Source organism: Bufo gargarizans, chromosome 1 (assembly GCF_014858855.1).
Source record: "Bufo gargarizans isolate SCDJY-AF-19 chromosome 1, ASM1485885v1, whole genome shotgun sequence".
Classification (NCBI taxonomy): domain Eukaryota; kingdom Metazoa; phylum Chordata; class Amphibia; order Anura; family Bufonidae; genus Bufo; species Bufo gargarizans.
Genome location: NC_058080.1, coordinates 598,593,748 through 598,737,926, shown reverse-complemented (window position 1 = coordinate 598,737,926; position 144,179 = coordinate 598,593,748). Strand labels below are relative to the sequence as shown.

Sequence of the window (144,179 nt, the reverse complement as noted above, 5' to 3'; positions counted from 1 at the left end):
AATGCAAAGCCCTTTGCCTCTGTTCTGGGACGTGCCGATATTCGCATGTGCGCTAATAAAATCGCCTTACGAAGATTCGCGCCTCAATCACTTTCTAGGCAATGTGAGTAAGATCTGAGCTTTTGGACTTTTGTGAATCAATCTAGATACAGTGGGGGGTGATGACAGTAGTTGACAGAGTGCAGATCAATGTAATCTGTAAGGTGGAAACTAAAATAAAAAATACGAATATTCGTAAATCGAATTTTACGAAGTTCGAAGTATTCGCGAATATGGTGCTATACTATATGAATGCACAGGCCTTTGCCTCTCTGTTCTGGGGACAAGTGTAGATATTCGCATGTGCGCTAATAAAATCGCCTTACGAAGATTCGCAACTCAATTCAATCACTAATGTAAGAATGCAAAGCCCTTTGCCTCTGTTCTGGGACAAGTGCCGATATTCGCCTGTGCGCTAATAAAATCGCCTTACAAAGATTCGCGCCTCAATCACTTTCTAGGCAATGTGAGTAAGATCTGAGCTTTTGGACTTTTGGGAATCAATCGAGATACAGTGGGGGGTGATGACAGTAGTTGACAGAGTACAGATCAATGTAATCTGTAAGGTGGAAAGTAAAATAAAAAATACGAATATTCGTAAATCGAATTTTACGAAGTTCTACGTATTCGCGAATATGGTGCTATACTATATGAATGCACAGGCCTTTGCCTCTCTGTTCTGGGGACAAGTGTAGATATTCGCATGTGCGCTAATAAAATCGCCTCACGAAGATTCGCAACTCAATTCAATCACTAATGTAAGAATGCAAAGCCCTTTGCCTCTGTTCTGGGACAAGTGCCGATATTCGCCTGTGCGCTAATCGCATGTGCGCTAATAAAATCGCCTTACGAAGATTCGCGCCTCAATCACTTTCTAGGCAATGTGAGTAAGATCTGAGCTTTTGGACTTTTGGGAATCAATCTAGATACAGTGGGGGGTGATGACAGTAGTTGACAGAGTGCAGATCAATGTAATCTGTAAGGTGGAAACTAAAATAAAAAATACGAATATTCGTAAATCGAATTTTACGAAGTTCGAAGTATTCGCGAATATGGTGCTATACTATATGAATGCACAGGCCTTTGCCTCTCTGTTCTGGGGACAAGTGTAGATATTCGCATGTGCGCTAATAAAATCGCCTTACGAAGATTCGCAACTCAATTCAATCACTAATGTAAGAATGCAAAGCCCTTTGCCTCTGTTCTGGGACAAGTGCCGATATTCGCCTGTGCGCTAATAAAATCGCCTTACAAAGATTCGCGCCTCAATCACTTTCTAGGCAATGTGAGTAAGATCTGAGCTTTTGGACTTTTGTGAATCAATCGAGATACAGTGGGGGGTGATGACAGTAGTTGACAGAGTACAGATCAATGTAATCTGTAAGGTGGAAATTAAAATAAAAAATACGAATATTCGTAAATCGAATTTTACGAAGTTCTACGTATTCGCGAATATGGTGCTATACTATATGAATGCACAGGCCTTTGCCTCTCTGTTCTGGGGACAAGTGTAGATATTCGCATTGGCGTTAATAAAATCGCCTCACGAAGATTCGCAAGCTCAATTCAATCACTAATGTAAGAATGCAAAGCCCTTTGCCTCTGTTCTGGGACAAGTGTAGATATTCGCATGTGCGCTAATAAAATCGCCTTACGAATATTCGCGCCTCAATCACTTTCTAGGCAATGTGAGTAAGATCTGAGCTTTTGGACTTTTGGGAATCAATCGAGATACAGTGGGGGGTGATGACAGTAGTTGACAGAGTACAGATCAATGTCATCTGTAAGGTGGAAAGTAAAATAAAAAATACGAATATTCGTAAATCGAATTTTACGAAGTTCTACGTATTCGCGAATATGGTGCTATACTATATGAATGCACAGGCCTTTGCCTCTCTGTTCTGGGGACAAGTGTAGATATTCGCATTTGCGTTAATAAAATCGCCTCACGAAGATTCGCAGCTCAATTCAATCACTAATGTAATGCAAAGCCCTGTGCCTCTGTTCTGGGACAAGTGTAGATATTCGCATGTGCGCTAATAAAATCGCCTTACGAAGATTCGCAACTCAATTCACTAATGTATGAATGCAAAGCACTTTGCCTCTGTTCTGGGACGTGCCGATATTCGCATGTGCGCTAATAAAATCGCCTTACGAAGATTCGCGCCTCAATCACTTTCTAGGCAATGTGAGTAAGATCTGAGCTGTTGGACCTTTGGGAAACAATCAATTATATGTGTACTGTAATTTTGTGGAAAAAAAAACAAACAAAAAAAAAAGAATATTCGTTTTTACGAATATATAGCACTATATTCGAAATATTCGCGAAATCGCGAAGTTGCGATATTCGCGAAAAAAATTCGCTTTTCGAATATTCGCGCTCAACACTAATGGACAGTAGTCCATTTATCCATGTATGCATGATGTGGGGTCTCTCCCTCTGCGGATGCGGCCAAAAGGTGATAAATGAGAGAAATCAGCCCCCTCGTCCCCGTGCCTTGTCGACACAGATGTTCAAATGGGGTGGGAAGTGACAATGTAAGCGACCTAAACGTGGAGCTCACAAAGTGACGGATCCAGAGATAGTGCAGTGGCATTTACCTTGCCATATAAAGTTAAAGATCGCCTGTGTAAGAGAACGTAGTTCTGACATGGGAACTCGAACTGGGAGGGTCTCAAAGTAAAATAATAGTTTTGGGAGAAGTGACATTTTAACCGCTGCTATGCGGCCTAGTAGTGATATATATAATGGCTTCCATTTTACAAGAAGGGACTTCAGTTCTCGGAAGAGGGGAGGGAAGTTGTTTGAGTACAGTGAAGTGTATGTGGGGGTGATGTGGACCCCTAAATACTTCAGTTTGGTGTCAGACCATCGATAGGAGAAATTGCTTGGAGTAGAGTTAGGATCTGGGCGGGTATAAGGACTGGTAAGGCCTCTGTCTTGGAAGCATGAATATTCTAAGCCGAGAGGTTGCCATAGTGGGCTAGTGCCTTATGCAGGTTGGGTAACTAAACGTGAGGGTTGGTTAAGGTGAAATGGGAAATCTTATATTCCTTATCTCGCACTTTAAGTCCCTGGATGTCGGGATTCAATCAATTGTGAGCCGCGAAGGGTTCGATGCATAGAGCAGAAATAAGGGGCAAGAGCGGGCAGCCCTGACGCGTGACGTTGGAGATGTCGAAACAGGGTAGCGGAGCTGAAGGGTAATTTAACTAGCGCCATGGAGCAAAATAAAGGTTGAGAATGGCATGTAGGAAGGGTCCCATGATACCGAAAGTTTGGAGGGTTTCAAACAAAAAAGACCAAACTAGCCGATCGAAGGCCTTTTCTGCATCAAGGCTCAAAATAACCATGGGGGTCAAGGTGCGCGTTGCTACGTCAATCAAATTAACAACCCGGCGAGTGTTATCTCCACCTTGACGATAGAGAATGAACCCCACTTGGTCCTTATAAAACAGGCTGGGGAGCCATAAATTCAAGCGGGCGGCCAGGATATGGGTGAAGATCTTAAGGTCTGCATTGAGAAGGGCTATCGGTCTATAATTAGCGCAGTCCTGAGGATCTTTACCCGTCTTGGGGATGACCACAATATGAGATGTCAGCATGGACGGCGGGATTGGAGAGTCTTGCAAAAAAGATTTGAGCAAGGCCAGGAGATGAGGGGAAAGTTCTGAGTGAAGCGTTTTGTAAGATAGGTCTGTGAACCCATTAGGTCCTGGGGATTTGCCTGTTGGGAGGGCTTTGATTACATCCCCAAGTTCTTCAGTCGATATGGGGGTGTTCAGGGAGGCGGCCGCCTCAAGGGTAAGCATGGGTAGTTTATAAGAGGATAGATAATTTCGAATACGAAGTGGGGAAAAAAGCATATTAAAATCCCTGCCCAAAATCCACACAGCCGGTTATAGTCCCTGAAGTTTTCTGAGGACCCGACGCACAAACTGGGAAGGTGTTAGGGGAGTACACAGCACAAAGTATGATAGGGCGGCTCTGATAAGATCCTTCTAAGATGACATAGCGGCCTGCTGGGTCTATGTGGGAGGAGGTTATTGAAATGGGACAGGAGGCCGATAGCAGTATGGCTACACCTGCTTTTCTGCGACTATAGTTAGCTATGTAGGCATGTGGATAGTGGTGTTTGGCAAAAACAAAAGATCCCGTCTGGTCGAAGTGGGTCTCCAGGAGGAAGGCCACATCTGCCCTCAGATTGCGGAGTTCCCGGAGCACCAAGCGTCTCTTGGTATTGGAGCCCAGCCCCTTAACGTTCAAGGTGACACACCTGACCATTGTGGTAGGGAAGGGTAACAATGTGTCTTACCCGCCTCGTAGGTAGGGGATGCACACCTGGAGATGTTCTTAGTGGAGAAGGAGCTTTCTCCAATCTGTTCCCTGCAGGATAAAAGAAAGTGTAGGTGAGGAAAAAAAAGGGTGGGTTCTAAGAAACAATAGGAAGTAGGGGGACGTGGACACCACAAAACTTCACAAAAGAGAAACAAAGAAAACAGTCAAGGGACTGTATCTGTATAACAAACAGACTCATGAAAAAGACTGGCCTTACTGAGTCCCACTGTCTGGGGCCCAAACAAGTCATGTCCCAGGAGCCTGGGGGGGGGGGGGGGGGGGGACCTGAACAGAACCAGTAGGTCAAGAACAATAATAAGAGAATACCAAATGTAAGCAACACATGGCGGCAACGCCACCAATACGTAATTCCGGGATCTGAGAAAACTGTGATAATGAGGACCCTAGAACAATGAATGTTCAGGTACAGTGGTAAGCCCCTGGCGATGGGGAGTGGCTATTCTGGTTTCTGGGGATACCAATCTGGATGCAAGGGATGTTCCTCTAGGATCAGCAGACCCCACAATGGGTGAAGGTAGTGGGCGTCGCTTAGGTCCACTCACGTCCTGCCAGACCAGCAGGGAAGACAGGGGTGAGGTGGTAAGCTCCCAATCAGAGAGGTTAGATACTGGTAGGTCCAGCACAGCACAAAATGGATCAAGGTCAGTGTAAGTGCGCAAGACCACGTGCGGCCATTTATCCGGGCGTTTTGGGCGAAAGTAAACCCCCAACGGTACGGGATTTGGTCATCTCTCAGGGAGTCCAGTAGGGGGCAAAGATGTCGACATTTTTGCAGCGTGACCCATGACAGATCTTGGAAAAGCTGAAACAGGGCCCCTTTAAAGTCGAGGATTCGAGAGTTTCTGACTTTTGCCATTATCACCTCTTTCCGGTTGAAATCATGGACGCAGCATATAATGTTCCTGGGATGGGGGGTAGACCATTTGGGTCGGAGGGCTCTGTGGGCTCAGTACAACTTAGTAGTGCGAGACGGGGGGTCCCCCATAATTTTGTTGAAGAGCGCTTCCAGGGTTCCCTGTATATTTTCATCCCCTGCGGATTCTGGGAGGCCACGGATCCTGATGTTATTGTCTAGATCTTCTACGTGACGCTGTAACTCGCGGAGTCCTGCGTTCTGTGAGGACACCGAGGTATGGAGTTGGGACACACAGGGCCATGTAGATTCGTGTTCTTTCTCAAGGGTTTCCACCCGGGCGGCAATAGAGTGCAGATCGCGTCTGACCGCTGAAATTTCAGAGAGGCATGTGGCAGTGACCTCAGTAACCAGGGCTTGGAAATCCCCTTTGGTGGGTAACTGGGACAGTATGGGAGCCCATTCCACATGGAGGGGGCCACTGGGGGATTCGCGGTCAGAATATGGAAAATGAGCAGAGTAGAAGCAGCGTACCACTGCATGGACTCCACCGGCTCAGCATGTGAGGGCGCCATCTTGGATGCAGAGTGTCCTTGCTGGTCGCAGGCGGCGATGAAGAGGCCTGAGGCTGAGAGGCTTGTTCGGGCACTATTTCCAGCATGCTCGCCTGGTCTGTGGAGGGATCATGGTCTCCTGCAGCACTGGGGTTGTACGTCGGCAGGAGCCATCAGGCCTGGCGGGAGAAGTGGTGGTGCGCTCTGTTCGGAGTGCAGGACGAAGTCCCGGAGGGTGCCCCACCGTGGAAGGTCTGCTGGAGGTAGGGACCCTTGTGAGGGCTTTCTGGGCAGCTTTTTGCCCATGGGGGGGTCTGTATGGCTGGTTTATGGCAGCTAAAGAAGCGGTTTGGTGGCAGAGCTCAGCCCTCACACATCTTGCTCCATGCGCTGCTAGGCCACGCCCCCCTGTTATTCTTTAAGAGCAGTGGCACCTTTCAGAAGGATAATGGAACTGCTACACTGCAAAAAGTTGCTCAGGAATGGTTTGAGGAACATGTCAAAGAGTTCAGTGTTGACTTGGCCTCTAAATTCCCAAAATCTCAATCTGATAGATCATCTGGGTGGGAAAAAACACCTAACTTAAATGATCTGCTGTGAATGCCTTTGTGCCAGATACCACCGGACACTTTCAATAGTCTAGTGCAGGCATGCTCAACCTGCGGCCCTCCTGCTGTTGCAAAACTACAACTCCCATCATTTTCTGACAGCCTACAGCTATCATCCTACAGTAGGGCATTGTGGGAGTTGTAGTTTCACAATAGCTGAAGGGCCGCAGGTCGAGCATCCGTGGTCTAGTGGATGTCATTTATACACATGTTGGACCTGTTTTGATGGTACATAGGACCTACACAGTATTAGACACATGTTTTGAATGTTATGGCTCATGGTTAACCCTTATCCTGCAGTGTTCCTTTGTGCTGTTGCAAGAAGGTCATTAACGCACAGTGCTGAACATGTATGGTTAGCACTTACAGGTGCCAGTTTGATCCCCCAAATGCCATGGTCAGTGCTGCCCTGGCATCTAAGTGGTTACAGAGAGGGAAAGGATTTCCTCTCTTACCCCATCAGCCCCAACATGCAGTCATAGGGTGCAGAAGGCTTGTTATGGCAGTCGAGGGGGCCTAGCAATGACCTCCAAAGAATAGGCATTATGGCAGTTATTACCATAACTACCATGATACACTGTAATACAGAAGTATTCAAGTGTGTTATATGAGTGATCAGAAGATCATAAGTTCAAGTTCCCTAGTGGGACATAGAAAAAAGTCAAAAAAAAAAAAAAATGCAAGTAAAAATCAAATGATCAGTTTTTCACTGGCAACACACTTATGTACATAAAAAAAAAAAATCTTCATAATTGGTATCGCTGCATAAATAATGACCCATAAAATAAAATGATCCCATTTTTTATCCTGTATGGTGAACAGCATACAAAATGTTTAAAAATGCCCAAACAGCATAATGAAAACTATTGCTTGTCTCACAAAACAACAAGCTTTCATACAAATCCAATGACAGAAAATTAAAATGTTAAGTAAAATAAGACAAACAGTTTTGATTGTTCAAAAGTAGAAAAACGTGATAAAAATTTGGTATTAGTGTAATCGTACCGACCCAAAGAATATAGTTATTATGTCACTTACTGCACAGTGAGCTCCATTAAAAGGAAAACAATGGCAGAATCTGTTTTCTCACTTTTTAAAGTTATACAATACAAAAGATGTTCCACAGAATTATGACTTTGAAAATGTTGGGAAAGGGAAAAAGGGGTGATTCAAATGTTTTATAATTTTTTTTTATAGTTCTTCTAGGGGATTTGAAAACAACATCAAGAATCTGCCTATACTATAGACTTCAATGGTTTACTTTTGCAGTCTATAGTAAAATCGCTGTCTTTCTATTAAGCCCTGCTTAAGGCAGGGCTTAATAGAAACGTAACTATGGCAGGCCTGCTGGGAGCCTAATAAAGTTCCAAGCTGCCATAGCAACTTGCAGGAAGGCATCTAGATCCCAGTAAATGACTGTGCAGTTCCTGTTGTCACAAATGACTACAGCATCTAAGGTGTTAAAAGTCCATAATAGTAATTATCACTGACTCATTAAGAGATCAAGGTGACATATCACCAGGGTATGCCATATGGGTCTACCCACTGGTACCTCCACCTGCCCCTCCAGCTTCTACAAGCTACAGCTCCATCTTTGTCTATGCACTGTATCTGGCATTGCACTTTTTTGCAGCTTAACCTCATTCACTTTAATAGGACTTAGGTTGGAGTCACATCACATTTTTGCAACAAAAAAAAAGGGATACAAAAGCGCAGCTCACCATGATTTTCTGTCTTGCTGAGTCCAGTAAAAACAACACATTCGTTAAAGCATATGTTTTTTTTTTTTTACAATAGAACCCTATGGTGAACGGATGCCATACAGTGGCCTCCGTCTGAGGCATCCATTAACGATGGGAACCCACCCTTATCTAGAATATAAGAAAGGCAACATACTGCCCCAAGTGATTTGAGGAAAAGGCTGCTGTTTCATACACCAGTCTTAATATAAAGTACTGCACATTGGATTCAATTTGTCGAATCTATTAAGAGGATGTGCAACTCCTAATAACTATGGTACATGTTGGGTTGGGCCAAAGGCAGAAAAAGAAACCTAATAGAGCTAAATGCATGTGTATATTTGTGCTACAATTTGCATCACTTTCTGTCTTTTTCTTTTCAGGCGCTGAGTTTCGTCCTAGGGGCTCTATACCGGAAAAGAACTGATCAGTTTTATCCCCATGCATTCTGATGGGAGAGCATTCCGTTCAGGATGCATCAGGATGTCTTCAGTTCAGTCTTTTTGACTGATCGGGACAGAGAAAAAAACGCAGCATGCTACGGTTTTATTTCCAGCCAAAAAAACTGAACACTTGTCTGAATGCCGGCATTTTTTTCCATAGGAATGTATTAGTGCCGGTGTTCCGTTATATTTCCCTACCTGTGAGATTTCCCTACCCTCGTCACTTCCTGCTGTGACGCGGCCGCGCAGGCGCACAACGACGGGGTAGGGAAATTTCACAGCAGAGTTAGCTGGACACTGGCTGACACTGCGCATGCGCCGGGAGGCAGTTCCAGCGACGGAGCTGCCTGTCGGATCACTCTGCCGCAAGTGTTAAAATAGCCTTACTGTTATATCATGATTCTTTGGAGAATTGAATTGATTGTCAGCATTTAACTAAAGCAGAACGTATATTTCATACCTGATAGAATCTCATTAAGGCTGCTTTTACATGGCCCTATGTGGTCTGTGAAACACTTTCCATGTAACCACCAAATTTCCCAGACCGACCTCAGCTTGTCTGAGCCGAACTCTTTGCATCATAGCGATTTGTGATGCTGCGAGTTCCAGCTGACACAACAAAAGAGCGAGGATTTATCATGGTAAAAAATCTCATTTTATTCAATACATATAACATGATCAATACAAGTAATTACTGAAGGGACAGGACATGGAGACTAAGCCACAATAGGGCTATGCAATGTGGAGAATTACATTAGGGGATGATGTGACCATAAACAGCGGATAACACAACAATTTAAGCAGAGGCCATGAACACTAGAGTAGTTGCGGGTGCAAATGCTGTTCCCTAGTGAATAACAACTACATTACTCTCAGTCATGGCATCTAACAAATGGACACTGTAGGGTATGGGAGGATGGTGAGATATTAATCAAAGGATGGTCAAATACAAATCAATAAAGCCACTCGTCCCACCCTATTCCAGGTGCCATGTTACCTACCCATGTTGCTGCTGTAAAATGGTGACACAGATCCCCAAACGCATCCACCTCGACAAGTGTTTCGCCACGTAGGCTTCGTCAGGAGGTACAAACAAACTAAGACAAGATTGGGCATATAAAAGACTAAAGAGGAGGGCTCAATTACCACTAACCATAGTCATCTGTGTCAGGGGCGTTCCGGCACGATACCGCTCATGTTGTATGACTGCCTCCTTCAGCACTTACTGGTAATCTATTTGCAACCTGATTCAAGCACTTCCGGATAGCAGTCACACAACGCATGCGCCGGCCTCGTCATCCCCCAATTACATGATCGCTTACTGGTCACCTGGTCCTGACATCATAGACACATGACAATCTCCCAGGTCCTTCAACCACGGCTGAACTGTTCACAGGTCCTAAACACTCCTACACCTTCTCATAGACCTAGTGAACATCAGCCTTTAACCATTGACCTGACGCTAAATTCCTGTGACTCTTCTACACATCCGAACTGTCTCCAGTTTCAGCTATTAACCCATTACATCACATAAAAAATACAAATTTGATCTCAATAGCACTTCTTAAAAAGATTATCATTATCATGATTGAGTTACAGGGAAAAAAAGGGGGGGTGCGGAGGGGGGGGGGGGAACAACCATCCTCTCGTCCATTCATACAGGGAAGGCACAAATCCAAATTACTAAGTGAATACATAATCTTTACATTTAACTGATCCTCCATCCCGAGGAATAAAGTGCATATGTGCTACAATGATGTCAATGATCACAGTGAATATTCATGTGAATAATTATTACCATATATAATGTGCATTACATAATGGGCGGCTCCAACCCCCCAGTGGCAAGCTGCAGGGCGGCCGATCCCAGAGAAGCTGAGGATCCGTCGCTCCCCAACCGCCAGTGGCGGGTCAGACCCGCACCAACTAAAAATAAGTGAAACTAATGTCCAGATGAGGACGGAACAGAACCACCCGATTGGGTGGCCCAGTCCTCCATCAGGTGAACAGTGTATCTAAGTGATTAACCCCACTAAAGTGCTGAATACAATATTGCAGGCGCACCCATCCTCCAGTGGGCTACGGCAGAGAAGCCAGGCCTCAAGGGGAATTTGACTTATCCGCCATGCGCAGTGGAGGGTGGGCATCATCCAAACAACATAAAAATAACAAAACTGTGGGTCGGCTGTCCACCTAAGGGTGGACTGAACCACCCATAACCATGGAACAACCTTCCTATATAAAAAAAGTGTGTTAAATGCATGATCTATATTAGTCATCAATTTAACATGATAAAGCTATGGTATCAACAAAGTATACAAGGTGCTTCTTCACTGATGATAGGTGACAGTCCCATGAATAGTGTTGAATAGGGGTCCTTCATGAGGACAGCCCCCGTGTCTCCCTCTCAGATCACATCATGCAATTGACAGACTTGCTCGTGGTTCGTGGTTGTCCACCATCCAATCTCACACCATCTTAAATCTAAACAGAAAATGGAAATTAGAAACATACATATAAAAGAGCTTATATGCCCATAATAAAATTGACGTCTTACAAAAAGAACTTGAAGCTGTTATACTCATTTAAACCTCCTGGAACCACTGTATCCAGCACAGTAATCCACTTTGTTTCCTTGTAGTAACGCTTTTTTTGAGTCACCACCCCGCACCCCCAACCTCACTCTGTCAATCGCTCTTATCCTCAGGACACTGGGATCACTATTGTGGCACTTGAGGAAGTGCCATGGAACAGATTGTAATTCATCCACGTCCTGGTCTTCATAAGATAAGATGCCTTTATTGTCACTGTACAATACAATGTAATACAATGTACAATACAATGAAATTGTGAGGCTGTGCGGATTTTGCTGGCGTGTTCCAGTATCCGAGTTTTCAAGGCTCTAGTTGTCATGCCGATATAAATCAATCGGCACGGACAAGTTAGCCAATATACGACTCTCTCAGTGGTGCAGGTTATGTAATGAACGATCTTAAACTCCGCGTTCCCGGAGGCGTCATAGAAAGTGGTGGAACGTTCCATATACATACATGCAGCGCATTTGCCACAAGCTCTCAAACCCCATGGGGGACCCCTACTCCCAAAGATCCCCTTGGGAATATCTGCTACATAATGACTCCTCGTCAGCATATCCTTTAAAGTTCTGGAACTTCTCCAAGTAATTTGAGGATAATTGGGTAGGGAAGACCACAGATCCCTGTTAGTCATCAACACTGACCAATGCCTCTTCATTATCTCCTGCATTTTGCGCCATTCATTGTTGAAGGGAGTGATGAATCTGACTGAGCCATCTTTAGATTTCTCAAATGGCTTTTTTCTACACAGTATGGCCTCTCTCGTTTTTGTTTTGGCCATCTCATAGCCCTTTTTCACCATCCCATCTGATATCCCCTGTCCAAGAAGCGTTTCGTGAGATCTGAGGATTGTTGTTCGAACCTCTCATCCTTGGAACATATAGGCCTCAACCTCATAAATTGGCCTTTCGGTATGGCCTGTATTACCTTAGGACAGTGTGATGAGGTGGCATGCAACAATGCATTCACCGATGTAGGCTTCCTATGCACATCTGTCGCTACCATCCCCCTAGTCTCCTTTTTTATCATAATATCAAGGAAGTCCACCTCCATTGGGTTGTACTTCCAGGTGAGCCTGATGTTAAACTCATTAACATTGAGGGCAGCCAAGAAGTCATCCAACTGCGACGAGCCCTGCCAGATGAAAAACACGTTGTCGATATACCTCGAATTCTGGACGATTTCTCCTTCCCACAGCCCCAGGAACAGATTTGCATACGAGGGCGCACAAGGCGCCCCCATCGCAGTCCCCCGGAGCTGTAGGAAGAAGCGATCCTTAAAAAGAAAATAATTATGAGTTAATAAAAATTCAAATAATTTCAAAATCAACTTAATCAGATCATCGTCCAGATTAGTCATTGTGAGAAAATATCTAGACGCTCTCAAGCCCTGGTCGTGGCATATTGACGTGTACAGGGACTCCACGTCGCAGGTGACCAGAAGCATACCATCCTCCAGGCACAATCCATCCAATCTCCTCAAAATGTCAGATGTATCTTGCACAAAAGATGGCAGGGTTTCCACACAGCCCTTAAGATAAAAATCAATAAATTTCCCAATATTGGCACACAATCCACCTATCCCCGAGACGATCGGTCGTCCCGGTGGATTGGTGGAATTCTTGTGTACCTTGGGCAATAAGTATAATGTGGGGCTGACCGGAGACTCCTTCCATCATTTTGGAGCTGATGACCTTATTAGTCACTGCCTCCTGCAGCAGCATGTATAGTTCTGCCTGGTACTTAACCAAAGGGTTACCATCCAGGCGCATATAGCATGATTTGTCATTGAGTTGCCTGAAAACCTTCTGCTCGTACATCTGCACCGGCCAGATCACGACATTACCCCCCTTGTCCGCCTGTTTGATAACCACCTCTTTGAGAGATTTTAATTCCTTCAATGCCCTCCTTTGTGGCGAGTTCCAGCTGAACATGGGTCTCCTGTCCTGTACTCACAGCATAATTTGAGTATGAGACAGCAGACTTGCATTTGGGCTGGAACTCAAAGCATCATAGATCAATATGATGCAGTGAGTTCAGCTCAGGAGAGTGTGGTCAGTCTGGGAAATATGGTTTTCACATGGTTTTCAACCTTAGGGTAATGCCCAGGTATATTCTGTTTACAAACAGAAGCCAATGAGAAGCTCCTGAGGAGGGACCTCACTGACATCCGAAATCCTAATGCAGGCTGTCATCAAACAGCAGCCAGCATTAGGACATCCATACCATTCCAATCCAAACTACGGTATCACTGCTTCGCCTGCCGATGTGATATTACATCCCTCTGAGCTTTTCACCAATAGCCATTTAAGATCACATAATTGTTCTTACCATTCTTCTGGGTGAACAGATTTTTTATAATAAGCTTTTATAATACAGATAGTTTGTCATTACTAAACACAACATAATATAGTTACAGTGATCTTGTGCACTGTATGTATTATGGTAAAACAAGATGTATGGATTAACCATTCATTAGGACAATGAAATCTCATCAATGTAAAGATAAACAATCTGCATCAATGTGTCACGTTACAGTAAACTGTTCCCTTGACATCTCTGGTCGAGTGAGCTGGTAATGTGAGAACTGTAGAAACTAAAGGAGCATGAATGACATGAGATGCTGATCGTTAAATTGCCATTACGTAAAAACCTTTTAGAGCAGGGGTGCACAACTTTTTTTGACCATCGACCTATTACACAAGAAGATGCAAAGTGAACGGGGAGGAATGATCACTACCACAGTCACTGCTCCCTCATCCAGTTCTATTATCAGTAGACCATCCCTGGTTACACACGGATATGTGCTGATAATTATCGTACATCTTTCATCCTGCTAAACAAACGACAAACGAGTGATTGCTCATTTATCGGCTGATCGGTGGCACGATTATACAGGCCAAATATCAGGAATGAGCGCTCCTGTAAACATTTGTTCCCAGTAATTGACCGAACATCGTACAATGTAACAGGGGCTTAAAGGGATTTCCCATTAACCACTTTACATCCGCCCGTAGGATATAAACGTCCTATGGGTGGATGTTTATCTCTGAATGGACGTTCTGGAGATGGCAGCTGCACGCTAATTGTGCAGCCGCCGAGCAGGGGGCCCGCTGTCAGTTCCTGTTCCTGTCCCGGCCCGGTGGTCATGTGACCGCCAGGGCCAGGAGAGAGCAAGAGCTGTCGGGTCTTCCACAGACCTCAATCAGCCCTGCACTGAGGCTGTACAGCCTCTCTGGGGAGGGGGGGTGGGTGTATTTCCACTGTAACTGGGGCTACTATGTCAGCCACAGATACAGGAGAAATCAATGGTGAAAAAAAAAAAGTTTAGATAAATGTCCCCTAGAGGTCTTGTATGACCTTATGGGGGACATAAAGTGTAAAATAAAAAATTACAAAAATAAAACAATAAAGTGTTTTAAAAAAAATAAAAAAAGGTTTTAGATGTAAAAAAAAAATTCCCAAGTAATAAAAAAAATTAAATAAAATAGACATATTTGGTATTGCCGTGTCCGTAGCGACCGGCTCTATAAATAAATCACATGATCCACCTTACATGACAAAAAGTGCAATTCCAAGTGATCAAAAGGCGTATGTCCCACAAAATGGTACCAATAAAATCCCAAAAAATATGTGCCCCTAATCGCTCAAAAAATAAAAAAAACTATAGCTCTCAGAACATGGAGACAATAAAACATAATTATTTTGTTTCAAAAATGCTCTTATTGTGTTAAAGTGAATAAAATTTAAAAAAGTATACATATTAGGTATCTCCACGTCCGTAACATCAAGCTCTATCAAAATATCACATGACCTAACCCCTCAGGTGAACACCATAAAAAAAAAGAAAAACGTGCCAAAAAATTGCAACACCAAGCGATCAAAAAGGCGTATGTCCCTAATATAGTACCAATCAAACAGTCACCTCATCCCGCAAAAGATTAGACCCTACCTAAGACAATCGGTCAATAAATAAATAAAAACTATGACTCTCAGACAATGGAGACACTAAAATATGTTTTTTTTTCTTCAAAACTGCTATTATTGTGTTAAAGTGACATAAAAAAAAAAGTTGACATATTTGGTATTGCCGCATCCGTAAAAACCAGCTCTATAAAAATATCACATGACCTAACCCCTCAGGTGAACACCATAAAAAAATAAAGAAAAACAGTGCCAAAAATCAAGCAATCAAACAGTGCCAAAATAGTAGCAATCAAACAGTCACCTCGTCCTGGAAAAAATGAGACCCTAACTAAGACAATCGGTCAAAAAATAAAAAGCTATGGCTCTCAGACTATGGAGACATTAAACATATTTTTTTGGTTTCAAAAATGCTATTATTGTGTAAAACTTAAATAAATAAGAAAAAGTATACATATTATTAGGTATTGCCACGTCTGTAATGATCTGCTCTATAAAAATGTCACCGGTGAACAGTGTAAAAATAAATAAATGAAAACTGTGCTAAAACAACCAATTTTTTTGTCACCTTGCCCCATAAAGTAAAATAAAGACTGATCAAAAAATCATATGTACCCAAAAATTGTACCAATTAAAAGTCAACTTTTCTTACAAAAAACAAGCCCCTGCACCAGACGATCGGCAGAAAAATAAAAAAAATATGGCATTCAGAAAATGGAGACACAAAAACATAATTTGTTTTTCAAAAATTCTTTATTATTTAAAACTGAAACAAACAAAGAAAGTAGACATATTTGATATAATTGTGTCCATCAATACTTGGTCTATAAAAATAGCACATGATCTACCCTGTCAGATGAATGTTGTAATGAAAAACAGTGCCATTTTTTGAATACCTTGCCTCACAAAAAATGTATATGTAAAAATTATATGTACCCAAAAATAGTACCAATAAAACTGGCACCTTATCCCCTAGTTTCCAAAATGGGGTCAGTTTTGGGGAGTTTCTACTGTAAGGGTGCATCGGGGGGTTTCAAATGGGACATGGCATCTAAAAACCAGTTCAGGTAAATCTGCCTTCCAAAAACCATATGGCGTTCCTTTTCTTCTGCTCCCTGCATTGCGTCCTTACATCAGGTTATGACCACATATGGGGTGTTTCTGTAAACCGCAGAATCAGGGTAAAAAATATTGAGTTTTGTTTGGCTGGTAACCCTCGATGTGTTAAAAAAAATATGAATTAAAATGTAAAATCTGCCAAAAAAGTGAAATTTAGAAATGTCATCTCCATTTTCCTTTAATTCTTGTGGCACACTTAAAGGGTTAGCAAAGTTTGTAAAATTAGTTTTGAGTAACTTTAGGGGTGTAGTTTCTATAATGGGGTAATTTATGGGGGGTTTCCACTATGTAAGCCCCACAAAGTAACTTCAGACTGAACTGGTCCTTAAAAAGTGGGTTTTGGAAATTTTCTTAAAAATTGCTTCTACAATTTAAGCCTTCTAACGTCCTAAAAAAATAAAATGACATTTCCAAAATGATGCCAACATATGGAGAATATTAAGTAATAAATATTTTATGAGGCATCACTTTTTGGGTAAAATTTGGATTATTTTATAAATAAAGGTGAAATATATTGACTCATGAAGTACAATGTGTCATGAGAAAACAATCTCAGAATGGCTTGGATAAGTAAAAGCGTTCCAGAGTTATTACCACATAACTTGAACGTCAGATTTGTAAAATTAGGCTCTGTTAGGAAGGTGGAAATGGCCCGGATGTGGAGTGGTTAAAAAAAAATTTTTTAACAATTTTCTACAGCATGGCCCCTGAAACAGAAGATTCATACTTAGGTTACTTTCACACTTGCGGCAACAAGTTCCGTCGCCGGAAAATCTGACAATCTGCATGCAAACGGACATTTGTAGAAGGTTCCGGATGTGGATCCGTCTTACAAATGCATTGCAAGAACTGGTCAGTCTCTCCAGATGTCATCCGGAGAAACAGATCAGTTATATATTTTTTTCACATGTTTACCAGTCTGCGCATGCGCAGACCGGAAGGACTGATCCGGCATTGCGGTATTTTTAATGCCCGATCCGGCACTAATACATTTCAATGTAAATTACTGATCCATAATTTTGTATGGAGATAATACCGCAGCATGTTGCGGTATTTCCTCCGTCCAAAACGGCGTTCAGTGACTGAGAAGACATCCTGATGCATCCTGAATGGATTTCTCTCCATCTAGAAGAATGCATGGGGATAAAACTGATCAGTTCTTTTCCGGTATAGAGCCCCTAGGACGGAACTCAGTCCCGGAAAATAAAAATGCTAGTGGTAAAGTACCCTTACCTGATCCCTGTTTCTCTGGCCCTCCACGCTGCCCCCGCTGTTTTGTCTTCTGGTCCCGGCATCTGGTTGGCTGTGGATATAGTCGCAAGCACTGCTGCAGCCAATGATGGCAGTGATGTGGCCACAAGCACGTCAACATTGGCTGGAGTGGCTTATGTGACCATGTCCATGCACTGCCAGATGTAAACAGAGTGGGAACTGGAAGATGGAGACAGCGTGGAGCAGGTAAGTATGAATCTTCTGTTTCAGGGGCAATACTGCAAGAACTTATTAAAAAATTATTTTTACCGGCAATCCCCTTCATGTGGCAACATTTCCTTCCATCTTTCCTCCTATTCATAAATGAGCGCTTTTCCTTCACTGCAGAGGATGGTGTTCACTAGTTATTACTGCATCCTGCCCCCCCCCCCCCCCCCAGTTATAGGGGCACTGCAATGACAACTAAACCTTTTTCCTTTCCAGTGGGGAAAGTGCTTATTGTTTAACCCTTTAATGACTAGGCCTGATAAGGCCTTAATGACTAGACACTTTTTAGTGATTTAGTGCACATGGTGGTTTAACCAGGCTCGTCTTGGCCCACAGGGATACAGGTGAATCCTCCGATGGGCCCCTAGTCTCCCACTCCTTGCACAAGTGGCTCATAGCACAAAAGATTTACTGCACTACATATAGATAGGCACAGCACCTCAACCTACCTTCGCAAAGTCACTGCAGGGATCCCCAAAATCAATCATCTTGTATCCTTTTGCTGCTGTATGAGGAGGTAATAACTGAATGTATTCATACGGTCGGCCCCAGACACCCCAGTTCGACTCTGCGTTTAACAGTTGTAACTTTTTTATTTGTTAGACCACCAAAATTAATTTTGAAGTATTTTTGTAATACATGCAAACTGACACCAAAATAATTTATTAAAATTAGTTCCCTATTTTGTGTCGGTTATTTTGTTATACAGTTTGTATAGTTTCACGTGAATTGAGTGATAATGGAGACAGTTTAGGTTGGTGTTGGCGTTTTTTTTCATTTGCATCTTCTTATTTATCATGATTTTTTTTGTAACTTAAGACCTTTGGGGACACTGACACTTTCTATTTTGCACTTTTTCCATTTTATTTTTTATTATATTTTTTATTTTATTATGTTTTAAATGTTTACTGCATAGCAGTGCTTTAATCTGACGCTCTAGGTAGAAACACAGATGATTGCACGATCAGCGGTGTTTCTGTCTGGCAAAAGAGGGCTGCAAACCATGGCTCTGCAGGCTGGGATATTTAGGCCACTTGTAGACGAGCGTGTCCGGATTAGGTCCGGATGCGTTGTGTCTACGATCAGGGAGAATCCTGTGAGTAGGTACGCAATTGCAGTCAGTTTTGACTGCGATTGTGTTCCGAGATTCAGTTTTTATCGCGCGGGTGCAATGCGTTTTGCACGTGCGTGATAAAGAACTGACTGTGGTACCCAGACCCGAACCCGGACTTCTTCACTGAAGTTTGGGTTAGGTGTTCTGTATATTTTATTATTTTCCCTTATAATATGGTTATAAGGGAAAATAATAGCATTCTTAATACAGAATGATTACTAAAATGTGGCTTTAGGGGGTTAAAAAATAATAATAATTAACTCACCTCATCCTCTTGTTCGCGCAGCCAGCATTTTCTTCTTTCTTCTTCTTTCAGGACCTGCCAAAGGACCTTTGATGACGTAATCAGCAGGACCTGTGCTGACGTCACCGCGCTCACCACGTGATCTGTAACCACCGCGATCTGTAACATATTTTCCTGTGACGGTGATTAAAATCCCCCATATCTCATGTATATTTGTTGTCTTCTTTTCTAAAAGAACAGTGTTCTGCTATTTAGGGTGCTAATCAATAAGGGTTCAAGACATGAATGAAGGTCTATCAAGGTCTGAGTTCTGCCCATGGCACACAATTGTGTGCTGTTGTAATTTTGGTGGAACAGAATAAAGACCATAACCATTATGGTGCCAGAACCACATGATTGATTGGAGTTATGACAATCTCTGTACAGCGCTGCAGAATATGTAAGCGCTATAAAATAAACTACATAAAACACATTTGGATTCTGGACATGGGAATGGTGCCACACCATTACCACAGCATGTACGTTGTACATGTATCCTGATTTTGTGCATCTATCAACCTGTGTAGAGAATGGTAAGTATCAGACAGCTGATCTCATAAGTCAAATATCATCACACATATAATTTATATTATTTCCTATGAACAATAAAAGTACATAACGTGATTTTACCATCAATGTTGTATTATGACCTTTTATTCCACATGGCCAAAAGCTTGAGCTGTAGCTCATTGTTTGTTAGGAAATAAACGTATTGCACAACTGGTGCACTTTAGGGCTCTAAGAGGAGACAGGGTTTCCTGAAAATCATGGTAAAATTGCAGAATTACTGCAAATCGCCCGCAACCTCAAGGTTTCCCTATGAGAAAATAGGGGAACATATAAGTCAACTGTGAGTTGTAGTAATGCAGTCATTTTACCACTACTTGCATTGAAGCCTTAAACAAGTTATTTGGGACTGAACAGCAGATGAGCTATCCTTGGAATAGATCATCAGTTTAAGATCGGCCAGGTCCAACTCTTGACACCTCTACTAATCAGCAGGAGCTCCGAGTGCCAGATACAAACACCAGAACTTCACAACTCCATCCACTGTTATCGCGAGTTGGACCCCTGCTGATCTGATATTGATGACCTAAGGTTGTTCAGTAGCGGAAAACCCCTTTTGCCTTTTTGATAATAAAGCTATAGTAAATGTCCAATCACTACAATGCTCTTATACATAACAGGCTGGAGTGGAATATAACAGTAACAGTAATTGGGCACTGAACAGAACTGCTTCATCTTCACGACAAGTAAGAACAAAGCACTGAAGGTCACCACTGGCAAAGCACAAGGTTCTTTTATTAAAGGCTGGCTGTCCTCCAGCGGGAAGGACGACCCTTCACTGTACCTATCACATTAGGATTTGCGCATTGCATCAAGGCAAGATTTTATTGACACTTTTGGGAAGAAATGTGATCAAAATACTAATGACTTAGCTGGAAAAAAAAACGATACCGTATTTTACATAAGTGGCATGTAATCTATACAATGTGCCCATTTCATTCACAATCTCCAGACTTCCTTAGAACAAGTTTCACTGTAAATGTCATAATTGAGCCCTCTATATAACCAGTTGAATGCACTTAATATAATAACAGTGCATAAAATATTCTCAGTATTCTCTGTCATTAAGATTGCACTTTGGCAATGGATATGTGCTCGCTGCTTTTCATTTATTAACTTAACTGAGGTCTGATGCCTAAATAAAAGCAAAAATCTTCAAATAATAAAAGCAAAAGTACAGAACTATCTGCTATTTTGTAACTCAAACCACAAGATCACAGGCATGGAAAGACTGATACTAAAAGGACATTTCATGTCTCAGGAGAGTCTGGCAGTACAGTCTCATGTCAACCTTTGACACATTCTAAACAGGAACGAATAGATTTATATCATTTTACATCACTTAATGAACGCTCTTCACAGACATTGTGGGGACATCACAACTACAGACAAGTCCGCAACTAGAGGAAAATAAAACTTTCCCACTTCACTCATGAACCTGCTTGAGGAATGTTCACATCTGCGTACGGCATGCTAGAAGCAGAATACCAGAATTGCCGTATCCGGCACAGCGGGACACCACCGGGGCCCAGAGTATACCCATTCACTATAATGGGATCCACCAGGTTTCCAGCATGAATGCCCGCTTTCTGACGGAATAGGATACCAGAATGCAGATGTAAATGTGGTTTTACTCTCCCTACGTCAGCTTGCTTGCACTTGTCAGTATCTGTCGTTTGACTCCAGATATTATGTTAAGCCATTCCTGAGGAACAAACCTATATACCACAAAATGACCTCATTGCTGGAGAAGTTGCCATGTAACTGCCTTAAGCCTCATTCAGACGTCAGTGTTTCACGGACGTGTGCTGTACGTGTTCTCCATGGACAGCACACGTCCCAATTCATTTTGTGTGTATTTAGACATCAGTGTTTTAGCACGGTCCGTGGGTCCATGTTTTTAGCACGGATGCATGCTCTATTTTGTCTTTGTTTACGGATCCATCCCCTACATTATAGTCTATGGGTCTGTGAAAACCACGGATGCCATCCGTGTTGTACGGATCATTAAGAAGAGATGCTTTTAAAAAAAAAATTAAGCTGTTCAGTGTCAGTGAAACATGGTTGCAACACAGACAGCAAAAAACGGACACATGGACCGAACACGGTTCCTTCACGGATGCATCACTGACCACCTGCTCACGGATTTGAGCACTGACACGGACATGTGAATGAGGCTTTACACCTGACCTCTGCTTAGGTGATCACCTTGCTCAGCCTGGTTAACTTAAAGGGGTTATCCAACCATTATAATGACCTCCCTAATATAGGTTATACTTACCACACTGGCCAGCATCCGCGTCGTTCATGATCCTCCACAGTTGCATCTCTCCGTTGTGTGGATAAAAAAATCCAGTGACAGGGTCAGCAGCCAATAGCAGGCAGAAACGGGGACGAACCTTCTTAGCATCACCTGTGATGCTAGGGAGGCTCATTCTCGTCACCCCCTGATATTGGCTTGCCCACTGCCGCCCCTCGCCAGATGATTTGAGCCATGCGACAGGGAGATGCAGTGGCGGCCGTGTGGGGATCAGGAGCGACACGGGTGCAGGGAAACAGAGTAAGTATAACCTACTTGAGGGCCCGGGCACAGGGGGAAGGGATAACCCCTTTAAGGGAGAGTTTTTTATTGGTTAACCTTTCTTTAAATGTTCATGTTTCTGCTCTTTTGTTGCTGGGTATAACAAAAGCTCTGTACATTTGTATCCAGAATCCTTACATTCTGTTCTAATCTACTTGTGTTGTCTCAGTCCAGTTTGGGATCTGCAGTCCGTCTGCCTTTCAGCACGGTTAGTATTGTTTGCTGAGTTTGGTTTTGACTTGTCTCTGGGTGGCTTGCTGGGTTTATATTGTTGATCAGGGTGAAGTTCTCTTATGGCCTTTATGGTCATTCATCCACTCTCAACCTGCATACCATCACCATCTTCGGTTTGCTCCATTCTGGACTGCTATCATTATTTAGTTCCTGACATCTATAGGTGAGTGTACATCTGCATATCTGTACATAAAGATCCTTTGTGCTGCAATCTGCGACTTTTCCCCATTAATGCAAGGTTTAAAAAAGTGGGCGTGGAAGGATATGGGCTGGCAGTCCCTTCTCATTCATTTTCTATGCCTGTTTTAGGCATAGAAATGGTCTAAATGTAAGACAGCTAGGAAGCAGTCTTACATGTAGAAGTTGTGGTGGATCCGCCAAAGTTATGTAGAGAACTTCTGGGCCAATTCCTGACTGATAGCAACCCATTCTTTCATAATCACTTCTTGGAGTTTGTCAGAATTAGTGGGTTTTTGTTTGTCCACCCGCCTCTTGAGGATTGACCACAAGTTCTCAATGGGATTAAGATCTGGGGAGTTTCCAGGCCATGGACCCAAAATGTCAACGTTTTGGTCCCCGAGCCACTTAGTTATCACTTTTGCCTTACGGAACGGTGCTCCATCGTTCTGGAAAATGCATAGTTCTTCACCAAACTGTTGTTGGATTGTTGGAAGAAGTTGCTATTGGAGGGCGTTTTGGTACCATTCTTTATTCATGGCTGTGTTTTTGGGCAAAATTGTGAGTGAGCCCACTCCCTTGGATGAAAAGCAACCCCACACATGATTGGTCTCAGGATGCTTTACTGTTGGCATGACACAGGACTGATGGTAGTGCACACCTTTTCTTCTCCGGACAAGCCTTTTTCCTGATGCCCCAAACAATTGGAAAGAGGCTTCATTGGAGAATATGACTTTGCCCCAGTCCTCAGCAGTCCATTCACCATATTTTCTGCAGAAGATCAATCTGTCCCTGATGTTTTTTTGGGAGAGAAGTGGCTCCTTTGATGCCCTTCGCCTCACTGTGTTTGCAGACGCGCTCACACCTGACTGCTGCCATTCCTGAGCAAGCTCTGCACTGGTGGCACTCCGATCCCGCAGCTGAATCCTCTTTAGGAGACGATCCTGGCGCTTGCTGGACTTTCTTGTACGCCCTGAAGCCTTCTTAACAAGAATTGAACCTCTTTCCTTGAAGTTCTTGATGATCCTATAAATTGTTGATTGAGGTGCAATCTTAGTAGCCACAATATCCTTGCCTGTTGCACACGTTTCTTTGCAGGTTACCATGGTTAACAATGGAAGAACAATGATTTCAAGCATCACCCTCCTTTTTACAGGTCAAGTCTGCCATTTTAACCCAATCAGCCTGACATAATGATCTCCAGCCTTGTGCTCGTCAACATTCTCACCTGAGTTAAGAAGACGATTACTGAAATGATCTCCGCAGGTCCTTTAATGACAGCAATGAAATGCAGTGGAAAGGTTTTTTGGGGATTAAGTTAATTTTCATGGCAAAGAAGGACTATGCAATTCATCTGATCACTCTTCATAACATTCTGGAGTATATGCAAATTGCTATTATAAAAAGTTAAGCAGCAACTTTTCCAATTCTCAACATTTATGTAATTCTCAAAACTTTTGGCTGCGACTGTACTTTATACCTCATTTATCAAATGTAACATGTTGTTTGATAAATTTGTCTCATTCTTAAATGTAACATTTTTGCCTAGAAAAGCTACTTCACTTTTCCTACTCCACCCTCCTACTGGAGTGAGATTGCAACTTATTTTCCACTGGGGATTAGCACTGGTGCCTTGCAGGGCTGGGGTCCTGAGTTCGAATCCGATCAGTGACAACATCTGCACGGAGTTTGTATGTTCGCCCTGTGTTTGCCTGGTTTTCCTCCCATATGCCCAAAAATATACAGATAGCCAAATTGGCTTCCCACGAAATTGACCCTAGTGTCCGTTGTGTGTTGAAGATGAGTGTCTATATGGCAACCACTTCCCAGGAAGTTGCCCTGGCCACACAACTATCCCTGCACTTTGGGTCTCTGTGAGAAAAACAAATGTTTGCCATTGTCATTTTTAACCCCGGTACAGGTACAGCAGATGTCAGGGTCTTTAAAAGGTGGCGTCCGCTCTGGAGTGGAGCGAGTGCCATAACTGCTTGGTATCTGCTGTTTCATACAGCAGGCAACTGTGGCTAGTGTCCACGAATGGTGGTAATGACGACTGTGGACATTTAACCACTCAGATGCTGTGGTTAAATGTGACCACAGCGTCTCAGAGGGCTAAAACCTGGAAGCGCACGCTTCCAGGTAAGGAACGGTTCCAGCCAGCAAAGATCAGTGAAGGCATTCATGCATAGTAATGAGCCTGAGTCTGAACTAGGCTTTCAGGCTCATTACGTGTATATTACAGTTCATGCCAGCAGGTGGCAGCACTGAACTGTAATATAGTGATTTCTGTAAAGAATAATGGAGCAAGTTCCATTAATATATACAAATTTCAATCGGATGATTGAAATTTGAGGTCCAATTAGGGACCTAACAAAAAGTAAAAAAACATTTGGAAAAATCTAAAACAAAATATAAAAATTCTAATCATCCCTCTTTCACCAAAATCAAAATAAACGCCCATACTATTAAAATATATAAAAGCATCCCATAAGGTGAATGGCGTAACGGAAAAATATATATATTTTTTCATTATTAAAACGCAAGAAAAACTATACATATGTGGTATTGCCGTAATCATACTGACCTGGAGATTGAAGAGCACATGTCAGTTTTACCATATAGCGAACGCTGTAAATACAAAACCTAGAAAATTGTGGTGGAATTGTCTTTTTTTATTTTTATTCCACCCCATTTGGAAATGTTTCCCTGCTTCCCATTACATTATATGCAGTATTAAATGTTGGCAATAGAAAGTACAACTTGTCCTGCAAAAAAACAAGCCCTCATATGGCTATGTTAACGGAAAAATAAAAACTTTATGGTTCTGGAAAGGCAGGGAGCGAAAAAATGAAAATGCAAAAATGGAAAATGGAAGGAGTTAAAAAAGTCTCAATAATAAATCCAGAGTGAAACTCATTAACATAGCTAACCACACCCCACTTTCCCACCTAATATTTCAAAACTAGAGTGAGTAGTGTAAAAATGCAAAAAGTCACAACATTTAAGCACAAAAAGCTGCAAAGGACCCATTTTGTGACGTTTTGGAGTCAGAATTCTGATATATCAGGGTCTTAGTGTTTAATTTCTCTCTCTGTTGCTAAGCAACATCATTCTTAGTTCTGAGCTTCTTTCTGATAATGTCATTAGGGGTCATCAGTGATCTCCATCAGTGATTTTGAGCCAAAAAAGGTGCGGCTCTAAACACAGAACAGGAGCAGATCTTTACCTTTTACCTTATGTCTGTGGAGGCTCCAATCCTGGTTTTGGCTCACAATCACTGATGGAAATCACTGACGTGTCAATGATGCCTTAGGCTTATTGCACACGCATTTTCGGATCCACAATACACGGGCACCGTTCCGTGTGCATTCCGCATCACGGATGCGGACCCATTCACTTCAATGGGTCCGCAAATCCGGAGATGCGGAACGGAACCCTACGGAAGCACTACGGAGTGTTTCCGTGGGGTTTCGTCCCGTAATTTCCATTCCGCAAAAAGATAGAACATGTCATATCTTTTTGCGGAACGGCTGGATCGCGGACCCATTAAAGTGAATGGGCCTTACACTGAGTCAAGTCTTTCACTCAATTCATGAGATTCAGTTTCAATAAAGAAAGTCATTTTATACACCTATACTGACATCTGTGTTTGCCTCTGCTCATCCCTCGATTTTGCCTGTTGCCTTTGGATTGTCGCTCTCTGTGTATTTCCTGGCATGAACTCTGACTCGGCCTTCTGCTACTTCTGGATCGTTGCACCTGATCGATCTTCTGGTTCTGACCTTCAGGTCTGTCTGACTACCCTTCTGTTTCATCATTGTTGCTGTGCCCCGCTGCCACTAGGTGACTATTCTGAAGACTGAGATCTAGGCATCCGAGTGATTAAGTCCAAACTTCCTTACGTGGGTCCCTGCTAAAGAACAGAAGGATATCTTAGATTCAGCACCTCACTTTAGTAGGAGCCAGACTGGTGGTGGCCTCAAGGTTTTACTTTGAAGGGATGTCAGCCTAACACCATATTATGGACATAGTCTCCCTTTGAAGCATTGCTTTTAGGGCAGAATATCTCAGAAATCAGCAGCACCGGCGGTCCTGTAGAATAATATAGGACATAGCAATACATTCATATTATACCTGATGAATGTAAACATAGCCCAGTTAATGTAAATTGTTGTAAAGGTAGTTGACCTTTTTGCTAATTCACCGTATTTCGATCAATTTGTTCAGAGTAGCAGCAAGTGTACAGCTTCATAGCACAAGAAAAGAACAGAAGAAATCGATCCTTCAACACTAGCAGCTGTGTGTGGCCAGGCTGTTCATAATGAAGGCGGCTGTACGAGAAGAAAATACAGGAAATCTCCCGAACAGAAAATGCATGTACTTTTAAAGTTGATTTCTGCAGAAAGTACTAGCAATTTCAAATGTCATGTGGAAAAAGAAGCTCTTTCTCCGTCTGACATGTGGGAATAAAAGAATTGTAATTAAGAACCTCATGTTCATGTTTAGAAATTTTTAATAGGTGCAATAGATCAATCTACTGTACAATGCATTCGGAAAGTCTTCAGACCATTTCACTTTTTTCACATTTTGCTATGTTGCGGCCTTGTGCTAAAATAAAAAATCTAGTTTTCCCCAAACAATCTGCACTCAAAACTCCATAATAAACAGAATTTTAGAAATGTTTGCTACTTTATTAACAAAGGAAAAACTAAAGCTTCACATGGACCTAAGTATTCAGACCCTTTGGTAGGACACTTGTACTTTATAGCTCTGGGGGCCTCCTATTTCTCTTGATCTTGTTTCTGCACTTAGACTGGAGTCCACCTGAGGTAAATTCAGTTGGGTAGACATGATTTGGAAAGACACAACCCTGTCTATTTAACCCCCTTAAGGACTGGGCTCATTTTCACCTTAAAGGGTTTCTATCAATCAATCAATCAAGAGGAGCGGGGCGGGCAGAACGGAGGACCTGGGCGGGATACATGGTTAGTTTTTCAAGCCTCTAGGTGCTGAATCTACGCCCACATACAGGGGAGCACCCAGGAATTTTGTCTAGGGGGGGTCCGAAAGGCAAAAAAATGTGGCATGTGTAGTGCGCTGTGCTAATTCAATTTTTCAAAGCCCCCTTTATATTTAAAAATGCAGGGAAGGGGTGTAGTGTGTTGCGCTGATTCTTTTACTTGGCGATTCTAAAAGCTCTGTAGGAATTATTTTTGGCCCCGCCCATTATTAATAGCCCCTCCTACATATAATAGGCCACTCCCAACAAACACTGTACAGCTGACATTCTATAGTTGCGGTCTGTCTCTACACATCATACGGAGAGAGGGGAGGTCTGTCCTGGCTGCACTGTCTGCTTCACATTATACAATAGACAGCCGGCTACAGCCAGGAAGCTCCTCCGCTCTCCTCCCTCCCCAGATCCTGCTCAAGGCCTGTGGTTCCCCCCACCATCTGCCACCCGCCCGTGGCCTGCTGCCCCCTTTGACCGTCCTCACCCAGCTCTGAATCCTCCTTCTGCAAATGGCAGGGGGAGGAGCCGGAGCATCTCCTCTCCTACATAGCGCCACCTACCTCTTACATCCAGTGATGTCACCTTTGTTGTAGACGTTCTCTTTCCTCATCTTCTCCATTCAGATCAGACCGCCATAATGATTTTTCAGCCATCTCCCATCTCTGCAGAGGTTAACAAACAGACATTAGTTTCCCACATTTCCATCATCTTCACATCTTCTGTACACCCTTTCCTGCCACCCCCAATACTGTGCCCACTGTGCCCGCTGTGCCCCAATACTATACTGCAGAAACAGTCCCCCTGAAAATACTGTTACCACACAGATAGTGCCCCAATACTGTGCCCCCAATACTATACTGCAGAAACAGTCCCCCTGGAAATACTACTACCACACAGATAGTGCCCCCCTCAACAATTATTGGCACACAGTGCTCTAAAAAAATAACTGCGCCCAAACACTAATAGTATAAAGATAATGTCCCCCAAAAATTATTGTGCTAAGCTGATACAGTGGCAGGGTGCCCCCCAAAGTAACAGGGCTCCCCAAAATAGAAATCATTCTCTGCCAGAGCACACTTAGTAGTAATAATGCCCCTATAGTGCCCATACTAGTAATCATGTTCCTCATAGCCCCCCAGTATTAGCAAAGCTCCGTATAATACCTCCTAGTACTAATAATTCTCCCTAGAATATGACAGTACATGAAATACCCCCGCTTAGTGCCCGCTGTTGAGCTAATGTCCCCATAATGTATGCCAGTATAAAATACCCCTATATAGTGCCCCAGTAAATGCCCTCATAGTGCTCCTCTCCCCCTTCCCCATAGTGTCCCCCATAATATGCCAGTAAAAAATGCCCCTTCTAAGTGCCACCATATGCCCCAATAGTGCTCCTCTCCCCCATAGTGCCGCTCTCCCCTATAGTGCCTACCATAATGTGCCGGTAAAAAAATGCCCCCTTAGTGCCACCAGATGCCATAATGCCCCCATAATGTGCCAATAATAATAAAGGCCCCTTTAGAGCCCCCACTTCCCCTTAGTGCCCCCAAATATTGCCCCTATAGTGCCACCAGATGCCCCATAGTGCCATTCTCTCCTATAGTGCCCCATAATGTGTCAATAAAAAAAAGCCCCTTTAGACCCCTCAGATGCCCCCATAGTGCTCCTCTCCCCCATGGGGCCGCCCCATAATGTGCCAGTAAAAAATGCCCCTTCAAAGTGCCACCATATGCCCCAATAGTGCTCTACTCCTCCATAGTGCCGCCCTCCACTATAGTGCCTCTCATAATGTGCCATTAAAAAATGCCCCCTTAGTGCAACCAGATGCGATAATGCCCCCATGTGCCAATAAGAAAAAAAGGCCCCTTTAGAACCCCCACTTCCCCATAGTGACCCCAAATAATGCCCCTATAGTGCCACCAGATGCCCCATAGTGCCGTTCTCCCCTATAGTGCCCACTATAATGTGTAAAAAAAAGGCCCCTTTAGAGCCCTCATAGTGCTCCTCTCCCCCATGGTGCCCCCCAAATAATGCCCCAATAGTGCCACCAGATGCCCCATAGTGCCGTTCTCCCCTATAGTGTGTAAAAAAAAGGCCCCTTTAGAGCCCTCATAGTGCTCCTCTCCCCCATGGTGCCCCCCAAATAATGCCCCAATAGTGCCACCAGATGCCCCATAGTGCCCCCCACAGTGTGTAAAAAAAAAAAAAAAAAAAGCCCCTTTAGAGCCCCCATAGTGCTCCTCTCCCCCATGGTGCCCCCCCCCATTATGTGCCAGAAAGAAGTGCCACCCAAAAAAATTTACCACCAGATGCCCCATAGTGCCGTTCTCCCCTTTAGTGTCCCCATAGTGCCAGCTCCCCCCTCCAAAAAAAGAATAAAAAATACACTGATACTTACCTCCATCAGCAGCGATGCGATGCAGGCCTCTTCCCGCCTGTGTCCCTGCTGTGTGCTGCCCGGCTCAGGCGGCGCGATGATGACGGAATCGCGCCGCCTGAGCCGGCCTCTGATAGGCTGCAGGCATTAGTGCCTGCGGCCTATTAGAAGAACAGGGGAGGGACTCACCTCTCCCTCCCCTGCTCTGCCGCAGCACAGGCATCTGTATCACTGTTCTAAGGACGGCGATACAGATGGATTAGATATGGAGATGAGAGCTTCCACAATGGAAGTGCTCATCTCCTTCTGCCCCCCCCAGCCCCCCACCACCACCGCCGCAATTAAATCCAGGGCCGCGCCGCCTGTGGTGATCGGTGGTGCGGCCCTGAAGGATGAAAAAATAATAATTTTGGCTGGTTGTTCTAGGGGGCGTCCAGACCCGCTGGACCCCCCCTGTAGGTGCGCCACTGCCCACATAGCACCTAGAGGCTCATTAGCATATTGTAAAAGTGTGCATTTTAGCAGAACGGCTGCAGGGACAAATGTAAAGAACACACTGTTATGTAGTGCTGACATTTGCACATTGCAGAAATTCTGATGGTAGAAACCCTTTAAAGGACCAGGCCATTTTTTGCAAATCTGACCAGTGTCACTTTATGCATTAATAACTCTGGGATGCTTTTACCTAATCATACAGATTTTATTTTTTCGTGACATATTCTACTTTATGTTAGTGGTAAATTTTCACCGATAATTTTTCTAACTTTGAAACTCTGCTTGTAAGAAAAATGGACATGCCAAATAAATTATATATTGATTTGCATATTCAATATGTCTATGTTGGCATCATAAAGTTGACATGTTTTTTCTTTTTCAAGGTACATAACAAGGGGTCTAGTTTAGGAAGCCCCCATGGTGCCAGAACAACAAGAAACCCCATTTCAAGGTACCTAGTTTCCGAAATGGTGTGCCATGTGGGGGTTTCATGCTGTTCTGGCCCCATGGGAGCTTCCTAAATGTGACATGCCCCCCAAAAAACATTTCAGTAAAATTCTCTGTCCAAAATCCAAATGGCGCTCCTTCTCTTCTGAGCCGTGTAGCACCCCACAATTTGTAGCCCCATTTCTCCCGAGTAAGGACATACCCCATATGTGGACGTAAAGTGCTCTGTAGGCGAACTACATGGCTCAGAAGAGAAGGCGTGCCATTGGGATTTTCGAGAGAGAATTTTGGGGTTTAACCCCTTTAGGACACAGCCATATTTCACCTTAAGGACCAGGCCATTTTTTGCAAATCTGACCAGTGTCACTTTAAGTGGTGATAACTCTAAAACGCTTTGACTTATCCATGCCATTCTGAGATAGTTTTTTCATCACATATTGTACTTCATGACACTAGTAAAATTAAGTCAAAATAATTCATTTTTATTTATAAAAAAAACATTTACCAAAATTTTGGAAAAAATAGCAAATTTCCAAGTTTCAATTTCTCTACTTCTATAATACATAGTAATACCTCCAAAAATAGTTATTACGTTACATTCCCATATGTCTACATTTTGGGAATAACATTTTAGTTTTTAGGGACTTTACAAGGCTTAGAAGTTTAGTAGCAAATCTTGAAATTATTCAGAAATGTAAAAAAAAAAAAATTTTTTTAGGGACCGGATCAGGTCTGAAGTCACTTTGTGAGGCTTACATAATAGAAACCATCCAAAATGACCCCTTTCTAGAAACTACACCCCTCAAGGTATTCAAAACTGATTTTATAAACGTTGTTAACCCTTTAGGTGTTCCACAAGAGTTATTGGCAAATGGAGATGAAATTTTCCATTTTAATCAATTTTTTCCAGTAACAAAGCAAGAGTTAACAGCCAAACGCTATATTTATTACCCCAATTCTGTAGTTTGCAGAAACACCCAATATGTGGCCGTAAACTACTGTACGGGCACACAGTAGGGCGTAGAGGGAAAGGTATGCTGTATGGTTTTTGGAAGGCAGATTTTGCTGGACTGGTTTATTTACACCATGTCCCATTTGAAGCCCCCCTGATGCAACCCTAGAGTAGAAACTCCATAAAAGTGACCCCATTTTGGAAACTACGAGATAAGGTGGCAGTTTTGTTGGGACTGTATTTAGGGTACATATGAGTTTTGGTTTATCTATATTACATTTTTGTGAGGCAAAATTACCAAAAATAGAAATTCTGAAATTTCATCTCCATTTGCCATAAATTTGCCATTTCATCGCCTGTTGAGGAACACCTAAAGGGTTAATAAAGTTAGTAAAATCAGTTTTGAATACATTGAGGGGTGTAGTTTCTTAGATGGGGTTGCTTTTATGGAGTTTCTACTCTTGTGGTGCATCAGGGGGCCTTCAAATGGGACATGGTGAGATGGGACAAAATCTGCCTTCCAGAAACCATATGGCTTTGTTATTCGAAAAAACGGATTAAAATGGAAAATTTGCCAAAAATTGCTGTTTTGGCACTGTTTTTATTGTCATTTTTTTGTGACTGTGTTCATCTAAGGGGTTAGGCCATGGGGTATTTTTATAGAGCAGATTCTTACGGACGCGCCGATACCTAATATGTCTACTTTTTAAATTTATTTTAGTTTTACTAAATAATATTTTTAGATTTTTTGTTTTAGTGTCTTAGGTCTGAGAACCATAGTTTTTTATCCGATTGTCAGTGGCTAAATTGGGAAATAAATTTAGTACTCCATGGAAGTATGGTACTCCCTATAGCAACCAATAATGCTGAGGCCCGGATGATCGGTGCACGTGTCACACTGAGTAGTGGTTTCCTTCCGTATCCCCCTCCTGTGACACACTCTGCACTTTTTTGGGGTCTGTCCCTTCTTTCCAGTATGGGGGACCACACATGGAAAGTGTTGGCCAGGGACAATCCGGGCGCCTCCAGTTCCCGAGGTACTCCGGCCTGCTCTTTCCCGATCAGAAAATATCAGAGCCTTGAGGACTGCCTCATAGAACTGAAGGAATGTCCCTGTGTTGCAAGCGCTCTGGGACAGCACAAAAAAGTTGTACAAGGCAACTTGTACCAAGTAGACCGCAACTTTTTTGTACCATGCTCGGGTTTTGCGCATGGCGTTATATGGCTTGAGGACTTGATCAGAGAGATCAACTCCTCCCATATACCGATTGTAGTCCACGATACAATCGGGCTTGAGGACCAGTGCTGCGGTACCTCGCACAGGGACAGGGGTGATGCCGTTACCATGAATTGTGGACAGTACAAGGACATCCCTATTGTCCTTATATCAGACCAGCAACAGGTTTCTACTGGTAAGGGCACGGGTCTCACCCCTGGGGATAGGTACCTGGAGGAGGTGGGTAGGGAGTCTGCGTTGACTTTTCCGCACGGTCCCACAAGCGGATGTGGATCTGGCGGCGAGGGACTGGAACAAGGGGATACTAGTATAAAAGTTATCCACGTACAGGTGGTAACCCTTATCTAGGTGCATAAGGTCCCACACAAGTTTCTCGCTAACACCCAGTGTGGGAGGACATTCTGGGGGTTCAATACGGGAATATCGCCCCTTGTACACACAAAACTTGTAAGTGTACCCTGAGGTACTCTCACAAAGTTTGTACAGCTTCACGCCATCCCTCGCCCACTTAGTGCGAATGTACTGGCGGAAACTGAGTCCCCCCTCCAGTACTGCCTGACACTTTTTTTTTTTTTTTTTTACCAGGCTCATGTGCAGCACGAGGCCCCAAAAAGTCCTCATCTCGGCTGCACTGACCGGAGTCCAGCCACTGGACCTAGCCAAAAAAGGAGCCCGGGTGTTGAGCAATAAACTGTTGGGCGAACAAGTTTGTTTGCTCCACCATCAGATTCACAAAGTGGTCACTGAAAAAAAGAAATATGAAAAAAAGTCATTCAGTGAAGCCCACTGTGCAAATCTGGATTCCTGGTTGGCCAACAAAGTCAGGAGTCACTGGCTTAAAATCCTCTGGGGTACTCCAGGCAGTTCACCGGTAGGGGGCTCAGGTGGACTTGCCTGGTGGGTCGGAAAACTAGTACGAGCCCCAGGGCTGCTCACACTAGTGTGGGTCACAGGTTCCCTGGCATGGGGGGCTCCTGTCTCCGCCACCTTAGGGGCTTATCATCATCACTAGCTGATGAGGAGAACAAGGATGACAACAGAAAAGTGGGGTCATCCTCATCCTCACTGGGGCTTTCGGAGTCAGAGAGCAGCTGGACGTATCCTATTCCGGGTCATCGGAGACCCGAATGACCCGGAAACGCTGAAGGTCTGATTCAGAATGACCCGGATCGCTGATATGGGGGGTTTACAGGAGCCCCCCTCGGCATTGTCACAGGGTGTCTGCTGAATGATTTCAGCAGGCACCCTGTTCCGATCACCACCCGCCGGTGATCGGAAATACACAGGGCGTACATGTACCCCCTGTGTCCTTAAGGACTTGGACATCAGGGCGTACATGTACGCCCTGTGTCCGTAAGAGGTTAAGGTCTCACAGCTGAGAATGCGTATCAGAGCGAAAACCAAGCCATGATGAGGAAAGAACTGCCTGTACAGCTTAGAGAAAGGATTCTGTGGAGGCATAGATCTGGAGAAGGGTACTAAAAAACATTCTGCTGCACCTCTGGCCTCTGTAATTCTTTAAATGGGTTTTCTGTGATTTTGATACTGATGACCTGTCCACAGGATAGGTCAGGATCGGTGAGGGTCCAACACCTGGGACTCCCGCTGATCAGCTGTTTGAGAAGGGACCGGGGCTTATATGAGCGCTGCGGCCTTCTCCGCATGTACCAAGCACAGCGCCGTACATTATATAGCGGCTGTGCTTGGTATCACGTTCAACCCCATTGAAGTGAATGGGGCTAAGCGCGATACCAAACACGGCCACTATACAATGTACGGCGCTGTTTGGTAAGCACAAAGAAGGCTGCATTGCTCACAGGAGCTGATCAGCGGAGGTCCCAGGTGTCGGGGCCCCACCGATCTGATATTTATGACCTGTCTTGAGAATAGGTCATCAGTGTCAACATCCCGGAAAGCTCCTTTAATGGAAGAAGTTTGGAACAACCAGGAATCTTCTTTGAGGTGGCTGCCCCACCAAACTAAGTAATGGGGGAAGAAGGGTCTTGGAAAGAGAGGTGACCAAGAATCCAAATGTCACTCTGGCTGAGATCCTATATGGAGATTGGAGAAACTTCCAGAAAGTAAATTATCATTGCAGCAGTCAACCAATCTGGGCTTTATGGCAGGGTAGCCAGAAAGAACCCTCTCCTCAGTAAAAGACACATGAAAGCCCGCTAAGAGTTTGCAAAAAAGCACTTAAAGGACTCTTAGACTGTGAGAAACAAGATTCCCTGGTTAATAAAACCAAGATTTAACTTTTTGGCCTCAATTCCAAGCATCATTTCTGGACAAAACCAGGCACCGCTCATCACCTGCCCAGTAACATTCTTACAGCAAAGCATGGTGGTGGCAGTATCATGTTGTTGGGGTGTTTTTCAGAAGCTTGGACAGGGAGACTAGTAATTGTTGAGAGAAAACTGAACTGAGAAAAGTACAGAGATATTCTAAATAAAAACCTGATCCAGAGTGGTTTAGACTCAGACTGTTTCAAAAGTTCACCTTCCAACAAGACAATGACCGACCCTAAGTACACAGCCAAGACAACACAGGAGCGGCCCAGCCAGAGCTCCGACTTGAACCCAATCAAACATCTCTGGAGAAACCTGAAAACGGCTGTCCACCGACTGTTCCCATCTAGGCTGACAGAGTTTAAGAGGAACTGAAGAGAACAATGGCAGCAAATCCCCAAATCCATGTGTTCAAACCTTGTGGCAACATACCCAAGAAGACTGGAGGCTGTAATCGCTGCCAAAGGTGCTTCAAGTCCTGAGTAAAGGGTCTGAATACTTGTCAGTGTCAATGCAATATTAATATTATTTTTTTCCTTTTTAATAAATTACCGGTAACAAATATTTTCAACATTCTTTTTCACTTTGTTATTATGCAGTATTAAGTGCAGATTTATGTGGACCAATACATTTTTTTTATTTTAGTAGAAGGCCGCAACATAAAATGTGAAAAAAGTGAAAGGTTCTGGAGACTTACTGAATCCACTGTATAACATGCGGATGTGCGGTTCATGACTTTTAATACATTTCTGGCATATTTGCATTTCGTCCGCACGTTTTTATTTTTTCTTAATACTGACACATCAGCCATTGGCTCACGTGTTTTAATTAGCAGGAGACTAAGTTACTTGTTGTTTTACCAATGGAGTAGTACAGGGTATGCAAACGTTGGGACTCAAGCTGTTGTGAAACTACAACTCTGCACGTTTTATTCACTACTAGGAAGTTTCAAGAACAGCTGAGCAAGTGTGCATGCAGGGAGTTGTAGTTTCACAACAGATGGAGTGTTGGAGGTTGTTGTCCTATGGAGTAGTAGATGCTGGCAACAAACTTCCAGCAGATATGACTCAAAAATCAACAATATATCTAAAATAAAAAGGAAATAATATAAGGGCAGACTAGATGGACCATGGAGTCTTTTTCTGGCGAGGTGTTGCAGGGAGGCTTTTGCTGTGGTGCTGTGCCTGTGGGGTGGGGTGGCCCAGTGCTAAGGGGCTTTAGCCTTGCCTTAGCTATATTGTTAGCCTGCTGGGCTATAAACTAATTGCTAGGGTCGGTGCTGGTGCTGTGGCAGAAGAAGAAGTGCATCATCTCTGCTGCTACCACCCTATATAACACCACAATAAGTACAGCTCTGGACACTGTTGACCCCCTCACACACAACAAAATCCGGAAAATCAACAGACAACCCTGGCACACCAACCTGACCAAAAAACTCAGACAAGCTTCCAGGGCTGCTGAGCGGCGATGGAAAAAATCCCATTCTAAAGATCATTTCACTGCATACATAGCAATCCCTTCTCAAATTCAAATCCTCACTCGCTGATGCAAAACAGGCCTACTTCTCATCTCTCATATCTTCCCTGTCACACAGCCCTAAACAACTTTTTAGCACTTTTAACTCACTTCTCCGTCCCCCAGCGCCCCCACCCTCTCCTCTCTTCTCAGCTGAGGACTTTGCCAAATATTTCAAACAAAAGATAGTCCACATCAGAGAAAGCTTTACTGCACAGTCCCCACAGACCCTCTACACAACTGCTCAGTTCTCTTCTCCCAAAACCCGCTTCTCCACCATTACAGAAGAAAAACTCTCCACTCTACTCTCCAAATCTAATCTGACCACCTGTGCACTTGACCCAATTCCATCCCACTTCATCCCTAACCTTACCACAGTGTTTATCCCAGCCCTAACTCATCTCTTTAACCTATCACTAAACTCTGGTGTCTTCCCCTCTGCTTTTAAACATGCTACCATTACACCCATCCTCAAAAAGCCTTCACTTGACCCATCTTCCTTTTCCAGTTATCGCCCAATATCATGTCTTCCGTATGCCTCAAAGCTACTTGAACAACATGTCCATTCAGAACTGTCCTCCCACCTCTCCTCCTGCTCCCTCTTTGACCGCCTACAATCTGTCTTCCAACCCCACCACTCGACCGAGACTGCCCTTACCAAAGTCACCAATGACCTACTGACAGCCAAAACCAAGAAACAATACTCTGTCCTCCTTCTCCTTGACCTCTCCTCTGCCTTTGACACTGTTGACCACTCCCTTCTGTTGCAAACTCTCATCTCTTGGCATCACTGACCTAGCCCTCTCCTGGATCACATCATACCTCACAGACCGGATGTTTAGCGTCTCCCACTCTCAAAATTGAGACTTTGGGGGTTTCATAAGCTGTAAGCCATAATCATCCAAATTATAACAAATAAAAGCTTGAAATATCTCGCTTTGCATGTAATGAGTCTCTCATATTAGTTTCAACTTTTAAATTGCATTAATTAAATAAATAAACTTTGCACGATATTCACATTTTTTCGAGTTTCACCTGTATATGTTAAAAACCACGGTAATCTAGGAAACTTTTTTAGTTTTTTTTTTAGTTTAGATAAATACCTTTCCTTGGGGGATAGGAGCGATGCTGCCACGCAGCCATTTTTTTTCAAATATCGCTCCTATGCCCCGCTGTGCCCCCATGCAGTTTTCCTGCTTAGTATGTTAATATTGAGAATCGGTACAGGGAGGAGGAGACGCCAGGGTTTCTCAATGGGTGTCTCCTTCTCCCTGGATGTGCCGCAATCCAATCATAGCAGAGAGCATCACAGCCAGGGAGAAAAATTAGCTCACCTTCTCTCTGGCTGTGACGCTCTCTGCTGTAATTGGATCTCGGCACATCCAGGGAGAAGGAGACGCCCATTGAGAAACCCTAGCATTTTCTCCTCCCTGTACCGATGCTCAGTATTAACATACTGAGCGGGAAAACTGCAGGGTGGAAAAAAAAAAACAGGCAGGGTGACAGCATCAGCGGGGGGTACCCCGCAAGGAAAGGTATTTATCTAAAGTAAAAAAACAAAAAAAAACATGAAAGGTCCTCTTTAACCACTTCAGCCCCGCTAGCTGAAACCCCCTTCATGACCAGAGCACTTTTTACACTTCGGCACTACACTCCTTTGACCGTTTATCGCGCGGTCATGCAACTTACCACCCAAATGAATTTTACCTCCTTTTCTTCTCACTAATAGAGCTTTCATTTGGTGGTATTTTATTGCTGCTGACATTTTTACTTTTTTTGTTATTAATCAAAATGTAACGATTTTTTTGCAAAAAAATGACATTTTTCACTTTCAGCTGTAAAATTTTGCAAAAAAAAACTACATCCATATATGAATTTTTCGCCAAATTTATTGTTCTACATGTCTTTGATAAAAAAAAATGTTTGGGCAAAAAAAAAAATGGTTTGGGTAAAGTTTATAGCGTTTACACACTATGGTACAAAAATGTGAATTTACGCTTTTTGAAACAGCTCTGATTTTCTGAGCACCTGTCATGATTCCTGAGGTTCTACAATGCCCAAACAGTAGAAAAACCCCACAAATGACCCCATTTCGGAAAGTAGACACACTAAGGTATTCGCTGATGGGCATAGTGAGTTCATAGAACTTTTTATTTTTTGTCACAAGTTAGCGGAAAATGATGATGATTTTTTTTTTCTTACAAAGTCTCATATTCCACTAACTTGCGACAAAAAATAAAAAATTCTAGGAACTCACCATGCCCCTCACAGAATACCTTGGGGTGTCTTCTTTCCAAAATGGGGTCACTTGTGGGGTAGTTATACTGCCCTGGCAATTTAGGGGCCCAAATGTGTGAGAAGAACTTTGCAATCAAAATGTTTAAAAAATTACCAGTGAAATCCGAAAGGTGCACTTTGGAATATGTGCCCCTTTGCCCACCTTGGCAGCAAAAAAGTGTGACACATCTGGTATCGCCGTACTCAGAAGAAGTTGGGTAATGTGTTTTGGGGTGTCATTTTACATATACCCATGCTGGGTGAGAGAAATATCTTGGCAAAAGACAACTTTTCCCATTTTTTTATACAAAGTTGGCATTTGACCAAGATATTTTTCTCACCCAGCATGGGTATATGTAAAATGACACCCCAAAACACATTCCCCAACTTCTCCTGAGTACGGCGATACCAGATGTGTCACACTTTTTTGCTGCCAAGGTGGGCAAAGGGGCACATATTCCAAAGTGCACCTTTCGGATTTTGCAGGCCATTTTTTACACATTTTGATTGCAAGGTACTTCTCACACATTTGGGCCCCTAAATTGCCAGGGCAGTATAACTACGCCACAAGTGACCCCATTTTGGAAAGAAGACACCCCAAGGTATTCCGTGAGGGGCACTGCGAGTTCCTAGAATTTATTTTTTTTGTCACAAGTTAGCGGAAAATGATGATTTTTTTTTCTCTTTTTTCCTTACAAAGTCTCATATTCCACTAACTTGCGACAAAAAATAAAAAATTCTAGGAACTCGCCATGCCCCTCACGGAATACCTTGGGGTGTCTTCTTTCCAAAATGGGGTCACTTGTGGGGTAGTTATACTGCCCTGGCAATTTAGGGGCCCATATGTGTGAGAAGTACTTTGCAATCAAAATGTGTAAAAAATGGCCTGCGAAATCCGAAAGGTGCACTTTGGAATATGTGCCCCTTTGCCCACCTTGGCTGCAAAAAAGTGTCACACATCTGGTATCGCCGTACTCAGGAGAAGTTGGGGAATGTGTTTTGGGGTGTCATTTTACATATACCCATGCTGGGTGAGAGAAATATCCTGGCAAAAGACAACTTTTCCAATTTTTTTATACAAAGTTGGCATTTGATCAAGATGTTTATCTCACCCAGCATGGGTATATGTAAAATGACACCCCAAAACACATTCCCCAACTTCTCCTGAGTACGGCGATACCAGATGTGTGACACTTTTTTGCAGCCTAGATGCGCAAAGGTGCCCAAATTCCTTTTAGGAGGGCATTTTTAGACATTTGGATCCCAGACTTCTTCTCACGCTTTAGGGCCCCTAAAAAGCCAGGGCAGTATAAATACCCCACATGTGACCCCACTTTGGAAAGAAGACACCCCAAGGTATCCAATGAGGGGCCTGGCAAGTTCATAGAAAAAAAAAATTTCGCATAAGTTAGCGGAAATTGATTTTTTATTTTTTTTTTCTCACAAAGTCTCACTTTCCGCTAACTTAGGACAAAAATGTAAATCTTTCATGGACTCAATATGCCCCTCAGCAAATACCTTGGGGTGTCTTCTTTCCAAAATGGGGTCAGTTGTGGGGTGTTTGTACTGCCCTGGCATTTGAGGGTCTCTGCAATCATTACATGTATGGCCAGCATTAGGAGTTTCTGCTATTCTCCTTATATTGAGCATACAGGTAATGAGATTTTTTTTTCCGTTCAGCCTCTGGGCTGAAAGAAAAAAATGAACGGCACAGATTTCTTCATTCGCATCGATCAATGTGGATGAAAAAATCTCTGCCAAAAAAAAAAAAATGGAGGGGAAAGGCGTCTGCCAGGACATAGGAGCTCCGCCCTACATCCATACCCACTTAGCTCGTATGCCCTGGCAAACCAGATTTCTCCATTTGCATCAATCGATGTGGATGAATAAATCATTGCTGGGATTTTTTTTATTTTTTATATATATACAAAGTGTTTGCCAAAGCATAGGAACGCCGCCTCCTCCTCAGCTCGTATGCCTCGGCAAACGTGTCTGTTACTGCAGAGTAGAAATCTCGTCTTGCAGCGCCGCATACACCGACTTGCGTGTAATCTGACAGCAGCGCAATGCTTCTGTCAGAATGCACATCAGTGCTGCAGCTAATCGATCGGTTGGTCCACCTGGAAGGTAAAAAAAGAAAAAAAAAAGAAAAAGAAAAAACCAGGCCGCAACGCAATAATTTTATTAACTTTGCAACAGAACATATAAACTTTAACTTTTTTAACTGAACATTAACCTTTTTGCTTACTGGTGTTTTTTTTTTTTTTTTTTACCTTTATAGAACAAACCTCACCTTCCCCATGGGTCAATGTGCAAAGCGCAAATCGCCCAAAGATGTGGCGAAGTGCGTTATGCACTTTGTCCCATGTGAAAGGAGACGTTTGCAGCAGCTGTGTGAGTGAATGGGCCCTAATAGCCCTGTGTGCCTGTCCTGGTGAGATGATCCCTATGCTAATAGTGTACCTGTGAGTGGTACTTCCGGAAACACTCTCCAAAGTATAGGGCAGGGTGGTCAGGACAGTCAGGACAGAAATAGCGGGTGTCACGCCTTATTCCACTCCTGCTACAGACACGACATCTTTTTCGGGGTGACGGTTGGGTTGAGGTACCAGGAACAACATTGGGGAAATGTCGCTCGTGTAGACGGCTAACTACACTGGTGGATGGGGCCACGGAACCTCCTGGGTACAGGAGGTTCTCGATGATCTCTTCCTGAAATTTGAGGAAGGATCCAGTTCTCCCAGCCTTACTGTAGAGAACAAAACTATTATACAGAGCCAATTGAATTAAATATACAGACACCTTCTTATACCAGCGTCTGGTTTTGCGGGAAACTAAATACGGAGACAACATCTGGTCATTGAAGTCCACCCCTCCCATGTGAAGGTTATAGTCGTGGACTGAGAGGGGCTTTTCAATGACACGGGTTGCTCGCTCAATTTGTATTGTCGTGTCTGCGTGAATGGAGGAGAGCATGTAAACGTCACGCTTGTCTCTCCATTTCACCGCAAGCAGTTCTTCGTTACACAGTGCGGCCCTCTGCCCCCTTGCAAGATGGGTGGTAACGAGCCGTTGGGGGAAGCCCGCGCGACTAGTTCGCGCGGTACCACAGGCGCCAATCCGTTCTAGAAGCAAATGCCTAAAGAGGGCCACACTTGTGTAAAAATTGTCCACATAAAGATGGTACCCCTTGCCGAATAAGGGTGACACCAAGTCCCAAACTGTCTTCCTACTGCTCCCCAGGTAGTCAGGGCAACCGACCGGCTCCAGGGTCTGATCTTTTCCCTCATAGATCCGAAATTTTTGGGTATAGCCTGTGGCCCTTTCACAGAGCTTATACAATTTGACCCCATACCGGGAGCGCTTGCTTGGGATGTATTGTTTGAAGCCAAGGCGCCCGGTAAAATGTATCAGGGACTCGTCTACGCAGATGTTTTGCTCTGGGGTATACAAATCTGCAAATTTCTGGTTGAAATGGTCTATGAGGGGCCGAATTTTGTGGAGCCGGTCAAAAGCAGGGTGGCCTCTGGGACGCGAGGCGGTGTTGTCACTAAAGTGCAGGAAACGCAGGATGGCCTCAAAACGTGCCCTGGACATAGCAGCAGAGAACATGGGCATGTGATGAATCGGGTTCGTGGACCAATATGACCGCAATTCATGCTTTTTTGTCAGGCCCATGTTGAGGAGGAGGCCCAGAAAAGTTTTAATTTCGGAAACTTGGATTGGTTTCCACCGGAAAGGCTGGGCATAAAAGCTTCCCGGGTTAGCGGTGATAAATTGTGTGGCATACCTGTTTGTTTCTGCCACAACTATGTCTAAGAGCTCCGCAGTCAAGAACAGCTCAAAAAATCCCAGGGCCGAACCGATCTGAGCTGTCTCAACCCGAACTCCAGACTGGGCAGTGAAAGGGAAAACTACAGGTGCGGCTGAAGTTGGGGACTGCCAATCAGGGTTTGCCAGCACCTCTGGGATTCTAGGGGCTCTACAGGCACGTCTTTGCGGTGGCTGCGACGGGGTCACTACTGCACGTGCCACCGTACCAGCTTCAACTGCCCTTCTGGTGCTCGCTACTTCACCAGGTTGTACGGCAGTGCTGGTACTAGGTCCAGGGAGGGCTGGGCTGCTGGTGTATGCCTCACCACGTAATCCGACAGCACCAGCCCCACTCTGCTGCTCTTGAAGCGGATCCTGCGCAACCTGCGGTCTAGCGACACGGGGCCGGGTACGCCTGGTGGTATCAGGGACCTCAGCCTCCTCGTCCGAACTTTGGGTCAGAGAGCCACTGCTTTCTACAGGTTCGTATTCTGACCCGCTGGATTCATCAGATGAGGGTTCCCACTCCTCATCCGACTGGGTCAGAAGCCTGTAGGCCTCTTCAGAGGAATACCCCCTGTTTGACATTTTGGGCAACTAAATTTAGGGGTATTCCCTGAGACTACCCAAGAAAAAAAAAAGCAAGCCTGTCTTACAAAGGGGAGGCTAGCGAAGTACCGGAGGCCGCTGCGGTTGATAAAAAATATCAAAACTGATTTTTTTATCGCCGCAGTGCGTGTAAAGTGATCAAAAAAAAATTTTTTTTTGTCACTGCGGTGGGGCGGGCGTGGGTGAACGCACGTGTGGGCGACCGATCAGGCCTGATCGGGCAAACACTGCGTTTTGGGTGGAGGGCGAACTAAAGTGACACTAGTACTATTATAGATCTGACCGTGATCAGTTTTGATCACTTCCAGATACTATAAAAGTACAAATGCTGATTAGCGATACGCTAATCAGCGAATAACGGACTGCGGTGCGGTGGGCTGGGCGCTAACTGATCGCTAACTACCTAACCAAGGGGCCTAAACTATACCTAAAACCTAACGGTCAATACCAGTGAAAAAAAAAAAGTGATCACTTTTTTCCTTTCACTAGTGATTGACAAAGGGGTGATCAAAGGGTTAATTGGGGTTCAGGGGGGTGATCTGGGGCTAAAGTGTAGTGTTTGGTGTACTCACTGTGAAGCCTGCTCCTCTGCTGGATCCAACCGACGAAAAGAACCAGCAGAGGAGCAGGCAGCCATATAACAGATCATATTTACAAATATGATCTGTTATCTGGCGCTGTGATTGTTTTTTTTGAAAATCATCAGCTTGCCAGCCGCGATCATTGGCTGGCAAGCTGATGACGAAATGGTCCCTGACGAAATGCCGGCCCGAACTGCGCATGCGCAGGGCCGCATAGCGCGTCATCTCGCGAGATGACACGTATATGCGTCGTTGTGCACAGCGCTGCCGCCTCCGGACCGCACATCTGCGTTAGGCGGTCCGGAGGCGGTTAAGGTCTCATTCACACACCAATTAAATTAAAGTTATTTAAAAAGCAACTACATGTGACAATATAAAAAAAGACCCTATACTTAACATTTAATCCCCTCTGCTCGATTCCAGGGCCTCCGCTCCAGTTCCTATCTCCATTATGTGTTTAACTCACTATATTGGTGACAAACATGTATAACCCACGTGACTGCTGCAGCCAATCCCTGGCCTCAGTGGTACTACCCTGTATACTGCTAAGGCCATTGAAATGGCATGTCATTGCTGTACTCATGTAAACGAATTCTAGCATGAAGGGACAGATCAGCACCATTTGAAAATTAACAGTTGAGTACAGAATCTTTTTTCTAATTTAACCCCTATACATCATATGTGTTAAGTGCTTGTATGCAGCAGGCTCACGCACTGAGCTCGCTCTATACGCAGAAAGTGTAGGCTGTATAATACACCAGACGCAGATGGCAGTGACTGGGATTAGACATGACTCCGATATCAGTCATTTAACCACTCAGATGCTGCTTTCAATATAGGTTGCTATGGCAGCCTGGGGCCTTGTGGAGGCTCCCAGACCTGTCATAGTGAGTTGTCTGCAAAATTGTGCCTGAGGAACGGCCTAAAAGGCAGCCTGTGAAAATCCTATAGACTATGGTACAAGCGATCAAAATATTTCAATGTATAAGTCCCCTAAGGGGTCTAAAAAGTACAGTGAAAAAAATAGAAACATATTAAAAATGTATAACCCCTTTCTCAATTTACACAAATTACACTGATTTTAATGTAGTTTTTGAAGTCAAAGTCAGGAGCAGATTTAAAGAGGGAGGAATACTCAGTCTTTCCATTATTTTTGTACTCAATTTATGATCTATTTCCGACACTGGCTTCAAAAACTGCATAAAGAATGAACCATGGAAACCTAACCTTAGTGGTTTTCTCCTGTTTTTTAAATAAATTGAACATCCCCTTTAAATATTGATATCTATGGACACAGAAGACTGTCTAAAAGCAGTAACAGTACCAGTCTATATCTGGACAGGATGACTACTCTCAATGGAGTACAAAGAAAAGTAAGGGCCCCATAGCAAGGAGCAAACCAGGCCCCCCACACAAGACAGAAGGGTTTCTGCCTAAACCCTTTTTAATGACCCTTGGGCCATCTTTCCCACTGCCTCAATTGCTAAAAGTTGTTCCTTTAGAGCAGGGGTGCACGACCTGCGGCCCCCAACCATCTGATAATAGACATGTTGTCGTCTTGTGGCTGCTCACATGTATTCCCCCATTAAATGGGAGTCCTGGGTGTGTAACTAGACATTGATACTATATACTGTATGTTCGATATACCATAAATACAGTATGTCAGTTGGTAATACCCCTTTATGTTTTATTTTCGGCCCTTGGAATTGGTTCGGATTGACAATGTGGCCCCCAACCAGAAAAGGTTGCCTACCCCTGCTTTAGAGGGTAGAGTCCTGACCAAGTTTTTATCTCCAGTAGAAGAGGAGATAATCCCAACTAAGAATGGGCGCCCTCTTGCCCTGGGCCCCATAGCAGTCACATGGTCTGCCGCTATGGTAGTTATGCCCCTGACTACTTTCTTGGTTTATTGTGATCATGCTAAGTAACCACAGACACAATATTTTAAACATTTTAATTTTGAGATTTTGGTAATATAGTTTAATCATATATTGCATACAGTCTGATGTCTAGCAGTCCTCTTGATGTTTAGCATGGAGATGAAGTTATCATTTTACATGTTTTGTTGGAATTGTTATATAGAGTCATTTAAATGCATCCTCCTGCTCCAATTTACTAAGGTATCTCTCCAATTTCTTAATATTTACTCTGTGCATCATCAGAAACTGTCCATTAAGGTGAAACACGGGAATGTCATGCTTATAGCGGTCATACCAGGCCGTGTTCTCTGGAAGTGTGATGTCCACTTGTTCTAAAACAAACTAAAGCAGAGAAACAAATTAACAGTGTTATTCTGATAATGTATTCATGATGTAAAATATACGGTAAGTAATGAGATCTCCTGTTATACAGGTATTACATGTACAGGGTGGGCCATTTATATGGATACACCTTAATAAAATGGGAATGGTTGGTGATATTAACTTCCTGTTTGTGGCACATTAGTATATGTTACATTAGCATATGCTGTGAAGATACGAGATGTGCAGCACCTGAAACTACGGATACTGGAAGCCTGTGCTAGCATTTCTCCTGCGGTGTTGCTATCACTGTGTGAAGAGTGGGAGAAGAGGGTTGCATTGACAACCCAACACAATGGGCAGCACATGGAACACATTTTATAAGTGATCAGAAACTTGTAAATAACTCACGAAAGGATAAAGTTACGTTAAAACCAAGCACACCATTGTTTTTGTTGTGAAATTCCCAATAAGTTTGATGTGTCACATGACCCTCTTCCTATTAAAAAAAACAAAAGTTGGATTCAAAATGGCCGACATGGTCACCACCCATCTTGAAAAGTTTCCCCCCTCACATATACTAATGTGCCACAAACAGGAAGTTAATATCACCAACCATTCCCATTTTATTAAGGTGTATCCATATAAATGGCCCACCCTGTATATTAGTGCAAGACGCATTGCCGTCTGTACTCCTGTTCTGTTATTAGGAGAGGAGTTCTGATGATTGAAATAAACAATACTTTATCATGGAGTGACAGAGATGATGCTGGCCTGTGGTGTAAATAATACAAAAATATGTTTGGGGGGTTCAATTCTGTGATAGCTTTCCATTAGAACATGCTTATAACAGAAAATAACGGAACGGATATACTGGAAACAAAATGGAAACCTTTCTGTTTTAATCTGTCCTCATAGTTCAATGGAGAATATATGGATGAAAAAAAAGTTCTCACTACTAAAACACAAAAACATTAAAACGCTATATGACTATTCCTGTAGGTGTCTGTGAGCTTAAAGGGGTTGCCTCACTTCAGCAAGTGGCATTTATCATGTAGATAAGGTTAATACAAGGCACTTACTAATGTATTGTGATCGGGCATATTGCCTCCTTTGCTGTCTGGATTCATTTTTCCATCACATTATACACGGCTCATTTCCATGATTACAGACCACCCTCCTCTTTAACCACTATTAACTCTAGCACTACACAAGCAGTACTGCAGATACAAAGTCTGGATCACTACTTTGTATTTCATGCTCCCCGCAAAGCTCTGTTGTAATACATTGTCAGCTCTGCTAGGCTCAGGAGGTCCTCTCCATTATGAGTGTGAGCTCAGTAGTCCTGACAGTGTATGACAGGAGCACAGCAGGGCGGTATAGCGAACCAGACTGCATATCTACAATACTACTCAAGTAGTACTGCCATATATAGCTCTAAATGAGGTCATAGACTCCCTGTTTTATATACAGTACTTATTTAGTCATTACTTCCTTTTATCATGTATAATTACTTGCAGCGAGGCTAATGTCTGCTACAGCGAATGATCGTCCTTTGCCTTTGTGCTTTTGTGTTTTTTATTTCAAATATATTTTACATTGCATTGTAGTTGAAATATTAAACTGAAACCTGACTGTCATGTCATTATCAGTCTGATCCTGCTTCCTGCAGATAACTTGCTCCTCATCTGACAGGGTTGCACCATCTGTACCGCCCTTTAGTGTCTGCTCTGTGAGCGCTGCAATGTCACATAGATAGGAGTCACATATTGTTGACAATGACAAAATAGAGACAAAGATCTGTATTGGGATACAGGATGCAGTGGCAGATCTTGAATGTATCTCTTCTTATGACACAGCAAACACACACGTACGAGGACATATAATGCACACTATACATACGGTACTATGTGAATTTATGATGCTGAACATCATAGAAACTGTTGAATAATGTTTTATATATGCCACTTTACACCATGCACTTAGGGGATTCAGCAAAGTTATTCAAATACTATTTCCATACGAAATGATTTGTGGAAGCTTTCTGCATATTTTATTGTGTACCCGTCCCGAAAGGACACAAATGCCTGTAAATAGGAGCTTTAGTCTTGTTAAATATTTAATTTCGCTTTCTAAGAGTGACGAAGGACAGCAAGTACAGAATTACAGGTCAGTCAAAGAATGAATAAATACTTCAGTGACAAAAAGGGCACAAAAAACTGTCTGGGAAATGTTATTAATAACTAGCAGAAGGACCCGGCTTAGCACCGGTATATTTCATCTACTTCATTTAATGTTTGTGTAGGTCATTAAAAGATATTGACAGTATCCCCCATAACAGTGAACTCCACAGCCCCCCACCCCTTAACAGTGACCCCCCCCCCCACAGTGCCCAGCCTTCTTAAAATGGGACCTCCACAGCAGCCCATCTCCTTAACTTTGACCTTCACAGCAGCCCGCCCCTTTAACAGTAAGTTTCACAGCACCCCACTCCCTTGGCAGTGATCTCTTCAGGGGCCTGCCCCTTTAACAGTGACCTCCACAGTACCCACCCCTTTAACAGTGAACACCCCTTTAACAGTGACCTCTACATTGCCCGCCCCTTTAACAGTGATCTCCACATAGGGTGGCCACTGGCTTGACCCTAAAAAGCCGGAGCGGCCCAAACCACACCCACAACTAGACAAACCACGCCTCAAAACCACATAAAGCCACGCCCCCTGCCAGTGAAGCCCCGCCGTCGGCTGCTTAAAAACACGGGGGAAGAGAGGGAAGAACTTTGTGAATGGAAGGTGAGCGGGGGCAGCCGGGCGCTTCTCTTCTCCTCAGTCATCCACATGGAGCCATATCTGCTGCTCTAGTGACTGACTGGGGGTGAGAGAAGCCTCGGTCAGTTGCTGCAGCTTACGCTCAGACAGCACAATGCTGCTGTCTGAGACGTGAGCTACTGAAAAGGAGGACATCCCTGTGTCCATCCAGGCACTGCGCCGGACGGAGGACAGGGAGCCTGAAAACCGGACTGTCCGGCCTAAAACCGGACGTCTGGCCACCCTACCTCCACAGCAGCTGTCCCATTAATTGGGTCCCCTGCCAACTTCAGTGTCCTCCACAGCGCCCTGTCCCTTTAATAGTGGCCCCGGTCGCCTTAACAGTGACTTTCACAGCGCCCTGCCCCTTTAAGGCTAGAGCTACATGACGACATGTGTTGCATCACATTTTGTCGTACCAATGTAGCGCAACAATTTTTATAATGAAAGGCTATGGTGTCGCACTGTGACATGCTGCGACTGCGACACGACAGTTGCAAAAAATCCATCCAAGATGGATGCATGTAGCAATGTAGTTGTGCTCTATGTGTCGTGCAGCCCTAGCCTAAAGCTGAACTACAGCAGTGAAGAAAAATGGCTGGGTTGTTATGGAAACCTGGAGTAAAGCTGTGTGTAGGTGGAGACTAAGGGCCTGCAAGCTTCTATTGGCTGATTAGGGACATGTGACCGTGTGTATGGCAGTTGGGATGAGAAGAGAAAGACTTGCAGGCTTGTATTGGCTAATGTGGGTGATTTTTTGGGAATATCTCAGAAATGGTATGTCCTAGAGAGCTAAGACCCCCCCCCCCCCCCCCCAAGATTTCTTTTCAGGTAGCAAGGGATGTGTATACCAAGTTTCGTTAAAATCGATGGTTGCGTTTTTGAGTGATCGCAGAACATATATACATACATACATACAGGTGAAACTTGAAAAATTAGAATATTGTGCAAAAGTTCATTTATTTCAGTAATGCAACTTTAACCGCCTCCGGACCGCCTAACGCAGATCTGCGGTCCGGAGGCGGCAGCTCTGCACAGAGTGACGCATATACGCGTCATCTCGCGAGAGCCGAGACTTCCTGTGAACGCGCGCACACAGGCGTGCGTTCACAGGAACTGAAGGTAAGAGACAGGATCTCCAGCCTGCCAGCGGCGATCGTTCGCTGGCAGGCTGGAGATGCGATTTTTTTAACCCCTAACAGGTATATTAGATGCTGTTTTGATAACAGCGTCTAATATACCTGCTACCTGGTCCTCTGGTGGTCCCTTTTGTTTGGATCGACCACCAGAGGACACAGGTAGCTGTGTAAAGTACCACAAAACACTACACTACCCCCCCCTTCCCCTGTCACTTATTAACCCCTTATGAACCCCTGATCACCCCATATAGACTCCCTGATCACCCCCCTGTCATTGATCACCCCCCCTGTAAGGCTCCATTCAGATGTCCATATGATTTTTACGGATCCACGGATACATGGATCGGATCCGCAAAACACATACGGACGTCTGAATGGAGCCTTACAGGCGGGTGATCACCCATATAGATTCCCTGATCACCCCCCTGTCATTGATCACCCCCCTGTAAGGCTCCATTCAGACGTCCGTAAGATTTTTACGGATCCACGGATACATGGATCGGATCCGCAAAACACATACGGACGTCTGAATGGAGCCTTACAGGGGGGTGATCACCCATATAGACTCCCTAATCACCCCCCTGTCATTGATCACCCCCCTGTAAAGCTCCATTCAGACGTCCGTATGATTTTTACGGATCCACGGATACAAGGATCGGAAACGCAAAACACATACGGACGTCTGAATGGAGCCTTACAGGGGGGTGATCAATGACAGGGGGGTGATCACCCATATAGACTCCCTGATCACTCCCCTGTCATTGATCACCCCCCTGTAAGGCTCCATTCAGACGTCCGTATGTGTTTTGCGGATCCGATCCATGTATCCGTGGATCCGTAAAAATCATACGGACGTCTGAATGGAGCCTTACAGGGGGGTGATCAATGACAGGGGGGTGATCAGGGAATCTATATGGGTGATCACCCCCCTGTAAGGCTCCATTCAGACGTCCGTATGATTTTTACGGATCCACGGATACATAGGATCGGATCCGCAAAACACATACGGACGTCTGAATGGAGCCTGACAGGGGGTGATCACCTCATATACACTCCCTGATCACCCCCTGTCATTGATCACCCCCCTGTAAGGCTCCATTCAGACATTTTTTTGGCTGAAGTTAGCGGAAATAGTAAGAAAAAAAAAAAAAAAAAAAAAAACTATTTCCGCTAACTTGAGCCAAAATAATGTCTGAATGGAGCCTTACAGGGGGGTGATCAATGACAGGGGGTGATCAGGGAGTGTATATGAGGTGATCACCCCCTGTCAGGCTCCATTCAGACGTCCGTATGTGTTTTGCGGATCCGATCCATGTATCCGTGGATCCGTAAAAATCATACGGACGTCTGAATGGAGCCTTACAGGGGGGTGATCAATGACAGGGGGGTGATCAGGGAATCTATATGGGGGATCACCCGCCTGTCATTGATCACCCCCCTGTAAGGCTCCATTCAGACGTCCGTATGATTTTTACGGATCCACGGATACATGGATCGGATCCGCAAAACACATACGGACGTCTGAATGGAGCCTGACAGGGGGTGATCACCTCATATACACTCCCTGATCACCCCCTGTCATTGATCACCCCCCTGTAAGGCTCCATTCAGACATTTTTTTGGCTCAAGTTAGCGGAAATATTATTATTATTATTTTTTTTTTTTCTTACTAAGTCTCATATTCCACTAACTTGTGTCAAAAAATAAAATCTCACATAAACTTACCATACCCCTCACGGAATCCAAATGCGTAAATTTTTTTTAGACATTTATATTCCAGACTTCTTCTCACGCTTTAGGGCCCCTAAAATGCCAGGGCAGTATAAATACCCCACATGTGACCCCATTTCGGAAAGAAGACCCCAAGGTATTCCGTGAGGGGCATATCGAGTCCATGAAAGATTGAAATTTTTGTCCCAAGTTAGCGGAAAGGGAGACTTTGTGAGAAAATACAAAAAAATATAAATTTCTGCTAACTTGTGCCCAAAAAAAAAATTTGATGAACTCGCCATGCCCCTCATTGAATACCTTGGGGTGTCTTCTTTCCAAAATGGGGTCACATGTGGGGTATTTATACTGCCCTGGCTTTTTAGGGGCCCGAAAGCGTGAGAAGAAGTATGGGATCCAAATGTCTAAAAATGCCCTCCTAAAAGGAATTTGGGCCGCTTTGCGCATCTAGGCTGCAAAAAAGTGCCACACATGTGGTATCGCCGTACTCAGGAGAAGTTGGGGAATGTGTTTTGGGGTGTCATTTTACATATACCCATGCTGGGTGAGATAATATCTTGGTCAAATGCCAACCTTGTATAAAAAAATTGGAAAAGTTGTCTTTTGGCAAGATATTTCTCTCACCCAGCATGGGTATATGTAAAATGACACCCCAAAACACATTCCCCAACTTCTCCTGAGTACGGCGATACCACATGTGTGACACTTTTTTGCCGCCTAGGTGGGCAAAGGGGCACACATTCCAAAGAGCACCTTTAGGATTTCACAGGTCATTTTTTACACATTTTGATTTCAAACTTCTTCTCGCGCATCTGGGCCCCTAAAATGCCAGGGCAGTATAACTACCCCACAAGTGACCCCATTTTGGAAAGAAGACACCCCAAGGTATTTTGTGATGGCAGGCTGGAGATGCGATTTTTTTAACCCCTAACAGGTATATTAGATGCTGTTTTGATAACAGCGTCTAATATACCTGCTACCTGGTCCTCTGGTGGTCCCTTTTGTTTGGATCGACCACCAGAGGACACAGGTAGCTGTGTAAAGTACCACAAAACACTACACTACCCCCCCCTTCCCCTGTCACTTATTAACCCCTTATGAACCCCTGATCACCCCATATAGACTCCCTGATCACCCCCCTGTCATTGATCACCCCCCCTGTAAGGCTCCATTCAGATGTCCATATGATTTTTACGGATCCACAAAACACAAAACACATACGGACGTCTGAATGGAGCCTGACAGGGGGTGATCACCTCATATACACTCCCTGATCACCCCCTGTCATTGATCACCCCCCTGTAAGGCTCCATTCAGACATTTTTTTGGCTCAAGTTAGCGGAAATATTATTATTATTATTTTTTTTTTTTCTTACTAAGTCTCATATTCCACTAACTTGTGTCAAAAAATAAAATCTCACATAAACTTACCATACCCCTCACGGAATCCAAATGCGTAAATTTTTTTTAGACATTTATATTCCAGACTTCTTCTCACGCTTTAGGGCCCCTAAAATGCCAGGGCAGTATAAATACCCCACATGTGACCCCATTTCGGAAAGAAGACCCCAAGGTATTCCGTGAGGGGCATATCGAGTCCATGAAAGATTGAAATTTTTGTCCCAAGTTAGCGGAAAGGGAGACTTTGTGAGAAAATACAAAAAAATATAAATTTCTGCTAACTTGTGCCCAAAAAAAAAATTTGATGAACTCGCCATGCCCCTCATTGAATACCTTGGGGTGTCTTCTTTCCAAAATGGGGTCACATGTGGGGTATTTATACTGCCCTGGCTTTTTAGGGGCCCGAAAGCGTGAGAAGAAGTATGGGATCCAAATGTCTAAAAATGCCCTCCTAAAAGGAATTTGGGCCGCTTTGCGCATCTAGGCTGCAAAAAAGTGCCACACATGTGGTATCGCCGTACTCAGGAGAAGTTGGGGAATGTGTTTTGGGGTGTCATTTTACATATACCCATGCTGGGTGAGATAATATCTTGGTCAAATGCCAACCTTGTATAAAAAAATTGGAAAAGTTGTCTTTTGCCAAGATATTTCTCTCACCCAGCATGGGTATATGTAAAATGACACCCCAAAACACATTCCCCAACTTCTCCTGAGTACGGCGATACCACATGTGTGACACTTTTTTGCCGCCTAGGTGGGCAAAGGGGCACACATTCCAAAGAGCACCTTTAGGATTTCACAGGTCATTTTTTACACATTTTGATTTCAAACTTCTTCTCGCGCATCTGGGCCCCTAAAATGCCAGGGCAGTATAACTACCCCACAAGTGACCCCATTTTGGAAAGAAGACACCCCAAGGTATTTTGTGATGGGCATAGTGAGTTCATGGAAGTTTTTATTTTTTGTCACAAGTTAGTGGAATATGAGACTTTGTAAGAAAAAAAAAAAAATCATCATTTTCCGCTAACTTGTGACAAAAAAAAAGTTCTATGAACTCACTATGCCCATCAGCGAATACCTTAGGGTGTCTACTTTCCGAAATGAGGTCATTTGTGGGGTGTTTGTACTTTCTGGGCATTGTAGAACCTCAGGACACATGACAGGTGCTCAGAAAGTCAGAGCTGCTTCAAAAAGCGGAAATTCACATTTTTGTACCATAGTTTGTAAACGCTATAACTTTTACCCAAACCATTTTTTTTGCCCAAACATTTTTTTTTTTTATCAAAGACACGTAGAACAATAAATTTAGCAAAAAATGTATATATGGATGTCGTTTTTTTTGCTAAATTTTAAAGCTGAAAATGAAAAATTACATTTTTTTGGCAAAAAAATCGTTACATTTCGATTAATAACAAAAAAAGTTAAAATGTCAGCAGCAACGAAATACCACCAAATGAAAGCTCTATTAGTGAGAAGAAAAGGAGGTAAAATTCATTTGGGTGGTAAGTTGCACGACCGAGCAATAAACGGTGAAAGTAGTGTAGTGCAGAAGTGTAAAAAGTGGCCTGGTCATTAAGGGGGTTTCAGCTAGCGGGGTTGCAGTGGTTAAAGGAGTTGCATTAATGCAACTTACAATTAGAATATTGTGAACAGGTTCAATATTCTAGGCTCAAAGTTTCACACTCTAGTCAGCTAATTAATCCATACCCACTGAGCAAAGGGTACCTGAGATTGTGACTTTATGGTTTACAGCTGATGAAAACCCCAATCATCCAAATATCTTGCTTTGCATGTAATGAGTCTCTCTCATATATTATTGGCCAAAATGTACACCAATGCCTTATTCAACATCCAGCATAAAGGCAGGGCAGAGTGCTGGTTGCAGTGTGCGATTGCATTTTGTGTTTTTACGTTTGTATTTATATTTCGCCATAGCAATCTGCACCTGCTAGGTAGTAGTACGTATTGGAGGTGTGGCGATCTCCAAGCAGTCAAGCACACCTGTCCAGTTAATCTGCCCCCCTGGAGGCTGGTTTTAAAGTCAGTATAAAACTGAGTCTGCTTATATAGCACCTACCAGTAGCCATTAGGCTCCAGGAGAAGTATATAGTGGGCTCAGCATGCATGTTGGTACTTGCATCCCTGGATCCGATGAAAGCTGTAATGGCACCGGACGGGGTTAAAAGCAGAGTGTGCTTGGCGTGCATGCTGTACCTGCGCTCCCTGGACTTTATGTGGCTGTCATGGCCCATAAAAGGTAGGAACTAGTGTTAGGTGTTAGGGACCACTCATGAAGGCGACCTTGACGTGGTGAGTGGCTTATTACGCTTTGGCCAAAATGTACACCAATGCCTTATTCAACATCCAGCATAAAGGCAGGGCAGAGTGCTGGTTGCAGTGTGCGATTGCATTTTGTGTTTTTACGTTTGTATTTATATTTCGCCATAGCAATCTGCATCTGCTAGGGGTTGTGCGGGCTGAAATTTCCATATTTTCTCTCATATATTAGTTTCACCTTTTAAGTTACATTACTGAAATAAATTAACTTTGCATGATATTCAAATTTTTCGAGTTTCACCTGTATATAAGTCCTATATATATATATATATATATATATATATATATATATATATATATATATATACACACACACACACACACACACACACACTCACCTAAAGAATTATTAGGAACACCATACTAATACGGTGTTGGACCCCCTTTTGCCTTCAGAACTGCCTTAATTCTATGTGGCATTGATTCAACAAGGTGCTGATAGCATTCTTTAGAAATGTTGGCCCATATTGATAGGATGGCATCTTGCAGTTGATAGAGATTTGAGGGATGCACATCCAGGGCACGAAGCTCCCGTCCCACCACATCCCAAAGATGCTCTATTGGGTTGAGATCTGGTGACTGTGGGGGCCATTTTAGTACAGTGAACTCATTGTCATGTTCAAGAAACCAATTTGAAATGATTCGAGCTTTGTGACATGGTGCATTATCCTGCTGGAAGTAGCCATCAGAGGATGGGTACATGGTGGTCATGAAGGGATGGACATGGTCAGAAACAATGCTCAGGTAGCCTGTGGCATTTAAACGATGGCCAATTGGCACTAAGGGGCCTAAAGTGTGCCCAGAAAACATCCCCCACACCATTACACCACCACCACCAGCCTGCACAGTGGTAACAAGGCATGACGGATACATGTTCTCATTCTGTTTACGCCAAATTCGGACTCTACCATTTGAATGTCTCAACAGAAATCGAGACTCATCAGACCAGGCAACATTTTTCCAGTCTTCAACAGTCCAATTTTGGTGAGCTCGTGCAAATTGTAGCCTCTTTTTCCTATTTGTAGTGGAGATGAGTGGTACCCGGTGGGGTCTGCTGCTGTTGTAGCCCACCTTTCTTTCCCATTCTGTTTTATGCAAAAATTTTCAACTTTTTCCCCTTTTTCAACATGTCCGCCACTTTTCTTTATAAAAAACAAAACAAAACAAAACAAAACAAAACATGAGGAGCATGGGCAAGAGATAGTAAGGGCTATGAGGCAAACAGACTTAAAGGCTATGTACACCCTCGGAGGCAATTTTTTTTATGATTGCATTTTACTCATTTGGGGCTAAAAATCTTTTTTTTCAATTGATCTTTATTTAAAAAAAATATTGAGCCATTCTATCACAAAGGGTTAGCTGTTTTTCTAGCTATGTGACTGGTACTTTCACTTTGTGTCCCTCATCTAATAACCCTTATCACTAAATTATTAATATGTCATAAACACTTAAGCCACATTCTTATCAGTAAGATAAGGATTGAGCTTTGATGAGCGTTTATAAGACCTGAGAGCAGAGATAAGGAGCATGTCAGCTCCCTGCTTGACGTAGCAGAAAGAAAATTCCGATCCTGCTAGTAGAGCATCTCAGCTCTAAACAGAGAAAAGGACTCCATATTTTTAATAAACATCAATTGAAAAATAGATTTTTAGCTCATAATGAGTACAATGCACCAATAACAAAATTTCCCCAAAGGTGAACATAGACTTTAAGATAACTTCTGCCACGAAACCTTTAAAACATGAAATCCACAGCAGCTCCTGGTGCACTGACCTCCCGAGATGAGCAAAAATAATAATGAGGTGTGAAGTACATGTTGACATGTTGCGATAGAAGACATTATACCAAGATGACTATATGAAATGCCAGTCTGAGTAAATTTTCTACTGTCCATTTTAGTGCTCCTCAAAATTTGTAGCAGGTGCCGAAGCTTATTATTAAAAGAAATACTAGTCTGCAGCCAAAACCGATCTGCTATACTTTAAACAGTGGGTTCCATGTGCCCCTGCTGGCCAGTTTAAAGAATCCACAGAATGTAATGACAATAGAAAATTATACTCAATAAAAGGTGATGGAAATGAGAAAAACATTACATAAGCTAACCACCGCGGTCCACCATTGCACCTCATATTACCCACGACAAGATTTCAAGATACAGAGTAGAGTACTGCATTGACTCATCAGTTCCACTGCAAATCTAAATAAAACCTATGGGTTTGCACCATCCTATGGGAAGTCCACTATTTCAAAATGTGACATTGAGTGTGACAAAATGTGTGTGACATTGAACATATGTAAATAGTTACACAACAGTATGTATCTAGTGTGATACAGTGAGAGGTTTGGTCTGGGAAAACAGGTATTTTCCTCCCAGCATGTGCTGCTGGGGCTGAGTTACAGCCAGGTGAGGTCAAATACCGGACCGGAGTTTAAATGCCGGTCCGGGTTTTGGCAGCACCTGGCTGTCCTTAAATAGGCAGCTGCGCTCAGAAGCCATGTCTCTGTGTTGGGATCTGGGAGCCTTGTGTCTGGATGAAGGCTTGCTACCTGTTTGGCGTGAAAACAGGTTTGTGCTGCCATCAGCAAGGACTCTTTGAGGCAGAATTGCTGCATGGTGTGAATTACCACCAACACCGCAAGGTGACTTTTTGTTTGAATATGACTGCTTGTTTTGCCACTTGCCTAAAGTGTGAATAAAACACTGAACTGTTTGATCCAAAGAACTTGTTGTTGCCTCTATACTGCGTCTGCTAATCCCGTCTGCCAGAGAAAGTCCCCACACTAGGTACTACAAACTTGGCTGTAATTAACAGACCACTGAGATAACAGGGACTGTCACCAAGGAACCACTTCAGCACTAGTAATGAAGAACTGGCTAAGGCTAGTTTCACACTAGCACTAAAATGATCCGGCAGATTAACAGTCTGCCGAGTTCATCACATCCGACATTGCCGGATACTACCTTTCCCCCTCCAAGCCCCCTGACTATAATGGAACCTGGCGGGGATCTGGCATGTTTCCAGAGTTAGTGCCGGGATTCAGCCGGACAAAAACCTTTGCTTGCAGTGGTATTTGTACAGCCAAATCTCTGAACAAATGGTGGAAACAGGTCGGATCCCCGCCAGGTCCCATTATAGTCAAAGGGCTCCGAGGGGGAAAGGTGGTATCCGGCAATGCCATACGAGCTCTTTACACTGCCATACAATCTCTGTGCACTGCCATACAAGCTATGTGCTCTTCCATATGATCTCCATGCACTGCCATATGAGCTCTGCACACTGCCATACAATCTCCTTGCACCACCATATGATGTACGTGCAATGCTATCTAAACTCTGCACACTGCCATATTATCTCCATGCACTGCCATATGAGCTCTGTGACTGCTATACAAGCTCTGTGCACAGGGCGCAGTCAACAGCTTTCTGACCAAACCTGTTAAAGCAAACTGTGAACATTTAACACTATTTGTGTACAATATGACAAATCAGTAACTAAAAAAATGTGTACAGCTTCTAATATAAAAGCTGCGTGGCAACAATGTTTAGTGTCTCATAATATGATTTCTCTGCAAGGCCATTAAATAATTGTAATTTACAAAAAATGGTGCACTACAATGGTAAATGCGATTGACTATATATGGCTAAACCCTCACACGGATATTAAAATGAGACTTTGCCAATATATTCTTATATTAAGAACATACCGGAGCCCGCGCACCCAGTTAAGGTATCTCAAAGTGGCACGGGACCTAACGCTAACCTACCTGTGCCGTATGGGCAATTACAGGGGCATAAGGTCCAACTGTCACAGGTAATGGGGAGGGGATAACACATAGAAGGAAATAGACTGGAGTCTAGGCTTCAAAGCTAAGGAAGAGGGATGGTGACCTCCTAGGAATCCCTAGACCTCTCCCTGACTACTGCCAATATGAGTAGACTCTGAAGGTGGAAATATTCATACATCGAAAACTTAGTTCTGGAGACCCTGGAAATCCCTAGGAGTGGTGGAAGGGAATGAGAGTACTGAGAAATCCACACCTTTCTTAGTTATATCTGTTAATGGTTTAACAACAGTCGAGTAATTCAAGAAAAATTTACGGTAGTAGTTGGTAAACCCCAAAAATCACATGAGCGCTTTCTGATCTTCGGGTCTATCCCAGTCCAACACAGCACAGACTTTTTACGGATCCATACAAAAACCCAAAGATGAGAGTAGGTAACCCAGGAATTGCACTTCCGGAACAGCAAATACACACTTCTCCATCTTAGCATACAATTCATTCTCCCTTAGGATCTGTAACACTTGTCTCTCGTGATCCTGATGCTTCTCCATGTCGGGGGAATAAATTAAAATATCATCCAGATACACCACCACAAACCTGCGCACCAGATTACGAAAGAGGTCATTGATGAAATGTTGAAAAACAGCAGGAGCATTGGTCAACCCAAAAGGCATGAGCAAATTCTCAAAATGACCGTCAGGGGTATTAAAGGCCGTCTTCCATTCGTCCCCCTCCTTGATCCTTACCAGATTATATGCCCCCGTCAAATCCTACTTAGAGAACACCTTGGCACCGACAATCTGATTGAACAAATCTGGGATCAAAGGAAGGGGATAGGGATCAAGGACAGTAATGCGATTGAGCTCACGGAAGTCCAAACATGGCCTAAGGGTTCCGTGTTTTTTTGTTTTGTTTTTTACAAAGAACCCTGTAGGCACTGGTGATTTGGATGGTCTAATATCAGGGTGGATTTGATTTAAATCAAAATGATTTAAATCATGATTTAAATCACAATTTAAATCACTAGTCAGTAAGGCTTGATTTAAATCATAGTTTTCTACATAAAGACTAATTCTTGCTGGTATAACTTATAATATGTAAGTAGATGAAGATTTTTAGAATAACAACTTTTCATATTAGTTTGATTAGGTTGATTCTGCATTCATCGGTTTGTAGAAGTTAGGATTAAGGTATTTTTCTCAACTCTGTTCATGTTCTAACATTTTTGCTGTGAAGAAGAGGCATGTGATCTCTGCTGAGTCAAATTCAGTTTTGAGAACTGCAAAAGTAAACCAAGCATCTGTGATAATATCTTGAAGGCAGAGAAACTGCCCAATAATCTTACAAAAACCTCTGGAAGATCATGACATTGTGAATAGATTATTGGAATTTATTTACCAAAAAAAAAATCACACATATAGAAACATAGAATGTGTCGGCAGATAAGAACCATTTGGCCCATCTAGTCTGCCCAATATACTGAATACTATGAATAGCCCCTGGCCCTATCTTATATGAAGGATGGCCTTATGCCTATCCCATGCATGCTTAAACTCCTTCACTCTATTTGCAGCTACCACTTCCGCAGGAAGGCTATTCCATGCATCCACTACTCTCTCAGTAAAGTAATACTTCCCGATATAACTTTTAAACCTTTGCCCCTCTAATTTAAAACTATGTCCTCTTGTAGCAGTTTTTCTTCTTTTAAATATTCTCTCCTCTTTTACCTTGTTGATTCCCTTTATGTATTTAAAAGTTTCTATCATATCCCCTCTGTCTCGTCTTTCTTCCAAGCTATACATGTTAAGGTCCTTTAATCTTTCCTGGTAAGTTTTGTCCTGCAATCCATGTACTAGTTTAGTAGCTCTTCTCTGAACTCTCTCCAACGTATCAATATCCTTCTGGAGATATGGTCTCCAGTACTGCGCACAATACTCCAAATGAGGTCTCACTAGTGCTCTGTAGAGCGGCATGGGCACCTCCCTCTTTCTACTGGTAATGCCTTTCCCTATACACCCAAGCATTCTGCTAGCATTTCCTGCTGCTCTATGACATTGTCTGCCTACCTTTAAGTCTTCTGAAATAATGACCCCTAAATCCCTTTTCTCAGATACTGAGGTTAGGACTGTATCACAGATTTTATATTCTGCTCTTGGGTTTTTACACCCCAGGTGCATTATCTTGCACTTATCAACATAACATTTTAGTTGCCAGATTTTTGAGCATTCCTCTAGATTTCCTAAATCCTTTTCCATTTGGTGTATCCCTCCAGGAACATCAACCCTGTTACAAATCTTTGTGTCATCAGCAAAAAGACACACCTTACCATCGAGGCCTACTGCAATTTCGCTGATAAAGATATTAAACAATATGGGTCCCAGAACAGATCCCTGAGGTACCCCACTGGTAACAAGACCATGGTCTGAATATACTCCAATGACTACAACCCTCTGTTTTCTGTCCCTCAGCCACTGCCTAATCCATGGATGTCAAACTCATGGCCCTCCAGATGTTGCAAAACTACAACTCCCATCATTCCCTGATAGCTGTAGTATGCCCGGGCATGATGGGAGTTGTAGTTTTGCAACAGCTGGAGGGCCACGAGTTTGACATCCCTGGCCTAATCCATTCAACAATATGGGAGTCCACATACATCCTTATTCTACATCAGGCATGCTCAACCTGCGGCCCTCCAGATATTGTAAAACTACAACTCCCACAATGCCCTGCTGTAGGCTGATAGCTGTAGGCTGTTCAGGCATGCTGGGAGTTCTAGTTTTGCAACAGCTGGAGGGCCGCAGGTTGAGCATGCCTGTTCTACATAATTAAAAAACTAAATCTTTTTTTCATGATGGAATAACCTTTGGATGGTAATATATTTTCCTCAAAAAGCATTTTATATAAAAAAAAAATCTGATTTAAATAAAAAAAAAATCTGTTTTTTTTATTTTATTTTTGAATCATAGATTTTTATCCACCCTGTCTGTCTAATATGACATTTAGCCAAGCTCTTTGTGATATATTCTCGCATAGCTACTCTTTCAAGTTCAGAAAGATTATACAACCGAGACTTGGGTAATCTAGCTCCGGGAATAAGGTTGACGGGGCAATCATACTCCCGATGTGGAGGTAACTCCTGGTCTCCACTTTCAGAGAATACATCAGAAAAATCTAAACTAAAAGAAGGTACTATTTTAGTGGTTACAACAGAAAGCGACGTGCTAAGTTGTCTATGCAAAATTCACTCCAATCAAGAATCTGTCTCGCGGAATCAATCACAAACACCGAAATATTTTTGTCTAATGCGCTTGCTGTCAAACCATGCATACAGGTGAATTGGCCATCCACTAGGTTAACCCCTGCCCCACTGTCAATAAATACTTCAATTACCACAGTTTTGGAGTCTAGCGTCACCTTGGCAGGCAGGAGAAATTGGGTACTATCAGTAAATGACAAAAGTACATTCTCAGATTCCCCACCCACACCACCAAGAGTGAGAAGAGGACTAAACACATTAGTTTTTTTTTTCCCTTTTTCACCCTGACATTTAACAAAAGGACATACATTAACAAAATGTCCCCCTTTACCACAGAAAAAGCAGTCTTTTCTTAACCCTAACATTTTTATTACTAGGTCCAGGAGTGACTTCCTCCAACTGCATTGGCTTATCATGAGCTCCAGTGCCTTCCTACCCAAAATGTCGGAAGAGGCCGCCTTCCCCATATGATAGTGCGTTCCAAGTGAGAGGAACCTTAGATCTCTCCCTCAGGCCTATATCAATACGTACAGCCAGAGACATGGCTGCCTCCAATAACTCTGGATATTCAGGAAATGCCAATGCGTCCTTCAGGTTCTCGGAAAACCCTTGACAGAATGGACTACGGAGGGCTGGGTAATTCCACTCAGTATCACTTGCCCATCACCTAAATTCAGAGCAATAGGACTCAGCAGAATGCTCTCCCTGCCGTAAACAATGCAACTTAGTCTCGTCCAGGGAGACCCAATCGGTCATCGTAGATAAGTCCCAGAGCTCTGAAAAATTCATCTACCGACCGGTCGGCAAATAAAAATCCCAAGACTGAGCGTCACCCTTTAGTAACAAAATAATAATCCCCACTCTTTGACTCTCGTCCCCAGAAGAGTTAGGACGTTGTCTAAAATATAGTTTGCACGACTCCCTGAACTGAATAAAGTTGTCACCTCCCCCGGAAAACCTATCCGGGAGAGTGACCTTAGGTTCCAGGCAGGCCTGGTTCCCGCTGTTGGAAGCTGCTGCCTGTGGTCTCTGAAACTGCGAGACGGCAGTGCGAAGGTCCGCCACCTCCAAAGACAGTCCCTGCATACGATCGACCAGTGCAGAAACCGTATCAATCACTGACACAAACAAAATGACTATTATAATAGGGATCGACCGATATTGATTTTTTTAGGGCCGATACCGATCATTTGTGAACTTTCAGGCCAATAGCCGATAATTTATACTGATATTCTGGGAATTTTCATTTTTGAAATCTGCTAAAAATTTATATGTTTATTGTTAATGTGTATTTTTTTTTTGTAAATCTTTCATTTTCATTCATACTTAATAATATTTTTTATTTTTTTTTACTAACTTTTAGCCCCCTTAGGGACTAGAACCCTTGTCCTATTCACCCTGATAGATCTCTATCAGGGTGAATAGGAGCTCACACTGTCCCTGCTGCTCTGTGCTTTGTGCACACAGCAGCATGGAGCTTACTATGACAGCCAGGGCTTCAATAGCGTCCTAGCTGCCATGGTAACCGATCGGAGCCCCAGGATTACACAGCTGGGGCTCCGATCGGAGGAGCAGGGGATCCTGTGGCTACTGCCACCAATGATAAATACTTGGGTGGGAGGGCGCATTGTGCCACCAATGTTTTTAATACTGCTGTCAGCGCTCTCCGTGTTCCCTCAGCAGCACAGGAGAGAAGGAAGCAGTGTCTCCCTCCCCCTGTGCTGCTGCTGCCGCCAATGAGAGGAAGGAGGACAAGAGAAGGGGAGGGGTTATGGCCACTGCGCCACCAATGAAGAGAAATCTCTCATGAATTCATATACAGGAAGCGGGAGCTGGCTGCAGAATCACATAGCCGGCTCCCGACCTCTATGAGCGGAAGCTGCGATCCGCGGCACCTGAGGGGTTAACTACCGCAGATCACAGCTATTGCTCATAGAGGTCGGGAGCCGGCTATGCGATTCTGCAGCCAGCTCCCGCCTCCTGTATATGAATGAATGAGAGATTTCTCTTCATTGGTGGCGCAGTGGCCATAACCCCTCCCCTTCTCTTGTCCTCCTTCCTCTCATTGGCGGCAGCAGCAGCACAGGGGGAGGGAGACACTGCTTCCTTCTCTCCTGTGCTGCTGAGGGAACACGGAGAGCGCTGACAGCAGCGCGATCTGTGTTTCCAATAAGTTATCGGAATATCGGCAAAATACACGCGATACCGATAACGGTCAAAATACTGAATATCGGCCGATAATATCTGTAAAACCGATAATCGGTCGATCCCTAGTTTATAATATCACAGGTAATGGGAGAGGAAAACACCAGATAACACACACAAGGAAATAGACCAAAGTCTAGGCCTCAAAGCTAAGGGAGAGGGATGGTGACTTCCTAGGAATCCCTAGACCTCTCCCTGACTCCTGCCAATTTGAGTAGACCCTGAAGGTGGAAATACTCATACACCGGAACCTTAGCCCTGGAAATCCCTAGAAGTGGTGGCAGGGAATAAGACTACTGGTTCCTTCCCAGGTGAAGGAACCAGCGTCTCCCCGAAACCTAGAAAACAACAAACACAAGCAAACAACAAAATGCAGAGAAAAATGAACTTAGCTTAAAGAGGAATGGAAGAGCAGGAGATCCAAAGGAACAACACACCAGCTCAACCAACTCCAGCAGGAAATATCAACTGCATGGTAAGCACTGTGAGTCAGAACTAAATAAATAGAGCCTCAGTAATGACCACAAGCTGCATCTGACAAGAAGTGTGGTCATTACCAAACAACAACACTGCAAGGAGAAAACAGAGACTGTCAGATACCCTCACGTGCCGCCAGTCTCTCAGATCTTTTCACCTCTGTCATGGGAGGGACCGTGACACCAACACACAGTGAACCACTCCAGCGTGAAATGACACATACAATGGAAGGAGGGAGGAGGCTGTGAGTCCCACCTATCATTGACTCATGTGACGCAGGCCGCACAGGTGCACCTGAATTTTGCTCATAGATCAAAATCAAACCCGGAGTTGCCACACCTCCAGGCATACATATATAGACAAAATCACTGAATAAAGTGGTCTAAAAGGCAAAAGATGCTCAAGACCCCAAATGCTATCGCGCAATTCTAACCGGGGGTGCAAACCCTGCACATGTGGTCTGTTGCTAACAGCAATCCCCAGCAGAAATGCATACAATGGACGATGCCTGCTGCGGACCACATGCACCACAAAGACATCCTACACAGGATAGCCAAATGTGTGGATGTGATTGGCTATATAAAACAGAAATTTACAAAAAATGGTGCACTACAATGGTTAATGCCATGGAGGTGTGGCAACTCCAGGTGTGAATGTTCCTTGATTTTGATCTATGGATACAATTCAGGTGCACCTATGTGGCCTGCGTCACATAAGTCAGTGATAGGTGGGACTCACAGCCTCCTCTCTCCTACCATTGTATGTGTGATTTCAAGCTGGAGGTAACTGGGAGTTGTTTGCTGTGTGTCAGACCTTATGCCCCTGTAATTGCCCATACGGCCCCTTTAATTACCCATACGGCACAGGTAGGTTAGCGTTAGGTCCCGTGCCACTTTGAGATACCTTGACGGGGTGCACAGGCTCCGGTATGTTCTTGATATAAGAATACATTGGTGAAAGTCTCATTTTACTATCAGTGTGAGGGTTTAGCCATATATTGTCAATTGCATCTACCATTGTGCACCATTTGTTTGTAAATTTCTGTTTTATATAGCCAATCACATCCACACATTTGGCTATCCTGTGTTGGATGTCTTTGTGGTACATGTGGTCCGTTGCAGGCATCCTCCATTGTATGCATTTTTGCTGGGGATTGCTGTTAGCAACGGACCACATGTGCAGGATTTGCTCCTCCGGTTAGAAATGCACAACAGCATATGGGGTTTTGAGCATTTTCTGCCTTTTAGGACCACTTTATTCTGTTATTCCATTAAATAATTGTGCAGAAGCTGAGGCAGCCACCTGGAGAGTCAGCTGTGTGGAAAATGAGTAAATATTCATTATATGTGAGATAGCGGAATACTAACAGTATAGTCTCGAGTCTGAGGCCCTCTTTGTGTCTGAGATACGAACTGTCTGCTCCGCACACTTTATAAAAGATTGATCGCTGCATGCACAATTTCAGGAGACAAAGGCGAGGTAAAGACCTGCTTAGAATGGGGAGAAAAGGAACATTTTGTGCTTGATAACGCTACTGGCATCGCAGTTCTGCACAGGTTCTGTGTTTGATCCGAGATATATAAACAACATCTGACAGATTAATCAGCGGCACAACATGTGCCAGATGGAGGTCAGCGAGAACAGGTTTTTCTTTACACACCTTGATTGATGGTTTGTTTGATTGCGGAGAGATATGGTGCGTAGACAGGTATCCGCCTGACACAGTACGCTACCGTGTTCACTCAGCGTGTACCTTACCATACCAGGTTAAATGTTAGCAATGTTGGATTTAAATCTATTGTGCAACAAACTGCACAGAAAATTATCAACATTGGACATACAATATAACAGTATGGTATATTCAGACATAGCGAATGAGGTGCACTTATAACTATATAAAAAAAAATACATACATATATGTCGCAGCTTTCAATGCAGTTGCCATTTCAACACTGTGTTGGAACATGTTAAATAAACACAGCAAGTCAGGATATGCCCTTGTCTAAATATTTGTTCTCAATTAATTGATTCGTCAGTGTCCTACAAACTGCTCTTTAATAATTTTGTATGTTGTCTACCAAACAATTCATATAATGTTAGTATTATTATTTTTATACCCGCATAAATTATTTTCCGTACACATTTAGCCTGTACCACTATGGATGAGCTTGAATGACGTGCATGGACCTCAACTGGCAAACATCTTATAGACATTGGGTTCAGACAGGACAACATTCCTGCCAAACAGGGGGAGGGAGGGGATTAAAAAAAAAAACCTGAACACAAGAAAATTAAAAGGCATGTCTAGTTCGGGCTTTATGGACATCTGCAAAATGCTATAGAAAGCAGATTTACCGATAAAACAACTAGAGGGATTGGCCCTCTACCTCCGGAATTACCTTGGGGAGCAATGTATCACTCTATAACCTACACATATACATAGGATACATATAAACGTGATGCATTTTATTACAAATAAAATACAATAAAAAAATAAGATAAATTGGAATAATGAAAATATAATATTTTTTTTTATAAAATTCATAAACTGCATAAAATAAGTCCCCTATAGTAGGGAGTCTGGTCTGAGAACTCATTCAATGAGGGCGTTGTGCTACTCTGGGTTTCTGGGTAATATATATGCATTGTCTGGTGGGATACTCTCCCATTACGAAGAGCACCTAGTATGAACAGAATGTGTGCAGAGTATTGCAAGCCAGACAATGCTCCTCTGGGTGTCTGGGAAAGATATTCAAATTTGCAAGCCTTCAAAAAAAGACAGCCAACTTCGTCTGATGCTAGCAGATGTAAGATGTGCTAATTTTGATATATTTTTCCCAGAAACTCAGAGGAGTGCCAATTGGCTTACATAACGCCTCAGGCTTACTCCTCTGTGCTTTCCATAAGGAGAAATAGTACCAAGGTCTCTCAGGCAGTCAAGCAAATTTTCTTTGCTTGGCTCTGTTAAAGAGTACTTGCCCAGAAAGAGCTGCGTTCCCAGTATAAGACACACAGTTTTCCTTTTTTATGGAAATAAGACTGGCTTACATGTCTCTTTTCCAGAAAAGCATTATGTGAGGACAAAAGCATGGCAATAGGTAAAAAATATATATATTATTATGAAAAAGAAGTGATTGAACAGTTTGAGGCTACCACTAAAATAGTAGTTTTACTCCTTCTATATGGCTGAGAACAACACTGTAAAACAAAACATGCAACGCAACAGCTCTCTGCAAACCAAATAAAGTACAAAAATGCATAATAATTATAAAATTAGAGATGCTTGGCAAATCATTTTGTACAAAATTATCTGAGCCCGTCTGCCGCACGTCAAGGCGATCTCTGTAAGACGGGTTCCTAATACTAAATTCTACCTGTTATGTGCCATGATGGCTACCATACAATTCAGGGAGTGTAGGTTCCACATGCATGCTGGGCCTGCTTTAATTTCTGTCATTTTTGGTGCCAAAATGGCCTCCATTATATCCAAGGAATGCAGGTACCAACATGCATGTCAGGCCCACTCCACACCACTCCAGGTGCCAAATGGCCACCAAAGAATGCAATGAGTCCACAACTATATCTCTCCCTGGTGCCAAATGGCTTCCAGTGAGTGAGGGGGAGCAGGCCAAGCTATGTACTCACACTGATTAAAATCAGCCTATGGGGCAGACGAGCTGGTCAGGAGTGCACGACTGAGGTGTCAGCCACACCTCCAGTACTTCTCTCTCTCAAGTCTTCTCAGAAAAATAAATACTTATAGAAAACAAGAGAGTGTTATGTACCAAATTTCAGGGCAATTGAAACATATTTCAATTATTTAGAATCGATTCTGGTCCTAATTAAATTTTGTTTTTAAATTGTGAAAATCTGACCTGAAAAGAATTTCCAGAAATTGGATCATCTATACTGTACACAATAACTGTCCATATAATGTTAATATTACATTGTGCAGGTTACATTGTGCATCTGCCTACCTATAATACAATTTAGGAGTGAGGAGAGGGATTTGTCTTGGTAGATTTAGTATTATGCATTTATTACAGTTCCTCATCGTGGTAACCCGGCTTTCCCAAGAGAGAAACTTCCCATGAGAGAGACTTCCAGAAGGCCAAGCATCATTGCAGCAACACCACCAATCTGGGGTTTATGGCAGACTAGCTAGAAAGAAGTTTCTCCTCAGTAAAAGACACATGAAACTCCTTCTGGAGTTTGAAAAAAAAAAAGCACATAACGGACTTTCAGACTGTGAGAAACAAGACTCTGCTATGACAAAACCAAGATTTAACTTTATGTCCTCAATTCTAAGCGTCAAGAAACAGAAATACACAGCAGTGTAAGGTACTGCTCATTACCCAATACAATTCCTACAGTGAAGCATGGTGGAGGCACCATTATGCAGTGGGTGTGTTTTTCAGTGCCTGGGATAGGGACACTGGTAAGGGGTGGGGAAAAGCAGAATGGAGCAAAGTAAAGAGTTATTTTTTAATGAAAACCTGATCCAGAGTGCTTTGGCCCTCAAACAATGACCCTAAGCCCAAAGTCAACACAATATAGGAAAGGTTTAGGGACAACTCTGTGAATGTCCGAGTGGCCCAGCCAGAGCCCTGACTTGAACCCAATCGAATACCTCTGGAGAGACCTGAAAATGGCTGTCCACTGACTGTCCCAATCCAACCTGACCAGGCTTGAGAGGATCTGCAAAGGAGAATGGCAGAATGACCCCAAATCCAGATGTGCAAACCTTGTGGCATCATACCCAAAAAGACTGGAGGTTGCAATCACTGCCAACGGTGTCTCAACTAAGTACTGAGTAAAGGGTCAGAAATCCTGAATACTTACGTTAATGCAAGATTTTAGTTTTTAAATAAATTAGAAAATATTTCAATCTGTTAGCACTTTGTCATTGTGGGGTATTGAGTGTAGATTGTTGGATTTAAAAAAAAATGATTTATTTTATTTTAGCACAAGGCTGCAACATAAAAATTGTAAAAGGTGTGAAGACTTTCCAAATGCACTGTGTTTTGTTCCGCAGCAACTAGAAAAATGTTTCGAACAACATGGCCATGGTCACTGAATGATATCACAAAACGATACAGTCTAAACTCATACCATCCTACTAGCTCATGTACTAGCATCAGAGAGGGAGGGGGAGAAGACATGACTGCAGCCAAAGTAAAGAATATACAGTGGTCCCTCAAGCTACAATATTCATTGGTTCCAGGACAACCATTGTAAGTTGACTAATCGGTTTCAAAGCCCCAAAATGTCATCCAAGATAAGAGAACATGAAGATTTAAGAAAAATAAGCAGATAACTAAAGACAGATAAATCAAGTCCTTACATATAACAGTCAGGAATAGCTGCCAAGTAGCAACTAATACAACTATTTTACCAGAGAAGTGGCCTGAATTGGTTGGATCTCAGTCTCAGACATTGTATGTTGAGTTTAGTTTCAACTTACGATGGCCCAGAAAAGACCATTGTATGTTGAAAATATTGTATCCTGAGGCCATTGTATCTTGAGGGATCACTGTATATAATTTTTATTAAATTTTTTTCATGGTCTGCAATTACGTTGCATGGTTTGCGATTATGTTACATTTTGTTCTTTGTTTTCTGTTTGGAAGTCGATTTTTTGTTTGGAAGTTGATTCGTTCAAACACTTCATTTTTAATGCTGTCAGAGACCATGTAATTAAAATTAGTTTCACCTGAAGTAGCGCAAGACTTCTGGGAAATAATTCGGTGTTCATTTCTGCATCTTTAAAAACATTTAGAATTAGGAACCCGAAGTCGGGTTTGGTACAGAGGTACCAAACCTGACTTTGGATTCCTAATTTTAAATGTTCTTAAGGCCTCATGCACACAGCCATTGGGCGGCCCCCAAACGGCAGGTTGGCAATTCACGGCCGCTGGCCGTGTGCACCATGTATCACGGATGCTGACCCATTCACTTGAATGGGTCCGCAATTCCGGAGATGCGGAACGGAGTCATGGAACACCGGAAGCACTAAGGAGTGCTTCTGTGGTGTTTCTTTCCGTTGTTTCGCACCACAAATAAATATGACACATGGTGCGTACAGACCACAGACCCATTCAAGTTGAATGGGTTCGGCCCGCTGCACGGGCCGCAATTGCGGTCCCCAATGCATGGAACGGCCACACAATGGCCGTGTATGCATGCGGCCTAGAGATGCAGAAATGAATACCGAATTAATTCACCAAAGTCTTGCACAACTTTGGGTGAAAGGATATTTGTTCCATGGAGCCAATGCTGTACAGAGACATGATTAAAATAGAAGTGTTTTACCGAATAGACTTCAGATAGTTGATCCGAAGCTCTATGAGCTCAACCCTACTGATGGGCCTATCCTCAAGATAGGTCATCAGTATCTGATCGGTAGGGGTTCAATACCAGAGACCCCCGCCGATCAGCTGTTTGAGATGGCACTGGCACTTGCAGTAGTGCCGCGGCCTTCTCGCTGTTTTCCCTAGGCCGAATGATGACGCTTTTATCAGTCATGTGGCCTGGGCTGAGCTGCAATACCAAGCACAGCCGCTATACAATGTACGACGCTGTGCTTAGTAAGCACGGAGAAGGACGCAATGCTCACAGAAGCGCTGGTGCCTTCTTAAACAGCTGATCGGCGGTGATCCCTGGATGCCAGACCCCCACCGATCAGGTACTGATAACCTATCCTGAGGATAGGTCATCAGTATTAAATCTAGGAAAAAACCTTTAAAATGTGAGGATCACCATCACATCTGCACTAGTTCCTGCCATTCCATGACACTTTGCATCTGCATCTACACAACACTAAAGACATCTGAATACAAATGAAATACTTCGGAAGTGTGACAGCTACTTGTGGCAGACAGACATCAACCTATATTGCTCAGTTCCAGCAATCATCATCACTAATTCGTTGTGACTTGTGTTTTCCATTACGATATCAAATTACTCTCATTGCAGTGTCCCAGGGGGTCAGTAGTGTATGCTGGGCTTTGTAGTGCAGATTGACTCACTAACCTGGGATCCACTGTCGTCTTCAATTGGGGCAAATACTGGAACAGGCAGGTATTTAAAAGTTCGTGACGCCAGTGTCAATTAAACGGTGACACGCCGTGTATGGTATTGTAGAAGAATGAAGCAAGCATAGGATAGCAAACACAAACTGGAACTTTTACTGAATATCAGTGAGTATAATACATGGACGCAGTTGGAAGCGCAGTTCCATGAAAGACAGTTGGTTACTATTGGAATACAGCTGGTTCTTGGAAGTACAAAATGGCCGGTCTTAGCAATGTTTTATACAGAGTGTTGATTACAGGAGATGCAGTACAGGCGGCTTGCACACTATTCCTGACTGGTCCTGAAACATGTGACTTTCTCTCCAAGGTCTAATACCCTTTATCTGGCGTACCCTTGAAGCTGTCCTTATCTAGTACCTCCTCTGTTATCTTGAGTACCTCTTGCTTTATCTGATCGGCCTCTGTGGTATTCTGTGTCTTCAGGCTGTTTAGCTATGCCCTTCTGACTTCCATGCATACGGACTCAGGAGGGAACCCTCTCTGCACTGAGTCTGGTGACTTCTAATCTTCCTGAGCTAGGCCCTAGCCTATTTATACTGAACTGGGGGCTCCCTCTGCTGGCTGTGATAAGGATTGCCGGTAACCGGCCTGACTGGCTTAAAGGGAAATGCACATTCAAATCTAGCAGTGTCGGGTAGCCTACCCGTATGCTGCACACCCCCAGACTTTAACGTGAGTAAGGCCTCGTACTCACACACATCCCTGAACCAACATAAGCTGATGCATAAGTTAAACATGGCATTATAAATATGATAAACAACTATTTCACACAAAAAATATAACATTTGCAACAAATGACGCAAGAAAAAGGGGCGTCTTCTTTCTTCTTAGGCACGGCCGCTGACCTGGCACAGCGGACTTAAGGTGAACCAGGTTAGTCTATTTTCTTGACTGAAGTATAATAAGGAACTACACAGGGTTTCCCCGTGGGTGTAGAACAGGCAAGGGCTCACGTGGAGGAGTCCATTCTTGCGCACAAACATCAAGCAGGCTATTTCCGATAGTAACTGTTCGGGAGGAGACACCACCAGCATAGTCAAAGTCTCTTAAATGGACTGGCGGACGTCCCCTGGTCATCCGGGTGGACCTTCTCAACACAGGGGTTTCCTCTTCCCTTAGCACCGAGGTAGAAGAGAGAGGAGCAACAGGAGGATCTCCATCCGTGAGACCTTGGTCAGGAACAACGGGAACAACAGGATCCACTAGAGGGGGAACTGGATCCGGGGCATCTTGAACCGGCTCTTCTGGAAGTAAAGGTACAGTAGGTGCCGGAGCGGGCACCAACAAGTTCAACCATGGTGTCAGAAGCCAATGCATGGGATCAGCGTCATACCTTAGATTTCGGACAGCCTGCATAGGATCCTCGGGCTGTATCGATGACTCTGACACAGGGGGTTCAGATATAGAACTCTCGGCACTGGGTCCTGGTGTCAGGCAGAGCTTTAACCGGTTTCGGTGTACAATTTGGGATCCCCTGCCCTCCCGGGTGATCTCATAAGTGTGAGTTCCAACATTTGGGATTGCAGTGACAACATAAGGACTTTGCTCCCATTTACTGTCCAGTTTACTGGTACGGCGGTTATTTTTTAACCATACCACAGCCCCTATTGTCAAGGGTTCTGCATGGGCTGCTTGGTCATAGTCTCTCTGCTGCCGGTCTCTAGCATAGTCCATACGTTCCTGAACAATAGCTTGGGCCGTATTCAATCGCCTTTGGTGTTCAGCAACCCAGTCGGTATTAGGTAATGGGTTGATGCAATCAGGTACGAGTACGTCCAAGGAGTGATCAGCAGGCAATAACCCTTGGCGCCCAAACATCAAATAAAAGGGGGTATACCCGGTGGAACAGTGTATGGTATGATTGTATGTGAACATGAGCTGTGGCAACAGATTAGGCCAATCTCCCCTGGTTTCAGGAGGCACGGTCCTCAGCATCTCTATCAAGGTCTGATTCATTTTTTCACATAATCCATTACCTTGCGGATGGTAGGCCGTCGTCCGGATCTTCTTACAGTTATGCAGGCGGCACAGTTCATGGAACAGGTGGGACTCAAAAGCAGGACCTTGATCGGTGAGGATCTTTTCTGGACAACCGTAGGGCAGGAGGAAGTGTTTCCAGAACAGTTCGGCTGTAGTCTTGGCCGTCTGGTCTCTCACAGGCACTGCTACAACAAACTTAGTGAAATGGTCAATGATAGTCATAGCGTACACATACCCTGAGCGACTAGGCTCCAGTTTCACATGGTCGATGGCGACAAGTTCAAGAGGACGAGTACTTACAATGGGTCTCAGTGGTGCCCTCTGATCATGGTGTTCACCTCGTTTCAAGGCACAGGCTACACACTCCCGACACCACTTCTCCATGTCTTCTCTCATGCCCACCCAGTAAAACCGCTGTCGGATATTTGCCTCAGTCTTTTGGACCCCAAAGTGACCGGATTGATTGTGGTACATCTCCAACACCATACCTGCATCTCGTCGGGGTATGAGAATTTGATGCACTCGTTCGTTGGACACTGGGTCTAGGCTTCTCCGTAGCAACAGGCCCTTTTGTATGAAGAGTTGATGGCGCTGTCTCCACAGTTTGATGAGCTCAGGATCTGTACTCTTACGCCGAATCCTCTCAGGGGCTCTGCCACTGGTAATGAAGTCCAACAATTCACCCAGCACTCTACTTTCAGACTGTAGTTTCACCCACCTTTCTTCTTTGAGTTCCGGCCTACTGGAGGGTGAAGGAACTGCAGCTCTGTTACTGGTAGCCCGAGCCTGATCCTGTTGAGCAAATTTATGGTAGAAGGCCGGCATTTCTACATCTTCCCAAGCATCTCGCACATCAGGAGCTGTCTCTGTGGGAAGTCTGGATAAAGCATCAGCATTGTCGTTAGTACGTCCAGCGCAATATTTTACAGAGAAATCATAGTTGGCGAGACGAGAGGCCCATCTTTGCTCCAAAGCCCCCAATTTAGCTGTATTTAGATGTGCCAGAGGGTTATTATCAGTGAATGCAATGAATGGGGTAGCGGCTAGATAATCTTTGAATTTTTCCGTCACTGCCCACACTAATGCCAGGAACTCTAGTTTGAAGGAACTATAATTCTGGTCATTTTTCTCAGCTCCTTTCAAGGAGCGGCTTGCATAAGCTATCACTCTTTCTTTTCCCTCTTGAATCTGGGCTAACACAGCCCCCAGGCCCCGCTTGCTAGCATCAGTATACAGATGGAAGGGCTTGCTGTAGTCGGGATAACCTAACACGGGAGGCTCGGTCAGTTTCTTTTTTAACAACTGGAACGCTATCTCTCTCTCTTCATTCCACTCAATGAGCACTGGAGTTCTAGGACTTTTCTTGGGCTGCCCCCTCAAGAGTTCCTGGATAGGATCGGCTATTTGAGCAAAATGGGGGATGAAACGTCTATAGTAGCCGGCAAAACCAAGGAAACCCCTCACCTCTTTGACGGTAGTGGGTACCGGCCAGTTACGGACAGCCGCTAACTTATCAGGGTCAGGTTGTACGCCCTCCCCGCTTACCACATGCCCCAGGTATTTTACCGCAGGTTTGAGCAGGTGGCATTTAGATGGCTTTACCTTCAGGCCATATTTGACAAGGATTTCAAAGACCTCTGCTAAGTGTTTCAGGTGGTCTTCATATGTTTTTGAGTACACAATGACGTCATCTAGATACAGCAGCACTGTTTCGAAGTTTTTGTGACCCAAACACCGCTCCATTAGTCTCTGGAAAGTTCCTGGGGCATTACATAACCCGAACGGCATACAATTGAATTCGAACAGGCCCATGGGAGTGGTGAAAGCAGTCTTTTCCCTATCTGCCGGGGCCATGGGTACTTGCCAGTAGCCACTGGTCAAGTCCAATGTGGGGCAGTGGGTACGCGTCTTTGTGGGTTATTTGGTTAATTTTTCTATAGTCCACGCAGAAACGGATACCACCATCCTTCTTCTTTACAAGGACCAGGGGTGCCGCCCACGGGCTACGACTGTCCCGGATTACATTAGAGTCTTTCATCTCTTGGATCATTTCTTTTACAGTCTGATATGAAGTAGGCGGTAAGGGTCGGTATCTCTCCTTGATAGGAGGATGAGAGCCAGTAGGTATGGTGTGTTGTATGGCACTAACCTCTCCATAATCAGCAGCATGTTTACTGAAGGCCTGGTGGTGCTCTTTGACAAGCCGTAGTATCCCTTCTTGTTGATGTTGGGGGGTAGTCTCGTCCCCGACATGTAGCTCTTTCCACCAGGGTGCTTGTGACTGGGGCACCGGCGGACATCCGCTGACTGCAGCTGGCGGCTTTTCTGTCACTGGAAGACGGATGATGTCTTGGAAGAACACCTGAGAAAGCTGGGCAACAGGGTAATGCTTAGTAAGCGCAACAGGATGATCACTCAGGTTAATCAGACGGACAGGTACTTTACCTTGGGAGACGTTCACCAGGCACTTGGCAGCTCTCACATAAGGGTAGTTCTCCATCTGGATTGGCTCCACCAGGGCTGGATAATCTTGGCCTTGGACTCCCAGGACAGCACGACACCATAAGAGAGTTTGGGAATTAGGAGGCAAAGTCACAGGCTTATTATCACGAATCTTGGCAGTACAAATTTCTCCTTTCCCGTTAGCAAACCTCTGCTGGGCACTTAACACAGTGATAGTCTTTTGAATCACCCTCTTGGACGCAGAGGAAGCGGTGGGCAGAGTCTGATGTAATACGGCAAGTATTTCAGCATAACAGTTTTTGAAGACATTGGTGCCTAGAATGACAGGATGTCCTCCTCTGTCGCCGGCCTGTACTACTATCACCCCCTGTTGAGGCAAGGTTACTTCTCCCACCTGCAGGGTGGGTTCCCAGTATCCATGGATCTTTACCGGTTCGCCATTGCTGGCGATAATCTCTACCCAGGATTCAGGCGGCTGGGTCAATTGATTGGTGTCCCAGAATCTTTCAAAGGCGGGCAGCTGAATAGTAGTGACCTGAGACCCAGTATCTAATAGGGCTTCAAAGGGGACCCCGTTAATCTCCACATTGATTTTAGGATGGGATCCTACATACCGTGGCATCCAATTTGGATCTTTTGGACCTAGTGTTCTACCTCCCGAGGGGTGGTCCTCAGCCTCAGGGGTTGCCCGTTTAACTGCCAGCAAGTGGATTCTGTGTGTCCCATCTTTTTGCAGTATGTACACACGGGCCGCTGGCGACCCCTATTGCGCCTCCCAGGATCCCTGGGGTGAGTCTCTTGGTATGGAGGTGGGAACGGCTTAGAGGGTGACAGGAACTCTTCTTCTGACATCATAGGTTTTTCCCATTCCTCCATTTTTCTGCACACTCTCTCTAGGCTTTTAGTGAGGTGATTTACTTGCTCTGTCAGCATGGCGATAGTATCGGTAGCTGTAGCTTGAACAGCTTGACCGGCCTCAGCTCGGTTAATGATAAACGGTTTTGACCTGCAGGCTGATAACTCAGGTGGGGTGCTCAACTCTGTAGATACTGCTGACCCCAGAATTTTTATAGCCAGTTCTTTAAAGTCCAGAAAGGTACTGTTAGGGTGTTGGGCGGACAGCATCTTTAATTGGGTCCTTATTTGCTCACTAGACACTCCGGTAATAAATTGTTCCCTCAGGGTCTGATCCTGGTTATCAGCTTCCTTGGGATCTATCTGGATTACAGCCCCCAAAGCCTCCTGAAGTGATAGGGCATAGTCACGGAGGGACTCACCGGACTTCTGTTTCTTGCCAAAGAAGTGCATCTTTATCTCTGAGGCAGTCCTCGTTTCAAAAGTGGCCCTGAGGCGGGTGAATATCTGCTCTAGAGTACTCCGTTCCGCAGCAGGCCAGGATAATACCTCTCTGCGGGCAGCCCCCTCTAGTTGCGCTAGCAAGATTTCCATTTGCTGATCGGCATTTATGGGGTATAGTTTGAATAAGGCCAGCAACTTTTCTTTAAAGTCTCTTAGGGTATGGACCTCTCCGTTATAGCGGGGAAACCATGGGGCCCCAAAGTAGTAAGGCATGGTAAAGGGCATCATGCTGGGGGCTATAGGATGATTAGGAGCCGCAAGCTCTCCCGGGTCCGGCCGCTCGGCAACTCCCGGATCTGACATGTTAACTTATTACGAGGTGGCCGCTGGTGACTAAAGGGGCCGGAACAATCCCCTTCCCTCCGGATACAAGTTCTTACCGGTTTCGCCGGGTGTGCGCAGGCCAAATCTCGAGAGACTCCGGACTTCCTGCGACCGCGGTGACGTAGAGGAAACAGGGCAGCGGCGGTGCGATGATGAAGAGGGGCGGGCTTTTCGGTGTCCTTGGAGGGATCCGCCCACGAAGGTCCTCAGCAGCGCGGGAAACTTTACTCCAGGCGGCTGGTGGCCATCTTGATCACAGTTCCCTGACAGCAAGCAGGGTGTTGCAAAGTCCAATAAATCACAGTCCACAAATACGATTTTCTCTCTGGGGGTAGCGCAACACAGTACAGCGTCTCTGATTCCTCCCAGGCACAATTTTAATCCACCGGCTTGGAAATAAAGGGTACAGTCTTTGTAATACGGTGGTGGAATAGTTAAAGCACACAGTTCACACTTCTCTGCACTTCAGAAGTATGCGGATCCTGTTCGTGACGCCAAAAAGAGCGATGCAGTGTCCCAGGGGGTCAGTAGTGTATGCTGGGCTTTGTAGTGCAGATTGACTCACTAACCTGGGATCCACTGTCGTCTTCAATTGGGGCAAATACTGGAACAGGCAGGTATTTAAAAGTTCGTGACGCCAGTGTCAATTAAACGGTGACACGCCGTGTATGGTATTGTAGAAGAATGAAGCAAGCATAGGATAGCCAACACAAACTGGAACTTTTACTGAATATCAGTGAGTATAATACATGGACGCAGTTGGAAGCGCAGTTCCATGAAAGACAGTTGGTTACTATTGGAATACAGCTGGTTCTTGGAAGTACAAAATGGCCGGTCTTAGCAATGTTTTATACAGAGTGTTGATTACAGGAGATGCAGTACAGGCGGTTTGCACACTATTCCTGACTGGTCCTGAAACATGTGACTTTCTCTCCAAGGTCTAATACCCTTTATCTGGTGTACCCTTGAAGCTGTCCTTATCTAGTACCTCCTTTGTTATCTTGAGTACCTCTTGCTTTATCTGATCGGCCTCTGTGGTATTCTGTGTCTTCAGGCTGTTTAGCTATGCCCTTCTGACTTCTATGCATACGGACTCAGGAGGGAACCCTCTCTGCACTGAGTCTGGAAACTTCTAATCTTCCTGAGCTAGGCCCTAGCCTATTTATACTGAACTGGGGGCTCCCTCTGCTGGCTGTGATAAGGATTGCCGGTAACCGGCCTGACTGGCTTAAAGGGAAATGCACATTCAAATCTAGCAGTGTCGGGTAGCCTACCCGTATGCTGCATCATGGTTGCTACTTGTAAAACAAAATATGTTCGGATTCATAAGCAGAAATCTGAGACATCACTGATTCTAAAATATGTTTTTCAATAAAAAAGCAAATATGATTAGAAATTGGATAATATATGAAATTTGATTCATGTGTTCAATTTACTTACCCATATATAGTATATTATTCCTGCTGAGAAGTTTTTGAATATTAATAGCCTGATCTTAAAGGGAATCTATCACAAAATATAGCTTTAGTCTAATGGCGTTATTAGAATAAAACACTTTGTATATCAAATGAGACATTTTAAAAATAAATGTAGGCTTTATTATCAGAACACAGGTTACATGTCTCCCCAATGTCATTGCACCATCTGGGTGATGGAATACTATGTCTCTCTAGCAATATGATTTTTAATATATTCAGGAGACACAGGCTTGAGGAACAGAAATACACAGCAGTGTAAGAAATATTTCTGCAGAATTCTTGGGGTGCCTTCACACTCGGTAGATTTTGTTACAAAAATTACTGCGACTGAAAATGAATTCCATTCATCTGAATTAGTGCGTTTTGGCAGCAAGCACATGGATTTCTGTAAGTTCCATTCAGATCGGTATAACTGTTTTTCAGTAGTGTTAGGGCTCGTTCACATGATCGTTGGTGTCCGCAATGCACGGGCACCTTATGTGGGGCAGGCACATGGGGATCACAGACCCATTCACTTGAATGGGTCCGCGATCGCTCAGTTCCGCAAAAAGATAGAGCATGCTCTATTTTTTTGCGACGCGGAGGCAAGGAACGGAACCCCAGAAAGCACTTCGTAGTGCTTCCGTAGTGTTCCGTGCTTCCGCATCTCCGGATTTGCGGACCCATTGAAATGAATGGGTCCGCATCCGTGATGCAGAATGACAACAGAACGGAGCCCGTGTATTGCGGATCTGCAAATGCGGTCTGCAATACGGGAACGGGACACCAACGGTCGTGTGAATGAGCCCTTAAGCGAACCTTTGCAAGTTCAGCGTTCGAGTTCGGGTTAGCTAAGAATTCCGTAATGGAATTCTTAGATAACCCGAATGCCAAACTTGCAAATCGCAAGTTTGCTCAACACAAATTTTCAAGCCTCATTCACACTGGTAAGTGATACATCCGTGAAGCTGTTTGCGATGGATGCATATTTTGTCCGTATTTTGTTGTCTGTGTACCACCCGGACAGCTGAAAAATTATTTTCAAAGCATTCCCTCCTAATGATCCGTAAAACATGGATGCAACACGGATGGCATCCGTGTTGTATCCATGGTTTTTACGGACCCATAGACTGCATTTGGGCGTGATGGATCTGTGAACACAGACAAAATAGAACATGCATCGTGCGAAAAACATGGACCGTGCTAAAACACTGATGTCTGAATATACACATTAAAATGAATGGGGGCGTGTGCTGTCCATGGAAAACATGTACAGCACACGTCTGTGAAACAATGAGGCTTAAATCTGCGGCATGCAAAGGCATCCTTAAAAAGTTTTGCTAAATTAGTACTAGCTAAAGAGTCAATGAAATATCAAAGGAGATCGAAGCCTTGCATTAAATGTATATCACCTTCTTTAACCAATGTAAACCCTAGCCCAGATTTGCTTATGTGCCCGTGCCTAGAATCTGTCTAAAAAAGAAGTGGTGTAGATTGGCGCAATTAGGACTTCTACAACAAAAAGGGAGTGCTGCTTAGAGAGAAGTAGTGAGGCCTTGTAGGAAGGGGGGCATGGCCAAAGATGCAATGTTTTGCACCAAAATTGCACCACAACTCCGGTGCAAAATATGTTCCTAAAGTAAGCCAACCAATAACTGGTACAGAGTTAGACTAAAGTAATTCACCTTTATTTATGCCAAGAAACCTGTGTAAACTGCACCAGATATGGCATACCATTCAGTACCTGGACATGATCGTCTCAAGATGCACAAAAACAATTTTATATACCTTTAATATACCTCTTATTATATTTGCTGCATCTTACATCTGTGTAATTTTTGAAACATTGGCATATAAAAAGGCCGGTTTTAATAAATTACCCCCATAGACTTCTATGGACTAGTGCTGAGGGCATGCTCTGTGACAGGGGCAATGACCACTAGGAAGGGGAGGTCATGTGCTCTTGCCCAGAGGCAAAGGTAGAGGATGTGGGAGCACTGTCCGTATCGGTGGAGGAAGAAGACAGATAAGTATGATAAGTTGCATAATTCTTTACTGGTCAATGACGCGTTTCTGAGCCGTACTGGCCCCTTCATTAGATTAAAACCAAATTTACAGAGGCCTTTAAACACACTTATATGGACTACAGCAAGGGTCAACAACATAGGGCACGCAGACTGCATTTTGCGGGCATGCCAGCTGTCATCAAATCATAGCAAGACTTTTTAGTCTTGCCGTCATTTGTTACTTGCCCCACCACAGCGCTGTATCTTAATGAAAAAACCTTCTGACGCCTCCCACATGATAGACCCTCACACTTCCCGCCCTGGTCTGCACAGAGGAACGAGAGCAGAGTGTGGGGCTCGGCTACCTCGATGCTCTTCCTCAGAACTGCCACAGAAAGATATGTGAATGGACTGGGGGAGGGAAGAGCATGGGGAGCTTAGGGACACAGGGGAACGAGCGGTATGACTAGTTTGGAGTGGGGGGGGGGGTGAGATGGGGGAACAAGCACTGTGACTAGTTTGGGGAGGAGGAAGAATGGTGAAATGGAGGAATGATCACTGTGACTAGTATGGTGAAATGGGGGAACAAGAACTTTGACCCAGACAGATCCAAAAATCAATTTAGGCTCCTGACCAGACTAAAATTTATTTAGATGCCCCTCCTCCCCTCTCCACACAAGGTCATACTGGAATCATATTGAGCACTGTGACTAGTTCAGGGGTGGGAGACAGGATGGTGAACTTGGGAAAATGCGGGAAGGAGCATGGTGACTATTTTGGGGATGGGGGGGGGGGGGATGGTGAGATGGAGGAAAGAGCACTGTGACTAGTTTGGGGATGGATGGCGAGCCTGTATGTAATTGCTGGGGAGATGATGAGGAGACAACTTTATGACTACTTTGGGGTGGGGGATAGGTAGCCTGCATTTGATTGTGGGGGGGATGAAAGGGAGCTTTCTGACTACTTGGGGGTGGGGGGGAGGGGAGAATGGTGAGCCTGAACGCGATTACTGAGAGGATGAGGAACAAGCTCAAGTGTGAATGTGATTGTTTGTGGGGGGTGAGATCTGCATGTGATTGGTGCATGAGGGGAGCTCTGATTATTATTGTGGCGGTGACCAGTATATGGGACATCAGTGTGAGACAGACAGTGGTGGGGAGTAGGGTTGTTGCGGGTATCGAAATTCCGATACCCAATCGATACTTTTGTCCCGGTATCGATACGATACCGGGATTTCAGCTTTTTCGATACTGGGCTGCGCTTCTGTGCAGCCTAGTATCTCTGAACATGAGCGCGCTGCTATCGGCGCGCTCATGTTCTCTCAGCAGCACGGGGAGAAGGAAGCTGTGTCTCCCTCCCCCTGTGCTGCTGCCGCTGCCACCAATGGGAAGAGAGGGGCGGGCGCACTGCGCCACCAATGAGAAGAAAGGGGCGGGCGCACTGCGCCACCAATGAGAAGAGAGGGGCGGGCGCACTGTGCCACCAATGATAGGACTATTCCCACACAGAGCGGCGCCCAGCGATGTCTCAGCACTCACCAGTAGTCCTGGGCGCCGCTCCGTTCGCCTGCTGTGCCCCATTACTGTCTCCTCTCCTGCTCCACATGCTGCTGATTACTATCGGAGCGATGTGGAGGAGACATCAGCTTCACTAGTGGGCGTTCCTTCTCCCTGCGCTGCGATTGGACAGCGCTACAGCCAGGGAGAAGGAACGCCCACTAGTGAAGCTGATGTCTCCTCCCCATTGCTCCGATAGTAATCAGCATGTGGAGCAGGAGAGGAACCAGTAATGGGGCACAGCAGGCGAACGGAGCGGCGCCCAGGACTAATGGTGAGTGCTGGGACATTGCTGGGCGTCACTCTGTGTAGCCTGATACTTAGTCTGGACCCAGGAAAAGTAGTCAGTCAGTCTTTAACACATAATACAGGAGGCAGGTGCCGGCAGCAGAATCGCATTGCCGGCACCCTGCCCCTGACAGGGAACTGCGATCAGCGGCAGTTAACCCCTCAGGTGCGGCACCTAAGGGGTTAACTGCCGCTGATCTGCCAGTACCCGCCTCCTGTATAAAGGGGTAATTATCATTGGTGGTGCAGTGTGCCCCCCCCTCAACCCCCCATCCCATTAAAATCATTGGTGGCACAGTGCACCGGCCCCTCTGAACCCCCCAGTATTAAAATCATTGTGGCAGTGGGCACAGGGACCTCTCCCCTCCCCCTCATTGGTGGTGCAGTGCCAGCTTCTGATCGGAGCCCCAGCAGTGTAATCCTGGGGCTCTGATCGGTTACCATGGCAGCCAGGACGCTACAGAAGCCCTGGCTGCCATGGTAACATTCCTGATGCTGTGTGCACAAAGCACAGAGCAGCAGGGACAGTGTGAAGTCCTATTCACCCTGATAGATCTCTATCAGGCTGAATAGGACAAGGGATGAAAGCTCCCAGGTTCTAGCCCCTAAGGGGGGAAATAGTTATTAAATAAAAAGTGTAAAAAAAAAAAAAAAAAGTAAAAAAAAAACCCCACCAAAATATGAAGTATAAATCACCCCCTTTTCCCAATTTCACATATAAAATATATAAATAATAAACATATTACATATCGCCACGTCAGAAAAGTCCAAACTATTAAAATCTAAAAAAAAAAATCTACGTGGTGAACGCCGGAACAGAAAAAATAAATAAAAACTGCGCGATTCGCCATTTTTTAAAATGCGGAATGCACGTGGCTTTTTTGGTTTATTTTTTTCGCGTGGTATCGAATGGTATTGAGTATCGCAATACTTTTTCATGGTATCGAAACCAAATCAAAAATTTTGTATCGCAACAACTCTAGTGGGGAGCGCAGCCCCCAGTCAGTTAAAATGAATGAGGGCTGCTCTCCCCCAATGTCAGTAAGGGTCCATTCACATGACCGTATTTATGGGTCCGCATCTGTTCCTCAATTTTGCAGAACTGACGCGTACCCATTCATTGCAATGGGGGCACAAAAGATGCTGACAGGACACAGCGTGGTGTCATCATACGAACTTTTGCTCTGTGGCCCAGCAAAAAAGATAGAGCATGTCCTATTCTTGTCCACAATTGCGTACAATAGGCATTTTTATCATAGGGCTGGCAGTGTGTGTTCCTCAAAATGTGGAATGCACACATCCGCTCTCTGTGTTTTGTGAATCCGCAATTAGTGGATTTATTATTTTTTATTTTAGTATTTATATATTTTTTGTTTAAAATCCATCTCTCAATATCAACTGGATTACTACTACTATTTTTATGAATGACTGTCTCATGACAGGTGTACCGATTGGGTGTGAATACCTGTAGTTCATATAAGTATGTTTAAAGGCCTCTGTCACTTTGGTTTTAATCTGATGAAGGGGCCAGCATAAAGAATAATAAAACTATGATACTTACCTGTCTTCTTCATCCATCAATACAGACAGCGCTCCCACATCTTTTACACTTCTACTTTTACCTCTGGATACATCACTCGGCCATTGACCTGACCAGGTGACCACCCACTTGACACCTTACCCATCCAGATTAGCGGTACTCCCTATGCACGCTCCTTTTTCTTTCTGTACACAGAGGAGTCCTATTTTGCCTTCACCTTGGTTGTTCCGAAACAAGGAAATAAGGCTAATGTGTGAAAAGCTGTACAACAGTCTAATGGACAGTCTTGCTTCTTTCCATAATGCTGTAAAAACATTTCCCATTGTAGTTCATCTAATCTTTAGTACACTGTTAACACTGATCTGAGTATACATTACCCTGTCCATGTATGGTGCAAGAACTTCCTTAGCTTCATCGCAAAGTGGACATGGATTCTAGAAATAACACACATTTAAAGATATTTTTAGTATAAAATTAGGAACTTTTAACAGAAAACTGCTAAGATGTGATTAAAGTTTTTCCTGCTGTCTTAAAGGGCTTCTGTCACCCCCAAAAGTCATTTTTCGTTTTTGGGCTACTTAAAATCCTTATACTGCGATTTTTAAATATATAGTGCTCTTACCCTTTTTTGTTCTCTAGTTTCTTTAAAAACAACACTTTTATAATATGTAAATTACCTCTCTACCAGCAAGTAGGGCGGTTACTTGCTGGTAGCAGCCACATCATCCTTAAAAAAAGCGCCCCTCCTCCTGTTGATCGACAGGGCCAGCAAGCGCTCTCGTCCCCTGGCTGGCCCTGTCTGCGTTCTAAATCTCGCCCCTGCGCCGTACCGGTCTTCAGTCGGCGCAGGCGCACTGAGAAGAGGACGCTCGCTTGGCCGCTGCTTCCTCAGTGCGCCTGCGCAGGGTGTAGATGTGACGTCATCGGCGCAGGCGCACTGAGGAAGGAGCGGCCGAGGGAGCATCCTCCTCTCAGTGCGCCTGCGCCGACTGAAGACCAGCGCCAATAGACAAACACATCTATCGGCGCTGGTTTGCATCGGCCTATTGCACAAGACTATAGAAACCTTCGGGCAATTTTTTTAAGATTGCATTTTACTCACTTTGGGCTAAAAATATTATTTTTTCATGTTCAGCCATTTTTTTGATTCAAGGGTTAAAAAAAAGTCATTCTGTTTGCAGAGTATCACTTCTTAGTCCTGTCAGTTGATGGCCCATGTGAAGCCTTATCTCTGACCTCCTGACACTCATTTAAACCATATTCATATCAGTTTGATAAAAGTTTAGCTTTAGGCTAGGTTCACACCTGAGCGTTTTACAGTTCGTTCCTAACCGCTGTAAAACGCTCAACAGGCAAAAACCAATGTTTCCCTATGGGCATGGTTCTCACCTGAGCATTAAACAGCGCGTACGAACGCGCTGTAAAACGTCCTACACCTCAAGAAGTACAGGAGCTTCTTTGGGGCGTATTGTCGCGCGTTCCCGCCCATAGACTTCAGCGGGAACGCGCCTAAATGGGCGTTTGCTTGTTTCCGCCCATTAAAAACACCCGATACAAATGCCTGTAAAAAGCGCTTATCGAATACGCTCAGGTGTGAACCCAGCCTTAGTGAATGTTTATGAGCTCAGAGGATCAGAGATAAGCATCACATGAGTCGTCAACTGACGGAACTCAGAAGTGACAGTCTGCAAATAGATTTTTTTAAACTCTTGTACCTCAAAGTCAGCTGAAGATATTAACTCGAGACTGAAAAAATGATTTTTAACCCAAAGTGAGTAATATAGCCCAAAGGTGTCCACAGACTTTAAGATTTGCTACCTATTTTGGTAATATTTTTTTTTTATAATACACCATAAGGTCCAATTCACACTTCAGTGTATTGGTCAGTATTCTGCATCAGTCATTGTGAGCCAAAAATGGTGGCAGTCAAAAAAAAATAATACAGAACAGGTACAAATCTTTCCATAATGATAATGAGGCCTTAGGATTCATGCACATGTTTTGCGGTCAGCAAATTGCGGATTCGCAAAACATGGATGCTGGCCAAGTGCATTCTGCAATTTGCAGAACGGAACGGGTGGCCCATGATAGAAATACCTATTCTTGTCTGCAAAATGGATAAGACTAGGACATGTTTTTTTTCCCAGGGCCACGGAACGGAGCAACAGATGCAGACAGCACACGGAGTGCTGTCAACATTTTTTTGCGGCCTCACTGAAGTGAATGGGTCCCAAAAAACGGTTGTGTGCATGAGCCCTGAGGGCCCTAATCCATTGCTCTGTTCAGTGGCCCTGCGAAAAAAAAAAAAAAATAGAATGTCCTGTTCTTGTCCATTTTGCGGACAAGAATAGGCATTTCTATCATGGGCCGCCCATTCCGTAAATTGCAGAATGCACACGGCCGACACCTGCAAAAAACCACAGCAGCTTACAACAGGATAGGTTATAAATATCTAATCGCTGGGGGTCCCTCCGATCACTAGGACAGTGGCCCAGAGACTCTGTACCTCCTCAATGCATGGCCTTAGTGAGGAGTAGTTTGACGGAAGTGATGGGCAAGCATGTGGTCTGCCGCTCCGTTCAGAATGTATGGCACTTATGATAACCGCAAAGCTCTGCACATGCTGGACTGCTGCTCCATTCATACTCCTCCTCACTGTGGTTCTACAGTAAGGGAGATCAGGGGGCTTCTAGTGATCGGTGGGGCCCCCAGCGACCAGACATTTATCGCTTATCCTGTGTATAGGTGTAAAATGTCACCTGGGGATACACTCCTTTGCCATACATGTATGTTTAGGAATATTTTTTGCTACCTTCACTCCAACTTTTTCAAAAGGCGGCTCATTTTCTTCAGTAAGATGAGCGGTTTGATGGTGAGAACTTAATAGTATTTTCTGGCTGTTTATCATTCAGAGATGGAGTGTTTCAGAAGAGAAATTATTATATAAAGGTTGTCAGCATTGCAAACTTCATTTTTCATCCGATACCATGTTGTCAGGTATTGCCAATTTACAGCAGCTCTGCCTATTCAAATTACATTCTCAGACAGGAGAAAAACGGATTTATTTCCCTCTGATTACAGCCCATTACAGTTATAAGTCAAGAGAAGATTAGAACGTATTCAGAAGCAGAGCCAATCTTTTCGTCATGTGTATAAATGACAAGAGTATAAAGAAACAAAAAAAAAAAGGGAAAATAAATTATGCAGAGACTTTTGCTTCAGTGAATGAAATAAAGAGCATTATCTGATTTACTACTGGCAGCACACATTTATACAAAGCCGTCATCAGAGACAGACTTCTGCTCCGACAAAAGGCACGTATCAGCGGCGCTCATTTTTTCTGCATGTGTACCCATTATGTGACAGAACGTTACCCAGAAAATAGTGCTGATTTTATAGATCGTTAAAAGATGGGATCACAGATCATCATTTGTAATACTGATGTTCACAGCTTCATTTGCATCAGAAAAAGTAAACAACAAAAAAATGGCTCAATTTGGGATGGTTTCACAGCAGCATTTAGATCTCCGCTGTTCTTCTCTGGGAAAATAATGGAAAAACCGCCTAATGACAGAAACAAATGGCACCCGATCCCACTGACTATAAACCAGTCATTTCACTAGACAAAACAGCACAGCACGCTGCATTGTTCCGTCCCATATTTTTGTCAGAATCTGCGATGGAGGCTCCTAACAGAGCTACCGACAAAGATGTGAACAAAGGCATAGCATTAATCACTTTCCTGTGTATATTCTATTCATATTATATTATATTATAAATGAAAATAAGTTTTCCAATGGATTGCTAACTATCTTGGCCTGGGGCTGGCTGGCAAATTTTAGCCTGGGGGGCTCATCTCAGCCAATGGGGGCATATCGCTAACATATGCCCCCATTGTTGATAGGTGTGAGTCTCACCACAGTGACCCGCACTTATATCGGGAATGGAGCCCCAAAAGTGATGGAGGGCGCACTGTGCATGCGCAGCTGCCCTCCATTCATTTAGCTCTGGCTTGGCTATTTCCGTCGGACGGAGAGGAGAGGAGAGGAGAGGAGAGGAGAGGAGAGGAGAGGAGGAGAGGAGAGGAGAGGAGGAGAGGAGAGGAGAGGAGAGGAGAGGAGAGGAGAGGAGAGGTGGCCGGTCACGCGCGGTGCTCTTCCATTCACTTCTATGGGGAGAGTCTTGGTGGTGGCTGGAACAGAGTCCTCCAGTCACCACTTTGCTGGGCTTAGGAGATAGGTGTGGGTCCTGACGGTGGGACTCACACCTATAAGACAATGGGGGCATATCCTAGTGATATGCCCCCAATGTCTAAGATGAGACAATCCCTTTAACTTAACTCTGCCTACCATATAAAGGCAGTATAGGTAAATGGGCTTTAAATCATTAAAAGGCTGTGCAAAAAAATAAAGTAAAAATTATAGATAAGCTATACCTCTGTTGATGTCTCCTCATTTATCACCTTCTTCATTTGGACCAGACCGCTATGACAAATTATTTCAGCCATGTCTTCTCTCTGTAGAGTTTGACACACAGACAGAGATTCCTCACTTTTCTATCATTCTTTCCCTCCTGGTGCACCAACATTGTCATCCTGCTGCTACCCCAACACTATGCCCTCTGTGCTCCCTAATACAATACTATATTACAGTACCCCCATAGTAATAGTGCTCCCAGAATGCCCCAATAGTAATAGTACCCCCAATAGAAGCCCTATTAGTAATAATGTCCTCCATATAATGCCAAATAATAATGCCCCCAAAGTACCTCCAATATTAATAATGCCCATATAGGGCCCCTAGTAGAAATAAAGCTCCCTATAGCAGCAGTAAGAAGACCCCTATAAAGCACCTCTTTAGAGCCCATGGTAGTGATAAGGCCAATCTATAAGGCACCCTTTAGAGCCTACAGTAGTAGTAAAGCTCCCTATAGTGTCCCCAGTAGTTATAATGCCTCATATAGCGGCCCCAGTATTTATAATGTCCCCTGTAGTAGCCCAATATTTATAAAACCCCACTGTAGTACCCCCTGTATTATAACACCCCCTGTAGTGCCACTACTTAGTGCCCGTATGTACAATGCCCCCTGTAGAGCCCATATGTATAATGTTCTCATCCCCCCTCCGTAGTATAATGCCCCATCTGTACTGATAGTATATATTAATGGCCCCCTCTGCAGTGCAGTGAATGCCATCCTCTGTAAAATGGGCCCACTTTGTAGTAAATATAATTCTATACCCCCACCAGTACAGCCAGCATACATAAAAAATAAATAAATACTTACCTGTATTCCGCTCTCTGCGCATCTCAGCACAGGCTGTTGCGATGACATCACCATATCCTCTTGCACTGGCTCTCACATAATGACATCACAAATGTCATGAGGTCATCCCGCACACCACGTGCAGGAGGTCGCGGTGATGTCATCGTGATCTCCTGAACCCCTCTACTTCCTCCTAGGCTTCAGGCCCAGTGGCGAGGATGGGAGCCACAGACTCCTGTGCCCCGCCATATACTGCCATCTCCCTCAGAGGCAGCCAGTGGTAGCGGCCCTAAACATTACTAAGGATTGGCCCAGGGAGCATATGCCACCATGCCCCCGGCTCAGCCCGCCACTAATCTTGGCCCACCTGGCATGTAGAAACAACTAAACTGGTATCAAACTTTCCTCTGATATATTCAGTATGCAAGTCTGAGAGATGGATGGCAGAAAACAGTCTGATGACTGGCTAAGGCAGGTCTGAACACAGCCTGTTCACATAGATTTGTTGATGTCAGATATACCACATGCTGTATCCACAGGATAGGGGATAAGTGTCTGATCTGTGGGGGTCCAACCGCTGGGGCCCCGTCAATCACTAGGATAGGGGTCTGTGTTCTCCCATTTGAATGGAGCAGCAGACACAAAGCACTTGTACTCAGCCATCTCAGGCAGCACCATAGGGTTAAATGGAGCATTGGACACACATGTATGACTGCTGCTCCATTAAAACAAGGGAACACTGGCCCCCATTCTACTGATTGTGGGGCCAGTGGTCAGACTCTTGCCAATCAGACACATATTGTCATGGGGAAACCCTTTTAAATACATATTGGTTATACACAAGTCTATTTAGTACATCCCCGCCAGGCGCTAATCTGCAGTACGGTATATCTGTAGAGTGTAGTTTTAAAGCACAATGGATCTTACATTCAGATTTTGCTTTGGATTTGACGTGCTGCATTGCAAAGGGTGAAATCCACAGCAAAAAAATGACATGATGCAGATTTAAAACCAGCATTGTGGGTCAATTAACGGTGCAGATCTCTTCCACAGTGCGTTGATGAAATTTCTTTAGCTCTTATTCCCTAGGTCAGTACTGTAAAATTCGCTGCAGCAAAACAATATTTCTGTACCCTGTGGATGTACCCTAAGGGTACAGCTATGTGGCAACACTGGTGGCCCAGGATCATAGAGTAGCGGTGATCGCATAGATATTAATGGGATCGTTGCGCTAGTTGCAAGAAATGCAACAGTGTTGGTGATCGCGGCACCGCACATGGTGGGGGTGGGGAAGGACCGCAAGACGAGAATGCTCGTCATGGGGCACAAAGTACCGGCCATTTAGGACGAGCATTCTCGTCCTGGGTCCTTAAGGGGTTAAAGTACCACAAATAACCAAGCAGTTTTAGGGAAGATACACAGAGGGTGTAAACCCTCTGAAAAATCCACTATAGAATTTGCCACTGATCCGTGGCAAAATCTGTACTGCACCCACAAGAAAATCCATATGTATGTGAATTACATGCCGATGGATTTTACTGCAGATTTGCTGCAAATGTCATCTTATTAATTGAAAAGGGTGAAGTTCATAAATTGACTTGCTGCAGATATATAATCTGTACCACAGGCTAAAAAACTAAAACAAAGGAAAAAAATAAGCTTTTGGGCAATTAGCTGTGCATCAATGCTGAACTGGCATTTCATAGGCTATGGTCTATTACACTTGTTCTAATGTAGTCTGGATGCTTCTGACAACTCTCCAGATTACAGAGTAAAAGCTAAATACGGTAACTTTGCAGATGCTACTATTACAAGGAATGGTGCTAGTCTTCAAAACAAAATGTTTATAAAACCTGACAAGACTCAAGAAAGATACTTCATATAATCATATACATCAGAACAAAACACATATTTGAGCTGACAATGTCAATTTGACTCACAAAATGTACAGTTTACCATGAAGTAAAGATATTGCTGATGCATTATGACTAGGGATGAGCGAATCCACTTTATTGTAATACTGTACGGAGCAAGCACTCAGTACAGTATTAGAATGTATTGGCTCCGATGAGCCCAAGTTATTACTTCGAGAAATCGCGCAAGACTTTGTGTAATAACTTCGGGAATTAATTACTGTAAAAAACCTTGGTACTGAACTCGGGTTCGGTTCCTAGTGGTACCTTGGAACCAAACCCAAGTTCGGTACCAAGGTTTTTTACAGTAATTAATTTCCGAAGTTATTACACAAAGTCTTGCACGACTTCTTAAAGTAATAATTTTGGCTCATCAGAGCCAATCCATTCTAATACTGTAGGGAGTGCTATGGGGGCAGGCTGCTGTGGAGGTCACTGTTAAGGTGGCAGGGGCCACTATTAAAGGGGCAGCTGCTGTGGTGGTCACTTAAGTCAGCAGGGTGCTGCGAGGTCACTGTTAAGGGAGCGCGGTACTGTGGAGGTCTCTGTTAAGGGGGAAGGGAACAGTGGAGGTCACAGATAAGGGGACGGTCCCCTATGGAGGTCAGTGTTAAGGGGAAGGGTGCTGTATGGGTCACTGTTAAGGGAGCGGACCCCTGAGGAGATCAATGTCAAGGGAGTGGGGTGCTGTGAAACTCACTGTTAAAAGGGGCAGGCTGCTGTGAAGGTCAAAGTTAAGGGGATGGGCTGCTGTGGAGGTCCCATTTTAAGGAGGCAGGGCACTGTGGGGGGGGGTCAGTGTTATAGGGTGAGGGGCGGTGGAGTTCACTGTTAAGGGGACGGGGTCATGTAGAGGTCACTTTTATGGGGGATACTGTCAATATCTTTTAACGACACACACAAACATTAAATTAAATAGATTAAATATACCCGTGCGAAGCCGGGTCCTTCTGCTAGTGTGTGTGTGTATATATATATATATATATAGTACAGACCAAAAGTTTGGACACACCGTCTCATTCAAAGAGTTTTCTTTATTTTCATGACTATGAAAATTGTAGATTCACACTGAAGGCATCAAAACTATGAATTAACACGTGTGGAATTATATACATAACAAAAAAAGTGTGAAACAACTGAAAATGTGTCATATTCTAGGTTCTTCAAAGTAGCCACCTTATGCTTTGATTACTGCTTTGCACACTCTTGGCATTCTCTTGATGAGCTTCAAGAGGTAGTCACCTGAAATGGTTTTCACTTCACAGGTGTGCCCTGTCAGGTTTAATAAGTGGTATTTCTTGCCTTATAAATGGGGTTGGGACCATCAGTTGCGTTGTGGAGAAGTCAGGTGGATACAAAGCTGATAGTCCTACTGAATAGACTGTTAGAATTTGTATTATGGCAAGAAAAAAGCAGCTAAGTAAAGAAAAACGAGTGGCCATCATTACGTAAAGAAATGAAGGTCAGTCAGTCCAAAAAATTGGGAAAACTTTGAAAGTATCCCCAAGTGCAGTCACAAAAACCATCAAGCACTACAAAGAAACTGGCTCACATGCGGACCGCCCCAGGAAAGGAAGACCAAGAGTCACCTCTGCTGCGGAGGATAAGTTCATCCGAGTCACCAGCCTCAGAAATCGCAGGTTAACAGCAGCTCAGATTAGAGACCAGGTCAATGCCACACAGAGTTCTAGCAGCAGACACATCTCTAGAACAACTGTTAGGAGGAGACTGTGTGAATCAGGCCTTCATGGTGGAATATCTGCTAGGAAACCACTGCTAAGGACAGGCAACAAGCAGAAGAGACTTGTTAGGGCTAAAGAACACAAGGAATGGACATTAGACCAGTGGAAATCTGTGCTTTGGTCTGATGAGTCCAAATTTTAGATCTTTGGTTCCAACTTTTAGATCTTTGTGCGACGCAGAAAAGGTGAACGGATGGACTCTACATGCCTGGTTCCCACCGTGAAGCATGGAGGAGGAGGTGTGATGGTGCTTTCCTGGTGACACTGTTGGGGATTTATTCAAAATTGAAGGCATACTGAACCAGCATGGCTACCACAATATCTTGCAGCGGCATGCTATTCCATCCAGTTTGCGTTTAGTTGGACCATCATTTATTTTTCAACAGGACATTGACCCCAAACACACCTCCAGGCTGTGTAAGGGCTATTTGACCATGAAGGAGAGTGATGGGGTGCTGCGCCAGATGACCTGGCCTCCACAGTCACCGGACCTGAACCCAATTGAGATGGTTTGGGGTGAGCTGGACCGCAGAGTGAAGGCAAAAGGGCCAACAAGTGCTAAGCATCTCTGGGAACTCCTTCATGAATGTTGGAAGACCATTTCAGGTGACTACCTCTTGAAGCTCATCAAGAGAATGCAAAGAGTGTGCAAAGCAGTAATCAAAGCAAAAGGTGGCTACTTTGAAGAACCTAGAATATGACATATTTTAAGTTGTTTCACACTTTTTTGTTATGTATATAATTCCACATGTGTTAATTCATAGTTTTGATGCCTTCAGTGTGAATCTACAATTTTCATAGTCATGAAAATAAAGAAAACTCTTTGAATAAGAAGGTGTGTCCAAACTTTTGGTCTGTACTGTATATTGTATATTATATATATATATATATATATATATACATACATACATACATACATACATACACACACACTATTCCATTCCAAGTCAGCAACCTTTGGCAGTGCAGCTGCTGTGAAACTACAATTCCCATCATGCACACTTGCTTGGCTGTTCTTGTAATTCCCATAAAGCAAGAAGGGAGTGTAATGCAGAACGCAAACAGCAATGCCTAAAATTTCAGACAAATTTACAATCTTTTTTTCTATTAAGCAGAAGGAATTTTTAATGAAAAAAATTTGTAATTTATCTGATTTCTATGTAAAAAATAAATAAAAAAGTGGAACTGGTGCTTATTCTGAACATCATGTTTCTCAATGTATTTACACTGCACAACTGGCATAAATTCACTGGCAAATCTGCTTCGCTGTCTGCCTGCAGCAACCACTAGGGAAGAAGGAGTTCAGCACCTGGCCTCTCCTCCCCCGACGTCTGACTCCACTGAAAGTATACCGCTGATCTCAAGAGGTTTCATTAGGTCACAAGTTAACAAGGAAGTCACAATAAAAAACACATGCACATACCTTTGTAAAGAGAGTGAGCACTGGCTTCTCCTTCCGAGGTGTATAATGCTTTTTAGTCGCTTGAAATGCTAAAATTTTTATTCTGTTCAAAGGTCTTAAATGGAACATCTGTTTGTAAGAGCAGAGAGAAAGAGGAATAGAAAGGAATAAACATCTGAGCAGAATTCTATCAACCAATACAAAATTTGTTAACAGTAACATTAAACTTTGAAGATTTTGAAATTATGTCTCAAATATAATCCACGCACAATTTGGAGGCATAAAAGATAAATTAAAAATCTATAAGAGCCTAAAATAAATGAAAAAAAATTACATGGGTCAGTATAATTATGATGATACCAAACTGATATAGTTATTATTATAATATACTACTTGCAGAAATAAAACACGTGTTTTTACAAAATTATAATTGTTCGGATTTTGAGGGCCGCTCCGGAATACAGATAGACTGTGCGGGCTTCACTGAACTAGATTTTTTTGAAATCTTCTACTCTGAAAATTTTGTAAATTTAATGGTGGCCCAAACCAACTTATACGCCCAACAATCCATTGCTCAGAGCCCTACATTGGCATACACTAGACCCCTAGGTTGGACCCCAGTAAGTGCAGCAGAGATGATGAAGTTTTGGGGACTCGTGCTGCATAGGGGTGTTGTAAAGAATCCAATCATTAGACAATATTGGAGTTCGGACATTTCCTACCAGACTCCAATTTACTGTAAGACCACTAACCGGAAGCGATTTGAGTCAATTCTGAAATTCCTACACTACAACGACAATGCACAGTGCCCACCGCAAAACAGCCTGGACATTTGACCGTCTGTTCAAGGTTAGGCCTGTTATTGACCACTTTAACACAAGGTTTGCTGAGGTGTACAACCCAGATAAAAATGTCTGTGTAGATGAGTCCCTATTACTTTGTAGATGAGTCCCTATTACTTTTCAAAGGGAGGATTAGATTTCTCCAGTACCTGCCTAGCAAATGGCCAAGGTATGGCATAAAAATATACAAACTTTGTGAGATTAGTTCGGGGTACACCCACAAGTTCCGCATTTACGAAGGGAAAGATTCCCGGATAGAGCACCAGAATGTTAGTGGGAAGATCATGTGGGACTTACTTTACCCACTGCTGGATAAGGATTACCACCTCTATGTGGATAACTATTATACCAGCATACCCCTATTCATGTCCCTAACTGCCAGAGGTACTGTTGCTTGCGGCACAGTGTGCAAAAATCAGAGAGGCCTCCCTAGATCCCTGGTAAGCCAACCACTGAGAATGGGTGCTCCTGTACAAGGTACCACAACCACTACCCCAAACCAGTTTGTATCCTTGACTACAACAGGCACATGGGCGGGTGGATCTTTCAGATCAACTTCTTAAACCCTACAGTGCCACATGAAAAACGAAAGTGTGGTACAAAAAGCTGTCCGTACACATTGTACAGATAGCAATGTGCAATGTGTACGTGCTATTTCAATCTGCAGGTCACACAGGAACTTTCCTTTAGTTCTAAGAGGTGATTATCAAGGCCCTAATTTTTCAAAGCCAGGCCAGGGAGGGTTCCAGTACTTCAAGAAGTCATTGTGCCCGTGTTGTACCAGGGCAACATTTTTCAGGTCCCCCAGACTGCAAGGAAGGGAAGGACCCAAAAAAGATGCAGGGTGTGTTCCAAAAGGGGAATAAGGAAAGACACCATTTACCACTGCGAAACCTGCCCTGAAAAACCTGTGCATGCAGGAGTGTTTTCAAATCTACCACTCATCCATGGAGTATTAATTTAATTTCATCCTTGATGTACCCTGTAGTTTTACCACCTCATATCTCTGAGTCCGCATAGCTTACAGATCCACTTTCCACCAACCACTACATATTTATTTCTGTGAAACAACTGTTAGGTCAAAAGTGCCCTTTCCAATGTTTGTACGGGGGTGCACTTTCCCAAATGGGGTCACTTCTTGGTGTTTTTAATTTATGGGGACCTCAGGAATTTTTTTAATGCGACATGGCACCTAAAATCCATGTCTCCCAATTCAGGCCTGCCAAATTCGTATTTAGCTGTTGCCTGCTGTGCGCTCATACAGCAGGCTACAAGCATATAGATGGGGTGTTTCCTGAATGGGGAGAAAATGGGGAACACATACTGGGGTGCATTTTCTCCTTTTAACCTCTTGTGAAAGTGAAAAATTGGGGTCTGCTAGTAGTTTTTCTTTATTTACAAATGTGTGCTGTGAAATCATTTAACAAATGCAATTTTTCATTTTCACTGCCGAGTGTTTCCTAATTCTAGGAAACACCTTTGAGGTCAAAGTGCTCACTACACACCTTGAAAGATTCCTTATGGGGGTGTAGTTTCCAAAATATGGTGCTCCTTCCACTCTGTAGTTTCTAAAATGGTGTGATTTATAGGTGGTTTCTAATATGTAAGCCCCACAAAGTGACTTCATAACTCCTTAAAGAACTGGGTTTTGGAAATTTTCTTTAAAATTTTAAGATTTGCTTCTAGACTTCTAAGCCTTCTAACGTCCCCCAAAAAATAGAATGTCATTTTCAAATGATCCAAACATGAAGCAGACATATGGGGAATGTAATGACTATTTTTGGAGGTATTACTATGTATTTTAAAAGTAGAGAAATAGAAATGTAGAAATTTGCTAATTTTTTAAAAAAAATTGCAATTGGGCGATTTCTTGTCCCGGATAGTTGTCCTTTGCATTGAGCGATAAGTGACTTATCACTAATGAGAAATTGCTGAGAAAAAAAAAAAAATCACATATTCACTGCCCAGCATATCCTGATAATAATAAAATGTATTTATATAGCGCCACCATATTCTGCAGTGCTTTACAAGTTCATAGGGTTCATATACAAAACAAAAATAACTGGATAATATGCAACTGAAACACTAGGAGTCAGGGCCCTGCTCGCAAGAGCTTACAATCTATGAGGAATTGGGGGATGACACATAAGGTAGTTGATTGTGATAAGTAGGATTTGAGCCATTATTGAACTGACAGGAGTGGTGCCGGCCGATCTCCTTCGGGACTACTAGAGGATTGAGTTTAGGCCAGAGGAGTTGGTGGGGGAAAGGTTTAGTGTGGGAAAAATCATTTTAGGTAGCTTGATAAGCCTGCCTGAAAAGATGTGTTTTTAAGGCACGTTTGAAGGTGGAGCAGTTGTGAATTGACCTAGTATTCCGGGGCAGAGTATTCCAGAGAGTATGTGCAGCTCGAGAAAAGTCTTGAAGACAGGAGTGAGAGGTACGAATTATGGAGGTTATTAATCTTAGGTCGCTAACAGAACGGAGAGCATGAGTAGATTGGCAGTATTCGGCAGGAAATAATCTACCAATCCCCAAATAATTTCAATCCTCCTCCCTCCGATTTCTCCACATGCTCTCTCTCCTCTTTTGACCCTATAACAGAGGAAGAAGTCTCTAGGCTTCTCTCTTCTTCTCGACCCATGACCTATAGCATTGGTCCTATTCCATTACACCTCCTCTAGTCCCTCTCCCCGGCTGTCATCACCTAACTACAATTTTTAACCTCTCTCTTACGAAAGTGTCTAACGATCTCCTAACAGCAAAAAGAAATGGTGACTATTCTCTACTGATTCTGCTGGATCTCTCTGCTGCGTTTAATACCAATACCGTTGACCATAAACTCCTCCTCACCATGCTCCACTCAATTGGCCTTAAGGACACTGCTCTCTCTTGGTTCTCTTCCTATCTCTCTGGCTGCTCCTTTAGTGTATCATTCGCTGGCTCTTCTCTTCCTCTTCATGTTGGAGTTCCTCGGGGCTCAGTATTAGGTTCTCTACTCTTCTCCCTCTACACAGCCCCCATCGGACAGACTATTAGTAGATTTGGCTTTCGATACCATCTCTATGCTGACGACTATCATCCCCTGACATCACCCCTGCCTTACTCCGAAACACCAGTAATTGTCTGGCAGCTATATCTAACATCATGTCCTCTCTGTATCTAAAACAGAACCTCTCAAAAAACGGAACTTCTTGTCATTCCCCCATCTACTAACTCGCCTAAACCTAATATTTCAATTTCGGTCTGCAGCACTATCATATCTCCTGTGCAACATGCCCGCTGTCTTGAGGCCACTTTTGACTCTGATCTTTCCTTTGTTTCCCATATTCAATCACTTACACGCTCTTGTCATCTGCACCTCAAGAATAAAATTGCCAGAATACGCCCTTTTCTTGTTGTTGCCTTGATTCATTCTCATCTAGACTACTGCAATGCAGAACTAATCGGTCTCCCTCTCACTAAACTCTACCCCCTTCAGTCTGTTCTAAATGTTGCAGCCAGGCTCATCTATCCATCCAACCACTACACTGATGCTACTAGTCTGTGCCAGTCACTTCACTGGTTTCCCATTGCCACCTCAAAATTTGGAAATTAGCTCTTGGAAATGTCATTAGTCTAGGGGTTCACATACTTTTTCCACCTGCACTGTGAATGTTTACATGGGGTTTTCAATAAAAACATGGTAACATTTAATTCTGTGTGTGTTATTAGTTTAAGCAGACTGTGATTGTCTATTGTTGTGACTTAGATGAAGATCGGATCACATTTTATGACCAATTTGTGCAGAAATCCATATCATTCTAAAGGGATTTACATACTTTTTCTTGCAACTGTATATAGTCTGAGATACCATAAAACATAACATTTATTTTGATCAGTTAAATCCCTAAATATATGCAATATACACCATAACGCTGCACGATTGGTGACCCAGAGCTGGGGATGGGGAGACTAATACTGGGTCTCTGAAGTCTAGTCTCACCCTATACTGGATGTATCTTGAGGTGGCAAGGCACTTCCAAATGACCCAGCTGACCAGTGAACACCTATAAGACCCTCCCTGTCCCTGCGCAGCAATGGAGACTGCCCAGATTAGTCCTGCTGTGGTGGAGGGCCCTGTCACCAATGTGTTGATGATTAAGATGAGCACTATAATGTCCTAAATTGCCTCCCAACGCTTTTCGTTGGACGTAGATCCAACTCATCGGGGGACCTAATGGTCAGTTTCCGGAGGTGATGATAAATTTGAGAATCACCTCTTTCAGCTGATTAACAGTGCATTGAGTAACATGCTGTGGGGAGATGGGCCTCTTTACAGTGGTGCATTCATTAACATGTTACTTATCTCATGCCTCCCATGTCTCGGTCCACACGGATGCAGGTTGTGTTGTTGCAGCAACAATGCCACATGTGAAATGGCACCTTTTTGAAGCAAACGCCGAACACGTCAGCCCGCCTCCTCAGCGGTCAGCTGACTTTCACATGTGACCGGGTCATGTGACTAACCCGGCAATGCACAGCGACCGCCGTCTCCTCCCCCAAAGCATCACATGACCGCCAAGCCCCATGACGATGCATGAGGCTCGATGATGTGCGTACCATGTGATAGAGGGAGGCGGCGTGAGGGAGGAGATATTCCTCCCTCTTCGTATCACATCGAGGAGGACGGATATTCAAACGAGGGGGAGGGCAGCAGCGCTGCGGGATACAAGCGCTCCCCTCCCATTCGTGGTGAGCAAATTTAATCAAACAGCAGTGCTCCGATGTTAATACAATCAGCGCGCCATAGAGCATTCAAAATGGCATAGAGTCAGTAGGCACACCTTACTCTGTATTTACAATCATGGCTAATTAACAAAGGAGGTAAACAATATCATGAATCCCAATAAGGGACTGTGAGATATATATATATATATATATATATATATATATATATATATATATATATAGAGCACTCTATCAAAGATGGAACCCATTGTCTACTCAGAAACCCAAATGTCCACACTTAGGAGCATGGGTGCCACATTGACAGGATTCCATGTATCCCCCATATGTATCACTCACCCTAAAGAAGGCACATGGGTGATGATCACTATATAGCTCAGGCTAGAAAAGACAGCCTAGCAAAAGGCACATAGGTAATGATTACTATGTAGCTCAGGCTAAATAAAGCTAAAAGGATAGCTGCTCATTCAGCCCCCCAGGGTGGACGGTTCTCAATTGAAAAATCCACCATGTCTCGCGCTGTAAGATCTTTTTGTCCCAGTCCCCCCTTCTCCTCGAGTATGGTACTGATTCAATGCCCATGAAACGAAGAACTGAAAAATTGCCCCCATGATGGCTCGCAACGTGTTTTGCCAAGGGGGTGTCCCTACAGTGTCGTAAATCTCCTATATGTTCGCCCACGCGCCTTCTGAATTCACGGGTAGTCTTGCCCACGTACTCCAGACCACAGACACAGGTTGCTTTGTATATGACCCCTCTTGTGTAACAGGACAGAACTCCTACATCCCTGCCCCGGCAGACACCCACAAATCCAATACGTCTCAAAGGCACATACGATGGAGCAGCTAACAAGATAGAAAGGGGATCTCGAAACACTGGGAGATATTACAACTAGACCCTGACATTAAGAGTGTGATCACCGACTGGCCACAGATCACATACCGTAGAGGACATAGCCTGCGAGATCGACTAGTACACAGTCACTTTCTTAAGACTTAAAACAAAGGGTCCGAGTGGCTGTGACCAGTATGGGGCTGTTATCGATGTAGCGGGTGCGTGGCATGCAGATATGTCACACAAGGCCGTGAGTTCACGGGTGGTGTTGCCCAAAAACGTTACTCCATTAGACAGTTTATCAATTGTCGCACAAGAGGGGTCATATACAAAGCAACCTGTGTCTGGTCTGGAGTACGTGGGCAAGACTACCCGTGAATTCAGAAGGCGCGTGGGCGAACATATAGGAGATTTACGACACTGTAGGGACACCCCTTGGCAAAACACGTCGCGAGCCATCATGGGGGCAATTTTTCAGGTCTTCATTTCATGGGCATTGAATCAGTACCATGCCCGAGGAGAAGGGGGGACTGGGACAAAAAGATCTTAAAGCGCGAGACATGGTGGATTTTTGAATTGAGAACCGTCCACCCCGGGGGGCTGAATGAGCAGCTATCCTTTGGCTGCTTTATTTAGCCTGAGCTACATAGTAATCATTACCTATGTGCCTTTTGCTAGGCTGTCTTTTCTAGCCTGAGCTATATAGAGATCATCATCCACGTGCCTTCTTTAGGGTGAGTTGTATATATGGGGGATACATGGAATCCTGTCACTGTGGCACCCATGCTCCTAAGTGTGGACATTTGGGTTGCCAAGTAGACAATGGGTTCCATCTTTGATAAAGTGCTCAGCTCTCCTGATATGACACATCGTCCCTTATTGGGATTCATGATATTGTTTACTTACTTTGTTAATTAGCCATGATTGTAAATACAGAGTAAGGTGTGCCTACTGGCTCTATGCTGTTTTAAATGCTCTATGGCGCGCTAATTGTATTAACATGGGAGCGCTGCTGTTTGATTAAAATCTGTGATGAAATTTGCTCACCACGAATGGGAGGGGAGCGCTGGTATCCCGCAGCGCTGCTGCCCTGCCCACCATGTGAATATCCATCCTCCTCAATGTTATACGAAGAGGGAGGAATATCTCCTCCCTGACGCTGCCTCCCTCTATCACATGGTACGCACATCATGGAGCTTGGCGGTCATGTGATGCTTTGGGGAGGAGACGGCGGTCGCTGTGCATTGCCGGGTTAGTCACATGACCCAGTCACATGTGATAGTCAGCTGACCGCTGAGGAGGCGGGCCAACATGTTCGGAATTTGCGTCAAAAAAGGTACCATTTCACATGTGTTCTGTGTCGAGAGGGTCGGATTGATATTGGAGCGACTTCATCTAGGGTGGTTTTGAGGGTCTGGTTGTAATGATTGGCAGCCAAGTCTGGACAGGGGAGGGAAGTGATTGGGGTAAGAGCTAGTTGTAGGGTGTTAATAAGTTGCTGGCAGTTAATGGTGTATAGGTTTCTGTAAGTGTGAAAAGTAGGATTGCCATGAGAAAATTGAGAGGTCTTTATGGTAAATGAAAAAAGATTGTGGTCAGAAAGTGAGAAGGATAAGTTACTAAAGTTTGAGACTGAGCAGTGACGTAAGAAGACTAGATCAAGTATATTGCCCTGTTCATGTGTGGCAGAGGAAGTAAGTTGTGATAGGCCAAGAGAGGAGGTTAAAGAAAGAAAGTGAATGGCTGATGGGGAGACAGGATCATTAATGGGGATATTAAAATCACCCATAATAAGAGTTGGTGAGGGTACAAGGGGAATGACCTGAAATGTGCACTGTGGAGAAAGTAGTATGCTTACTACTCTACCATGCCTGTCATCAGGTCTGGGGGTATGGGAGAAGTGAAGTCCTCCATAGGATAGGGCAGCAGGGGAAGCAGTGTCAGAGGGTCGAAGCCAGGTTTCTGTAAGGGCTAGCAAGTTCAGAGAGCGTGAGAGGAAGTAATCGTGGATTGTGGGTAATTTGTTACGAATCGACCATGCGTTCCAGAGTGCGCAGTTAAAAGAGACTGGAAAAGACGTGCAGTGAACATTAATAAGATTTTTGGGGTTTCTGTGTGTGGCAGAGGAGAAGTTAGCAAGAGAGGGAGGGCCAGGGTTTGGTAAAATATCCCCTGCAGCTAGTAGCAGGAGAACAGAAAGAGACAGCAAGTGGTTGAGAGATTTATATTGGTTTTTTATGCTGCACCGCGGTGGAAGATGGGTCAGTGTAATGTATGAGGGTATAAAGTATATGGGAACTGAACAAGGGTGAGGGAAGGAGTGAGGGACTGATATGGAGAGAAGGGACAGAGGGTGGAAGGTGTGGTTGAATTTCAAAGTAGACAGCCATAGTGATGAGAAGAGCAGCCAGAGCCTGAGTGAGACAATATCGTAGCATACCTGTGCTGTGTGTAACTTTGTTTGAGTAGGACACATAGCATCTCCGTCTCCTGCCCAACTGCCATGATTAACTGCCAGACGCTTAGGCAAAATGGCGCTCTGGCAGAGATGGTGCTTTTGGCTCGTGCTTCCCCTTAGACTGTGTCTATATTTATAGGGAGTGTGAGCACAGAACTAGGGGTAATTTAGCTCATTAAATCAATTAATCACTGAAGTAAGGCACATGAGAAGAAATGCTATATGTAAGTAAACAAACAAAGCTAAGGATCTGGATGGGCCATAAAATCACTACAGATCACAAGCATTACAACAGTCAAATAAATCACAAATCAATTGGAAGAGCATCTCTAGGACTAATAACAAGGATATCACACTTAAAGAAAATAGTATACATTGATGATTATACAAAGTTCTGTACCAGGGAAGATAGAAGCTGCACTATTAGGCTTGTGGAAAGCTGGGTGAAGCAATATTGTCTAAATGCAAAGCAGACATACTCCTCTGTCCCTCCTCCAGCCACCACTTCCCGCTTCTCTGGCTGCAGCTTTTGAATTTCGTTCTGTCTCCTATCCGTACGGGGCTTCCGGGTCCCCTGATCAGTGTATGACAAGTCATGCGCTGATACGGCGACCCATAAACATTTGGCCGATAATCGCTCCATGTAAAGCCACCTTTATACGTTGGAGTTTCAAGACGTTATGACTTTTATTATATTATGAACAGTCAAGTTTTTTTGGTTGAAGTAATAAATGTCTATGTGTTTAGAGTTTTAAGATTTAACCTCTTACGACCACAGGGCGTACCTGTATGCCCTGTGTATTTCCGATCACGGCCGCGCAGCGGGCAGTGATCGGAACTGGGTGCCTGCTGAAATCAAAACAGCAGGCACCCTGGGTCAATGCCGAGGGGGATCCTATGACTCCCCCCGTATCGGGCGACATTAGGTATCGCTGCCTCTGTAAGAATCTGCTCTATAAAAATATCACATGACCTGACCCCTCAGGTGAACACCGTAAAAAACACACCTTACATCACAAAAAGTGTAATAGCAAGCGATCAAAAAGTCATACGCACCCCAAAATAGTGCCAATCAAACCATCATCTCATCTTGCAAAAATCATACCCTACCCAAGATAATTGCCCAAAAACTGAAAAAACTATGGCTCTCAGACTATGGAGACACTAAAACATGATTTTTTTTTTTGTTTCAAAAATGAAATTATTGTGTAAAACTTACATAAATAAAAAAAAAATAGTATACATATTAGGTATTGCCGCGTCCGTGACAACCTGCTCTATAAAAATATTACATGATCTAACCTGTCAGATGAATGTTGAAAATAACAAAAAAAAAAAAAAACGGTGCCAAAACTATTTCTTATTACCTTGCCTCACAAAAAGTGTAATATAGAGCAACCAAAAATTATATGTACCCTAAACTAGTACCAACAATACTGCCACCCTATCCAGTAGTTTCTAAAATGGGGTCACTTTTTTGGAGTTTCTACTCTAGGGGTGCATCAAGGGGGGCTTCAAATGGGACATTGTGTAAAAAAAAAAAAAAACGGTCCAGCAAAATCTGCCTTCCAAAACCGTATGGCATTCCTTTCCTTCTGCACCCTGCCATGTGCCCGTACAGCGGTTTACGACCACATATGGGGTGTTTCTGTAAACTACAGAATCAGAGCCATAAATATTGAGTTTTGTTTGGCTGTTAACCCTTGCTTTGTAACTGGAAAAAATATATTTAAATGGAAATCTGCCAAGAAAGTGAAATTTTTAAATTGTATCTCTATTTTCCATTAAATCTTGTGGAACACCTAAAGGGTTAACAAAGTTTGTAAAATCAGTTTTGAATACCTTGAGGGGTGTAGTTTCTTAGATGGGGTCTCTTTTATGGAGTTTTTACTCTAGGGGTGCATCAGGGGGGCTTCAAATGGGACATGGTGTCAAAAAAAACAAAAAACAGTCCAGCAAAATCTGCCTTCCAAAACCGTATGGCATTCCTTTCCTTCTGCACCCTGCCATGTGCCCGTACAGCGGTTTACGACCACATATGGGGTGTTTCTGTAAACTACAGAATCAGAGCCATAAATATTGAGTTTTGTTTGGCTGTTAACCCTTGCTTTGTAACTGGAAAAAATATATTTAAATGGAAATCTGCCAAGAAAGTGAAATTTTTAAATTGTATCTCTATTTTCCATTAAATCTTGTGGAACACCTAAAGGGTTAACAAAGTTTGTAAAATCAGTTTTGAATACCTTGAGGGGTGTAGTTTCTTAGATGGGGTCTCTTTTATGGAGTTTTTACTCTAGGGGTGCATCAGGGGGGCTTCAAATGGGACATGGTGTCAAAAAAAAAAAAAAAAAAAACAGTCCAGCAAAATCTGCCTTCCAAAAACTATACGGCACACCTTTCCCTCTGCACCCTACTGTGTGCCCGTACAGTAGTTTACGGCCACATATGGGGTGTTTCTGCAAACTACAGAATCGGGGCAATAAATATAGCATTTTGTTTGGCTGTTAACCCTTGCTTTGTAACTGGAAAAAAATGGAAAATTTGCCAAAAAATCTAAATTCTGAAATTTTATCACCATTTGCCATTAACTCTTGTGGAACACCTAAAGGGTTAACGACATTTGTAAAAATCCGTTTTGAATACCTTGAGGGGTCATTTTTGGGTGGTTTCTATTATGCAAGTCTCACAAAGTGACTTCAGACCTGAACTGGACCCTAAAAAGTGGGTTTTTGAAAATTTCTGAAAAATTTCAAGATTTGCTTCTAAACTTCAAAGCCTTGTAACATCCCCAAAAAATAAAATATCATTCCCAAAATGATCCAAACATGAAGTAGACATATGGGGAATGTAAAGTAATAACTATTTTTGGAGGTATTACTATGTATTATAGAAGTAGAGAAATTTAAACTTTTACAATTTTTGGGTAAATTTTGTATTTTCAATGATTTTTTTTTACTTTGTTTTACCAGTGTCATGAAGTACAATATGTGACGAAAAAATGGCCTGGATAAGTCAAAGCGTTTTAAAGTTATCAGCACTTAAAGTGACACTGGTCAGATTTGCAAAAAATGGCCTGGTCCTTAAGGTGAAATAATGCTGTGTCCCTAATGAGTTAAGCAGACTGTGATTGTCTATTGTTGTGACTTAAGATGAAGATTAGATCACATTTTATGACCAATTTGTGCAGAAATCCATACTTTTTCTTGCAACTGTATATTACTGCATCCATCTCTGCCTGTATATCTAGGTTCTTTCATATATTCCATATGGGATAATTGATCAATATGACCTGTATTGCCTATACTATGATATCTACCTGCACGTTACCCTCTGCATGCAGACCTCTGACGTTTTGTATATCTAACTTTGGACTTGATATTGTGCAGTATATCAGTTTACTTTATTATAATTTAACCATTCCAACTTGTCAATTTGACCTTGATAGATCTAAAAATGTCTATGCACATTGAGTTTGTTTTTTTCTTTAACGGCGTATTCATCCAGATGATATGTTCTATTGACTGATTTCAGCCTACGAGTCGTTTTCCCCTTACTTTCCCATATACATATGACTATTAATTTTAGACTTACCATTATGTATATACTATTTTCTTACCACTATCATGATAATATATAATGTACCCTTTTTGTATTTTTTCTATGTTTATCATAGTCTGATAAAGGCCGGATTGTGGCCAAAACGTCACACGTATATGATTTACCGCATTTCTAATTAAATGAAACTTATGACATCGCGCAAACTGGAGTTTATATTCTTCTTGATACAACGGAATGGGAACCCGACTTCCAGTAGCCTATCCACAATAGAGTGCCACAAAGTTTTCTCTTCAATACATCTTTTTACACCGTTTATTAATTTTTTAACGGTATTCACCTGAGGGGTTAGGTCATGTGATATTTTTATAGAGCAGGTTATTATGGATGCGGCGAAATAAAAAAAAGTATACATATTAGGTAAGTTACTTAAGTTTTACACAAGAACAGCTTTTTTAAAACAAAAAAGAAAATGATGTTTTAGTGTCTCCATATTCTGATCCATAATTTTTTTGGGGGCGATTGTCTTAGGTACGGGCTCATTTTTTGCAGGATGAGGTGACTGTTAGATTGGTACTATTTTGGTGGGCATACGCCTTTTTGATCGCTAGCTATTGTACTTTTAGTGATGTAAGGTGACGAACGCGAATTTCTACAAATGTCCGCGAACGTGCGAACCACCATTGACTTCTATAGGCAGGGGAATTTTAAAACCCACAGGGACTCTTTCTGGCCACAATAGTGATGGAAAAGTTGTTTCAAGGGGACTAACACCTGGACTGTGGCATGCCGGAGGGGGATCCATGGCAAAACTCCCATGGAAAATTATATAGTTGATGCAGAGTTGGATTTTAATCCATAAAGGGCATAAAGCACCTAACAATCCAATTTTTTTTTGAACAACGTGGTTTAAAACATCCAGTGTGTGTATACGATCAGGTATGATGTTGTATGGATCAGGTAGTGTAAGGGTTACGCCCACTTCACAGACGTTGACAGACCAAACTGCCCTTTTAATGCACCGCAAACAGTCCATTTGCCCAACCGCAAACTTCCCATTTGCACAAGGTTGGATACCAAGCTAGCCATGTCCCGTTGATGTCATTGAAGTTTTCTTCCTTCACCCAGCCACGTACAACACCAAGGGTCCCCGAAAGGTGAATTGAATTGATTTTTCGAATGGGGAGATGGTTAAAAAACGCTGGCTCCCTCCCCTTTGTTTGAATCCACAGTCACTGTGTCTGTGCCGTGCAATTTACTGTCCCACCCGATATGAGTGCTATTTTCTATAGTTCTCTCTTCTCATCAGTTTAATCCCTGTTACGTCCCCAATCTGGGGTCCATTTATTAAATAGATTTTTCGAACGGGGAGATGGTTAAAAAATTGCTGGCTCCCTCCCCTTTGTTTGAATCCACGCCACGGTCACTGCGTCTGCGCCGTGCAATTTACTGTCACACCCGATATGAGTGCTATTTTCTGTAGTACTAGGGCTGCACAATATGGGAATTTTGTGCGATTGCGATTAGGGCCCTAAAAATTGCAATAACTGTATGCGATGCGATATTTTAAGGGAATTGTGCTAGAGGTCTATTTGCATGATTTTCAAGGCAAAAGCACACACAAATTACTGATAATGTTGAAATGTAGTTATGCTTAAAGGGAACCTTTCATCTGGATTTTGTGTATAGCGCTGAGGACATGGGTGCTAGATGGCCGCTAGCACATCCGCAATACCCAGTCCCCATAGCTCTCTGTGCTTTTATTGTGTAAAAAAAAAAGATTTGATACATATGCAAATTAACCTGAGATGAGTCAGGGACAGGACTCATCTCAGGCTAATTTGCATATGTATCAAATCGGTTTTATTACACAATAAAAGCACACAGAGCTATGGGGACTGGGTATTGCGGATGTGCTAGCGGCCATCTAGCACCCATGTCCTCAGCGCTATACACAAAATTCCGGTGACAGGTTCCCTTTAACTCAAGAACTGAAATGCAAAGTGTTTTTCAAAATAAAACATCTTTTACTAAATTAAATAACATATTTGCCTTACTGCAAAAGTACAAAACTTGCCATTTTCTTAATAGCACTGCACAGAACAGATAAATAAAATTGAATAAATAAAAGAACATTTGTTCATTAAAATAACGACTTGCCTCCAGCCCCTCCTCCCTCCCCATACTGTAACTGATGTATCGCCAGCCACGCTGTGCAGCATAGCGGCCGGCGATACATCCATGTCAACCACGTAAAAAGTCAACCATCGCTTTATAAGGCACACTGCCATTTTAACCCCACTTTTGGGGGGGGAAGTTTGTCTTACAAAGCGAAAAATATGGTAATATAATTGCAGCATTTTTGGGTCGGCCAATTGACGATTGCGATATGGCGATTAATTGCAATTGCTTTGGCGATATATTGTGCAGGCCTATGTAGTACTATTCTCATCAGTTTAATCCCTGTTACGTGACATCCCCAATCTGGGGTCCATTTATTAAATAGATTTTTCGAACGGGGAGATGGTTAAAAAAAACGCTGGCTCCCTCCCCTTTGTTTGAATATATGCCACGGTCACTGCGTCTGCACCGTGCAATTTACTGTCACACCCGATATGAGTGCTATTTTCTGTAGTACTATTCTCATCAGTTTAATCCCTGTTATGTCCCACATCAGGGTGGGATTGCCGTTTGTGAAAAAAAAAAATTGGCCGGGTACCTTCGACTGCCTTCACAGTAACAGACCATACTCTGATACACCAAACTGAATTGATTTTAGGAACCGGGAGATCGAAAAAGCAGCTTGGTCGGTCCTCTTACTCCCAAGTTGGGGCACTGCGCATGCACGGAGCAATGTGCTGTGACACCCTATATGAGTGGTGTCTTAACTAGTACTATTCCTATCAGTTTAATCCCTGTTACGTCCCCTATCCGGGGACGTGTGTCGAATTGATTAACCATTGTCGAATTAACGAACCATTACGACATCCTGGAATAATTTAGTTCTGAGCTTTGTACTTGATTTGTATTGGAATTGTTGGGGATTTTTTAAATTGTCTGCATTATTTCTAACAAACTATTAAGAGACTTTATTATGATTTTTTTATTTTAATTATTAAAAACCCACCCATACAACTTAAAAAATAAAATAAAAATGTACGTTTTTTCTATTAAAAAAGACATCCAGCCGTCCCGATCGCTTTTGGTCTGATCATAATGAAGCAACGGCCTTATCATCTGCGGTGTGGCAACATTGCCAACACACTCAGAGGTGATGATCGCTTCATTGTGATACGCAAGCCCCTTCACCACAACAAGGTAACGATCACGAAAGGGGAATTGACACTTGTATGTGCCTTTTTTTTTTGTTTTTGCAGCCACAGTGCAGCACCAGAGGCCAGAAAAATTAGGTATGTACACATGCCTGAAAAACAATGTTATTGTTGCGGCCGTAAAAATTGATGTTTTCAAGGCATAAAAGGTGACTAAAAAATTGCGGCTTGAACCCTAGTTGGTGGCGGAGAATTCACGAAAGTCATCCGGTATGCAGACATTAAATACAGCAGCGTGGGGACCATTTTGAGGCCAAGGCATGTCATCAGGCCTTTTGTTAGTTAAACGTATCCCCTACTGTCAGTCCCTTCGGGATCCATGCCTCATTCATCTTAATGAAGGTGAGGTAATCAACACTTTTTTGACCTAGGCGACTTCTTTTGTCAGTGACAATGCCTCCTGCTGCACTGAAGGTCCTTTCTGACAGGACACTTGAAGCGGGGCAGGCCAGAAGTTCTATCGCAAACTGGGATAGCTCAGGCCACAGGTCAAGCCTGCACACCCAGTAGTCAAGGGGTTCATCGCTCCTCAGTGTCGATATCTGCAGTTAAGGCGAGGTAGTCTGCCACCTGTCGGTCGAGTAGTTCTCTAAGGCTGGATCCCGAAGGGCATGTCCTCCATCAACAACACATCTGTAAAGCATCCTGTCCTTGCCGCCGTGGTCGTGGTAGGAGGAGGATTACTTTGACCTCTTCCCCAGTTAGATTCCCGTTGTGCTGTGACATCCCCCTTATAAGCTGTGTAAAGCATATTTTTTAGTTTGGTTTTGAACTGCTGCATCCTTTCTGACTTCCGGTGATTTGGCAACATTTCCGCCACTTTCTGCTTATACCGGGGGTCTAGTAGCGTGGCCACCCAGTACAGGTCGTTCTCCTTCATCCTTTTTATACGAGGGTCCCTCAACAGACATGACAGCATGAAAGACCCCATTTGCACAAGGTTGGATGCAGAGCTACTCATTTCCCGTTCCTCCTCCTCACTGATGTCATTGACGGTCTGTTCTTCCCCCCAGCCCTGTACAAGACCACGGGTCCCAGATAGGTGACAACAACGAGCACCCTGGGATGCCTGCTGTGGTTGGTCTTCCTCTTCCTCAAAGCCACATTCCTCCTCTGACTCCTCTTCCTCATACTCCTCTTGCAGTGTTGCCGCAGGTCCGGCAAGCGATGATGACAAGGCTGTTTCTGGTGGTGATGGTGACCACAACTCTTCCTCTTCACGCTCATCTACAGGCTGATCCAGCACTCTTTGCAGGGCACGCTCCAGGAAGAAAACAAATGGGATGAGGTCGCTGATGGTGCCTTCGGTGCGACTGACTAGGTTTGTCACCTCCTCAAAAGGACGCATGAGCCTACAGGCATTGCACATGAGCATCCAGTAACGTGGCAAAAAAATTCCCAGCTCCGCAGAGGCTGTCCTAGCACCCCGGTCATACAAATACTCGTTGGCGGCTTTTTCTTGTTCGAGCAGGCGGTCGAACATTAGGAGTGTTAAATTCCAACGTGTCGGGCTGTCGCAAATCAGGCGCCTCACTGGCATGTTGTTTCGGCGCTGAATGCCTGAAAAGTGCGCCATAGCCGTGTAGGAATGCCTGAAATGGCCACACACCTTCCTGGCCTGCTTGAGGACGTCCTGTAAGCCTACTTAGACACAAAGCGTTGTACGATGAGATTCAACACATGTGCCATGCACGGCACATGTGACAACTTGCCCAAATTCAATGCCGCCAACAAATTGCTTCCATTGTCACACACCACTTTGCCGATCTCCAGTTGGTGCGGGGTCAGCCACTGATCCACCTGTGCGTTCAGGAGTGCTGGTCCGGTGTGGCTCTCTGCTTTCAGGCAAGTCAACCCCAAGACAGCGTGACACTGTCGTATCCGGGATGTGGAATAGCCCCTGGGGAGCTGGGGGGATTCAGTTGATGTGCAGCCAGACGCCGCAGCAGAAGAGGACTCAGCCGAGGAAGTTATGGAAGAGGATGGAGTAGGAGGAGTAGAAGAGGTGACAGTAGGCCTGCCTGCAAGTCGTGGCGATGTCACCAACTCCGCTGCAGAGCCACGCATTCCATGCTTGGCAGCCGTCAGCAGGTTGACCTAATGCGCAGTGTAGGTGATATACCTGCCCTGACCGTGCTTTGCAGACCAGGTATCAGTGGTCAAGTGGACCCTTGCCCCAACACTGTATGCCAGAGATGCCATGACTTCCTTTTCAATCAATGAGTAGAGGTTTTGGATTGCCTTATTAGAAAAATAAAATTTGTCCGGGTATCTTCCACTGTGGTGTCCCAATAGCGACAATTTTTTGAAGGCCTCAGACTCCACCAGCTGGTATGGTAAAAGCTGGCGGGCTAAGAGTTCCGTCAAGCCAGCTGTCAGACGCCGGGCAAGGGGGTGACTCTGACATTGGCTTCTTACGCTCAAACATTTCCTTTACAGACACCTGACTGTGGGCAGATGAGATGGAACTGCTCAAGGTGAGAGGCGGAGTGGCGGGTGGTTAAGAGGGGGCAAGGAGGACAGCAGTGGTTGACGTGGCTGAAGATGCTGGACCAGGAGGAGGATGGTGGCTTTGAGCTTGTGTGCTGCTTCTACTCGTCATCATGTGTTGATCCCATAGGCGTTTGTGATGTGCGATCATGTGCCTTCGCAAAGCAGTTGTACCTAGGTGGGTGTTGGATTTCCCACGACTCAGTTTCTTTTGGCACAGGTTGCAAATGGCATCGGTGTTGTCAGAGGCAGACACACAAAAAAAAATGCCACACTGCTGAGCTTTGCAATAACGGCATTCTGGTGGTGGCAACAGCATGCGTTGATTGGCGTGCTGTCTGGTTGACCCCGGGTGCCGATACATGCTGTCTGACTGTGCCACTAGCTCCTTGCGACGACCTCCCCCTGCTTCCAACTCGTCTCCTCCTTCTCTCTGTCTCCCCTTCTGAACTTTCCCCCTCTTCTTCTCTTCAAGCAGGCACCCACGAGGCATCCACGGACACATCGTCATCATCAACCACTTCACTTGTAGCTGACACCTCAGCAAAGGAAGCAGCAGCGGGTACAACATCATCATCATCACACTGTACGTCCATGTGTGTAATGCTGCCTGACTGAGACATATCCCTGTTATCTACATCCCCTGGCAATAATGGTTGCGCATCACTAATTTCATCCAACTGATGTGCAAATAACTCTTCTGAGGGATCAAGTGAAGCGGCTGTGGTGGCTGTGGTGGCGGGCGAGTGGTAACTTGAGAGCAGGTGACCAAAGCTGAGCTGGAGGAGGATGGTGCGTCAAGGTTCTTAGCGGAAGCTGTTGAAGATTGGGTGTCCTGTGTAAGCCAGTCAACTATTTTCTCAGAATTTTTTGGGTCAGGGTACGTGGCCTCTGAACACTGGGCATTATTCCAGGGCCAGTGGAAATCACAGCACCACGAACACGACGGCCCCTGCGGCGTGGCCTGCCTCTGCCTGTCATTTTTTATTAGATAAGTGTTACTATGCGTGCAAGGTACTGTGCCACCCTATATAAGTGGTGGGCAGTGAGCACACTGATTTACCAGCCCTGAAAAGGGCTTTTTTTTTATTTGACTTGTGATTCGAGTTTTGTTATTTATGTTTTATGGTGCCCCTGCAAACTTTTGTATGTGGAGGAGACTACATGCGATTTTAAGTTACGCTTCAAACAGCACCGCTTCTCTATACGCAAGAAGCGCAGGGACCTGCCTGTTTCACATCATTTTGCGGATCTGGACCATGTTGAAGGCGACTTAAAATTCATGATTCTTGATCATGTTCCACAGCCGCAAACTGGCGGCAATCGCATGAAAATGCTCAAAAAACGTGAGTCTGAATGGATCTTCAAGTTACAAACTGTTAAACCGGGTGGTTTGAACGTAGAGTATAAGCCATGGCTATTTATATGACTACCCGCTGTTCTGTCCCTGTCAACTCGTATATTGAAAAATTTGTCTTCTTTTAATAAATATATTTGGATAATATACAGGTCCTTCTAAAAAAATTTGCATATTGTGATAAAGTTCATTATTTTCTGTAATGTACTGATAAACATTAGACTTTCATATATTTTAGATTCATTACACACCAACTGAAGTAGTTCAAGCCTTTTATTGTTTTAATATTGATGATTTTGGCATACAGCTCATGAAAACCCAAATTTCCTATCTAAAAAAATTTGCATATTTCATCCGACCAATAAAAGAAAAGTGTTTTTATTACAAAAAAAGTCCTTCAAATAATTATGTTCAGTTATGCACTCAATACTTGGTTGGGAATCCTTTTGCAGAAATCACTTCGATGCGGCGTGGCATGGAGGCAATCAGCCTGTGGCACTGCTGAGGTGTTATGGAGGCCCAGGATGCTTCGATAGCGGCCTTAAGCTCATCCAGAGTGTTGGGTCTTACGTCTCTCAACTTTCTCTTTCCAATATCCCACAGATTCTCTATGGGGTTCAGGTCAGGAGAGTTGGCAGGCCAATTGAGCACAGTAATACCATGGACAGTAAACCATTTACCAGTGGTTTTGGCACTGTGAGCAGGTGCCAGGTCGTGCTGAAAAATGAAATCTTCATCTCCATAAAGCTTTTCAGCAGATGGAAGCATGAAGTGCTCCAAAATCTCCTGATAGCTAGCTGCATTGACCCTGCCCTTGATAAAACACAGTGGACCAACACCAGCAGCTGACATGGCACCCCAGACCATCACTGACTGTGGGTACTTGACACTGGACTTCAGGCATTTTGGCATTTCCCTCTTCCCAGTCTTCCTCCAGACTCTGGCACCTTGATTTCCGAATGACATGCAACAGTCCAGTGCTGCTTCTCTGTAGCCCAGGTCAGGCGCTTCTGCCGCTGTTTCTGGTTCAAAAGTGGCTTGACCTGGGGAATGCGGCACCTGTAGCCCATTTCCTGCACACGCCTGTACACGGTGGCTCTGGATGTTTCTACTCCAGACTCAGTCCACTGCTTCCGCAGGTCCCCCACAATCTTCCTCGGTCCGGTCACCTCTTCTCGTTGTGCAGTGTTTTCTGCCACACTTTTTCCTTCCCACAGACTTCCCACTGTGGTGCCTTGATACAGCACTCTGGGAACAGCCTATTCGTTCAGAAATTTCTTTCTGTGTCTTACCCTCTTGCTTGAGGGTGTCAATGATGGCCTTCTGGACAGCAGTCAGGTCGGCAGTCTTACCCATGATTGCGGTTTTGAGTAATGAACCAGGCTGGGAGTTTTTAAAAGCCTCAGGAATCTTTTGCAGGTGTTTAGCGTTAATTAGTTGATTCAGATGATAAGGTTAATAGCTTGTTTAGAGAACCTTTTCATGATATACAAATTTTTTGAGATAGGAATTTTGGGTTTTCATGAGCTGTATGCCAAAATCATCAATATTAAAACAATAAAAGGCTTGAACTACTTCAGTTGGTGTGTAATGAATCTAAAATATATGAAAGTCTAATGTTTATCAGTACATTACAGAAAATAATGAACTTTATCACAATATGCTAATTTTTTGAGAAGGACCTGTATTTTTTTTAATCTTTGTCACTTATAGGACCTTTGGATGGACGGGCTTTGCTCAACATGAAGCTGGATACTTTTGAATTCATACGGCTTATCCCGTGACTGCTGTATATATGTTAGATTTTTTTTTACATAATTTTCACAACTGTTACTTTATGGCTACATTGGATGTTTCTCACCCGATAGGGTTACTTGAGTGAGATTGGAGAGCTATGGCTGCCGTCGGCCCCCTCCGTCTTCACTTACACCTTTCGGATGACAGTGCATCGCAGGATTGCACATCATCCGAAATTATACCCGGGGTGTTTCATCCTGTTTGATTAACCGCTGCTTTCGATTTACGCATCGATAAAGACGTTTATATTTATTTTATTGTAGTGAATTATTATGCGACCTGTCATGTGATGTTCCCATATGGTGTCATGTGATTAGCCCTTTGGGGAGGTCACGGACAGGCGCAGTTCTAGTTCCATGTCTTCACACGGGAATACGTGACCGCCCCCGTTGTGACATCGTGGACATGCGCAGCTTGAGTTCCGGGACGCCGTTTCCATGCGGTGATATCCGCAACAGTGTATCAGCTGACTATTGAGCCTGCCCGATTCCATACAAGGTCTGTTTACAATTACACATACACAGGTGATGATTATATACCATTGATTGCCACTTATGTAATTTCTTATGCTACTGTATAATCACAATACCTGGATGTTTTTGATATACGATTATCTGTATTGGATATATTTTTTTCCAGGTATGATGTCTTTTCTGTATAAATTCATATGAGATTTTCTTGCACATTTTTGTATAAACTCTTAATTGTCATTCATGTATGTTACCGTATTTTTCGCCCTATAAGACGCACCTAGGTTTTTGGGGAGGAAAATAAGAAAAAAAATATTTTTAACCAAAAGGTGTGCTGTGTGTTTGGAGGGTTTGGAACTAATGGTGGTCTGTGGATGGCACTATTACTGGGGATCTGTGGATGACTGACACTGTAATGGGGGGGGATCTGTGGATGACTGACACTGTTATGGGGGGGATCTGTGGATGACGGACACTGTTATGGGGGGGGATCTGTGGATGACGGACACTGTTATGGGGGGGGATCTGTGGATGACGGACACTGTTATGGGGGGGATCTGTGGATGACGGACACTGTTATGGGGGGGATCTGTGGATGACGGACACTGTTATGGGGGGGATCTGTGGATGACGGACACTGTTATGGGGGGGATCTGTGGATGACGGACACTGTTATGGGGGGGATCTGTGGATGACGGACACTGTTATGGGGGGGATCTGTGGATGACGGACACTGTTATGGGGGGGATCTGTGGATGACGGACACTGTTATGGGGGGGATCTGTGGATGACGGACACTGTTATGGGGGGATCTGTGGATGACGGACACTGTTATGGGGGGGATCTGTGGCTTGCACTGTTACAGGGGGGGGGGTCTGTGGCTGACACTGTTACAGGGGGGATCTGTGGATGGCACTGTTACAGGGGGGGGATCTGTGGATGGCACTGTTACAGGGGGGATCTGTGGATGGCACTGTTATGGGCTGGGGGGGTCTGTGGGTGGCACTGTTATATATGTGGTGCCATCCACAGACCCCCCAGCCCATAACAGTGCCATGCACAGACCCCCCCAGCCCATAACAGTGCCATTCACAGATCCCCCCCCCCCCCGTAACAGTGCCATCCACAGATCGCAATCCGATAAACCGCCCCGCACCCCCCCCCTCCTCCCACCCGCCGCGCAAAATATAAGTTGTCATATTGAATTAATAGATATTAAACATGCCCCCCAACTCCTATTACTACCTTTCATCCTAATCGCTGCTGTAGAAATCAGGCAGGCAGGACGGCCGGCCGGCGCGTCTCACTGACGTCACTTGCCTGCGCCGCCTACTTCATTCATAAAGTAGGCGGCGCAGGCACGTGACACGAGTTACGCTGCCGCCCGCCTGGCCTGAATTCTACAGCAGCGATTAGGAGGTAAGGTAGTAATAGCAGTTGGGGGGCAAGTTTAATAACTATTACTACAATATGAGATCTTATATTAGCATACCGGAGCGGCGGGGCGGTGCTATACTACACTGACTGCACCGCCCCGCCGCTATTGCCGGCCCCCAGCTCCTCCCAGTCCCTCCCCGAGTCCCCGCTCTGCTCATACATCGCAGCTTGCGATGTAAAAGTGGCAGCATTCGCCCCATAAGACGCAGGGGCATTTCTCCCCCATTTTGGGGGAAGAAAAAGTGCGTCTTATGGGGCGAAAAAATACGGTAATCACCTATGACCATATAAAAGCTCACAGTTTGATATGATGTATTGCTTGAGAAAGGTCCCAGTAAGCGGACTCAAACAGTCGCTTGGGTGAATAAAGATCCACTATTTTCACCAATGGATGTGCTGCAGTGCTTTCTACTCTGAAAAGGGCTTTTTAGGGTGCTGTCGGGACGCTGTCCTTACAGCAGATGAGTCTGTGGACACAGAACAATCCCCTAGCTAACGCTTTCCCTATTGAATCAGCAGCAGCACTCTCCCTCCTCTCTCTGTGAAAGCAGATTCCGAATGAATCTAAAATGGATGCTGTCCTGGAGGTGGGAGGGTCTGCTGCTGATTGGCTGGAATGTGTTTGCTGACTGTGAGGTACAGGGTCAAAGTTTACTCAATGATGATGTATAGGGGGCGGACCAAACATCGCATATGTTCGCCCGCAGCAGTGAACGCGAACAAACTATTCGGGATATCACTAGTGATATTTTTATAGAGCCGGTCGATACGGACACAGAGATACCTAATATGTCAACAATTTTTTCCCCCTATATTTTGCCAATTTTTATTTACTTTATTTGGGGAAAATTACGTTGTTTTTTTTTTTTACTTGAAACAGAATTTTTTGGGGTGGAAAACTTTCTTTTCACCTTCTTTTTTGTCCCACTTTGGGACTTCAACTTTTGGGGGTCTGATCCCCTTTACAATGCATTCCAATACTTCTGTATTGGAATGCATTGGCTGTATGAGTAATACAGTGTGTATTACTCATACAGCTTCCTGCCTGTGAGATCCAGGGGGCTGGATCTCACAGGCTCTTCACCGGAAGGCAGCCCCGATGCCTAAGGAAGGCATCGCGCTGCCTTCCCTGCTATCGGATCCCCGTCACAGCAGCACGGGGACCAGATAGCCACTGCACTCGCCCCCCGAACCACCCGGAAAGGCTGCAAGCCGCTGGTCTGAATTGACAAAGGACCCCCCTCGGCATTGTGACAGAGTGCCTGCTGAATGTTTTCAGCAGGCACTCTGTTCCGATCACCGCCGCACGGCGGCGATCGAAAATATACATGACGTACCGGTACGTCATGTGTCATTAAGTACCAGGACATCATGACGTACTGGTATGTCATATGTCCCTAAGAGGTTAAGGTGAAATATGGCCGTGTCCTTAAGGGGTTAAGTCAGTTAGCTTTCTCACTTAACTTACCAGACAAAGCTGAATCCCTAATAAAATGTTGAACAATAGAGTAATTCTTGTGTATATCACTCAATGATACAGATAGGGCCAAATTATTTTGTACAAAATGAATTTGCCAAGTATCTCTAATTTACAAAATAGAGCATAATATTAGCATTAGAATACTTTTTGCACTTTATTTGGTTTGCAGAGTGCTGTTGCATTGTATTTTTTACTTTGCGTTTTCAGCCATAGCAACGTGCACCTGCGCATTGGGATGTGCTGACAGATCCCCTTTTTTCTGATGGGGGTATAGTATGGCCTGAGGGGTATGAATTGGCTTAGGCTAATTTATACCCTGGGTATATTTTGCCCTACACCATTACAGGGTGCTCAGTACAAAGGGATTTTTACAGCTTCCATTGTGGTAAATTGTAACTGCACATATTCCTATGTACTGAGCAGCACTACCTAGGGTTGTGATGGCTAACCCCTGGCACTCCAGCTGTGGCAAAACCATGACTCCCAAGATGTAAACTTGCTTGGCTGGTCTCAGAACTACATAGAAATGAATGGAGAATGCTGGGAGTTGTAGTTTCACTACAGATGGATTGCCGGAGGTTAGCCATAACTGACCTAGGGATTGTTTCAGGCAAGCAATTTTAGGGGCAGTTCACGCAGTATCTTTTGCAGACAGAATTTGGAGTGGATTCTGTGCCAAAGAGCAGCCAGTGGCCACATGGGATCCTCTGGAATGCGCTGAGGGAAGCTGCAGACTCACACTTTATAGAGATCTATAAAAGTATTTATGCCAGATCTGTGGTATGAATATATTGAGAAATCGTGTTCAGAATGAGTGCCATAATTATGACGCACATGTTCTACTTTTTGCGACACACAAGTCGGATAAAGTGTGTGAGGTGGAGTAGACTTTTTTTTTTATTATTACAAACTATTTTATGATTTTTTTTTCCACTTAATTAAAAAAAGATGTCAGAAATCTGCTTCTGATGTTTTTGTTGATTAGCTGGCGTTTTTTGTCTTTCATGATTCCTTTCAGAAACACAGCATGTTGTAGCCTTTGGCATTTCTCCAGACATTTTGATAACACCTCTATAGTTGAGATACACTATGAATAAAACACTAACTAATGATATGAAACAATGGCCTAGAGTTACTAAACCTAAAAATGGTGCCAGCTTAGGCTACTTTCACACTAGCGTTCGATCGGATCCGTTCTGAACGGATCCGATCATAATAATGCAGACGGAGGCTCCGTTCAGAACGGATCCGTCTGCATTATTTTAGCATATAACAGCTAAGTGTGAAAATAGCCTTGTACGGATCCGTCCAGACTTTCAATGTAAAGTCAATGGGGGACGGATCCACCTGAAGATTGAGCCATATTGTGGCATCTTCAAATGGATCCGTCCCCATTGACTTACATTGTAAGTCTGGACAGATCCGCACGCCTCCGCACGGCCAGGCGGACACCCGAACGCTGCAAGCAGCGTTCAGCTGTCCGCCTGTCCGTGCGGAGGCGAGCGGAGCAGAGGCTGAACGCCGCCAGACTGATGCAGTCTGAGCGGATCCGCTCCATTCAGACTGCATCAGGGCTGGACGGCTGCGTTCGGGTCCGCTCGTGAGCCCCTTCAAATGGAGCTCACGTGCGGACCGACGAACGCTAGTGTGAAAGTAGCCTTACACATTTTGTGTAAACCTGAACCAGATTTATCACAGAAGCTCCGGATGGATGATAAATCTGCCGCAGAAATAGACACTTTTCTAGGTCTCTTGGTCGCTCACTTTGAGACAGATTTTCACACCAGAATTTTGGTGCAAAATGGTGCATCTTAGGCCCCACTCACTTCCCACAAAGGTCTTCCCTCTTCACTAAGCCCACCTCCTCGAAGGGCATGTTGGAAAAAAGTGTAGAAACCCTAGATGTGCCAAATTGCACCACAAAAACAGCAGGTGGGCAAAAAAAAAAAAAAAAAAAAAAAAAAAAGCCTGCGGGTACAAGTAAATAATCGCGAGAGACAATGTCATGTATATAAGGACTTATCCGTCAGGCTATAACTGGCCAAAGGATGATAGTAACTGCTCAAAAGAAATTACACTGCATATCGTAAATGCTAGGGCCAATTCGAACAGAGATTTTAGGTGCTGACTTGAGAGCGTTTCTGCATCAAAATCAGCTCTAAAAACCGCATCAAAACAGCCTCCCATTCTTTTCAATGGGAAGCAGCACTTAGTTTTTTTTTTTTATATGTTTAAAAATGAAGCATGTTAAAGTAAAAAAGAAGCACCATGTCGTATCTAGGGGCAGAATCAGCACTGAATCTCCATTTGGAATGAATAGGAAGCGAAAAAAATATCTCCATGCAAGTCCATGAATTTTTGTGTTTTCTGGGTGTTTTTTTGGAGCAGATCTGCTTCAAAAGCCTCAAGCTGAAAATTCAGCTTTGTATTGAAGTAGTTAAAAAAAAAAGCATCAAAAACTGCATGAAAAAACGTGCTAAAAAAAAAAAAAGTAAGCATGTTTTTCTAAATCTGTTGTGTGAACTGGCATTTAGGCAGGGTTCACATCACGGTTTAGCTTTTCGTTAATTTTCAGCACGGAGAAAAAAATCCTGTGTGCAGTAAATTTTTCTCCTGTCAAAAATAGCTGATCTCTGAAGGACCTAACACAAACTGATCATAACTGATGCTGAGCATAATTGATGCTCAAAATAAAGGATCCTTTTTTTTATTTTTTTATTTAACTGTTCTAACATCAGAAGAACGGAAAGCTAAACGGTTATGTGAACCCGCCTTAGCTTCTTTTTTTTTTAAAAACATTAGTAAACCAAATTACTTAGTCCTTTTATATTACTGAATGTTATTTCATAGCTACCATTTTATGAATTTTTAGTGAAATGCCTAGCCGGCTTTTGATATGCTCCATGTAAAATGACTGGAATACATTATAGTGGAAGTGCAAGAAGCCCGTTAGCAAATTTCTGACCAGGAATCAAATCAAACAGAAAATAATAGTTTGAGCCTTTATGCTGAATTTTATACAGAAAAGAAAGCCCCTAACCAAAAGAGAAAAACAGCGAAAGCCTAAGCCTCCTATAAAAAAAATAAAAAAATAAAATAAAAAGCAATCAAAAACGATATTCCCTACATATAAAGGAAAAATGCAAAACCTAGCTATATAAAATATGGTATACCTGTATCTTCCAAATATATAAATATAGATATACTGTGTATGTGTAATACGTGTAAAAACAAATGCAAACACCACCCACATCAAACTAAAGCCTTAGCCAGTTCCTATTACACCCAACTTTATGTTATATCAAAAGGCCAAACCAAAGATTGGAAACTAATTTTAACTCCTCTTAGCAACCATCAGTGAAAAATGCATTGCATCCACACTTGCTTGAGGATGCAATGCATTTTTCACGCAGCCCTATTCACTTCCATGGGGCCAGGGCTGCGTGAAAAAATGCAGAATATAGAACATGCTGTGATTTTCACGCAAAGCAGAAGTGATGCGTGGAAAAAAAAACGCTCATTTACACAGAGCCATTGAAATGAATGGGTCAGTGTGGGTGCAATGCGTTCACGTCACGCATTGCACTCGCGCGGAAAACTCGCTCGTGTGAAAGGGGCCTAAGTCACCGGATGTAATTATCGTGTATTTTGCCTATGGCTGAGTCTGTCTTCTCCTGTATGTTCGTGAGTGCTGAACAGAATTTAAAAAGTAATATCCGACTAGGGACTGTGGCCCAGATTTGCAAGTGGTTGTGCAGAGATATATATTGATGACCTATCCTCAGGATATCAGATCTGCGGTGGTCCGACACTTGGGACTCCTGCTGTAAATCTCAAAAGTAAGCTAACCAATAGGTATAGCGCTACACAAAAGTATCTACCCTTGCGGCACATTTATCATCCAGCCTGAGACACTAGGATAAATCTGGTGCAGGTCTGGACAGCCTTCCTAAGGTTACAACATCTATAGGGCTTGTAAGTCTGGGCCAGTGTGCCCTACTTTCTTCAGTCGGAAAAGACGTAAAAACACTAGTTTTACTAAATTGCTACACTTTTTAGACTGATTTTAGACAGACACATTGGTAAATCTGGGCCACTGCCCACTAGGTGTTTTCATGTCATGTAAAAATGCCTGGGGGGGGGGGGGAAAAAAAAAAAAAAAAAAAAAAAAAAGCCAAGAGCTACAGAAGCAAGAAAGATTAAATAAATGCCACTTAATTAACAAAAACAGCAGTAGCAAAAAAAGTTTGTGACCTTCCGCAAGCATCTGTAGCTTGTGTTTTTACTGCAAAAAAAAAGTGCAGTAAAACACTAGCAAAAACAACCTGAAGAAATCTGGTTACTGAGACATATTGATACATTAGAATTAATTCACTTCTCTACTTTGGTCCCCACTGCTCTCTAAGATGCCCACTTAGTCAATCACTAGCTGAGGAAGGAAAACTCTGTAAGGCTACTTTCACACCTAAGTTTTTGCTGGATCTGTCATGGATCAGCAAAACGCTTCCGTCATAATAATACAAACGTCTGCATCAGTTACGGATGGATTTGACTGTATTAAGCCTTATTCACACAGTCAGTGTTTTGGTCAGTGATTTCCATCAGTGACTGAGCCAAAACCGGTATTGGAGCTTCCACAGACATAAGGTATAAGGCTCCATTCACACGTCCGCAAAATGTGTCCGCATCCCTTCCGAAATTTTGCGGAACGGGTGCGGACCCATTCATTCTCCATGGGGACGGAATGGATGCGGACAGCACACAATGTGCTGTCTGCATCCGCAATTGCGGAGCGCAGCCCTGATCTTCGGGTCCGCAGCTCCGCAAAAGATAGAACATGTCATATTCTTGTCTGCAGCTGTGGACAAGAATAGGCATTTCTATAGGGGTGCCGGGCGGGTGTGTTGTGGATCCGCAATTTGTGGGTCCGCAACACACACCGGACGTGTGAATGGAGCCTAAGGGAAAGATCTGCACCTGTTCTGTGTTTAGAGACACATCTGGTTTTCGCTGAAAATCACTGACCGAACAGTGACGTGTGAAAGAGGCATTATCCCCAAAATGGCAATTATGGATCCTTCATTAAAACTATTCTACGTCAATGGGGGACGGATCAGTTTTCTTTTGTGTCTGAGAAAACGTATCCGGCACCATTGACTTACGTTGTGAGTCATGATGGATCCGTCTTCCTCCGCATCCCATGCTGACAATGAATGGGGACAAAACTGAAGCGTTTTCCTCTGGTACTGAGCTCCTATAATGGATCTCAATAGCGGAAATGGAAAGCGCAGCCGTGAAAGTAGCCTAACCTGTGATTGGCTAAGCGGGTACCTCTGTAAATTTCAAATGGCGGGAAACCAGTGAGTAAATGTTTATTTTATTATTTTTAACCTATTGTGCCCTTTTTTTAAACAATTTCTCCTGGAGAAAACCTTTAGGGCCCATGTACAAGGACGTTGACTTTTTTTGCGGTCCGCTAATTGCCGATCTGCAAAATACGGATACCGGCCACGTGCAATCCGCATTTTGCGGAACACAACTTAATGCCCTCTGTAGAAATGTCCTATCCTTGTCTGCAAAACTGACAAGAATAGGACATGTTCTATTTTATTTTGCAGGGCCGCAGAATGTACATACGGATGCAGACATGCAGCCCTCTTAAAGTGAAAAATGCGGATCGGGTGCAAACAAAAACCATGGTCGTATGCATGAGGCCTTAGACTGATATTTTCCCTAAAGGATATTTAATTTCTCTTTAGAAATGACAGATCAAAAGTGATAAAAGAAAGAAAGAATTAGTCTCACTGGTAATTGTATTTCCAGGAATCCAACATGACAGCACCACATGGAGGATGTCTTCCTGCCCACTATTGGGACATGAAATAGAGAGAGGTTAAAAGTTCCCCACCACCCCACACACCAGTGTTTTCTAGATTATCACCCAATAATGGATGTCTTACAGTAACCCCTTAAACAAAATAATAGAATAATAATAATGATCTTAAGGGAAAAATAGGGAAGGAACTCCGGGTGCTGTCATGTTGGACTCCTGGAAATACAATTACCAGTAAGACTAATTCTTACTTTCCAGGACGTCCTCCATGACCGCACCACATGGAGTAATACCAGATTAATATACGGACTAGGGAGGGACCACGGCTTGGAGAACTTTCCGCCCAAACCTCTGGTCATGGTTTCCTGCAATATCTAATCTATAGTGTTTGCAAAAGGCATGAGAATTTGACCATGTAGCCGCGTTGCATCTGGTCAATAGAAGCTTCTGCGTATTCTGCCCACGAAGCTGCAACTGCTCTGGTGGAATAGGCTCCGATATCTTAAGGACAGGATGTTCCCTGCAGCTGGTAGGAATCCTTAATTGCCAATTTTATACACTTGACTAACGTTGTCTTTGAAGTTTTCCTGCCCTTGTTTCGGCCGGCAAATTGTACGAATAGATTAGAGTCCTGTCTAAATCCACTGGTAGCTTCTAAACAGATAAGAAGAGAACGTCTGACATCTAGCAAGTGGAAGCTTTTTTTCCCCCTCATTTTTTGGGTCCGCACAAAAGGTACGCAGTATAATTTTCTGATATAGATGGAACGTAGAAACTACCTTTGCTAAGAAGGTTGGATCTAGTCTAAGGATGACCCTATCCTCTCAAATTTTAAGGTAAGGTTTTTAGATGGTTAAAGCTTGAATTTCACCTAACCTACGGGGAGATGTAATTGCCACTAGGAAGACCGTTTTTTTGGGACAGATGTTTCAAAGAGCTATCTTGCATAGATTCAAAGGGTTTCTTTATTAAACCATTAAGAACTATTGTCAGGTCCCAAGGTGGGACTAAGGATTTTAGAGTTGGCCTAATCCGTGTGGTTGCTTTCATAAACCTGCTTATTCATCTATTTTCTGCCGGGGAACAGTTTAAAAACCAGCTCAAGGCTGCTATCTGGACTTTTAGGGTGCTTGGTCTAAGACCCCCATCAAAGCCATGTTGTAGAAAGTTCAGGATTTCCTGCAAACCCGGAAGCAGCGGATTTCAGTTTCTTAAAGCTATCCGTGAGCAGAATTTCTTCAAAATTTTATTATAGATGGCAAAGGTTATTGTTTAATCGCCTTTTTGAAGAGTTGATATCACATCGTCCGAAAATGGCTGTAATTTTAATAAGTCCCCTTCAGAAGCAACGCTGTTAACTTTAGCCTGCTTATTTCCGGGTTCAACAGCAGATCTGGTCTCAGGGGGAAGAGTTATCGGATCTTCCAAGGCGAACGAGGTTAGAACAGGAAACCACGCTTGTTTTGGCCAGAACGGGGCTATAAGAATCACTTTTGATGACCCCATCCTGATCTTTCTGAGAATAGCCAGAATTAGAGGGAAGGCGGGAAAAGCATAAGCCAGCTTCATATCCCATCTCTGGGATAAGGAATTTGTTTGAGCATTTTCCCGTGTGGCAAAAAGGTCTATTTCAGGATATCCCCACTTCGCTGTCAAATACTGGGAAACCTGTTTAGGGACTACTCGCTTTGGTCTAGGTAATGCCTGCTGAGAAAATCTGATAGATTTTTTTTTTTACCTTTTTAGGTGAACCGCTGAAATTGATAGGATTGTTCCCTCTGCCAAAGAGAAAATCCTGTTGGAAAGACTCTGAAGCAGAGGGTATCTCCCCCCCCCCCCCCCTGGTGTTTGAGAAACGCCACCATCATCATGTTGCCTGACAAAATTCTTATGTGCTGGCCCAGCAAAAGATCCTGACCTTGTTGCAGAATCTCCCAGACTGCTCAGAGTTCTCGGTAATTTGAGGATCTCCCCTTTCTAGCTTGATCCCAAGTTCCTTGGAAGCAATGCTTTCCAATCTTTGCCCCCCATTCCTGCTGACTGGCATCTGTTACAACAGTATAGGGGCTTGGGTTCTAGGGAAATCCTTTTGACAGGTTGTCCATATTCTTCCACAGAGACTTCCGAGAGTCTTTTATGAGAATTTTCTGATTAGGTTCCCATCCCAAACAAAGAGGATCATCTTCTGAAGTGATCTTGTGCAATACTGGCTCCATGGCACTGTCATGATACAAGCTGTCATCAGGCCTAGGATGTTCATTGCTTGTCTAATCGTACAAACTGAATTCTTCTGAAAAAACTATTTTTCCTATCAGATTTTGCTGTCTTTTTTTCCAGAAGGAAGGATTTTTGCAATCTCCTGGTATCAGGTGTCAGGTCTGATTTTTCCCAATTTAGGATCCAATCTAGGTCTTGCAGGAGAGAGATCACAGTCCGAGTATGATAGATTAACATCTGCACTGAGTCTGTGATTAGAAGAACGTCGTCCAGATATGGTGCGATTTTTATTCCTTTCATCCTGAGAAAAGCCACGATCTCTATTATAAATTTTGCAAATGCCCGGGAGGTTGATGATTCCTAATGGAAGACATTGGAATTGATAATGATTCACTCCGCCTTCTTCCCTTATCGCAAATCTTAAGTATTTCTAGTGATCTGGGTGAATTGGCACATTATAATAACCATCCTTCAGATCTAGGGTGCACATTTCAGCTCCAGGAGGAATTAGAGGTGTGGAAGCGGCGATTTTATTGATCTGTTCAGAGGTTTCAAATGTATTATGGTTCTGAATGAGCCATCTAATTTTCTTACGAGAAACAATCTTGAGTAATACCCCTTGCCCCCCTGATGTTTTGGGACCTGAATAACCGCACCCAGATTTTTTTTTATTTTGTAATGTCTATTATGTCAGATTTCTTTGAGTTGTATTTTCTCCTTACCAAGTCAGAACATATTTTTGTTGAGGAACTGACAAAAAAAATAAATCTATTCTGTAGCCTCCTTGTATGATTTGTAGCGCCCATGGGTTTTGAGTTACCTGGTGCCATACTGGGAGAAAGAATTTTAGTCTTCCTCCTAACGGCCTGGCATCATGGTTGTTCTGGCAGATTTTTATTTATTTTTTTTACTTAAAAAAAACAACTGCCTTTTTCTCCTTTCTGAAAGGACAATCTTCCCTTGTCCTTGTATGTTTGATTTTTTTGCTGGATAGAGTCCCCAATTTTAAATGGTTTTCCAACTGGGACAACCACAAAAGCATGGACCTTATCACCGAGGTAGCGGCGATGTTCGTCGAGACTAAGGCTGCTGATGTCTCCCACGTTTTTCTCAAGAGAACGTCTGCTTTACGATCCATTGGTCCTTTTAGCGGAGATGAATGTTCAAAGGGAATAGCCGTTTTTTCTAGCCACCCTGGCCACAGGAGTATATATTTTCGGGATTTCTTCCCACAATTTTGTCTGGCGATTCTTAAATTCTCTGGGAATAAAGAGTATATTTTCCACATCTTCCCATTATTCTAAAATCATTTGTTTTAGACTAGAATTTATAGGGAAAATCTTTCTCTTTTTTCCTATTAAGCCTGCAAACATTTCATCCTGAACGGATCTTTTTTGTTGTTAGTCTTCTATGTTCATAGTTTCCCAAACGGCAGTAAGAGAGTCCATATCATCTGATGAGAAGCAGTATTTCCGCTGCTCATCATAGGACATGGAGGGTAGAAAATCTAATTCTTCTTCATCCCCCTCGTCCGACTGAGTATATTGTACCTCCATATCCTCTAAGTCTATAACAGGAGGGGGTACAAGGGAGGTCACAGATGCTTTTACTTCTTCCCTTATAATGGCTCTAAGGTCCGTTAAGAAAGAAGGCTGTTCTTTTTTCATTATTTTATTGATACAATCCACGCATAATTTTTTACGTATGTATCCTGAAGCCTTTTGTTGCAGGTAGCACATCTTTTTGGCTTCCTTTTAGGTTCCACCTTATGAGTAGTCTCTTTTCCCACTAGGAAACATGACGAGCAATTTTTTTTTGGATAATTTTTTATTTTTTCTTCTTCTTGCGGCTACCAATCCCCCTGCCCGCGGCAGTATATTTCAACCTGGAATTCAGTCACATGGCCGACAGGCACCCCCAGTTTAGGAGGTTTTTGCTGGACGTCCAGAGGAGGAAGGAGAGGAACATGCCGCCCCCCCCCCCCCCCCCCGATCCCAACCTCTGCCCTGGTCAAAAAAATTCCAGAGACCTCATCTCTGCCCCGTCCATTACTGGGGCAGGAAAAACACTGGTGTGTGTGTGGGGTGGGGGGACTTTTAACCTTTCTCTGTTTCCTATCCCAATAGTGGGCAGGGAGACATCCCCCATGTGGTGCTGTCATGGAGGACAACCTGGAAATTAGGTTTTTTTTGGGCTCAACATTTTCCCTTCAACCCTCGGTCTGAAGAAAACAATCACTAATGTGATCGCATCAAGACATAAACAGCATTTTTAAAGTATTGCTTCAACATTATAAGACACCACGAGAGCGCTGCAGCCCCTCATTAGATGACAGGAAGCAAAAGCTTGAACAATAGGTGGTAGCATATGGTTTTTCAGCTCAAGCTGCATTAAAATCAGCAAAAAGAGTAAGCTGTCAGAGGAACAAGCTTTTAATGTTCTTAAACCTGCCGCTTTGTTCAACTAAAGAAGGAAAAGGTAGAATGTTAGACTTCATAAGCACAGCGCTTATTAGAGATAAAGGCATCGATTCATGCAGCGCTGAGACAGGCAGATTGGCGTACAGCGTGGAGAGACATTCTGGCTCATGACTATAACCTTCAAGTTTAGGGGTAATTAGTAATAAAATAGGCTTCAAGGTAAAAGGGCCAGCTACAGGAGAAACTTAACACTTCAGCACCCAGGGAAAAAATATGCTGGGGTCTAGGACAAGAAACCTCTGTTCACATGTCCAGGCAGCGGTGCATACCACAATGTCTATTTACTATATCCTCCTTTTCTTCTTGCTTTCTAAAACCTCGGTGAGATAAGAACTGGTTATTTTATGTGTCAGCCGCAGCTAGTGCTCGCTGTCACTGTTTATTCTTAGTGTGGCTGAAAAGCCGATCCAGGCCGGTTCTTATTGGGAGCAGCCAAAGAGCAGGGTGGGTGGCTGTTCCCCACGTCCAGGCCAGGTTTTGGGTTGGGGTTTAAAAGCTCAGCCAGAAGCTCAGCTGAGGTGGTATGTTCCTCCAAGTGAGAGTGGAGCTGTGAAGGCTCTGGGTTTCTAGGAGCTGCATGAGAGCCACCAGCTGGAAGCCAGGCGCCCTAAAAGCCTGCTGTGGATATCCAGGTGACATGTTTGTTTGAGTTTGCTGGACTTTTTGCTGTGTGAAAAACCACAGAGGAATTCCTGCGGTGTGAATTAACACCAGGACTCTGCCAAGTGTTTGTGTTATTTTGTTCCTTGTTGTGTGAATAAACACTGACTTTTGCTTTACAACCTTGTTTTTGCCTCTGTACTGCGTCCGCTTACCCTGCCTACCAGAGCGAATCCCTACACTTGCTATTACACTATTTGTGATGTAAGGTGACAAAAAAAAAAAAAAAAAAAAATGATTTTTTTTTTACTGTGTTCATCTGAGGGGTTAGGTCACAGGGTATTTTTATATAGCAGATTCTTACGAACCGGCGATACCCAATATGTCTACTTTTTTATTTATTTATTTTAGTTTTACAAAATAATAATAATATTTTTGAAAAAAAGAAAAAAAATTGTTTTAGTGTCTCAAGTCTGAGAACCATAGTTTTTTTTTTTTTTCTCCGATTGTCAGTGGCTAAATTGGGGAAGAGAAATAGAGAAATATTTTTTGTATCATGCCCGGGTTTTGCGCATGGCATTATATGGCATGAGGACTTGATCAGAGAGATCAACTCCTCCCATATACCGATTGTAGTCGACGATACAATCGGGCTTGTGGACCATTGCCACGGTACCTCGCACAGGGACAGGGGTGACGCTGTTACCGAAAATTGTGGACAGTACAAGGACATCCCTTTTGTCCTTATATCTGACTAGCAACAGGTTTCCACTGGTAAGGGCACGGGTCTCACCCCTGGGGATAGGTACCTGGAGGGGGAGGGTAGGGAGGCCGCGTTGATTTTTCTGCACGGTCCCACAAGCGGATGTGGATCTGACGGCAAGGGACTGGAACAAGGGGATACTAGTATAAAAGTTATCCACGTACAGGTGGTAACCCTTATCTAGCAGTGGGGCCATAAGGTCCCACACAAGTTTTCAGCTAACACCCAGAGTGGGGGGACATTCTGGGGGTTGAATACGGGAATCTCGCCCCTCGTACACACAAAACTTGTAAGTGGTACCCTGAGGTACTCTCACAAAGTGTGTACAGTCAAAAGTTTTGAGAATGACACAATATTAGTTTTCGCAAAGTTTGCTGCTAAACTGCTTTTAGATCTTTTAGTTGTTTCTGTGATGTAGTGAAATATAATTACACGCACTTCATACGTTTCAAAGGCTTTTATCTACAATTACATGACATTTATGCAAAGAGTCAGTATTTGCAGTGTTGGCCCTTCTTTTTCAGGACCTCTGTAATTCGACTGGGCATGCTCTCAATCAACTTCTGGGCCAGTTCCTGACTGATAGCAACCTATTCTTTCATAATCACTTCTTGGAGTTTGTCAGAATTAGTGGGTTTTTGTTTGTCCACCCGCCTCTTGAGGATTGACCACAAGTTCTCAATGGGATTAAGATCTGGGGAGTTTCCAGGCCATGGACCCAAAATGTCAACGTTTTGGTCCCCGGGCCACTTAGTTATCACTTTTGCCTTATGGCACGCTGCTCCATCGTTCTGGAAAATGCATTGTTCTTCACCAAACTGTTGTTGGAAGAAGTTGCTGTTGGAGGGTTTTGGTACCATTCTTTATTAATGGCTGTGTTTTTGGGCAAAATTGTGAGTGAGCCCACTCCCTTGGATGAGAAGCAACCCCACACATGAATGGTCTCAGGATGCTTTACTGTTGGCATGACATAGGACTGATGGTAGCGCTCACCTTTTCTTCTCCAGACAAGCCTTTTTCCTGATGCTCCAAACAATCGGAAAGAGGCTTCATCTGAGAATATGACTTTGCCCCAGTCTTCAGCAGTCCATTCACCATATTTTCTGCAGAAGATCAATCTGTCCCTGATGTTTTTTTTGGAGAGAAGTGGCTTCTTTGCTGCCCTTCTTGACACCAGCCATCTTCCAAAAGTCTTTGCCTCACTGTGCGTGCAGATGCGCTCACACCTGCCTGCTGCCATTCCTGAGCAAGCTTTGCACTGGTGGCACTCCGATCCCGCAGCTGAATGCTCTTTAGGAGACGATCCTGGCGCTTGCTGGATTTTCTTGGACGCCCTGAAGCCTTCTTAACAAGAATTTAACCTCTTTCCTTGAAGATCTTGATGATCCTATAAATTGTTGATTGAGGTGCAATCTTAGTAGCCACAATATCCTTGCCTGTGAAGCCATTTTTATGCAACGTAATGATGGCTGCATGCGTTTCTTTGCAGGTCACCATGGTTAACAATGGAAGAACAATGATTTCAAGCATCACCCTCCTTTTAAACAGGTCAAGTCTGTCATTTTAAATCAATCAGACTGACATAATGATCTCCAGCCTTGTGCTCGTCAACATTCTCACCTGAGTTAACAAGACGATTACTGAAATTATCTCAGCAGGTCCTTTAATGACAGCAATGAAATGCAGTGGAAAGTTTTTTGGGGATTAAGTTAGATTTCATGGCAAATAAGGACTATGCAATTCATCTGATCACTCTTCATAACATTCTGGAGTATATGCAAATTGCTATTATAAAAACTTGAGCAGCAACTTTTCCAATTTTCAATATTTATGTAATTCTCAAAACTTTTGGCCACGACTGTACAGCTTCACGCCATACCTCGCCCGCTTAGAGGCAACATGCTGGCGGAAAATGAGTCTCTCCTTGAAAGCAATGAGAGACTCATCAACTGCGACCTCCCTTCCAGGTACATAGGCCTCCAAAAATTTGGCCCCAAAGTGATTGATGACCGGCCTGATTTTGTACAGGCGGTCATAGGCAGGATCACCTTGAATTTCCAGATGGCCTCAAACCGGGTACGTGTCATGGCCGTACTGTAAAGTGGGGTCTGGAAGAGGACATCCCCACACCAGTAATGCCTGACACTAGGTTTTTTGACTAGGCCCATGTGCAGCACGAGGCCCCAAAAAGTCCTCATCTCGGCTGCACTGACCGGAGTCCAGCCACCGGCCCTAGCCAAAAAGGAGCCTGGGTGTTGAGCAATGAACTGTTGGGCGTACAGGTTCATTTGCTTCACCATCAGATTCACAAAGTGGTAAAAAAAAAGACTAAAATAGTCGTATTCAGTGAAACCCACTGTGGGAATCTGGATTCCTGGTTGGCCAACAAAATCATGAATCGCAGGCTCAAAATGCTTTGGGGTACACCATGCAAGTTCACCGATAGGAGGCTCCGGTGGAATTAATTGGTGGGCCCGTAAACTAGTACGAGCCGCAGAGCTGCTCGTACTAGTGTGGGCCACACGGTCCCTTCCTCCGCCGCCTTGTGGGCTCCTCATCATTGCTAGATGATGATGAGGAGGACGCAGATGACAAAAGGAAAGTGGGGTCATCCTCGTCGTCACTGGGGCTCACGTACTTACCCTAAACCTACAGACAAAAAAAAAAAAAAAAAAAAATTAATTCAAACTCGCTGATCAGCTGTCCGAAATTGATCAGCGGTGGGGTGTGCAATGCACTAAGAATGCCGGCCAGTGTACGCAGAAAAAATAAAATAAAAGGGGGGGGGGGGGGAATGGCAAGCTGCAGCTGTGGCTCCCAGACACCCGATTTAGGGCAACCAAAACCTTTTTTTTTTTTTTCTCTCTCAACTAAACTTTCCCTGAATATCCCTGCCTAACCTAACCTTTCCCTAAATACCTTTTAGTGTCAGATGGCACTGTGGAGGGTCAGAAGGGGGTGCTGGGTCATAAATAATTTAAAGTGCCCGCCCACCCCTGCAGCCAATCAGAGCTGATCCTGAGAGGTGATGTCACCATCACCTCTCAGGTTCACAGGATGGTGATTGGTGGTGTGGTAATACATCACCAATCACCATCCTGTTCCGGGTTATCCCCAGAGACCCGAATAACCCGGAAACGCAGCAAACTGCGGCTTGCTGGGATCGCCGACACGGGGGGGGGGGGGGGGCGGGGGCCACAGGACCCCCCCACGCATTGTCCCAGGGTGCCTGCTCAAAGCCACATCCTTACTGTGTGGGTAGTTGTTTTGTAGGTACTGTATGTAAAAGTTTGAATACAATCTAAATATCTGAAGCCCCCACAACTTTTAATCTTTAATGTTCAAAATAATTGGATAATAAAAATCTACCTACCATAAAGTGATGGTTAATCAGCTGACATGACGGTAGAATTACAACGAATGCGTTCTGTCTGCAAAGTAATCTGTCAAGCTTGTCTCAAAAGCAAAACATCGTCTTCTTAATTAATGTGTTGCTACACATCACAGAAACCTTCTGATGAAAACAGATATCAGACGTCTTCTATCTCCTTTGGTAATTTCGGCACGTTATGATGAGCACCGCACAATCCAACTATATTACAGCTGACCCCTCTATAACCTGCAAAGCACTGGGTTGGTAGGAAGATGCGCACAAATTACCCCTACATACCTCAGATTTGGGATGTTTTTGAGGCATGCTTAGATGGTAAGTCCTAGACCACTGCTTCTAGTGTACAATATTTTGGTATGGTGCCTGACAGACCCTGTACGGCAGTGCACGGCGCGCAGAGCCTGTGTACTAAAGACTCCGCTGTGAGCACTGATCTAAGGCTCCATTCACAAGTCACTAAAACACGGATGTGCGCTGTCCATGGTCTCCACTGACAGCACACATATCTATTGACTTTAATGGATCCACACGTCAGTGGTCTGTGGTGTCTGTGAAAACCGCAGACACAACACAGATGAGTTTGGTCTCCTGTGGGTTTCCGTTTCTATGCCTCCGCACTGCAAAAGAGAGGACATGTCTTATCTTTTCCCACATCTAGCGGATCGCAGACCCATTGAAGTCAATGGGTCTGTACCGAGATGCGGAGTGCACACAGCTGGTGCCCGCATTTTGCCGGTTGTGTGCATGAGGCCTTAAGGAGAGTGGCTCCAAACCCACGACTCCTTGCACACATTGAAATACAGCAGGGTAAAGCAACCTCTGGCAGTCCAACTGGTGTGAAACTACAACTCCCAGCATGCATACTTCCTCTGCTTTTCTCAGAACTCTCACAGAAATGAATGAAGCATGCTGGGAACTGTAGTTTCACAACAAGGTTACTGATCCTTGAAATACAGCAATTAAACTTTTTTTCTAAATCCCGATGACAGGATTTAGGGTCCCCCACAGGAGACGCTGACATGGCATCTTTTGCTGCCAGAATTTAGGCATGGATTCCTACCGCAGCGTCCACCTCCCTTTGTTTTCAATGCTGCAGCTTTTGCGGCTAGTCGTTTAAAGTCGCATGCGTGCCGGAGGGACATGTCCTTTGTTGCCATGTCATCCGGAGTCGCGGCAGGTGCTCACTTACGGTTTGGCTCCATTCAATGTGTAGATCCTCAAAATTTTAAGTAGCTGCAGCAGAAACCAAGGTGGTTTTTGGCATGGAATACACTGCAGATTAAGGCTACATGCACACGACCGTTGTTCTGGTCCGCATGCGAGCCGCAGTTTTTGCGGGTCTGGTTTGGACCCATTCACTTCAATGGGGCTGCAAAAGATTCAGACAGCACTCCGTGTGCTGTCCGCATCCGTTGCTCCATTCCGTGGCCCCGCAAAAAAAAAAAAAAAAAAAAAAAAAAAATATAATATATATATATATATATATATATATCTCATGTCCTAGTCTTGTCCATTTTTTTTTGCGGACAAGAATAGGTATTTCTACAATGGGCCGCCTGTTCTGTTCCGCAAATTGTGGAAGGCACACGGGCAGGCTTCCGCGGATCCGCAACTTGCGGACCGCAAAAAACAGAACGGTTGTGTGCATGAGGCCTAAGGGGCCATTCACACGTCCACAACCGTTTTGCAGTACGCAAAACACAGACACTGGCCGAGTGCGTTCCGCATTTTGCAGACCACACATGACCGTCACTATGATAGAAATACCTATTCTAATTTTATTGCGGGCCGCAGAACGGAAGTCCAGATGCAGACAGCACACGTCCACATCTTTTCGAGCCCCATTGAAATTCATTTTGCATGGGAAATAGTCCATAGGCAGTTCCATGTGATGGAGACCCCCCACCTGCACCAGTCCTCTGCCCAGCCACCAGTATACTTCTCCTGAATGCACAGTATCACACAGCTATTCCCTCACCTACACACAACACACGGTGACATGACAAGGTCCGTCCACACACACACGTGCTGCACCCACCCTGTGTCACACGGAAGGTCACGCAGCCCCGGACACGGAGAGCACCAGCAGCCATCTACTTCCTGCTGCCACAGATAAGGCGACACTGCCCTCTAGTGGACACATCCATACTGCACCTCATTACATCACAGCAGTGACGTCCATGTCATCAGTATTCCTCGTCGCCGCCTCCACACAGATCACTTCAAGGGATTTATTTTTTAATATTTATAAAAGCAGTTGTAGGTCTTCTTATTGATGATGAGCATTGCCGGTTCTAGGCGAAATGGGGCCCTGGGGCGGAAAACAATAAGGGCCCCCCCCCCTGCCCCCCCATGACACTTGCCGGTATACTGTACATTGTGGGGCCCAGTGTAGCGGCATACTGTACATTGTGGGGCCCAGTGTAGCGGCATACTGTACATTGTGGGGCACAGTGTAGCGGTATACTGTACATTGTGGGGCACAGTGTAGCGGTATACTGTACATTGTGGGGCACAGTGTAGCGGTATACTGTACATTGTGGGGCACAGTGTAGAGGTATACTGTACATTGTGGGGCACAGTGTAGAGGTATACTGTACATTGTGGGGCACAGTGTAGAGGTATACTGTACATTGTGGGGCACAGTGTAGAGGTATACTGTACATTGTGGGGCACAGTGTAGAGGTATACTGTACATTGTGGGGCACAGTGTAGAGGTATACTGTACATTGTGGGGCACAGTGTAGAGGTATACTGTACATTGTGGGGCACAGTGTAGAGGTATACTGTACATTGTGGGGCACAGTGTAGAGGTATACTGTACATTGTGGGGCACAGTGTAGAGGTATACTGTACATTGTGGGGCACAGTGTAGGCTATATGTGTATAACATAAACATACTCCACATGAAAACTTACAGTTACTTGGCTTGGCCCTTGGGGATCTCGGACGCCACTTCCACACTTGGCTGGGGGCTCGGTGGAGCTGATGTTTTATCCTAATGAGAAAGATTTCACAATAAGGAATCGGAGAAGGGGCAGAGGGATAGCAGAGCAGGGAGAGGCTGGTGCTGCTACTAGGGGGTCATACCATGGGGGAGTAATAAAGCCCACCATAATGCCCCCCAGTAGAAATAATTCTCCTTATAATTAGGGATGAGCGAACTCGAACTGTATAGTTCGGGTTCGTACCGAATTTTGGGGTGTCCGTGACACGGACCCGAACCCGGACATTTTCGTAAAAGTCCGGGTTCGGGTTCGGTGTTCGTCGCTTTCTTGGCGCTTTTGTGACGCTTTCTTGGCGCTTTTTGAAAGGCTGCAAAGCAGCCAATCAACAAGCGTCATACTACTTGCCCCAAGAGGCCATCACAGCCATGCCTACTATTGGCATGGCTGTGATTGGCCAGAGCACCATGTGACCCAGCCTCTATTTAAGCTGGAGTCACATAGCGCCGCCCGTCACTCTGCTCTGATTAGCGTAGGGAGAGGTTGCGGCTGCGACAGTAGGGCGAGATTAGGCAGATTAACTCCTCCAAAGGACTTGATTAACTGATCGATCTGCAGCTGTGGATCATTGAGCTGCTGATCCTCAATTGCTCACTGTTTTTAGGCTGCCCAGACCGTTTGTCAGTCACATTTTTCTGGGGTGATCGGCGGCCATTTTGTGTCTTGTGGTGCGCCAGCACAAGCTGCGACCAAGTGCATTTAACCCTCAATGGTGTGGTTGTTTTTTGGCTAAAGCCTACATCAGGGTGAAGCTGTCACACCAAGTGCATTTAACCAGCAATAGTCTGTTCATTTTTTGGCCATATACAAAATCAGGGGCAAGCTGCGCCTGTCACCAAGTGCATTTAACCCTCAATGGTGTGGTTGTTTTTTGGCTAAAGCCTACATCAGGGTGAAGCTGTCACACCAAGTGCATTTAACCAGCAATAGTCTGTTCATTTTTTGGCCATATACAAAATCAGGGGCAAGCTGCGCCTGTCACCAAGTGCATTTAACCCTCAATGGTGTGGTTGTTTTCTGGCTAAAGCCTACATCAGGGTGAAGCTGTCACACCAAGTGCATTTAACCAGCAATAGTCTGTTTATTTTTTGGCCATATACTACATCAGGGGCAAGCTGCGCCCGTCACCAAGTGCATTTAACCCTCAGTAGTGTGGTTGGTCAAGCTGTGACACCAAGTGCATTTAACCAGCAATAGTCTGTTCATTTTTTGGCCATATACTACATCAGGGGCAAGCTGCGCCCGTCACCAAGTGCATTTAACCAGCAATAGTGTGGTTATTTTTTGGCCATATCCCAGTCTAATTCTGTCACTAAATCCATACCGGTCACCCAGCGCCTAAATACTAGGCCTCAAATTTATATCCCGCTAAATCTCTCGTTACCGCTGTCCTGTTGTAGCTGGGAAAGTTATTTAGTGTCCGTCAAAGCACATTTTTTGTTCTGGGTTGAAGTACAATTCCCAATTTAGCAATTTCATAATTTAGTGGTTTCTGCTATATCAGAGCTATTTGAAATCTATCCCTAAAAGGGTATATAATATTCAAGGTGCACATTGGGTCATTCAGAATAACTTCACACACACCCGCTACTGTGTATTTTCAAGTCTAATTCTGTCACTAAACCCATACCTGTCACCCAGCGCCTAAATACTAGGCCTCAAATTTATATACTGCTAAATCTCTCGTTACCGCTGTCCTGTTGTAGCTGGGAAAGTTATTTAGTGTCCGTCAAAGCACATTTTTTGTTCTGGGTTGAAGTACAATTCCCAATTTAGCAATTTCATAATTTAGTGGTTTCTGCTATATCAGAGCTATTTGAAATCTATCCCTAAAAGGGTATATAATATTCAAGGTGCACATTGGGTCATTCAGAATAACTTCACACACACCCGCTACTGTGTATTTTCAAGTCTAATTCTGTCACTAAACCCATACCTGTCACCCAGCGCCTAAATACTAGGCCTCAAATTTATATCCTGCTAAATCTCTCGTTACCGCTGTCCTGTTGTAGCTGGGAAAGTTATTTAGTGTCCGTCAAAGCACATTTTTTGTTCTGGGTTGAAGTACAATTCCCAATTTAGCAATTTCATAATTTAGTGGTTTCTGCTATATCAGAGCTATTTGAAATCTATCCCTAAAAGGGTATATAATATTCAAGGTGCACATTGGGTCATTCAGAATAACTTCACACACACCCGCTACTGTGTATTTTCAAGTCTAATTCTGTCACTAAACCCATACCTGTCACCCAGCGCCTAAATACTAGGCCTCAAATTTATATCCTGCTAAATCTCTCGTTACCGCTGTCCTGTTGTAGCTGGGAAAGTTATTTAGTGTCCGTCAAAGCACATTTTTTGTTCTGGGTTGAAATACAATTCCCAATTTAGCAATTTCATAATTTAGTGGTTTCTGCTATATCAGAGCTATTTGAAATCTATCCCTAAAAGGGTAGATCATATTGAAGGTGCACATAGGGTCATTCAGAATAACTTCACACACACCCGCTACTGTGTATTTTCAAGTCTAATTCTGTCACTAAACCCATACCTGTCACCCAGCGCCTAAATACTAGGCCTCAAATTTATATCCTGCTAAATCTCTCGTTACCGCTGTACTGTTGTTGCTGGGCAAGATATTTAGTGTCCGTCAAAGCACATTTTTTGTTCTGGGTTGAAATACAATTCCCAATTTAGCAATTTCATAATTTAGTGGTTTCTGCTATATCAGAGCTATTTGAAATCTATCCCTAAAAGGGTATATAATATTCAAGGTGCACATTGGGTCATTCAGAATAACTTCACACACACCCGCTACTGTGTATTTCCAAGTCTAATTCTGTCACTAAACCCATACCTGTCACCCAGCGCCTAAATACTAGGCCTCAAATTTATATCCTGCTAAATCTCTCGTTACCGCTGTACTGTTGTTGCTGGGCAAGATATTTAGTGTCCGTCAAAGCACATTTTTTGTTCTGGGTTGAAATACAATTCCCAATTTAGCAATTTCATAATTTAGTGGTTCCTGCTATATCAGAGCTATTTGAAATCTATCCCTAAAAGGGTAGATCATATTCAAGGTGCACATAGGGTCATTCAGAATAACTTCACACACACGCTTCTGTGCATTTCCAAGTCTAATTCTGTCACTAAATCCATACCGGTCACCCAGCGCCTAAATACTAGGCCTCAAATTTATATCCCGCTGAATTTGAATACAATACATTGGGCCAAATAATATATTTGTTGTTGTGGTGAACCATAACAATGAGAAAAACATCTAGTAAGGGACGCGGACGTGGACATGGTCGTGGTGGTGTTAGTGGACCCTCTGGTGCTGGGAGAGGACGTGGCCGTTCTGCCACATCCACACGTCCTAGTGTACCAACTACCTCAGGTCCCAGTAGCCGCCAGAATTTACAGCGATATATGGTGGGGCCCAATGCCGTTCTAAGGATGGTAAGGCCTGAGCAGGTACAGGCATTAGTCAATTGGGTGGCCGACAGTGGATCCAGCACGTTCACATTATCTCCCACCCAGTCTTCTGCAGAAAGCGCACAGATGGCGCCTGAAAACCAACCCCATCAGTCTGTCACATCACCCCCATGCATACCAGGGAAACTGTCTCAGCCTCAAGTTATGCAGCAGTCTCTTATGCTGTTTGAAGACTCCGCTGGCAGGGTTTCCCAAGGGCATCCACCTAGCCCTTCCCCAGCGGTGAAAGACATAGAATGCACTGACGCACAACCACTTATGTTTCCTGATGATGAGGACATGGGAATACCACCTCAGCATGTCTCTGATGATGACGAAACACAGGTGCCAACTGCTGCGTCTTTCTGCAGTGTGCAGACTGAACAGGAGGTCAGGGATCAAGACTGGGTGGAAGACGATGCAGGGGACGATGAGGTCCTAGACCCCACATGGAATGAAGGTCGTGCCACTGACTTTCACAGTTCGGAGGAAGAGGCAGTGGTGAGACCGAGCCAACAGCGTAGCAAAAGAGGGAGCAGTGGGCAAAAGCAGAACACCCGCCGCCAAGAGACTCCGCCTGCTACTGACCGCCGCCATCTGGGACCGAGCACCCCAAAGGCAGCTTCAAGGAGTTCCCTGGCATGGCACTTCTTCAAACAATGTGCTGACGACAAGACCCGAGTGGTTTGCACGCTGTGCCATCAGAGCCTGAAGCGAGGCATTAACGTTCTGAACCTGAGCACAACCTGCATGACCAGGCACCTGCATGCAAAGCATGAACTGCAGTGGAGTAAACACCTTAAAACCAAGGAAGTCACTCAGGCTCCCCCTGCTACCTCTTCTGCTGCTGCCGCCTCGGCCTATTCTGCTGCTGCCGCCTCGGCCTCTTCCTCCGCCTCTGGAGGAACGTTGGCACCTGCCGCCCAGCAAACAGGGGATGTACCACCAACACCACCACCACCACCTCCGTCACCAAGCGTCTCAACCATGTCACACGCCAGCGTTCAGCTCTCCATCTCACAAACATTTGATAGAAAGCGTAAATTCCCACCTAGCCACCCTCGATCCCTGGCCCTGAATGCCAGCATTTCTAAACTACTGGCCTATGAAATGCTGTCATTTAGGCTGGTGGACACAGACAGCTTCAAACAGCTCATGTCGCTTGCTGTCCCACAGTATGTTGTTCCCAGCCGGCACTACTTCTCCAAGAGAGCCGTGCCTTCCCTGCACAACCAAGTATCCGATAAAATCAAGTGTGCACTGCGCAACGCCATCTGTAGCAAGGTCCACCTAACCACAGATACGTGGACCAGTAAGCACGGCCAGGGACGCTATATCTCCCTAACTGCACACTGGGTAAATGTAGTGGCAGCTGGGCCCCAGGCGGAGAGCTGTTTGGCGCACGTCCTTCCGCCGCCAAGGATCGCAGGGCAACATTCTTTGCCTCCTGTTGCCACCTCCTCCTTCTCGGCTTCCTCCTCCTCTTCTTCCACCTGCTCATCCAGTCAGCCACACACCTTCACCACCAACTTCAGCACAGCCCGGGGTAAACGTCAGCAGGCCATTCTGAAACTCATATGTTTGGGGGACAGGCCCCACACCGCACAGG

The 144,179-nt window shown here is 44.1% G+C and overlaps 1 protein-coding gene across 4 annotated transcripts; it reads right to left on the bottom strand.

Annotated features, from left to right (window-relative positions):
- Positions 1 to 46,208: 46,208 nt before the first annotated feature.
- On the bottom strand, positions 46,209 to 138,222 carry C1H5orf63 (chromosome 1 C5orf63 homolog). 4 transcript variants are annotated; one of them, XM_044291039.1, is made up of 4 exons: positions 138,133 to 138,222; positions 96,052 to 96,159; positions 86,089 to 86,145; positions 46,209 to 46,532 (listed from the first exon to the last, which is right to left on the bottom strand). In XM_044291039.1, exons 2-4 carry the CDS (start codon positions 96,157 to 96,159, stop codon positions 46,356 to 46,358), a joined length of 342 nt encoding a protein of 113 aa, XP_044146974.1. In that variant the 5' UTR covers positions 138,133 to 138,222; the 3' UTR covers positions 46,209 to 46,355. The 4 variants fall into 4 exon arrangements, with proteins under 4 accessions (XP_044146974.1, XP_044146981.1, XP_044146967.1 ...); XM_044291046.1 differs by having other exon boundaries at positions 138,073 to 138,192; XM_044291032.1 differs by lacking the exon at positions 138,133 to 138,222 and adding an exon at positions 136,077 to 136,188.
- Between the last annotated feature and the right edge of the window lie 5,957 nt (positions 138,223 to 144,179).

Bases quoted from the DNA above. Each gene is read 5' to 3' on its own strand.
- C1H5orf63 (XM_044291032.1), bottom strand. The intron at 86,146-96,051 runs GTATGTGCATGT...TGTTATTTCTAG, and splicing joins TGCTCACTCTCTTTACAAAG to AATCCATGTCCACTTTGCGA. The intron at 46,533-86,088 runs GTAATGTATACT...TCTCTGCTTTAG, and splicing joins TTGCACCATACATGGACAGG to TTTGTTTTAGAACAAGTGGA.